The following is a 105,813-nucleotide window of genomic DNA, read 5'->3' as shown; positions in this document are numbered from 1 at the left end:
AATCTTAATTAAAGTTGCTTGGATTAGAATTTGAATTTGCACTAAGACTAATTGTTGAAGTTTAGCTTCAACATATAAATGAGGAGTTTAGGTAAAACGTGCGTCTGTGACGCTGAAGTGAAGGTGAAAAAGGTGCAAACCTCAAAATGGCTCAATGAGAATTCCTGAGCTCGATCATTGTCCCGTTCACCATCACATCAACGTTTACCTCACTGATCCAAGTGTTTACTTAGATAATCTCATCTTTTATCTTTGTGTGTTTGATTAAGCAACAGACTGAACTTGAATAAAAGCCTTAAAGCAGTTTAACTGCAGGGGAAATGATTAAAGAACCTGTCACATCAAAATTACTTTCACAGTTTATAGATATATTTATAGTTATAGATTCAGTTCATCAGACTGAAACTTTGATTAAGTGTCTTTGCTCTACATCCTCCAGAGACGTGAATTCTTTTAATACATCAGCAGAAGCAGGTTTGGAGGATTACGATACAAACCAAATGCGGTGCGCAGCCTTCATCTGCTCCAGGCTCATAAACCGACCTCCCGTCATCGCAGCGTTTCAGCCGACACTTGATTTACTTCACCTGTTCTCAGGTGACGTTAAAGGATTTACAGGCTGAAAGCTGCTTCTGTCAGTGAAGTCAAGAAGGACGGTGTGAAAAAACCTGCCGAGTCCCTACCAGCTCCTGAGTCACTTCACTGCCTGACCTCTGACCTCTGAGCTTCCTGGAGGGGGGGGGGGGGGGGGGGGACAGAAAGATTTTCTCTGTGAGCATCAATAAAGTATGATGAGTATCACACCACTACAACAATCACAAAGAATTAACATGGTAAACAGAAGCTGAAACTCCATCACAACAGAAAAACAATATTTAAGAAAACTCTTATTCTTATTGTGAGACGTAAGGACCGAATATAAAGAGTTCAGCTCCTGGTAAATGACACAACACACATCTGTGTTTGTCATGGAGAAGCTCATGAACTTGGTGTTAGTGAGAGTTACCGTCACACCGGCTCAACCAGCCGCACTCCTCTGTTGGCCAATAGCTCCCTCTAGTGAACACACACCAGCACTACATCCATGAAGCCTGACAGTCTGTTACTGTACATGGTTTCTGACTGACAATTATATTTAGTGAAAAAAGAAAAATACAATGGAAACAGCCGAGACGTTAAATCAAATATAACAACAGGCAGTCTGTAGGAAACATAAAAAAGGTTTTAATCCGAAGCGGACCATTCGCCAAGGAGTTCAATGTACAGGGTTGAGTTATTTTACACTAAAATACAGAAAACAAACAGGGAACCACAGTTTAAACCACACGGCGCAACAGCCACCGACGAGTTCAGCACAACACTGGAGGAACTGTGCAGAAGACAGAAGTTTTAACGGTGAGTAAAACTGACGTTCCTCCTGGTCTCGTTGACCCACATCGACAGAGAAGAGGTGAGACTCAGTGAAGAGACGAACTCATCGCAGACGCAGAGAAACGACAGGTTTCACATTTATGTAAAGGGAGAAAAAAGAAAAAACAGACGTGTAAAAAACACTGACAGACTTAAAATTACAAGGCTCTCAGGGGCGTTTTGTGTTTCCAATATAAAACAATATTTCACATCATTCAGTAACTGCTCTCATTTGAGCAACAGAAGTAAAAAAAAAAAGATTAAAAAAGAAAAAAAATTCCTTAAATTTTGCTTGTTTTGTTGCTAAATTCCACCGACGTAAAAAAACATTTTTGTAACGAACAAATAAATACAAGAAAATCCAATTTAGCTCTGCTTTAAAACTGGTTTATGAATCTGCAGAGAACTGAAGAGGATGAGGAGACGAAAGGCTGCTTCTCCGCTGAGATGAATTCAGTCAAAACAAAACACTTTATAAAACAAAAAGCTCTTCTTTGTTTCCACCTGCACCCGACAGTCACGTTCAAACACCTTCATCACTTTCAACAAACCCATCATTACAACATCCACAACACCTTCAAAACAGGATGCACCGATAACATCAGGAAAAAAAATCAAAAAAATTTACTAATAAAACTAATAATAAATCAATGAGCATAAGCCACATGTTGCTTATTAGCAATAAGAGCAAAAACCTGTGAGATTCCTCTATCATCATTTTCAGATTCTATAAACACCAGGAAACACAGAGCTGGTTTGGGTTCAGCGCGATGTTGCCGAGGTGTCACTGAGCAAGGCACCGGCCCAGCGGCTGACCTTTGACCTCCCTGCGGAACGTGAAACCGGTAGCGGTGCATCTGTACTCGGTACGCAACAAACTGAGCAGACATCAGTTAAGTCAAGCCATGAGCTGAGAACAGCACAAAATGACACAGTACAAAACATTTAAAAAGGGGCATTAAGTAACATTTCTACTTTCTGCAATGCAAAAAAAAACCCCACAATGCACCTGTGTGAATTATAGGAAACTGCATTGGTTTACTTATTCTTTGTGAGGTGTTCATGTATTTGAATCACAGTTTTGTAGATGTTTACTGTATTTAATTAAGCAACAGATTTCAGAGATGCACTGAAGAAGCTTATTTTGTGGAGAAACATGTTTATATTCAGCACAGTCTCTCTGAGGTTTAATTTACTACTTTAATTACTTAATGCCCCCTTAATCACACATAATCCGAAATAAAATCCTGTCACTGTTGTTTACATAGTTCGGGATGACAGACGCTAAAATCCAACATTAATAGCTGTAACAGGCTGTTAGTATATGATGTGTTCAAAACCGTCTCCTGTGCTATTTTACTGACTCATGCCTCAACAAGAGCATGGCCTCTTCTTAACACATTTGCCCTTAGATACACGCGCACACACACACACACACACACACACACACACACACACACACACACACACACACACACACACACACACACACACACACACACACACACACACACACACACACACACACACACACACACACACACACACGTTAAGAAGAGAGGACCTCTCTGTAACAGATTACTGCTCATTTCCATCAGAGTAAATACTTACAAAAACACCCTTTAAACTTTCATTGAAACCACCAACATAACAAATCTCTCAGCCACTTTTGTTTAAGACGAATGAAACCTCCATCACCAGCTGAAGTAAAAAAAAAAAAAAAAAATGGTAATGTCACATTTCATATTCCATAGATTCACAAACAGTCACTGGTTTCATAAAGAGAGCAGTAAAAATGATCATTAATTAAATCCTGTATTTCACATCAGGATGAGTCATTTGCTCACTGATTCTGGATCAGCAGCAAAACACCAAGAAGTTTTCACCCAAATGAGTTAGAATTTATCCCACATCACAGTTCCCAATGAGAACAAACTCTAAAAACTTTAAACACACACACACACACACACACACACTCACGGTACAACATGTAAACATATTCTACACACTACAGCAGACTGTAAGCTCAGATAGCTAGTGGTCAAAGACTCTGATACAGTAGCCAATAAAATAAGGTTCAAGTGATAACTGAACACACGCAGCTCTGAGCCGGTGAAGCCAAACCAAAGCAAAGTCAGGCAGAGCTGAGCGATCGTCCCCAACAACAGAGCGCCACGCCACACCATGAGTATTAATGCTTGTGTGAGTTGCTTTACAACATGTGCTTGTAGCAGATCATATAATGCGAACGTGTGATTGTAAATATGTTAATTTTTCACTTGTCAAAATCCATAATACTGTGATTCTCATAATTGGTCATATCGCTCAGCTCTACATCCACTCTCATCACATCTGATTTCCAAAATAAAACAATCAAAAATGAATAAATATAATGTGTCATTTGCCTATAAATCCCTCGGACTGACTCCCAAAGTACCTTAACAACTGCAGTGACTGCACACAAACACAGTGGAGTCACTGTGTGGTCTAGAATTAAAATAAAATAACTTTACAAACATCACCATATTCTTAGAGAAGTAAAAGCCTGTGGACCCTTTGATTTAATGTTGTTGATTTTTGCTTCAATCAATCAGATCAGAATCACTAACAAACCAAGTTGCACATAGTAAAAACATCACTGGGATTTTGGAAACTTTAGATAACGTATACCCATTGGAAATAAGTCTGATTTCCTTTATATTATTCGTGCTCATGTTAAGTCATCTAACATAAAAGCTGCAATGGAGGATTTTATTCAACTGTTGGCATCAGTTTGTAAAAACTCAGCGAGGACAGAGAGTTCCTGATTTTGGTTTGGCTCCTCTGGCTGAAGCTAAAGCTGCTTTACATTAGTCACAGTTATAACAGACTCACTACAATGAAAACACAATGATAAACATGAGGATTAATAATATTAATACTGCCCAAATCCAGTCTGACGTGTCGGGTTTTACACTGAGATCTCCTGAGCAGGAGAGAAACACATCCTGGACACAGAGGGAGAGTCCTGCTGAGAGATTATGGAGGGGGGGTGGGGGGGGTGGGGGGTGGATGGAAGAGTTTCCCAGTTACATATGAACGCCGACAGCCGTGACAGTCAACCATAGTGTCATGTGACCTATAAAGTCACCAAAAAATATAAACAAATTAGCAAATTAAGATTACAAATTAGAACCAAGCGAACCCTGGTGTGTTTAGGACACTTTTATAGATCTTGAGTTTGTCTTCTTCTATTGTAGTTCACTTTGTTTTGCCATGTGGACTAAGGGAGTTAAGAAGCTCATGTCAAACAAAAGAGAAGAGGAAAAATGTAGGTTACCAAATCTACTTGTGATGTCACTGTGGATTCTGTTTTCAAGTCGTACTTTATTTGGATATAGTGAATATTCAAAAGTAATTAAAATGCAGCACAAAAAAAAAAAAAGGTGATTTTTCCGATGTCAAGAGAAGAAGAACGGAGGTAAAACTGTGTCGTACCTTGGAAATCCTCAGAGCTTTGCCGTCAGTAAAAGTGAAGTCTGGATTTTTGACTACCAGCCCGGCCTTCCCCATCACAGGACCAGTTAATGGGCTGTTCACCTGCACACACGCAACAAACACAACAAAATAATGCTGTTATTTTTGATAGCAGGACAGAATTGCTTTGAGTGTGGAGTGTGTAAAACAAAAGATATTAAGTGCATTAGATTTTCTCAATCTAAGAGTGATACCCCTTGAAGGATGACGTTCTCTTTTCCAGGTTTTCTTCTGGCTCCGGTCACAGCGTCAGGGGAGATGTGTCTGACCCGGCGCTCCGCTGTCAGCTGCTCCCCACGAGCTTTGCGCTGTCGCCAGGTGTGAAAGCACAAATCATAAAAGATCAGGTCAGCGGAGAAAATATGGAACCGAATGTTTATTTTAATTTGACAAGTAATTTAACTTATATATTATTATATTTGATGCCACTTTTGAACTGGTTTCTTTGACTTGTGACTTTCCACATTATGGAGCTCCATACCTTGATGAGGCCGCCAAAGGACCGTGAACGGGGGTGTTTCTTGCTGGGAGCTGGGGGGCCCTGGCGGTGCTCGTTGGTAGGCGTACCTGAGGTCGTCTGTTTGACCAACTGCACACAGGGAAAAAAAAGCCCATGTATAGTTTAGATCGTTAGATATTTAACACACAAAGGGAGCTGCAGAGGAGAAGCAGAAGAAGCTTTATGTTTTCAGCTCAACCGGCCGAGCTCTAGGACAGTAAGAAAACCCTGAAGTGAACCTGTCGGACGAGTTTCTTCTTCTTGGCGGAGTCTGGCATGTTGTGGTGGACGTGTCTGAAGAGCTCCTTCAGGGCCTCTTCTGTGTACTGTTGAGCTGGTGACTGGCACTGCTCCTGAGAGCCGGGGCCCAGAACGGCCGTCCTCTTTAGGGGCAACACAGTCCGCTGAGCAGGAGAGCTGCTCGCCGCCAGCAGCTCCAGATCGTCCTGAGAGAGCGAACAGAGCAAGTCAGGCTGTTAATCGCCACCATCATCAATGTTAGGTATTATTACTCTTCTTTAAAAAAAAACATTTTTGGGGCATTAATCTACTTCTCAGTTCACTACATTTGGCATTTCTAATGCAAGATTATCTTCTTTAAAAACTGGATTTGACTGTGAGCAGAGGAAGGAAAGGTAATGAACATATTGTGTGTATTATTTTTTTTTAAAGGAGGGGAATGAGGACAAACTGATAAGCAAAGGGTTGTTGGGTGAAGTGTGCAGACTATTGTTTATTAGATGTATGTATATATTTTTATTTTACATTACATTTACTCATTTGGTAGACGCTTTTTATCCTTAGCCACTTACAAGTGAGGGACATCACTAAAGCTTCAGTGCAGTAGGAGACCTTGGTGTAAGTACTAAGTACTACATCTATTTATTAAGTGCAAAGAGATCAAGTAAAGAAGTGCACTGAAAGTTCATAGCAAGTGGTAGTTAGGCGTGTTAGGAGAGGAGGTGCTCTCAGACGAGACAAGTTTTCTTGAAGATGGAGATTGACGCCTCTGCTCTGATAGCATCTTATTTAATGATTTATTATATATTTTCCACAGAATCCACTAACCTTGGTCTGAAGAACCTTGGTCCCAGTAAAGTGCACGCGGGCGTATTCCCGCAGGTAGACTGGAGCCTGAAGAACAACAACACATGTTATTCGTTCACAGTTTATCCATTAAAACAGTCACATACTATATTTGTGAGGCCAAATTTGTTTCTGTGTGTGGTTCTTAGAGTGTTTCCAGATTTAGTGCATACTGGATAAATAACCTACATCCCTTTTTTTTTTTTTTTTTAAATCATTTGAATGGTCGTGTGTGTGTGTGTGTATGTGTGTGTGTGTGTGTGTGTGTGTGTGTGTGTGTGTGGTCAATAATCACCCTGAAGAGTTTCTGTGAGTGTTTGATGAGGAATGCCATGCTGTTGTTGAGTTTCTTCAGGTTGTCCTTTAGGTCACCAGCTGTCATCTGGAGCAGGACAGAAAAGAAGTCAGAGAAACAACTCACCACATAAAGAGTTTTTTGACCACTATGTGACAGAAAGATCAAAAATAATCTCACTTGAAGTAAGTTTCATCAACGCCCAGTCGCAGTCTTTCATATGCTACAAGTAGTGTAATGTGTAATGTGTAACTGACAGTACTTTCTGGCGGTTTAAAGAGATCAAATGCAATTCAATTTAAAAGGTGGATGACTAGCTGTGGTAAACTCCTGTTAAAAAGTGCAAATCTTACATGTCTGGGCCACAGGACATGCGGGGCAAACATGAGGGCCAGGTTGAAGGCGGACATCTTGTTCTTGTCCTGCTGCTTGGCAGTGTGGTAGAGCAGGTCCAGCAGCAGTTTGAGCAGTGAGCGGTTAGCCTGCGGTAGCAGCAGGAAGAGGAGCTGCAGCGCCTCGATTTGACGCTCTTTGTTGGGTATCGCAGTCTTGTTGCCTTGATCGTCAAACAGAGTCATATCTGGGAGAGAGGTGACGAAGGAGGAAGTAAAGTCATGAATGGATTAAAGCCATGAATGGATTTACTAAATCAAAGAAAAAGTATAAAGCATTCCAGCCTGTTAGCCATATCTCAGCGACATAAACCTTTAAAACATCCTTTTGCACTTAAAAAGATTCAAATTTCTGCATATTTGACATCTAGTATTACATAATGTGTATGTGCATTCCTACCAGCTATCTTTAGGTGTGCGTGGAAGTGTCTGTGTGTGAGCAAGGGCTCGGGCAGCTCTCCCAGGAAAGTCTTGAGCAGCGTGGCCACGTCATTGGGGTGAAAGTCTCCAGACTCCAGGTCGACATCACCTCCGCTGTTCAGGAGCTCCTTCAGGGCCTGCTGCCGAACACTGTTCCCCGGCACTCGGAACAGACCCTCCACATGCAGATCTGAGAACGTAAGAGCAGGTGGGGATCAGAAAGTAAAACTTCAAGCTTCAGGTGAATCAGTTGAGTCAATTTATTTTTGTGCTCACTCATTCTTGGAATTTGTTTATTGTTTATTTTCATTAATTAGGACAACAAAGAAAACATGCTATTCCACACACTGCCCCTGCTATCCACACTGATCTGTGATAGTGGACCGATGCTGCTCATTGTTGTTCGTTTCTTTTCAACACCAGCAGGAAGGTGCTGCTGTTAGATTTGAACGGCAGTGCAGTAAGTTTTGCAAAAGTAGCTGTGATTAAAGAATCAGAGGATCTTATTTGGACCACTTACTTTTGCTGAGGTACTCAATGAGCTGGTAGATCTGGGCGATGCAGCTTTCTGTCAGTGGGGTTCCAAACACAACGTCTTTATCTGTGAATGTAGCAGGAGAGATGAGAGTGAGCGATCATTTTAAAAGTTGCTGAAACACCCATCAGGGAGACTCTGCTGCGCGCTCGTTACAGTAGGACAGTCTCATCACAAACACAGACGCAGCAGCACAGGCTAAAAACAGACAATGCTAAAGACCAAGTCTGATGAGATCTCATCCACCACATGAAAAAACACATTGGTACTTGAGATGAATAAACAGGCTACACAAGAATCTGCGAATACAGACAGTGGAGTAAGCAGGAATGCGAGCAATATGGCAAAAAAAGAATTGAAAGAATGAAAAGGACTTGACGGCTCTCACAAAAAGGCAAACTGTCTTTTACTTGCTTGTCACAGTGACTAGCCTTTATTTTATTTTTTTTATTTGTAGATCATACAAACAATTACTAGTTTACAACTGGATATCAGTTGGATGTCATATGTTTGTCATACATTAACCCGCTGTGGATTTACGGACGTTAATGATGCTCTGTTCTGCCAAATGCTGCAAATATTAATGTATATACAAAAACAGAACCATATTAATTGTGGCAGTTAAGGCTAATGATAATTTCTATATGTCACCTTGCTGACCTCTTACCTTTGCGTTTGAGGAAGTTGAAAGAACGAAAGAAGCCTCCATTTCCACCTGTCGGGGTCTTAGGGCCCTCCTCACCGAGGAGCTGGGAAAACTCTGTCCCAGGAAGATCAATCAGGCGAGTAATGTTACTAAGCACCAGCTCCAGGAAAACGTCCGGGCACTCATGGCGGAGTTTCTCCACAAAAAAGTCTGGATTGAAGATGACTGGTGGTCGGCCGGCACGAGAGCCCCCCGGGGATTCCTCACGATTGATCACCATACTACACACTGTACCTCTGGGGTGGGAGGGAATTAGACATATTGTAGATGTAGTTACCTCTTTGTATGTGAGAGAAGATCATAGGCAAGTTATGATTAGGTGAGAACCACAGGCTGAGAAGTGCTGCTTGAAGGATCTGTGTATGCTTTAACTACTGGTGGAGATCAGTAATTAAGAATAGATAGATCAATAGTGTTCTTTATTAATCCAAGCCTAAAAAATTGAGACTTATGATAATGATATAACTATACTATGCGCTGGATATACACTACAATTGTGGTAATATAATATACTATAATTCACTGTCCATTAGTACAAGTCACTGTATATATAAAGCTGTATAAACCTTAAAAGATCAGATTAATCTGATATGTGACAGATGTGATAATGTGATAAATGAAAAGGAAGACAGAGCATGTCTGCACTGTTATCCAGGCAGTCCCTACACTGAGGAGAATCATTGTACAGAGCGATGGCAAGATTTGAATCTGCATAAAATCAATGTCTTTATCAATTCATCCTCCTGGTCCTTTGAGTGTTAAGTCAATATGTTTATTGTGTGCTTGCTTGAGATTTCTCTTTGTCCTTAACAAAGTCATAGGTCTCACAGTTTGTCTGCATCAAATCAGTTTAACACAATACAATTCAACACATATTTTTGGAGTTTTATGATAATAGTTGAACCCATTGTTCAAAAATGGTGCTGTTATGGACGTCATTATATTACAATATATTACCCTTATCTCCTTCCACTTCTGTGTAGACACTGGGGGATACTGTGACACCCCCATGATAAACTACAACCTCACCTCAACCTGCACCATTAACCTAAACTTGCTACATTTTATTTAGCTAATGTGTTGTTAGCATATGTGTATGCCAAATCAATATCTCCCCCCGCTAACGGTACTAACGCTCAACTTGTTTCAGAAATAAACGTTTAAATAACTACAAACAATGTCTTGCCACCAAGATGTAGCCAACCTAACGTTAATGTGAATTTTCGGCTTTGTTACGATTACGGTTAAGCAGCTAAGTTAGCTAACGTTAGGTGACAGCCCTTGTCAATCAGTCTCACTAACGTAAATGTTTACCAGCTTAAAATCTCACAAGTTCAAATTTAGCTGTTAGTAAAGCAAACTCTCCGTCGATGTAAATATCATTAAAAAAGAAAAACATCAATATCCGTCTAAATTCGGTCTTACCTTCTATTTTGAGTGTTTTCATCGACATCTTTCCCCGCAGCCATGTTCAGTTTGAATCCTCCGCTGTTTTCCTCCGGGCCCCGCCCATCTCGTCAACCATTGGTAGTTTGTCGAACGTGAGCGTGACGCAACGGCTCTGATTTGCATGCACGCTCACTGCGATTGGTCGGTTTGAATTCACAGGCTTTGTCAAGAGGAAAACAACATCTGTATGCAGTGACGGCTGCTGGCTAAATAAACCTGCAAATATGCAACAATAGCAGCACCACTTTTAACATCTTATTTCATCACAATATTTTACTTCAAGGTTACACATTTAAATTTTAGATTTTCTCTCCTTTCCTGTTCACCCTCCTTTATTATTTTCCCTCTCTCTTTTATAAGCAAAATTATAGCAAACAGGTTAGATGAAATATAACAATGATACAATTTGAAGCTGTAACAATGGTCCGTGCATGAATTTTAATTCTTCTGCAGTTGTTCACGTTGTATAATGGCCGGTTGAGGGGTATTGCCTAATTTCATTGTCCTGTTTGTGCTAAGTGTAAATGTATGATGACGTTTGTGAGCTCGTTCTTTATTAGCAGATGCTGCCTAAACGCTGTTAACGCTTTGCGTGTGTTATTGTCCCACTGAATGAAGACGACAACTTGTATAATAATAATTGAACAAGGAAGTGGAGAGCCGGAAACAGAAACAGATCGTCTTCAAAGTAAAGGTTGCACATTCTGAATAAATATGCTGGCTGCAGCGGGCAATTTAAGAAGAGCTAAGCTAAATAAACAAACTGTGTATATAATTAACATAGTTCATAGGTGTTATAGGGTTTTCCTGCGAACCCAAAATTGATCGGGAAAAACTTTCCAATATCAAAACAAAAACTGGAACTACTATAATATCTTATGATTCATGTATGTAGCTATTCATCAATTTATTTATATATTAAATGAATTTCCCAGTTGTGGGATAAATAAAGTTAATCTAATCTAATCTAATTAATTTGAGTAAGGTTTCCTAATCTGTTAGTTAGGGTGAACATTAAAGGCTATACAGTATGTGTATACAGCGGGCGTGTCACTCTCTCACACACACACACACTTGCTGTATGCAGATTACCTTTCATTATTATTTATACAGGTGGTGGGGAGAGGTGAAGGGGTATGCTCTATATATAGTTGGAACATAAAAGGTTTAGACGTTTAGCACAGTTTAACCCAACCAAAATGACTGAGGAACAGTGATAAGTCTATAAATGATGTGGCAGCCTAATAAATGTAGAGGAGTAAAGCATCTCAGTGATGTATAATAAACCAGACCAGCTGACAAATTAAAGAAATAACCAAGATAAAGTGTAGTAGTAAGGTGTTGAGCCAAAACAGCTTCAGTGGTTGTTAAACTGGGCTGAGAACTGGTGACTGAAGGCCACAGCATATGATTCACATCATTTTCATCCTCATCAAACCGTTCAGGTCACTGGGAGTGACTGGTGTGCACATTAAACACATGGACCCAAAGCGCCATTTAACCATTTATTTTGTTCAGGAAATTCAGCAAGGAACTGATGGATGGATGGTTCCTGCAGTACAACAAACAAAAGTAAATACCTTGCCATGCATACAACAAAGATAATGAATCAATGGCAACTAAAACATCTTACATTCTTAATGCATCCAAAGGAAAACAATGAATCTCAAACATTAACCAGGGTTCTGCTTATCCTGTTAACAAAGAACATGATTAAATGCAGGATCCAACTTTACTACTTCTGGTTTATAAATTACAACAATTTGCCTTACTAACAATTTCCAGGTCAAATAAACTCATAAATTAAGATTCATTGAAGGTAAACATAATTTGAAAGAAAAAACAATAATTAATATCAAACTAAGGACATTGGTTTCCAGCAACCTACTGGTGTGGCAGCATGGTCTCTAACAAAGACACCCAGTTCTTTTGTAAACTCCCCTATACAATCTCCTCCCCTGTCCTCCTGACAGGCGACTCCCCACCCTCCCAGTCTGACATGTCGGCATGAGATTTTTGAATAATAATAATAATAGAGTAAGACACAATTTAATAGAATATATACTGTCCACTATCTCCTCAGCAGTTAGTCCGAGAGCAGCTGCTGAACATAGCGAAGCATTTAGCAGTTAAAGAGACAGATTTCCCTCAGGAGCTGGTGGAGACCAAACACAGAGCTAAAAGAGAGGGAACACTGGACTGAGATCATCATGAGACATCAGGCGAATAATGATAATGAATAATAAACAGTGTAAATTAAAAGTTGAAGATATAAAATGTAGTCCTGTCTTCTCTTCATCTCTTCCCTCCACTCCTCCACAGTCTTTCCACCAACAATCACAGTGAGGTCAGTGTCAATCCTTCTGGGTTGTCCACACTTGCTGCAGATGTATGACGTTGGCTGCCGGTGGGTTTTTCCTCCAGGCAGCGGCTCCCGCTCCGCCACAACATCTTCAGGCCGCCTTCCTCTTCCTGTAAGCTCTGGTCCTGGTACATGTGTCCAGGCAGAGGAGGTGGATGAACAGAAGAGGGGAGCTGTGCTGGAGAGAGGGGAGGACCAACAGCACAAACCTGAATTTCTCCTGTAGATTTATTTTACAGGTTTACAAAGGTTGATTTACAACTAGAAACATTGGAATTATTTGTAAGCATCACTTTACAAGCTCAAAATCATTTTGACCCTAATTTGAGCCTGGGTACACGTACAGCTACAGCCAGCTAACTAAAACACATCTCTCAGCATTAAACAGGCTATTTTACACCTTACATTTACATGGTTGTGGTTTACCTGGTAGTTTACTATTTGTGGAGCTTTGTTCGCTGAATTGAAACAGTCGTTACTGAGTAGTTCCTCATTACTCCGTCACAATAAGTTCCTTAACAAATCTGACACAGCAAGTTTCCAAGTATTTTAATTGTAATATTCAAGACATATTAATTATCACATCAAAGTTGTTTTCTGGTGCATTCGTTATGACGACAACTTAAATGTAGTAAACAGAATATCATTTTAACTCATCTTAAACGTTTACCTATGATCTGTGTGGAAATGCAATTACACAAAATACAAACTGCTTTTAACAGACTTACCATTTCTTGCCCGAGGTGGATTCTGCCATCCCTCTGAAAACACAAAAGGAAAAATAAGGACCTGTCAACCAGCTGCTCTTTTCACTATGAAATGTTTTTGAAGCAGTCTAAAGACTTCAGAACATAAAAGATGTATCAATCATCCATTTAAACCTCATTTAGCATATACTGTAATAAAAACAAGACTTTATGAATTAATCTGAACAAATGATACATGTACATGTGAAGAAGTTCTAGGAGATTCATTTTATTTATATATATGTATATACACACATGTATAGACAAAAATTAGTGGTGAGGCAACACAAAGACACTGGAAGAGGAAGAGCTTCTGTGTACACATGCAAAGCACAAAACTAAATGAAAATAGGATCTGAAGTCTACTTGTAACCTTCATAAACTTGCAGATTTATGAAAGCAAGGGGATACTGCATAACAACATTATGAAGAGGTGATGACATTATCACAAAGGCAGACTCAGAAGATAAGGTTTATTGCCAGGTAGGTTTTCATTTACAAGACATGACTTGGTGTAGTATCCAATTAACATTCACAGGAAATAATAAAAGGTAAAATATTGCAACACTCAAATATAAATATATAAAACAATGAAAACGATACTACACAACTATGTACAAAAAAAAGGGCAAGATGTGCAAAAGATCACAGTATAGACAATATCTATCATGTGCAGGGATAATACCTCAAGGTGTTGCTGTAATGTGGTTGTTGATTGATGAGGCCAGATGCAGAAGAAAAGGCAGGTGCTGGTCCATCATTGGTGAAGATTAGACTGGAATTCTGGTCTTGATACAGACAAACATGTGATAGGACAATTTGTTTAAATCATACAAGCTCTTTACATTCAAACATGTTAGGTTACATCTTGAGATAAATATGAATATGCAAAAATAAACACAGTACGAGTATTATGAAATGTAATTGCAAGAAAATGAAGAGTAAACAACTAGAGGTATAACATTCAATGGACACACACACTATATAACCAACAAGTTCAGTAGTACAAATACAGATATACTGTAAAATACATACCAATATAGGCAGTGGTATATTCATTATTAAGAATCAGCAGTATGAACATGTTTACACTGGGTCTGTTTAATCACAGTGGTATAGACATGTCTTTCTTTTAAAAGTGAATGACAGCATGTTACTCACCTAGACCCTCCTCACTCTCTGGACTCTCTGCCGTTGGTGAGACAGGTGGAGGCGGTATTGCATCTGTACTGGCTCAGGTCCTGATAAAGACAGAGGGATGCTGAAATCTCCTGATAAAAATGTAAAGACCTAGTGCACTTTCAATCATCACTGATCTCCTAACAGTAATGTGAAGTGGTTACAACATGGTGAACCGATCGATGTGTATTCACTCGGTCTACTGGCCCCATACAATCTCACGTTACAGTCATCAGTTACAAAATGAGCCTAAAGTTACTGACGTCATTAGCTGTACAACAGCCGAGAGCAACAGACACAATCCTAGTAACAACATCAATATCACCACCTGAAATGTTTGTCGGTGCGGTTTGTCAGTCGTTGCACTGATTATACTTTTAGCTAAAGGCTAACATTGATGCTACTCACCGGGCTAACAGGAAAGTTGCGAGCTCGGCATCAAACCGCATCTCTTCACTCTCAGGAGCTTCTCCAGCGGTGGAAAACCACATCGAGATTTACTCGTGTCGCTTCTTTTCTTTGCCGTTTAACGTGGTTTCTTGTCGGGAGCGGTTCTTCGGGATGAAGATGAATATCGTCTTTTAGGAGGTTCAGCCACTCCTGTGCTTCTGTGATGCTAACTTCAAGCTATGCCGGAAGTCGTTCTTCTTCGTGGGACTGAGAGCAGACTTGACGCGCCGCTGACTCACACAGCGTCTAGTGTCACAAAGTGGTATTACAACACAGGACAGGTCTGGGCTGGCTGGTGCGCATGCTCATTTCAGTAAATAACTCTGAAATACAACAGATTGAGATCTCGATAATGACATCATCTCGTCGTCTCCTTCACATTGATCGTGTTAATTCATTTTTTGAACATTTTAAACTAAAGTTCTGGCCACATCTTATATTGCACAACCACCAAAGCTGACATTTAAAATTAAAGCTACATGTTCTTTGCCCACATTGTAAACCAACTTAGTTTTGACACTTGAGTTAAAACAAAGACGTTGAGCTAAACTTGACTGATATTGACACATTTGATGCATACAAAACATATTTTGGTTTGCTTTTATATGCTCGGAATATAAAACACAATCATGTCTGTAATTCTAACCAACCCAAAAACAAAAGAAGCAGCACCCCTGTTCCTCCTGTGTCCAACAGTTTTTTCTAAGGGTGTGACGCACATCAGAATTTTAAACCTAGCCCAGTCCCCAACAATCACTACCAGCATCTCAAACCAAATCACAAATTACACACAAATGTTCACAAAGGAGATACAGAGGAGAGCTGGCTATCATGTTAGCCTCCAATAATGATGTGCGGACCCGGCTCTTAAACTCTCTTCCTCTGATGCTTGAAAGGTTGCAGCTGTGGTGAGGACTGGTAGGATCATTGCTGCACCAATAGGAGAAGCCGGCCGTAGAGTCAGAGGCTCCTCCTCTCTGCTCTGACCAATCCTGTCATGGAGTCCGCGCAGCCTGATTAACATACAGACAAAACACACTTTAAGATCCAGGTGACTGTGCTGCGCTCAGTTGAACATATCTTTATATCATGTAGAAAGTTGAAAAAGAAAGAGCAGAACTAATGACACAATTACAGAAGATTTCTCCGGTAGAGGATAACACTGAAAGTACTAGAAAATCCCTGGAGAACTTTTGAATGTTCCTGCTGCTTGGTGCGTGAACTTCTTTCCTCTCGTTTCAATCTGCACAAAGGACGTTACCTTCAGTTTCATCCATGTCGTAGAGACTCATCCTGACACTGACCTCAGTCACTGCAGGTGTCCCTCAAACAGCCTTTTGAAGCTGTCACGACTGTCCAAAATAACCTCACACTGATGGTTTCAAACACAGATGTGCCCCCACAACCACAGCAAGACATGTACACACACATGCACATGTCCTTACAGAATTGATCTGTAATAAAGCTTTACCACTATATCCCCATATAGACGATCGCTTCTAAGATCGAACTTTTATTACCTACCTTACCTCCCGATAGCAAATTGACTCCGCACTGGATCCGTCCTGGAGGTATCATCGACAAAGCCGGTCCGGATCGGAGTCCACTTGCACGGCGGGACAGCTCCAGAACGGATCAGGATTACGGATCCAGACCACATCCGTATCCGCTCATGAAGCAGCTCATTCGACCCGGATCCGATTTGGACCCGTTCATGAAGTGGTTAACTCGGTCCAGACCCGTTCTGGATCTCTTATTCAAAATGGCTCATCTGGCTAAAACTAGCTGCAGGAATCTAAAATCCAGCTGACCAACACCTGGATTGCTCTATAAAAGCTTAACCAGTTTAAATGTAAGAAACTTCAACCTGCAATACAGAAAGAAACTGGAAGCAAAGGACAGAATTCAAGCTGTTAAAAATACATCCAACTTTGTTCCTCTTTACATCATTTACATGCAGAATCCAGTAGATTGAACTTCAAGTGAAGAAGAAGGCCTACTGTAACTTGTGGTTTATGCAAAGGTAAACACAGTGCAAGAGAGACGACTTAAAGAGACAGAAGAAAAAGACATTTTTTTATTTCTTCCTCTGTGTTGGAGAGAGTTTTCTCTCTCATCTCAAAAAGATGCAAAACAGTCTCCTTCAAAACACAAAGACAGATGCAAGAAAAGTTAACATTAAAGAAAGACACATCAAAGAAAGATTTAAAATGGAATAAAATAGTACATTCAATGACGATTAATGTTGTAAATGACATTAAAATATAGAAAAAGAAAAAATATATAATGATAAAATAAATCATTTTCATATCAATAGATTAAAATGTATGTAGAGGACACCATACAAGAACAACAGATTATTGTAATGAGCAGGTAAGGCAATAGAAACAATTCAAAAATGAGAATGAAAATAGATTCATAACTCACAATAAAGCAGCTGTGATAATAAAAACTGGTTAAAGAAAACTCAGGGAAGAAAAAGAACCTGATGGAGATATTGTATACACAGACAGAAGAGGAACTGACAGTGGAACTGGTGTATTATCAATAAAATATAACTCTTTACTTACATCTACTGGCAGCATTTGGAAACTACAACTAGATGAGAAGAAAAAAATTCCCTCCAAAAGGTGAAGCAACAAAATAATGAGCTACAATTTAAAGGTATAAAGAAGAAATGTGAAGGACCAGATTCAAACTTTGTCTGTCTTCATAGCTGCTAAATAAAATAATAAGATGAAAATGAACAGAAAAATCTTTAAAGCTGGAACCAATGTTGTTTTACTTCCTGTTTCCACCAGGTGAGTCCCACCTTTGCTTCAACATCATCTAAAAAAGATCACATGAAACCTGTGTAAAGTTACAGTTGTAATTATAAATCTGGAGTCTGTGTGTTATTGATCTATTTCTTTCATTAAGTGTGAGAGGCTCTAACCTGACTGTAACTTCACACCAGGTCTTCCTGCTCCTCTGGTTCTTGTGTCTGTGCTGCAGTGGTGCTGTTCTCATAACCAGGACAAGAGTCTACCTGATGGAGAGAGGTGACAAAATGACACTCACTGGACCTCATTCATCACACCTGCATACAATTACATTTTATTATTAGGTTTTTAATCCTGTTTAAAACTGAATCATGTGATGAAATGTGATGTGGTCAAATACTTTACTGGTTCATAATGAGAAAGTTGTATTTTAAATATAAATTCACTTCACATCTTCTTCAGTTTCCAGAGCGTTTATGAGCCAAGTTATAATAACTGTGATACAGAGTAAGTTGTGTAAGTTTTGTAGGACCTCTCTGTCTCTCACCTCCATCATCTTTACAGCTTCATTTGGTTCAGAGTTTAAACTCAGAGTTTTCTTCTTCCTGGATTCAAACCAACAACAACTAATACAAGATTTAACATGATGAAATTCATAAAACCAAAAACTACAGGAAGTTTGAAGAAGAAAATAAAAGAGCAGCGAATGAACTGATGGATTTTTATTGTTTTACCTCGTCCACAGACTCAAGACGACCAGTGGAATCAGCATCAGGACCACCAGAGTCAACCTGATGATATTAATCATTAATACTGATTTACCTGGAGAGTGAGACCAACAGAGAGGAGACATTAGCAGTAAGATTAGACTGATAGATCAGTTTGTCAGGTGATGCTGTCAGTCAGTCAGTCAGTGTCGTCCATGTTCAGTATGATGGAGGTCTCAGTACACAGCTACAAGAAGTCTGGAAATCCTCAGACTTTCTTTGCATCAGTTAAAGTTTCTTTATGTTAATGAGCTCTAGTGCAGTAAACAGGTGTGTGTAGATGAATGTGTGTAACTCACCTGCTACAACAGTCAGATTTAAGGTGGAGTTACGACGTCCTCTGGTGTTCTGGGCTTCACAGTAATAATTCCCACTGTGTTCAGGTCTGAGGTCAGTGATGGTGAAGATCTGTCCTGAAGCTTTTGGTGAGTCTTCATTCTCCTTGTACCAGGTGTAATTAGCTGCTGGGTTAGCATCACTGCTACAGGTCAGATTCACTGAACTGCCCTCCACTATCTCACCAGAGGGACTCACTGACACAGAGAGAAGCTTTGGAGCATCTGGAACAACAAACATTAACAACATACTTTAACTGCAGAGCTACATATTTTAATGAGTGACAGTTAATAGTTTTGTGTATGGCAACATGAGAAACATTATGGTTGGAAAACATAGTTCTGGTTACTAATCAGCTTTATATAGATTTTAAAATAAACTGCCTCACTCACATTTTACATCAATAAAGATGTGTGCTGATCTCCTCCTCCCCATCTCATTCTCAGCTGTACAGTAATACTCTCCAGACTCAGAGGGCTGGATGGAGCTGAAGAAGAAGAGCTGTGGTTGTTGACTGGGAAGTTTACGGTCATTCTCCTTGTACCAGGTGTATTTAGCTGCTGGGTTAGCATCACTGCTACAGGTCAGATTCACTGAACTGCCCTCCACTATCTCACCAGAGGGACTCACTGACACAGAGAGAAGCTTTGGAGCATCTGGAGGAGGGAATATGAGGAGAAGTTAACATCAACATGAAAATGTGTTTTATTCTCATTTTAACTTTAAATCAAGGACGACTTTATAAAGTGGAAGTGAATATTATTGAGTCAGTTTATACAAAGGTTGCTCAAATATTAGACATAAACTGTGTAGTGGAAGGTTTAAGTTTAACATTGTATTAGTGACACTGTGGAGTAAACTCACACACTGGAGGGGAGCGGTGATCCTCATGTCCTTTAAGAGCACAGGAATAGCTGTTGTCATCATTAACAGAGACTCTAAGGGAAAATGTTTCCTCCCTCATTTTCAGTCCGTTCTTGTACCAGACATATGAAGGACGATCAGCTGCTTTACAGCTGCTGTGACACTTCAGCTCTGTCTGGGTTGATGATCTTTCCACCAGCACCTGGAGGTCTGGACATGTGACGAGAGAACAGACATTAACTGAACTAGAAAAGTACAATCAAAGCAACACACGCAGATTCTCAGTAGTTAATGATTGGAACCAAATTGATAAATATTCCAGTGAAAACGTTACCTGTGACAGACAAAGTGACTCCAGGTTCACCTGTATATTTCCCACCTGGTTGGTTTGTTGTGAATTTGAACTTGTACTCAGCTGAGTCGCTCTCTCTCAGGTCTCTGATTGTCAGAGTGCAGTCGTTCCCTGTATGACAATCATACTGCACACGACCTGGATACTCCGGTTCATCGTCACTAAATTCAGTAAACCAGGGAGTTTTCTCAACTGTGGTATCAAAAGCACCTATTCTGGATGGGGATCTGTAGCTGCAGTGTATTTCCACTGTTGATCCTTTAGAGGCACAGATGTGAGTGTGAGGGTAAAACACTCCCCAGTCACTCTGACCCTGTATCACTGTAACACAGAGCACAGCAGAAACCACAATCAGATTCACGACAACAGAGAGAAACTTTATGGAGGTTCTTCAACATGGAAACCTGCTACATGACTAAAATACATTTGTAAAACTACTTGGCTCCAACACTTCTCACTGTGAGTTTAAGACAAAGATGTCTGTCATGTTGTTATATATTGTTATATATATGTTGCTGAGGTAAAGTCATGTTTTTCTCCTATGGTCTCTTCCTTTTTATTCACTTTTAAACTCATGATGTTAATAATGTTTCTGGTTTCTTGATGTAGTTGCTGTATTAAGCCACAGTGAACACAGACATGGAGAAGTCCAAACAGAAAACCATTGGACCTGTGAATCTTAATGCAGCTGTAATGAACAGTGTGAGAGGAAGAAATTATTATTATTAGAGTGTGTGAAACTTGCTTGTTTAGTTTCCTCTCTGTTCACTCTGTGGTCAGGTTGGTGTTTAGTACGTATGTATGTATGTATGTATACCCACGTGGTTGCTACTATATGTGATAGTAGATCAGGAAGAGCAGGTCACTGTTGACCATACAGGAAGTGGAAACATCACACTGACATCAAAGAGTAACAAAATTAACTGACAACTGTTTCCTGATTTTGAGCCTTGGTAGATGTGATCTTGTTCTCTTAAACAGAATGTACAGACATTTGTAGATTAACTCTTCAGTTACTGAATCCTTCAGATGAACCACTTACAGCTCCATTTATACAGTTAATTCAAACAGCACAAGTCTTACTGTGCAATAACACTCACCACTAACATGCTGAGGTCAAAGATACTGAGAGATGCTGCATGTGTGAAAACACTGAACAGATCTAAGGACTTTGGTTTAACAGCACAATAAAAAAACAGCTAAACAAGTGATGAGAGAAAAATCACATTAGAAAAACAACATTAACTGCACGTTTATTTATTCATCCTGTTTCAGCTTGTTCTCAGTAAGTTTACTGAACGTCCTACAGAGTAAATGTAGATGTACAGTACCTGGTACAGTGAGGAGGAGGACGACAAATCCACTTGATGCTGCTGTTAAACTCATAGCTGCTCCTCTCATCTCTCTGTGTGACTCCAGAGACAATCAAACAATCAGCTGATAAATATATGCAAGAAATATCAATCTTATCAAAGAACCAAGTCTCGTCTTACAAGAGAGGAAGGTGATGTTCCTCTGTGCAGAGGACAGAAGTCAAGCTGTTAAAAGAAGACGATTCCTTCCTCTTTACATTATGAATATTCATGAGGTCAGTACAAGTCTGAGCTACAGTCATTTAGTCGTCTTACAAACTACTGCGGAAGTCCTGAGAGGCAAATGAGAACTTAAAAACAGATGAAAAAAAAAGGTTTTCAAAGATAATATTTATAAAATTAATTAATTATTTTTTCATCTGTGAAAACAAGTGAAATTAATATTGTAATTGATGTTAAACACAGTCAATGTTTCTAAATATATAATCATTGTGTGTAAGACACATCTTCTGGATGCGCTGGGACACGTCTCCAGTGATGTTCCTGGGTCATCGGGTGTTTCGGGTCTTTCAGCATCAGACACCTTCGCCCAGGTGACCCAGCCGGGGTTGATCAAGCCCCGACTTGTGTCCCAGCAGCAACCGTCCACGGATCAGCCCTCTTAATCCAAAGCCAGCTGGTGGCTTTCTCTGCGGCTTCTCTCACAGATCGAATGGCCCTCCTCTTTGCCTCTCCTGTAACGCCCAGTTGGTTGAGGACTTTGCAGAGTGAGCGTCCTGCAAACCCTCTACAGCCTCTATGGCCTCACAGTTCGTCTTCCAGCCTCTGTCCCGGCACTTCTCCACCAGCTCCTGGTACTTTGCACGTTTCTTCTCATTTGCTTCTTCCAAACGCTCTTCCCAGGACACTGTGACTTCCAGCATGATCAGTTGTTTTGTCGCCTCAGAAGTGATGATCATGTCTGGCCGGAGTGATGTCATGACGATGTGCTGCGGAAACTTCAGCTGTCTGCCCAGGTCAACATGCAGCTGCCAGTCAGGGGCCGTAGAGAGGAGGCCCGTCCTGGTTGTTGGCTGTGGACGGGGTTTCTCTCCAGCTTTCACAAAGGAGATCTTCTTTAGGGCATGATGGTACTTGCTGATCGGCCCGAGCACCTGGTCGTGGCGCCAGCGGTAGCGACCTTCTCCAAGGGCCTTTGGGCAGCTACTGAGGAGGTGCTCTAGGGATCCTCTTCCAGAGCAGAGAGGACAGGAGGGCGTCTCACTCTTGCCCCAGACGTGTAGGTTTGCTGGGCTGGGTAGGGCATCATAGACAGCTTGCACAAGGAACCGGACGTGATGGAAGTCTTCCTGCACCATGTTAGACCAGGTAATCCTGCGCTGCAGTACACTCTCCCACCTCGTTCACGCTCCCTGCTGCCTGAGCCCCACCGTCCTGCTCGTCCTCCACGCCTGCTCCGACCTCTTCCTGGATAAGATGGTGTCTCTCCTTGACCTGGGCCTTGAAAACCTGCATCTTTGGGAAGTATCCAAAGCCCGCTCTGCCAGTTGCTGTGCTGCCCACCAGCGCTTTTTGCCTGCCACCTCCACTGCTTTCTCTGCTCTCCATTTCCACCCTGTCCTCACCTCAATAAAGGCTGATGACACCTTCTGGTCCCTGGACAGTTGGTTATTCTGCTGCTGTTAAACTCATAGCTGCTCCTCTCGTCTCTCTGTGTGACTCCAGAGACAATAAAACACATCAGCTGGTGATCAATGAATGAAAGAAATATCAGTATCATCAAAAACACGTATTAGATAAGAAAAAGTGATGTTCCTCCGTACGTAGTGCAGCAAGCAGAAGACGGAAGTCAAGCTGTTAAAAGAAGATGGATTCCTTCCTCTTTACATTCTTAATATTCATGAAGTCAGTACAAATCTGACCTACAATCGTTTCGTCATCTTACAAATTACAGCGGAAGTCCTGAGAGGCAAATAACTTAAGAACATCTGTGAAAACAGGTGAAAGAAAATGTTTTGGAGGTGAAAAGAAATCTTCTGTCAGAATTCCTGACAGAAAAACTTGAGGTTTTTGACAGTTCAACTATTGATATAATTGACGATTGGTCAAACCTTTTCATGTCAAGGATCCTCAAATTTATACGAACCACGTCGTGGACCACATTTGATCTGTTTTTCACTCATTAACAAGTGTTGATATGCAATAAGCCGAGGTTTCCCAGTTGATGTTTTTCACTCATTAGCTGCTTCTAGCTAGTAGGCTAACGGCTAACTTCAGTGTAGCTAACACTAAGGGCAGATCCTTCACATTTATCCATTTCACAATTCCATATTTTTACAGATTCAAGTTTTCTAGACTTCTCAGTAGATCTTTCAGACCATATTTGACATCTGATTCCGAATCGCTAGATGTTTATTTTTCAAATAAATTATTTTAATATCCAAACGTTAACTGTTATACTCTGAGCTCTGAGCGTCTTCTTAGGTTCATAATGGCGACCGGCGACCTCCGACCTCCAGGGGGCCTCCAAACTCCAACCAACTCTGGCGTCGGTTTCTTTTCTTTTTCTATTTTAAAGGCTACAGTCCTCGCTGCAGTTGGCCCCGGTTCGAATCCCGCATCAGACGGCCTTTACTGTATATCATTCCCCCTCTCTGCCTCCCCATTTCCTGTCTCTCTACTGTCCTGTGAAATAAAGGCATAAAAAAAAGCCCAAAAAAATATACTTAAAAAAAAGCAAAGTATAGGTGTGTTGAAATTCAAACCTATAAATGCAGAATTACTTCATCTGCAAATAAAAATATTATGATCGTTTTGCAGGCTGTCTCTGTCATGTTGATGAGTGACGTCAGAGGTCAAGCGGTAACTATGGGAGTTTAGCGGTAAAGCCGGCTACTGCTGAAAGAGCTTCTTCAAACATCATGAAAATCAAACGTTGGAGCAACAAAGAGAAAAAAAAGAAAAGCATTCTGAGAAACTGAAGTTCTGACAAACAAACCATCTATCTCTACCTTTTTTCTTTTCAAACCTCGGCTACTCGGCACACTAGCATTAGCATAGCGCCTGGAGAGCACGATGCTAACGTTGCAGAGGAAGAGGAGAGTAACGCGACAGTCACTGACGTTAGTTCAGCTGAGCATCAGAGCGACAGCCATGAGACACACACCTGTTCATCTGCACCACCCTCATCTCCACCTGAGCAGGGTGAGCAGGTTACCAGTTTAGCAGCACCACAACTTAGTACTCGTACAGGGGCTCTGTGTTCTTAGTCCAGGCCTGGACATATCAGACCCAAGACTGATTTTGTCTTTAAAGTGAATATCATGCCATGAAAAGTGATGATACTCCATCAACTAACACAACACAAATGTTGACTGTACTTTAATCATATTTTATCCTTACAATAATCATACATTATCCAGTGTAACACGCTGTTATATTTATGTGACAATATGACAAGCAGAGTTTTCTTCCTAAGCTTTAACTGAAGTAAAGTTTCAGACATTTTTTTTTGCAGCAAACATACATGGTTTGATAAAAGCAGGAGTCAGTGAGTAAATATGAATTTTCTTTGTAATTTTGTTCAAACAACTTTTAAAAAACAATGAGCAAACAAACAAGTCTTTACAAACCCTACATAAACCACTGTTGTTTATATGTTTGTATTTTTTCTGATTCTCTTGATGCTGTAAAATCCAAGTATAAATAACAAAGCTCAGATTCATGGTGTGTTTTTGTTGTTGTTGACTGTGCTGTACAGTGCACATGAATAATTTCCATCTTCTTGACGTCTTGTTCTGTGAAGGGAAGAATAAACCATTCACTCTGACAGTTTTTAACCTCATGTGTATTTTCTAGTTAAATAAGAGTAGTGATGAAAATGTTGATGTGAGAGGAGCTGCTCACCCTGGTGCACTGCTGGCATTGTTAAATCTGACAGCAGAGTATTCAACCCCATCCTCCTCCTCCTCCTCCTCTTCCTCTGTTTCTCTCTGGGGATGAACTCTGACTTTGGAGTAGACAACATCTCCCTGGTTCTGTGAGAAGCAGATGCTGGCGTAGTGAAGGTCATCCTGCTGTCCTGCTGCTTGTCTCTGTGCTGCAGATGACGGGGTGTCACACACTGGACCCACGTTCAGCTGACGGGACAAACAGAACTCAATTATAACAAGACTTTTATTGTGCTGTTGCACAAAATGACCGTACAGTAAAATACTTGCTGGATGGGATCAGGGGAGTTTGTTCTTCAGTTCTTATTCTTTACTTCAACAGGTACTGAGAGTTTCTGGAAACAGTTCTCACACTTAACAAAAAGCTTTCTGTTGTAATTCCTACTGGCCACCAGCAGAGGTCGATAATATTCACAGATTGATTAATGTTGATCTTTTATGCTGGAAAACTTGAACTCTTCTTTCTCACCTGTGCTCTGTTGTCAGGTCTCTCTCCACACTTACACTGCTGTGTGAAGGAGTTCTCTCTTCTAGACAGGAGGAAAAGCAATCGAGTGGATTAACTAATACATTTAGAAGCATTAGTGAACATAATCATGGTGACACAGAATTACTCACCTGATCCACAGGAAGACAGCGAGGAGGATGAAAGCCAGGAGAACAGCAGTGATTGATCCAGCAGCTGCTGATTTCCATGCACCTGGATAATCAGAAGGAAATACTGACGACTGAGGAGGGAATTACAGGATGTTTGAGTAAACATGAGCTTAATACACAGCTCCACAATCTCCAAGAGGTGTTGAGGTAAGTTGTGTTGTGTAGAGATCATTTTCATAGTCAAACCTTTCAGTTTTTGTCATCTATCCATCTTTAGGTATTTTAGAGACAGTTCTACTTTGGTCGAGGTCAGGTCAAGTATGTGTCACAGATGTCTGCTACCGTCTGTAATAGTGGTGGGATGCAAAATAAAAGCTGCAGTGTAGATGAATGTGTATAACTCACCTGCTACAACCGTCAGATTTAAGGTGGAGTTACGACGTCCTCTTGTGTTCTGGGCTTCACAGTAATAATTCCCACTGTGTTCATGTCTGAAGTCAGTGATGGTGAAGATCTGTCCTGAAGCTTTTGGTGAGTCTTCATTCTCCTTGTACCAGGTGTAATTAGCTGCTGGGTTAGCATCACTGCTACAGGTCAGATTCACTGAACTGCCCTCCACTATCTCACCAGAGGGACTCACTGACACAGAGAGAAGCTTTGGAGCATCTGGTAAAAATTATAGACAGAAATACATAAATTCTGTGTGCAGACCTGATTTAATTAAAGTAAATCTCTTTGTAGTCAGTGTCTTATGCTATATAAATAAAGTGCTATATAAATTAACTTTATTATCATCATTATGTATGGAAGTAACTTCAAACTTTCTACAGCTACATTTTAAGACTCTAGCTGGACTGTTGCTTCTTTTTAACATGTTATAAGATGAAACATCCACCCTCTCTACTTTTAAATAGAGTGTCCAAGTGATTTGCTCATGTTTTCTACTCACACTGGACATCTAAGAATAGAGACGCAGAGTTGATCTGTCCATGTTTATTCTCAGACTTGCAGTAGTAGTTCCCTCTGTCCTCAGAGCTGATGGAGGAGAAATGATGAACTCCTTCTGGTCCTTGAAGCAGTTTTAGGTTCTCCTTGTACCAGGTGTAATTAGCTGCTGGGTTAGCATCACTGCTACAGCTCAGATTCACTGAACTGCCCTCCACTATCTCACCAGTGGGACTCACTGACAGAGTGGAGGTCTGAGGACCATCTGGAAGAGATGTATTTACATTGATCTTTATGAATTGAGGTGTGGTGCAGCAACAGAAATTTTAAAGGTCTTGTGATGAATATGTCAGTGCACAATGGGAGATACTCTGTAAATTGCAGCAGCTCACTGTGAATGTGAAGAAAGCAAGCAAAATTTGCATGCAAGTCATTTGTTGCTTTAAATAAACACTTTTTACTCACATTTCACATTAAGTGAGACATGTTCAGATGTCGTCTTCCCCAGCTCATTTTCAGCTGTGCAGTAATACTCTCCAGAGTCGGAGGACTGGACGGAGGTGAAAACAAGCTGCGGTTCTCCACTGAGCAGTAACTGGTTCTCTTTGTACCAGGTGTATTTAGCTGCTGGGTTAGCATCAATGCTACAGGTGAGATTCACTGAACTGTCCTTCATTACGTCACCAGAGGGATTCATCAACACTGACACCTTCGGAGCATCTGCAGGATATAAACACACATTAACATGAGACTGTTATGATTGAATATATTTTTACCATCTTTCACACCTGCGTGTTAAAATCACTGGGCTGAACCTAATGATTTATTTTTGGAGAAAGAGACACCCTCTTTATGTTTATTACACGTCCCAATAATTTTTTTAAATACAATACCTGACTGATTTATATCATTATATCATCAACTACACACTTCATATCTTCACAAATATTCTTTCTCGGGAATCACTGTTATTTCTAAAGGACACACACATGTGACAGTCTGATGTGAAAAGTAAAAGTGGAACCCCATGAGGTTCAATGATGCACTGTGGTTACCTCAATTAAATCATGCACAATCAACACCAGCACAGTGTGTGCATCCATGAAGAGTTGAAAACATTTCCTTTCTCATAAAAGCTGATTTTATCCATCATTTGTTCACATGCATATTTGCTTTATTGCAGTCTTCCTCTTAAACATCTTTGCTAATGCACTGATCAGCAAAGGTTGCAGGAACATCTTAAGTGAAAATCAATATTAATCACAACGACACACTGAAATAAAAACATTTCAGTGTGTCGTTGTGACATAGTGGAGTGAACTCACACACTGCAGGGGAGCGGTAACCCTCATAAGCACAGGAATAACTGTCCTCAAGATCAACGTGTCCTCTAAAAGATGGAGACGTCTCTCCCTGAATTTCTTTTTCACTCTTGTACCAAACAAAGGCAGAACGAGCAGAGAGAAGACAGCTGCTGGAACAAATCAGTTTTGGACTGGTAGAAGTCCAGATCACCTGCACCTGCACATCTGGATCTGTGGACAAGAAGTAGATATGTCACATAAAATGAACTGTCAATAACACACAGTTAGAGGAACAACTTCTCCCCCCTCTAGCCAGTGGATGTAAGTGCAACCCATCATGCAAAATCAGCCACTTCCCCATGTACACTTCACTCTCTTACAATGTGCTCATGCTCCACATTTACTTCTTATTTAATACAGTCCCTTGTGTTAGCCTTCACTTTTATCTTACCATACAAATAACAAAATGAACATCATTAAGAAAGAATAATCTCATGATGAATACATTTCAGCGACATAATGAGCTTGTGTTGATCTGTACCTGTGACAGTCAGAGTTGTACCACGTAAGCTGCTCTCCCATTCAAACCCTTGTGTTTTGAATTTGAAGCGATACTCAGCTGAATCTCTCTCTGTCAGGTCAGTGATTCTCAGAGTGGAGCGTCCTCTCTCTGCTTCAAGGACCTGAACACGACCTGAGTACTGGGAGTCTTTACGAAGGTCCACAAGTCGTGTGTAATACCCCTGCTGATCATTACTGAACCAGAATTTAGATTTGATAGATTCATAATTGTTGTAAGTGCAAGAAATGTCGACTGAAGAGCCTTTAAAGGCACAGATGCTTCTGTCAGTGTAAGTCACTCTGTTGCATGAAGAACCATAGACACCTGGAAAATGAAATATTTTTGATCATCACTATTCAGTTTCATTCACAGTTGGTTGTATTGCTGTGGACACAGTGACCCGTGTAGAAGAAACATGAAATCATGGTGTATAAGATAAAAATTCAAACGAGTGCTAATGTTACTGGAAGACTGTGGATTAAACTCACACACTGAAGGAGAGGGGAAATCCTCGTGTCCTTTTACAGCACAGGCATAACTGTTTTCACCATAAAAGTAGGTTTTAAAAGAATGTGCATCTTTCCACATATTCTTTCCATTCTTGTACCAGATGTAGGACGGATGATCAGGTAGAGGACAACTGCTGTGACACGTGAGACGTGACCATGTACAGGGATCAACCAAGCATCTTTCTGATTCGCTCATCTTCACCTGTAAACCTGGATTTATAAAGAAACAGACATCATTTTAGACAGAACTGTCAACAGATAAATGATAACAGATTTACAAAGATTCAGGGTTTAACTAATGTAGTTTCCAACAGATATGTTACCTGTGACAGACAAAGTGACTCCAGGTTCACCTGTATATTTCCCTCCTGGTTGGTTTGTAATGAACCCGAACTTGTACTCAGCTGAGTCGCTCTCTCTCAGGTCTGTTATTCTCAGAGTGCAGTCGTTCTCACCACAGTGATACTGAACACGACCTGAATACTCTGAGTCTGCTCTCAGATCCACAGGTTCATTATCACTGAATCTAGTGAACCAGAATGTTTCTTCAACTGCCATATCAGCATCATTTAACCTGGATGGGGATCTGTAGCTGCAGTGTATTTCCGCTATTGATCCTTCAAGGGCACAGATAAGATCAGTAGGAGTGTAAGTCACTCCCCAGTCATTCTGACCCTGCATCACTGTAACAGAGCACAGCAGAAACTAAAATCAGAAACATGATAAAATAAAAAAAATCATTTCATTTACACACACACACACACACACAGCCACAGGCTTTTCAAGGCATGTCACGTGAGCCAAATGAACCAGAATTTAAAAAAAGGACCACGTTTTGGTGCTGGTTTGCAGCCTCTCACACACAGACAGCACAGGTGGAGACCAGTGAGGAGTGAATTTTTTTACCGGAGCTGACAACAACTGCAGTCGTAGCTCTAAGTTTCATCACAACCTTTGCAAGAAAAAAAAAAAAAGCAAATAGTGTCCCCCTGTTCAAGATTTAAACATATAGAAGAGACACATTTTTACTGACATCCTCTGACACAGTCTGATTAGTCCCGCAACGGTTTCATAGAACCTGTTCAGACCTGGCATTAACATCCGTCTCGGGTGATCCGATCACAAGTGGGCAGCTCTCAGTTCGTCAGTTCACACCTGGCTCTAAAATGCGTCTCCACATGCGTCTCGATTGACCGTTTGTGATCAAATCTCACTTCACTTTCCTTTTTTTTGGATTAGCCAAGAGTTTGGCGTATTGAGGTACTGGCAAGGTGGCAATGACAGAACAGCCCACTCTGAGCTTCAAAACCGCTATTCAGAAATTTATGGTGACATCATGGAGGCTACGTCCATATATATTTAGTCTATGGTGTGTGTGTGAGAGCGAGTGAGAGAGAGCGAGTGGGGCACGGAGGGGTTATTTAATGAAAAGCGGTGAAGTGAGATCCTATCAAAAGTGGTCAATCAAGACACATGTGGAGACGCATTTCAAAGTGAACTGTGAACACACGAACAGAGCTGTCCACTTGTGATCGGATCACTGAAGACACGATTAAGCTTATTTTCATCGTCATGAACATGTGCAATAAACACATCACAAAAGACTGACTGAAATACAATTTATTAGAAAAAAAAAAAAATGATTTAAAGGCGCAGCACCTGAGCCAAATGAACTGGAAAAAAAACTCTACCATGTTTTGGTGTCAGGCTGCAGTCTCTCACACACACACACACACACAGAAGACAGCACAGAGGCAGCAGTGGAGACCAGTGAAGAGTAAACTTTTTACTGGAGCCCACAACAATTACGGTTTTAGCTCTGCAAGTGTCATAACAACCTTTGCAATTAGGGCCCTTCACCACTCCATCTGTTAAAAAAAAAATTTAAACACAAAGAAAAGCCACATTTTCAACATCTCCATCCACCGCAGTTTGTTTTACACGAGTGCAGGGTGCTAACGTTAACCTAATAGTGAACTGTTAGGTTCACCAGTAACGTTACCTGCAGCAGAGGGAGGAGGCACACTTTAATATTTGTTTATTTATTGCAAGTCATATCGTCATCGCACAATTCAACATTGTTAATATTGTCATACATATGTTACTGGGTAAAAAAATAATGTTTTTCTCCTATGGTCTCTTCCTTTTTTATCCACTTTTGAACTCATTGTTGATAATGTTTCTCACTTCTTCATGTTATTGCTGTATTAAGCCACAGTGAACACAGATCACTGTTAACCATACTGACGATGAAAACATCACAATGATGTCAGCAAGTTACATAATTAACTGACAACGTTTGGTTCCTTATTTTGAGCCCTTGGTTGAGTGTATCTTGTATCAAGTAAAAAAAAACTGAGCGCTAAACATGTAATGATTTAAATAAATAAATAAATAAATAAATAAATAAATGTATATATACATACACAAACACACACACACACATACATAAACATGAAAAACAACATTAACTGCAATGACAAAGCAACAAAGAAAGATATTATTTGAATTATTTGGGATCATATTAAACATTGTATCCAGAAAACCGTTGATTGAGGAATTAATTTAAAACAATTTTAGCTTGCTCTGAGTGGGTTCACTAAATGCTAAGTAAAGTATACAGTACCTGGTAAAGTGAGAAGGACGACAAATCCACTTGATGCTGCTATTAAACGCATAGCTGCTCCTCTCATCTCTCTGTGACTTAAGAAACAATAAGACACATTAGCTGGTGAACAATGTATGAAAGAAATATCAATTTTATAAAGAAAATTCTCTTTTTACATTGGAGGGAGGTGATGTTCCTCTGTGCGTAGTGCAGCAAGCAGAAGTAAGGCTGTTAAAATAAGACTGACTTCCTTCCTCTTCACTTATTAATATGCATGAGGTCAGTACAAGTCTTACAGTAATTTTGTGGTTTGACATACTATACTCTACAGAAGCGGCAAGAGGCAAGTGTGAAAATATATCTGATGACGCATTTGCAAAGTCTGATCTGAATTGTTTTCTCTCCAGTAAGAACAGGGGCCAAATAAGGTTTTGCAAAGTAATCCCTCTGAAGTTGCTTAATGTTTTTCGTTTGTGAACACAGGTGTCATGTTTTTCCTTTTACTAGATTTGAATCAGATAACTGCTGAAGATGCAGAAGTGTTCCCAAAAATGCTCTGAACCACCCTGTTATGGCACAATGATTAGTTGCTCCTGCAGGATCTGCTTGTAGCTAAGCATCTCTGATGTTTATTTTGTCTGTGTTAACAAGTCATGCAACATTACTTTCATGTCTTTCTTTTGGCTAGAAATGTACTTTAATCAGTGCTAATCTGCAGTCAGCGTTGGCCGACATTGTTCATGGCTAGCAAACACCTACAACCTAGGTCAACTGTATAGCTAATGTTAATTTATTGTACTGTAATCATGTAGTCAAGGGTCAAAAAGAATAAATGTGACAAAGAAAAAAAAAAACCCACCTTCTACTCCCATCTATGCTTCCTTTTTATACAGGTGGATCGCAGGAAAGACATTTTGGCTATCTTGGCACATACAAGCCATTGGATAAGGCTGTACCCATCTACATCAAATATTAAACACGAGAAGATACTTAAAATTGCTTATCAAGCTGTCATTTAGAAAGACATTCCATTTTGATCATAATTATAATAGGATTTATTTATGTATTGCAGTGAGGATAAAAAAAAATGCAGTGTCACCAAAAAAGGACAATCTTTTAATATCTATCAGAATCAAGTAGCCTGGGAAATCAATAATATTAAGTAAAATCAGGAAAAGCTCACTGAAGTTTTAAGAACACATTTAAAGAGGGCTCACCGATTCTGCTGACCTGATATTACGCAGCTTGTTCCAGAGTTTCAGGGCTCTGTCACCTCTACCTTTCAGCCTTGCCTGAGGAAAAAACTAGAGGACTTCTGCCCAAGGATCTCAGGCTACAAACTGGTTCATAAGCAGTTAAGAGGTCACATACACTGTAACATGAACAGAGGCCAGTATGAACTTTATATGTCAATAGTAGGATCTTAAAACATTCATTATGCACTATAGTTAAGTGTCATGCTTTGCTATGGCAGACACTTTTTGTTAGTTTTGTTTTGGACTTTTGCACTTCCTGTTTTATTTTGTAATTGGTTTCCATGTGTGTCAGTGTTCTTGCTTCCTGTGTCTGTGGTGATTGTCTGCCCCGCCCTAATGTGTTTCACCTGTGTTCAATCACCCTTGCCTCCTTTGTCTATATAGTCCTTGTGCTCCCCTTTGTCTGTTCATCTGTTTAGTTCTGGGTTTGTTCACATCCTGTTGTTCTCTGGGTATGTCCTCGATCTGTTCATGTCTGTTTAATCCTCAATCAGTTCACGTCGTCTGTTCATGTCTGTGGTTAATAAACCTGTCTGCACCGTTCCCCAAGTTTTGGCTGCATTTGGGTCCTACTTACCTCCAACATCCGTGACAGTTAAGAGGCTTTGATGATGGTCACAACCAAGAGGTTCTGCCCAGTGAGTTACTCTGTGATTCCCACCTATTATGTTCCAACTCTGTTTAATCAGTGTATGCAACAAACTGAATGTCACAGGCTCAACAATGCAAACTCCAACCATATCTAAACAAAACGATACCCATTTCAATTTTAAGAGAATTTGTTACTCAGACCAAGCCAGACTTTTTCTTGACTCTGCAGTTTTTTAAGGACAAACCAATATAGAACAAAGATAAATGTAAAGAGATGGTGTTAAGAGTATATGTACAAAACAAAAACACATGGGAAGTAATGATACTTTCTATGTAACACTGCTTTGTACTACCATATAGTGGTAGCAGTATCAAGCTACAACTTCATCAGAAAATGCATTCAATCTTGCCAATAAACAATTTAAAGAAATTAAATAACCATTTATAGTAAAATTGGTTAACTGTTACCCAAACTAATAAATGAATGCTCTTATACTTTAACTTAATCAGGGGATATGAAATAAATGATTGCTGCCTCCACTTAGCAGAATATAAAGCTCACTAATGTTTATATTCTGAGAATTATTTTTATATAATCAAGCAATTCCTCTCTTTCAACACATAAGGCAGCTAACCAGTGAAGTAATTAGATACCCCAGATCCCAAATGTCACACTAAAATACACTCTCACACAAACACACACACACGTTTGTGTCCTTCAAAACTAAGTAACACATCAAAACTGGACCGATTCTTGTACGTCTTCAACTTTTTTTTCTCCTTTCTTTTTTTCTTTTACACCATTTAAAATACATAGAAAAGGACAAACAAAACAAATTGCATACAGTGCAGGGAGAGGCAAAAAGCCCAATTGCCTTATTTAAAGCCTCCACCTGAGTATGTTAAAATATCACAACATTATATGGATAGAAAATAAACATGCCAGAAAAATACGTAAACATGATGGCCGATTCACTTGCAATTAAGCAAGAAGGAAAAAATATATACTCAGCACATGCAAAAGTTCATTACTCACGACCTCCCAAGGCCGTTGGTTGGACAAGCTGGGCGATGAACTGATGAGGGAAACGGGGAAAGTTAAGGGGGACACCCGCAGCTGTCCGTAACAACCAGACATGGTGATAGCTGAAACCAGGATCTTCTATGCTCCGAATAAAAAGTCGGAATATGTCCTGGTCCGATCCTTGAATGAGCATACACAAGTTTCTCAGTAAAAGTTCTCACATAAAAGCCTCTTAACAAGGTAATTCTGAGTTTGTTCAACCGTTAGCTCCGCGTACACCCTCAACACACGTTAGCAATACTTACTACTACGTTCAGCTACAACACCGCAACCGTTGCTAATATTTCTAGCGGGCTAACACTAACACGCTAACAGCAACTAGCATGCGTATTTTACCACACCGCATCTTACTGAAAACAGTATGAAAATTACACTCAGAGATTATTTATCTTCCCCAAGCCGTAACAAGTGCTTTACCCATCGGCAAACTTTGTATCCATCAACGTAAGCGGCCTAATTCTCGGAGACGTTGACATCGTTAGCACTGTAAGTTGCTAGGACCTACCAACTGCCAACTGGTCGCGAATGCACGGGGTCTCCCTCAAATCCCGCGCCAACACCGTTTTGACTGGGCTGACAGCTAGGTTAGGTTGTAACCTGCCATTAGTGTACGTCAACCAAACTACTTGAACTACAATCAGCTTTATTTACAAACGACAGACATTTCTATATCACCTACTGTTTTAACACAGTGTTCAGTGTTTCAATAAACAACAATTTACTGCTCACCTAATCCAGCGCAAGACAGAAAATTAGTATATCAACAAGGAAAAATTGTCACTAATTACAAGAGAAAACTTCAAGATTCAAGAGTATTTAAATGATGTTCTTACAAAAACAGTCAGGGTTACAATTCAACCAAGTTTACTTATCAAAATCTGTGAGAACTAGTACATATATAAAAAAAAAAAATAATAATAAAGTTGTATAAAGCCCTATAGGCAGCTGCACAAAATGTGATAAATGCCTCAGATGATGTCATATGATCCAGCGTTGGTTGGGGCTGAAGATTATGGGTTTGAAAAGTAAAGAAATCTGGGGCTGTGGAGATAGAAGTGACTTTACCAGACATACTCAGACAGAATGGCACAGGAGCCTGATCTAAGGTGGAGTTATGACACCCTCTGCTGTTCTGGGCTTCACAGTGATAATTCCACAGTTGTTATTCTACCACACCGCTGTACGAAATTTACATAAAGAAAGTTTACAACATATTTGTGATAAGTTTGTTAATACTAATTTCAACACTTCAGTTTCAGCAGAGGAAAAAAAAAGCTACATCCTCCAGTTGCTGTGGTGAAAATGACGACAGACAAAACGCTTATCTTCAACTTCCTTCAAAAGGAACTTCAGCCAGTGGTAACTTTTCTCACAGCCACAGAATTTCAGTTGTTAATTCTGTCAACACACTGTGCATGAATGTGTTGACAGCAGGAACTTTATGAATAATTAGATCCATGAGCTCGAAATCACTATGTGATCCTCTGAGTTAAGTAGCTTATTGTCTAGTCTAATGTGTAAACCAGTTCTATCTAACCATAGCAAAAATACATTGGGATTCCTGAGAATAAAATACAACGCAGAGCCCAAATGTAATCATGTTACCAGTACAAACAGGTACAGAACAAAAACAGGTGACGTAAGGAAGTAAAGATGGTTAAACTGGTGAAAAAGCAGAAAGAGTGCGTGGACAGATATATTGTATATACAGAAAAAATAGAAATGATTTGCCATCAGTATAAAATGTCTCTTTACTAACATCAAGTGGCAGAAGGAGGAAACTACAACCAGATTAGCAAATACATCCCCACCATTGGCTGCTTATTGTGCCGTCCAAATCCATCCTAGTGCAGTTTAGTGCTTTTTCTCACCATTGTTGAGGTTCTTCAGTCAAACTGATCAGTCCAACAGGCTTAACACTGCTGCTGTATGTTCTGCTTGAATTTGTAAATTTAAATAGCAATTAAAATGCAATTTGTGTTGCATTCTTAATGAGATATGGTTTAAAACTCATTGTGATTTTCTTTCATGAAAATAATGAATAAAAAAAAATGCCATTGATGGAAAATAGGGTAGAGGTTTAATGTTTTTTGCGGGGTTTGTTGACTGTGCTGTACAACGCAGCTGGGTCCTCTGGAGCTTCCTGACCTCTGGCTCTGAGAAGGAAATAAATTAAATTAGGGGATTGTGACGATATGGTATTAATGTAAAACACCCTGATCATAAAACATGTAAAAACAGTGCAATAAGGAGCTGCTCACCTCTGGGCCGTGCTGGCGCCTTTAAATGAGACAGTAGTGTACTCCACCGTTTCTTCTTCTTCCTTCTTTTCCTCCTTCTGTCCTCTGGGCTGAGCCGGTGTGATGTTGGAGTAGACAGGGTCGTCTTTGGAAAAGTGGACGCTGGCATAGTGAAGGTTACCCTGCTGCTCTGCTGGTTCCACCTGTAGACATTGGACAAATACAATTGTTATTATTTTACATGTGTGGACGGTCCTCTGGCACAAAGTAGGTAAGATTTTATTCACAGTAAAATTAAAAAATTAAAAAAAGGTGAAGCTGACATTTGACAGATCAGTGCTGTTGCTGCTGTTTTAGCTCCTGGTCACTTATATCAGATGATGAAGCTGATAAATTGCCTAACTTCCCCTTAAGCAGTGTTCAAGTTTGGTAGAACTTTGAATTGTATAGCTTCTTGACCATAATGTTGAACAATGTCTCTCTCATAGCAGGGCAAAACATGTCTCAATTTTAGCTGATAAAAACAGGAAGAAATAAGATTGACTTGATATGAAACCATTTTCTTTTGTCTCTGCACCTATAACTATATGTCTGTTACATCTCTGCTTAAGAGGAAGTCATTTCAAATTCCATAACACAACATTAACAGAGAAACTCAATTTTTCAAAAATAAATAAATAAAAGACTAGGTCAAAACCTAGCACATGGCTGGACTGCATCATATTTGCATTCAGCCTACGTGTTAACCACCAGTCACTTCCACACCATTTTCAAGCTGCTGGTCCACACTGCTAAAATCCTGATTTTATAACCGTGTTGCAGACACGCAGCTGTGCTGTACTGCTTGTTCGCACCAAAGAAACGCCCAATGAGGAAACGCCAACACTCGGCAGGCAGACCAATGTAACTCGGTCAGTCAGTCAGTCATTGACAGGTCCGGTCATATCTGCTCTGCTTGTGTTCATCACAACAATAACAATGCAATAATCAAAATAATGAAATCCTCAGCACCAACAGCAATACTGGAACAAATAGTCCTGTTTCAGCTGGAAACTAGATAATGTAGGATTCTTGGCTAAACTTTTGGGGCAGATTGGGTTTTCTTTTGCACCGGATTTGGGTCAGTTCTCCTTTCTTACCTGCTGCCTGTCGTCTGGTCTCGCTTCAGGCTCAGACCCCTGCTCGAAGACCCTCTTTTTTCTGGGCAGGAAAATTCATTTGAAATGGTTAAAACTAAGTGCAAAACTCACTGCTGACATCAACAATTTGTAATTATTTAATGAACAATTATGAAAGAGAAGCGCTCACATGATCCAGAGGAAGACACAGACGAGTATGACAGCCAGGACAATGGCAGAGAATATAGCAACAGTTCTTAACTTCCATGCTCCTACAAAAAAACAAATAAAATAAAATTAATTAGATAAAATTAACTGGAGTGTGATGGTGTGACAAAGTGGGTGAAGACACACCATACCAACCATGTGTCCCAGGGATAAAAGAAGGAACTGCCCAAACACTTCCTGTATTTGTACACTGAGTTACATCTTCAGTGATGTCACTGGGGTAGACCAAGTATCGGGGGAGTCGAGTAGAGGAAGGTTAAGTGAGTGTTTATTTACTGAATACTTATTGCAATTTGTTTATGAATAGTTTGCAAATGGTAGACTGAAGAGGTTTCTACAGGAAGGTTAGTGAAAACAAATAACTGGAAACACATAATTGGCAGGTATGGTACAGCCCAGGTTGGCTGTAGTTAATGGAAGGTCGTATTTAAGTAGTTGCTTTTGGTTGTTGGAAATCAGTGTAGACATTTGCATGTTAAGCTCAAGTTAAGCTCAAGTTCAGCTCAAGTTCAGCTCAAGTTCAGCTCAAGTTCAGCTCAAGTTAAGCTCAAAACTCAAGTTCCTAACTCTGGTCAGGCTCCCCAGTACAGTAATAATATGGTTTTATAAACACTGTCTTCCAACATCTTCCAGCCGCTCATGATGAACAACAGGCCAGTTTCAGAGGCAAGAGGTCATGGGAAGAAAGTTGAGCTCCCACCTTCAAAGATGTCTACCACAGAAGTGCTCATCAAGCTTTGTAGGCAAGATACTGTCACTAAGATACTTTTGCCAAGTAGTTTTTTGTTGCTTGAGCTAAACCTAACCAAACCATAACAATGGAGGTGGGCAGATCAGAAAATGTACATATCGATTAGAGGACTTTTGAGGCAACCGCGTGCTTCCTCCGTTACAAATGGAGCAGTTAACATCATTTTACCACCCAACACAGTTTTCACAAGATTTGTGTAATATGCATGAAATTGTATGTAATGCAACCCAGACAGTGTGTTAGGAGTTCTGACGCAGTATGTGTGTAACTTACCCCCCACAACAGTCAGATTTAAGGTGGAGTTACGACGTCCTCTTGTGTTCTGGGCTTCACAGTAATAATTCCCACTGTGTTCAGGTCTGAGGTCAGTGATGGTGAAGATCTGTCCTGAAGCTTTTGGTGAGTCTTCATTCTCCTTGTACCAGGTGTAATTAGCTGCTGGGTTAGCATCACTGCTACAGGTCAGAGTCACTGAACTGCCCTCCACTATCTCACCAGAGGGACTCACTGACACAGAGAGAAGCTTTGGAGCATCTGGAACAACAAACATTAACAACATACTTTAACTGCAGAGCTACGTGTTGTATTTTAATGAGTAACAGTTAATAGTTATGTGTATGGCAACATGAGAAACATTATGGCTGGAAAACATAGTTCTGGTCACTAATCAGCTTTATATAGATTTTAAAATAAACTGCCTCACTCACATTTTACATCAATAAAGACGTGTGCTGATGTCCTCCTCCCCATCTCATTCTCAGCTGTACAGTAATACTCTCCAGACTCAGAGGGCTGGATGGAGCTGAAGAAGAAGAGCTGTGGTTGTTGACTGTGAAGTTTATGGTCATTCTCCTTGTACCAGGTGTAATTAGCTGCTGGGTTAGCATCACAGCTACAGGTCAGATTCACTGAACTGCCCTCCACTATCTCACCAGAGGGACTCACTGACACAGAGAGAAGCTTTGGAGCATCTGGAGGAGGGAATATGAGGAGAAGTTAAATATTAGACATAAACTGTGTAGTGGAAGGTTTAAGTTTAACATTGTATTAGTGACACTGTGGAGTAAACTCACACACTGGAGGGGAGCGGTGATCCTCATGTCCTTTAAGAGCACAGGAATAGCTGTTGTCATCATTAACAGAGACTCTAAGGGAAAATGTTTCCTCCTTCATTTTCAGTCCGTTCTTGTACCAGACATATGAAGGAGGATCAGCTGCTTTACAGCTGCTGTGACACTTCAGCTCTGTCTGGGTTGATGATCTTTCCACCAGCACCTGGAGGTCTGGACATGTGACGAGAGAAGAGACATTAACTAAACTAGAAAAGTACAATCAAAGCAACACACAGATTCTCAGTAGTTAATGATTGGAACCAAATTGATAAATATTCCAGTGAAAACGTTACCTGTGACACACAGAGTGACTCCAGGTTCACCAAAATATTTCCCACCTGGTTGGTTTGTTGTGATTCTGAACTTGTACTCAGCTGAGTCGCTCTCTCTCAGGTTTCTGATTGTCAGAGTGCAGATGTTCCTTCTATTACAATTATACTCCACACGACCTCTGTAGTCTGAGTCTGTTCTCAGATCCACAGCATCATTAATCCATTTAGTAAACCAGAATGTTTCCTCAACTGTAGTATAGTAACCATTTATCCTGGATGGGTATCTGTAGCTGCAGAATATAACCACTGTTGATCCTTTAGAGGCACAGATGTGTTTTAGAGGGTAAGTCACTCTCCAGTTACTCTGACCCTGTATCACTGTAACACAGAGCAGCAGAAACCACAATCAGATTCACAACAACAGAGAGAAACTTTATGGAGGTTCTTCAACATGGAAACCTGCTACATGACTAAAATACATTTGTAAAACTACTTGGCTCCAACACTTCTCACTGTGAGTTTAAGACAAAGATGTCTGTCATGTTGTTATATATTGTTATATATATGTTACTGAGGTAAAGTCATGTTTTTCTCCTATGGTCTCTTCCTTTTTATTCACTTTTAAACTCATGATGTTAATAATGTTTCTGGCTTCTTGATGTAGTTGCTGTATTAAGCCACAGTGAACACAGACATGGAGAAGTCCAAACAGAAAACCATTGGACCTGTGAATCTTAATGCAGCTGTAATGAACAGTAGAACCTAGAAATGTAGAGATCTTATGTAAAGATGAGTGAGTATGTATGTACGTCTTCACACTTGGTTGCTACTTTATGTGATATTAGATATTGAAAGGCAGATCACTATTGACCATACAGGAAGTGGAAACATCACACTGACATCAACAAATAACAAGATTAACGGACATTTGGTTATTTTGAGCCTTGGTAGATGTTATCTTGTTCTCTTAAACTGAATGTACAGGCATTTGTAGATTAACTCTTCAGTTACTGAATCCTTCAGATGAACCACTTACAGCTCCATTTATAAAGTTAATTCAAACAGCACAACTCTTACTGTGCAATAATACTCACCACTAACATGTTGAGGTCAAAGATACTGAGAGATGCTGCATGTGTGAAAACACTGAACAGATCTAAGGACTTTGGTTTAACATCACAATAAAAAAAAAAACAGCTAAACAAGTGATGAGAGAAAAATCACATTAGAAAAACAACATTAACTGCACAGTTATTTATTCATCCTGTTTCAGCTTGTTCTCAGTAAGTTTACTGAACGTCCTACAGAGTAAATGTAGATGTACAGTACCTGGTACAGTGAGGAGGAGGACGACAAATCCACTTGATGCTGCTGTTAAACTCATAGCTGCTCCTCTCATCTCTCTGTGTGACTCCAGAGACAATCAAACAATCAGCTGGTGAACAATGAATGAAAGAAATATCAGGCATCAAGAAACAATCCTCTTACAAGAGAGAAAAATGATGTTCCTCTATACGCAGGAGCAGCAAGCAGGAGAGAGAAGTAAGGCTGTTAAAGTAAGACAGACTTCCTTCCTCTTCACATCATTAATATGCATTAAGTAAGTGCAAGTCTGACCTACGGTTATTTTGTCGTTCAACTATAAACTACGGAAGCCCTGAGGGCAAGTGAGAAAAAAAAATCTGCTGATCGATTTCCTGTCTTATCTTGTTTTCTCTTAGTTTTGGACAAACATGAAGGAAGACTCACATGGGCTGCGGGTTCTGAAAGGACAAAGAATAAAGATTAAATTCAAAATAGTCTCATGTACTTATTAAAGAAATAAGGATAAAGAAGGTTCTCTGAGACTAACATAGACAAATTATAGAAATTAAAGAGTAACAAACTTCTAAGAGAGTGAATGAGTGGAGTGAAGCCCTTAAATAATCTTCTAGTGCCCAGGTGAACACTTATCAGGTAAGTGAGGGGTGGAGGGTGAGAAAACAAGAGCCAATCGGTGATAAGGAAAGGAAAGGAAGAAGAAAATGAAAGAAAATAGAGATCTTTACTACACTAAGACAAAAAGATAATATAGAACAGTACAAAGACAAATGTAAAGACATGGTGTTAGGAACACACATGGGTAATAAAACGGTCTATCAGTAAAACACTGCTTCTTACTACCATCTAGTGGCAGTAGGATCAAAGTACAACAACATCAGAAAATGCATGGACTTCAATAACCCAGTGTTTTGTGAAGGGTCTACATTAGGATTTAACTTTTCAAACTTTTTTTAGTTTTCTAGGTGTCATACTTAGAAGATTAAAAAATGGAACCAGTGGACAATATATTTTACTTTTCCATTTGAAATCCTCAGCCCCCCTTTTTCTATTTTAGTTTAAAGTGCAAAAATATGCAAATACTAAGGTCTACAGTAATTTCCCAAGCCAGGTAAAAGAGCACCATAGTCTTGGTCAACTTCCACTGAACTTTCAGCTTTGAATTTCTTTTCATTTCAAAGTCAAGGTAAGCACACCCCAGATAAACCCTCCTCCTCCTCCTCCTCCTCCTCCTCCTCCTCCTCCTCCAGTCAGCCTGCACAGCCTCAGCTTCTCATGAATAATCAGGACTTTCTAACATCCTCCCCTTCCAGTAGGCGGTGGGGTTTTAGTCAGGGGGGAGACTGACAGGTGGACCGTCCGTGAGCCCCGTCTCTAATCTGGGAAAAAGGGACTTTTAGTGTCTTCCTCGGCCCTGGGAAGACCATGGCTCTCTCCGGGATCTGTCGGGACTCTTTGCTGGTGCTTTTACTGCAAATCGTGCTGATTTGCTCTGCTCAGGTGAGACACAGCTGCTCTTTCTTTACTCTCCTTTATCTCCTGGAAAAAAAGACTCAGTGCTCAGTGACGAGTTTATTGTACTTTATGGTGTTTTATTTCTTATGCATCGATATATTATAATATAATTTAGATGATAAAAAGAGAATTTGGGTGTTTGTATGATGCTTAAACACAGTATTATGTTGTATTCCTGTTGGCACTTTCATCTTATGTGTGTTGTTCAGTATTGTGTGTGTTGTTTTAGCAAGATCCTTCTACTTTAATGCTTTTTAATTAGATCTACTTAAATCAGAACATTTTTAGAGACTCAAATGTAATTGATGGTTTTAGTATCCTGTAGATTTTCCTTCACATAAGCTTCTTCTAACCTTTTTACAAAGCTGGTAAAGCTGGCCACATATAGGTATTACACATTGTTATTGTCTGAGCCATTAACAGAATCAGTATGAGGAAAGTAAATATTGAGAAATAAAGTGAATTTAAAGTGAAAGTCGTGTTTTTTCAACAAAATCTTTAAATGTATGGTCTCAGTTTGTATTTTTCATAAAGTTTTTCTAGAAACTGTCCATAAGTGATGTCCATTCATATCTGTGTGCACACCTGGCACCAATAAGCTCCAGACAGCAGCAGTAATCTGAACACATGCAGTTACTTAGCTGGTATAATGGGACTATAATGGGAAACCAGGTTTAGTTTCACGACCTTTCCCCTCACATCACCCAAACAATGAGACTCTGTGTGAGCTGCCCTTCACACCAGCAGCAGCAGCAGCACTGGATGATATTTACAGATTCATTTCAGTTGAAAAGAAAGCAAAAACTGATTTTTGTGTTTGTTCTACAGAGGGGCCCAGTCGGTCCCAGAGGCCCCACGGGGCCACCAGGAACCGCCGGCGTGCCCGGAGTGGATGGCATTGATGTAAGTTGGCGTTTCGTCTTTTCAGTATTCAGATGTGGGTCAAAGCCGTGGTTCAGTTCATTCTGGGTTAATCAGCTCAGTGAACAGTGGAGCAGGTTTAAACAATGAAGTCCTTTGGAAAATAAAAATGTGCATACATGTAAACTCGTATACGTGTCATGTTTGCACAGATAAAAGTCTGTTTTTCTTAGTTTCTATGTAAACAACAACAACAACAGGGCTGTGACCAGGATTTTAGGGATGCTGAGTTCAAGTTCCTCCAATTCACAAAAGTACATGTTTTGAATTGTTCTGTTGTTATTTTATTTGTTCAGATCATTTTTTCTCTTTTGCATTAAGGTCTAAAAGCTGCTTCGAAGCTGCTTCACCATTTAATCTCAGTATTTTAGCTTTTAAGAAGGCCAAATCTAAACATGCTGGATCCAGAAATACTGGAATAACCCTGTAAAATACCCACCATGTGTAAGACCTTTTTAAATTACAGAATTTAAAACATCAGGTTACAATATCCCCCAAATTTCTGTGATCATGGACCAGTGAATAACTCCCTGTGCAACAAGAAAATAGGAGTTTGGACTTTTGAAAAAACGTCATTCTTCTCGCATCTTCAGGGCGACAGAGGAGAAGACTCCACAGTGAACGGCGGACCAGTGAGTGGACTCTCAAATTTCTCCCTTCACATGCAGAATACAGTATAAATACACGACTTTATTAATGATTCACTCACTAAAATCGAGTTAATGAGAAGTGAACTTCTGCTTCCAGGGTCTTGATGGCGATAACGGCAAAGACGGAGTCCCTGGAGCTCCGGGCCTTCCAGGCGCAGATGTAAGTGAAACAACATGTTGACGTAGGTGAGGGTGACTTCAGGCACAGACTGGTATGGTTTTGGTTTTGGCTGGACAAGTGTTTCACCTGACAGACACATTGGACAGCCAGTGCAGCGGGGTCCCCGTCTCTATTCCAAAGCCTCTGTTGAGTTTTGGACCCGCCAGCTGCTTTAATCGAGTAGATGAAAGTCCTGCTGGTTTAACTCTGAGGATGTATTGAATGTGTGTAAGATCTGAGCTGGAGGACTTGAGATATTCAGATCTGCTGCTGTGTGAGCAGTTTGTCTTGGACCTCCTCTGAAGAACAGTGTGGATGGAGGAGAAAAAAAAAACAAACATTCCTTGGATAAATCAATCTGACTATTTAAGGGAGTGTCTCGAGTAGCTTCCTGACAGAAACAGGGGTCTTTTTGTGTGGGATCGAGGGTAGTGTAGGGGGGGGAATCGGCCGCCCAGAGACGGCTGACAGGAGAGAACTGTATGCTGGGAAAGGCGACGCAGAATGGACTCAGTGTGTTTGCCGTCTGCTGCGGTGATGTTGCTGGTTTCATGAGAATCTGAGGAGGAATTTTCCTTTTTCTGGGTTTCTACCTTTCGCTCTGAGACAGACGTAATCTGCTCTGGTCGTAGACTGAATGTCTGGCTTCAGGTGCCGTTGATTCGCTTCTATCTCACTGATGCCTTTGACCAAGCGGAGAGCGCTTTGAGGGTTATTTATGGAGGGGGCAAGTAAGGGGAGGAGCCAAGGCCACACCCTCACCTCTGATATCACATTTGTAATGAGTCTCCGAAGATGTGCGGAGGAGGTTTGATAAGTTTGATACAAGCACTAAATGAAATGCTGTGAACTGGGAACGCTGTAGAAACACAAGAGCTAAGATAGTAAGACACGTTGCAGAGAGTAACCCAGGTTAGACAAATTTAAAATTAAATTATTACATCCATCACAGTTTATAGACTCACATCTGTGATTTCCATTTCCTGCACAGAAACAGAGAAATTCATTTGACTTGATTTTTTTGTGAACACTGGAATTACTTTATCTGTACTATTAAATTTGAGTTTTCTCAACTCAACAACTATTTTAACATATTTCATGTTAGTTTATTAACTCTGTAGAAATAAAAAGTCTGTGCCCCAGGAAAGCTCGGCTTCATGATGTTGTCAGCTGTTTTCGTTCTAACATGTCTGTGGTGTTTAAAGGTTTTTGTGTCATCTTTGTAGGGGCCTGTCGGACCTCCTGGGGATCCAGGCTCGGTGGGTCTAATGGGGTCAAAGGTAAGTTTATCAAATTGTTTCCTGTGGCTGAATCTTCATCAAATGTTATTTCTGCTTTACAGATTTAGATTTTATAGCAGCAGGTTCCTACTTGGACCCACTGTGCTTTTTCTAATACATTTCCCTGTGCAGTAAAGATTTAGAAAAGCTGATGTAGGTCTCATTTCTTCTTGTTTTCAGGGGGATCCTGGGGCACGTGGACCAACTGGAGAGCCTGTAAGTGCAGATGATAATGCAGATGTTGCATGTGTGTCATGTCTGAGCACTCAGCTCTGATGTGCTCTTTCAGTTACAGGAGTCAGGACATTTGTTTGAAGACCTGCAGCGTCACACCCACACTGATCAGTCGTTTTTACCATCTAAGGATTCATTAGAATTAGTTTGTTCAACTTTGTTACAGCACAATTTATTTAACTCTCCCACACATATTATTTTATTCATTCTGTAGTTGAACTGCAGCCTGAATGTACTCTTGTTACCACCGTTAATTAAGTGAAAGAACGAGGCTGCTTTAGCGTGCAGTCCCTGTCTTTATGCATCGGACAAGACTTGACTGACATTTTCTTTATTGATCTGCACTGATTTCTGTCAATCCATGATGTCTCTCTCACAGGGTGTGGGACCTGATGGGCTTGATGTGAGTACCTTCAGTATTGTAATCCATACTCTGTGGTCTGTTTTCCCCTGTATAATTAGATCTCAGCTCGGGTTAGCATGGGAAGGTAAACACAGCGATTACTGCCTCAGCTTATCCTACTGTGCTGTAGGTAAAGGAATAATTACAGTAAAAGATGAAACTTGAATGTTCATCCACGTGGAAGCAATGAACACAAGTTTCAGTCTGGGCTCCATCAGTAAAAAATAAGTGTCCTTGTTTAATAAAATACCAACTTAGTCTCATTTTCAGTTGTAAAACTTTAAATAACTTTAAATAAGAAAGTGAAATCTGCTTCTAGGGTGAATTAAATCCTGTTTACTGAATTATTGACTGACTATTATCAACAAAATAGTTGTTGGATTCAAAACTACATGACTGGTTAAGTTATATAACATTTTCTGTAGCGTAGTTTGTGTTTGGACCACTCACTGCCATCCTGTGTTGTAGATTGCAGTGGTTCACTGCAAGTGTTATCGAAATCGGATCGAGGTTTTGCAGAATAACACTGAGCGTACATTAAAAAAGACTAGAGCCATGTACAAAGTCAACCTCGTCTCCTGGAAAAAAAAGAGTTCCTAAACATAACCATAAAACAGTTTAATAAACAAATACAAACAAATAAATTTTACTGAAGTTTAGTATCAACACTTACCAAATGCATAAATTACAACGTATCCTCATTATGCATTTATAGAAAATGCAATCTGGTTGCATGAACGAGGCTTGTTTCACCGACCTCTTCCGGTCTGATGATGTCAGAGTGTACTGACCACACCCCCAGTACACTCTAGCATCAGCAGGGTGAGACTTACAGATGTAGCTTTAATGGCTTTACTTATACGCGGTATCCTAGCACTTTTCCCAATACATCCCCTTTACAAATGTCAGTGGATTATTAAAAAGAATGTGCATATTCAATGAAAGCTTTATTGACAACAGACCGTTGACAGTTCAGACATGTTTTGTTTTTTAACAGGGTATTCCTGGAACAGACGGGCTGCCAGGTGAACTGGGCAAAGTCGGAGCCCCTGTGAGTATGATTGTCTTTTAAGTTTGTGTAAAGATGAAGTGTACAGATGCTCTTTTAAGTTGATGAAGTTTTAAGATTAATAAAAACAATCGTTTGCCTCTCACAGGGAGCGAGAGGCAAAAGGGGTCAAGTTGGTTCTCCTGGTCCTGCTGGGCCTCGGGTAAATATCACAACCTCTGTCTATACTGCTGTTAAACACCGTCAGAGAGGCTGACCATGAAAAGTCAAGAAGTATTATTATTTTATTTTCATGATTGCTGAGTGAGTAACACCTCTCAGAGAGGTGGAGTGATACTGTGGGGAAAATATTGACTCATAGAAGTTACTGGGTAATGATTTCCTTTGACCTGTAATCTTGTGAAATGTGATCTTTACTGAAAAAAAAAACACTTCCTATTTCTCTCCAGGGACCTCCTGCTGTGTATCAAGGCGAGGACCTGGTAAGTTTGATCCCAAAGAAAATGAATTTACAATCACAATACTGGTTATGCACATTTTAGCCCATTTACTATAACGCTCACTTTATATCACTGCTGACAACTGAAGGTTTTAGATCAATATTTTTTTTTTAGTTCATGTCAATAAATTCATTAGAAAATTAGATCTTTTGTCAAAGTTGTGTTACCGTGTTGTTGAGATCGCTGTGTTCACACTGCAACCGTTCAAGAATTTACTACAACAAACCCACAGCATGGAACGAAGAAGGCAAAATCTAAAACACTGTAATATATATTCAGCAGTAATTAACAGTAAATGAGCTAAAATAAAGAGAGATTTGTTTCGTTCCCTGCTCTTTCTCACGGGGTCGGGGGTCACTGTCAGTAGAGCCCCCTAGTGGCAGGGCTCTTCCATGACCTCAAATAGGCTGTTGTGTTTTTCAGTGTCCCAACGCCTGCCCCTCTGGTCTGACTGGATATTCTGGTCTCCCCGGCATGAAAGTAAGTGAACTTTTAGTGTTTCTGATTTTATTTTCTGTCACTGATGGTGACTCATAATGTAATCATTTCACTTGTTCTGTTAGTGAAATGCACTTTAAGATTAATTCTAATGTTTTGCTCCTTCCTGTAGGGCCACAAAGGGGTAAAGGGTGAATCAGGTGAGCCTGGAAGACAAGGACACAAGGTAACATCATGCTAAAGACCTAGTTTTTAACAGATTGAAAAAAAACCAGATGGTTAGATATCATATCCTGACATAACTGGATCACGCTCACTTTCAGGGAGAGGAGGGCGAACAAGGAGGGTCGGGAGAAGTCGGAGCTCAAGGACTACCAGTAAAATATTTCACCGTACTCTCTCAGATGAAAAGTTTCCTTCGCTCAGTCAAACATATTAACATGGGACATTTCTTTCTCTTTTCCTCTGTCCGCTGAGTAATTTTAGGGCCCAGGTGGATCAAGAGGCCTCCCAGGAATAATGGGCTCCAAGGGGGACAGGGTAAGAGGTCACAAGGTCACACTGTGCACTGCAGAGTTTAATGGATTGAATTCATAAAACAGTATAAAAAATGTCTTGGCAACACGAGAAGAGTCACTAAAAGTTTCATCTAAATAGGAAAAGATACAGGATGTCTTAAACCGCTAACAAAATAAAAGCTTAAAAAAGAAAATTTATGTAAAATTTTTAGGTTTACCATGTAAATCTAATGTGACCAGATGACTTGATTGTCTGTATTGACATACATCGAACTCGCTTAAATTAATTCAACTTTTACTGACAACAGCAACTTTCCGATTCCCCAAACAGGGAGCTCGAGGAAAGCCTGGTGATGTGGGCCCTCGGGGAATCCAAGGAGGCCCAGTGAGTACCCATCTTATTATCACCTCCTCTGACAACTCCTCACTATTTACACAAAATTGTGATTAAACTGAGACCGATTACATTTTTTTTTTTTTTTTAGGGTGATCCAGGCCAAAGAGGAGCCATAGGTGAGGCCGGGCCACAGGGAGTGATGGTAAGACAAACACCTTTTTTCTGCAGCTTTTATCTCCCTAAATGCTGATTCAAAGAAAAATATCACGGCCAAGAATATAATCCTTGTGGATCTAATGATATTTAGTCTAAAACAATTTTAAAGATACGTTTGTGGCCTCTTAATTAGCATCTCTAATTGTGTTTACTTCTTTAGTTTTTTCTACAAACCCCTTCATTTATCAGATTATTAATTTAACTTCTTTCTATTAAAGTCTGTTTGTTTGTGTCTTTGCAGGGGGAGCGAGGCCCATCAGGAATCAGAGGAGTCCCAGGACCAAAAGGAGAGCCTGTGAGTATTGTTTCATCTCATCAAAACCAGAATCAATCAATCAATCAAGCGATAAATCCATCTTCCTACCTACTGTCCTACAATTGTCTACCTACCCACACATCCTCATTACCTTTCTATGCACCTATCTACCTTTCTACCTCCACAATCATATGAATGGTGCTAATGTTTTACCGTATTCTATATTATACACTGTTCAGTCTCCAGACTATATTTTCATATCAAAGAATATAAGCCGATTTAAACAGATTTTTATACACAAATCCTATTCGGATCTTTTCCTATCAAGCATATTACCTTCCGTTCTCTTCTGTCTAGAGTTGTACTTTCATTTAAATGTGTGTAGTATTGTACGTAATGAGCTCTGTAATCCATAGGGTCTACCTGGCCCAGATGGTCGTGAGGGAATACCTGGGCTGCCAGGATCCAAGGTAACGTACTACTGCTAGTTTGTGTGTGAGAGTTATTTTTGCTGCAAAACAATATTGAACTTGAGCCTGTTCGCAAACCCCCCTTGTCTGACAGTTTGATTGTTTGTTGCTTTTAGGGTATTCCAGGGAAAAGTGGCGCTCCAGGTGATGCTGGCCTTCAGGGACTTCCTGTAAGTGACCTCCGACCTCCTGATTCACCATTAACAGTTTCAAATTTGCCTTTTTTTTTTAGCTCAGATGTTGTTTGATACTATTGTCTTCATGTAGGGTTTACCAGGCACTTACGGCCAAAAGGGACAAAGCGGTTTGAAGGTATGATCAAATCTTGTGCAATCTTCTATACAATATGAATAACACCATAAAAACTGTACTATACTACTGCTGCTGCTGAAAGTCATTTCTAGACAGTAGTTTTCTTAATGAATTAATACTGGACTCTTTTTGTTACCAGGGTGTCACAGGTGATCCAGGAGTTGTAGGACTGATGGGGTCTTCGGGGAAACAAGTAAGTCTGAAGCACGTTGAAACATAATCCATCATGTTTCAATAGGAAAGAGCCTCGGAGTGACTAAATATGTAAATGAAAACTTTAAACTACCCGCCAAAAGCCAATTTTGTCTTTGGAATTTAATTGTTGTAAGTGTTTTATGTGTTGGGGAATTTCCTCAACTCATAAATTAATCAACCAACTTTCATTTGAAGTAAAAGACAAAAGCCGATGCTGATATTTGAATTGCCGTCTCATTTGTTTCCAGGGGGAGCGTGGCGAGCAGGGAGAGGTGGGACCTGTTGGACCCAGAGGAGGACCAGTGAGTCTCTGAAATCTCCTGCGTTTACATTTCACTTACTACATTAAATTATTATATTAGTTATTAACTGCATCACAATGCAAAATAAAACTTAAAAAGGGTACAATGTACATCATTACAATTGACTGTATTTAGACATCTATTTCTGTTTTCTATCCAGACTCAGTCTTTTCTTTCTCACTTTTAGGGTGAACGAGGAGAACGAGGACCTGGCGGGCCTCTGGGATCACCAGGAGCCAGGGTAAGACCTCAGAGAGGGTGTCTAATAAAACCTCACCCAGCACAGGCAACAAACCAAGACTGACATAGTGTCGGAAAAAGAAATCACCCAGGAAGCAGCCGTACATGTGGAGGTGACAGTTTAGAGAATAGGTTTCAATGACATGTCTTCAAACTACATTTGTTTTTGCTGCATTAAGTTACAGCAAGTAAAGAAGAATAACTCCAAAGGTTTGACCCTAATCTGGTGCACAGAAAAGTGCCAAGAAGTTCTCAGAAAGTGTGTGGCCCCAGTACAGAGCCCTGTGATACTCCAAGCATTCATTACAAGTCATACATTTTTACATTTTTCAAAGGAAAAAGGCATCAAGAAAAGACTGACAATACTTCATGATGTTCATGAAGTCAAAACAAGCTCGTCCTTTTATTCTAATATCATTGATGCCATATTGGTGGTAAATAGGAACCTGTATGGACAGGAAACAGCCAATCGCACACCTTTTACATTCAGAAGAAATTATTCTTGAAGGATAGAAAAAACTCACACATTTCTGTTACATGATAGGTTGATTACTTAACCCTGGAAAAACAAGTTCCTCCGTTAGTTTCTTAAATATGGTTGTGGTACATGACAACATGGCAAACAACCAAGATGTGGATCACAACCATGAAAATCAAGATGTGGTTAATTATCACTCAGTCAAATACTGTCCACTATCTGTCCACAAAGTTTTCTGAAATCTCCTGTTGGCAGATAAAACTGCATGATACAACTAATTAAACCTAAGAGGAAAACGACAGAATAATACTAATATTGCTGAGGGGAAAAACCACAGAATAAATGAGGACTGCAGACGGATAGAGAAAAGGTGAACAAAAGGATTCTGATAAAGGGAAATGTAGTCAGGCAGAAAATATTAATAATGTTGCAGCCTTTGAAAAAGTTCTCGGGCAAAGTGCCAGTTGAACTTTTCTGTGCCGCTCAGGCTGCTGCAAAACTTCACTCTGTCAAACTGAAACATCAGTGCCCTGAAATACAAAGCGAGTGATCAGTGTTCATAAATACTATCTGCTGTCCTGAACGTATTATTCAACACGAGGATCATTCACCAAGGTAAACTTTGTATCTGGGCAGTGAAGCCTTGTGCTGTGATTTCTTATTAAAAAGTTGGAAGGCCTTTATGAACTTCTGTCCCTGCAGTTAAGTCTCTAATCCACCGGTGAGCGGGCATGAATGGCCTCTTGTTACAGAAATCTCAAAGCCCAAGGGGTTTTTCTGCAGCTCAGGGGGGATTCGGGGCAGGAAAAGAAGCTGAGAAGCCCTGAAAGAGCTCTCTGTTCCCCAGGAATGCCTGAAACTGGTCGGCTCACTGTACGCCACGATCAGTACCCACATATGCCCAGAAACATTGTAAGGGGGAGTGCATGCGTTCTGACGATGTGAAGCTGGAAATGTTTTTATTTTTTCTGTAGATGTGGTGAGGTGAAGGTGGGGGAGGTAACTTCACACAGATGATCTTGTGTTATGACTCTGAGTGTGCGTGTGTGTGTGTGTGTGTGTGTGTGTGTGTGTGTGTGTGTGTGTGTGTGCATGTACCCTGTGTATTTGACGGTTTATTTTTTCATGTGTGTGTTTAAATAGGGAAGCAAAGGTGATCCGGGCCTTCCAGGACTTCCTGGCCCTGCTGGTTATCTTGGCCAGAAAGGAGACAGGGTAAGAGATGCAAAATGGCGCAAGATAAATACACAGATAAAAGACAAGCAAGTTGAATACAATAACACCCAAATTAAAGGATCATTCCTGGTGATTGCAACTCCATAACTCTCATTTTTATAGCTAGGTCTATCACTTATAACAGCTAATTATTTGCTGAGATCCGTGTTTCATGGCAACATCGCTGCAATAAAATTAGACAGAGCAACAAACATGTGCAGTCAGCTGATCGGGCGGTCTGTGATCCAGATTATCTCAACCACTTTAATCGAAGGTAAAACTGACAGTGAATGCAACTGAATGTCGGTAATAAATCCCTGATTGCACAGGAAAACAAAAGAGGGTGCAACTATTGAAAATACTGCAGGTGAAGTTTAAACCAGGAAGTTTGTTGTTTAAACTGTGATGGATGTTTACAACAAACATTTTGAGTAATAGTTTCACTGTTCACCTTCTGTTGTCTTGCTCGCCGGGAGTGGGCTTGTTTACAGCTTGTCTGATTTCTGCAACAAACTTGGTGCAATGTTGGTCAAAGTTCAGTCACACACAAAATGAGAGATTAAATTTAGGCACAGTTATGGAAGAAAATAAAACAATTTGCCCTGCAACATGTGAAAAAGCCTCAGTAAACATTATTAATAATATGAGAACGAATGCTACAGATTTAGTTATTTTATATTAAAATAGTTTCAGGTAATGAATCTTTCTGTTTTTTCCTCAGGGTGCAGTCGGTCTTGATGGGTCTAAGGGAGAGCAGGTATGTGTCTTAAGTTTTAATATTACATGTGGACATTATGAACGTGTCAAACAGATTACAGAGTGTTGAGTCGGAGAGCAGCTGGTGCCAAAAAACTGTCATGTGTGTTTATTTCAGGGACCCCCAGGTGATGAAGGAACACCAGGAGATAGAGGAGAACTGGTGAGTGATCATCTGCTGGAACACCTGTCTGATTCAGTTTAATCAATCAGCCAATCAGGAGGATTGAATCTGTATGTAGGTCTGGAAAAGCCTGACGAGCGAGTTCTCAAATCTTTATTAATCATTATTGTTATATTAATAATCTCCATTTTACATTATATTTCATATTAAGATAAGAAAAAAAAGAGTCTGGTCCTATGCTTTACTCTGCAGCATCATCACATTTTCTACAAACTCTGGACGCAGCTTTTAATTATTGATGTCTCTTTTCCAGGGTGACCAAGGAGAAGCAGGAGAGAAAGGATCGGTATGTTCATCATAACTGCATCACAACATTTCAGCTCCAACTGTTTAGGAAGCAAAACCAGCTGCAACAACAGCCACGACATTTTGAGTTTTGCCATGAAAAGCTAACGCTGCTTAAGTGCAGTCCAGCTTCTGCCGCAAAATTCCATCAATATAGTCCATTAATCCACTTTTAAAAGTACATTTTCATATAAATAAATACTTGGACGTTTAGATTTAGACTCTCACTTGCTTCTTGAGTTTACATTTTATATTCTATCCGTCGCTCTTGTTTTTTGCAGACAGGCCCACCAGGAGAGACAGGAAACAAAGGACCTGAGGGTGGCAGGGGACAGCAAGGGAAAGAGGGCAAGGTGGGCCAACCGGGACCACGCGGCATGCAGGGCGACATGGGGGTACCAGGCCTCCCAGGAGCACAGGGACCAGCGGTGAGATGATTCAGTGTTGATTATTTTGAACTATTTGGGAACACCTCAGGGGGCAGATTACATGTGATGTTTGCCCATAATATTGCCAGGAGGAACAATTGACTCATCGCTGTCAATGATCTTTGTTTGTTCAGGGAAAATCACCCACAGATACGCACATCAAACAAGTCTGCATGAGGGTAATGCAAGGTAAGTGTTTATCATCTTCAAACTTTCAGATTGTACCAAACAGCTCTTTACTGTGCTGTCAGTCATGTGGCAGATCTTTAATTTTCTGCAAACGTGGTCAAACGGGGGGGAAACGTTTATTGGTGTGGCCTCCATTTTCATCTGAAGAGTTGCTACCTCACCTTCCGAACACTTAACTCAAGCCCAATACTAATTTTTTTCTGGTTTTTGATCTGATAACTGATGTTTATATTGACTGATGGTCGCTCTGGACATGTGACATCATCTAATGACAAGAAAAAACACAAATATAAACCATGTCCTCCTGTGTCACAGAGCAGCTGGCCCAGCTAGCAGCCAGCCTGAGCAGGCCTGAGTCAGGTATCGCTGGGCTGCCCGGTCCCCCCGGCCCACCTGGACCTCCGGGCCCCTCCGGGGAGAACGGTTTCCCCGGACACACCGGATCACGAGGACTACCCGGTCTGAAGGGTCCGCCTGGGTTAATAGGTCGCAAAGGACTCAAAGGTGAGATCCAGATTATCCGGTCGTCATTAGAAGAACACTTCAGCACTAGCTTCGACTCTCATTTGTTGTGTTTGCTGCTTAGTTCTGTGGTCTGATTGAAGAGGTTACAGTTGGTGGCACTTTATAATAAAAAAGAGGCGATTTAAAGCCCAGATATCGTGGATCCAGACAAGTCAAGATCATCACGGGAGAGGGACGCATCGATCTGACCGGATCTGTACATAATGAAAATCATCTCAGTGAATTCCAGTGAGATATATGGATTTTAAATTAGGACAAAGAGAGCTGTACTCAGACACCCTGGGATAAGGAAGTAACATCTGTTGCCTCTGATCATCTGCACGTCACATAAATTTGTTGTCAAAATTATGAGAATTTCATGTTTCATTTATATCCTGTTCATTGACGCCGCAGTGACCCACTTCCCCCCTCAGGGCTCGGCCAAGTTCATCTTCATTTTAATGAAGGAACAGATGAGGTGTGAACTCTGAGCCCCAGCTTGGATTAAAAATAGTAACTTCAATTATGCGTTTCCTCTTGGTGATGTCTCCTCTCCGCAGGCGACCAGGGTGACAGAGGCGACAGAGGACCCACAGCGAGAGGACCCAAAGGAGAACCAGGTGCCCCCGGTCTCCCAGGTAAATGACAAGCATGACTGAGACGTCTGATTTTAGAACAATGTCCTCAGTTTCTGACTGTGGTGCATCTCAATCAAGCATTGAGGATTATTTATCGTCCAACGGAAGATGCCGTTTGAAATTCAGAGTGCACTCTGCACCTAAGGGTGCAAAATACAATAAAATTAGATTTAGAAGTCAAATTAATTACATGCAACATATAAAAAATAAAAGTCCTTTTTCTGGTCTATAACACAATTTCAGGCAGTACAATTGTGACTGATGCTGAGTTCAGGGCTCTCTGGGTTTCAGACCGTCTGTTGCAGGACTCTTCTTGTCTCTGAAGATAGTTCTTTAGGACTCGCTGCACGTTTAGGCTTGTTGACCCGCTGCAGAATGAATTTAGGACCAATCAGACGCCTCCCTGATGGTGCTGATGGTGGAGAAGAATCTGTACATCTTAAGAGAAACAAGTGATTTGCTCAAGGGCACTTCAGCAGGGAAGACGCTACGATTTGAAGAATCAGCTTTTCAGTTGTCACGTTTTCTTCTTTCAGGTAACTCGGGCCGACCGGCTTACGGCAAAGACGGCCGTGAAGGACAGCGGGGACCTCGCGGTGTTCCCGGTATTCCCGGCGTTCCCGGGCCTCCTGGTACCGCCGGTCTGAACGGTTACTGTGAGTCGTCGCAGTGCGTCCTACCGATGGTGGCGTCACCGGTTTCAGCGAAGGACTCCAGCATGAAGGGCCCCAGTGAGATGTGAGGAGGGAACGGGAGGAAAAGTGAGAGACTGGAGGAGAAACCAGAACTCCATGGAAGATTTGTCCATTTGGGTTTTTGTCTCTTGGTTTGTGTGTTTGTCTTTTTTTTTTCTTTTTTTTTTTTTTTGATTTGGTCAGCTCATTTGGAACTTGATTCTTTTTTTGTTTTAACTCTCAAAGCCACCTGAACAACACTGAACACCCCTCAGCTTTTATGTAAAAAGTTTTTACCTCAGTTTTGCCATCTCTGTACTGTAACATTAAAAAGGAGTAGTCCGTATTTTTGCCAAATTAAAAACTCACTATATGTGTACAAACCCACCAGCCCCCTTTCTATCAAACAACAACGAAGCAAGTTTTTGTGTGTGTTTATGTAAATGTGTCAATACGCAAATTATACTGTTGGATAAGGTACATTTGTTTGTGAGTATCTTTGTTGTTTATCCCCTTAAATCCCCGCCTGTGCCTTTTCCTCTAAGTGTAGGATATGTTTGATGATTTCTCTGTCATGACAACTGCTGTTTTTGTGATCGGCGGGTGGTGATGTGTGGAAACCTCTCTGGCAGTTTTATATGACTTCTTATTTATTATATCAAGGTTCGACGTGACATCTTCAAGTTGTACAAAGGAGGAAATAAACACATTTTGATAACCTCTCGCATGTTTTGTATGGACGAGTAAAGCCAAAAACTAACAGGAAAAAAAAAAAAAATCCAAATTAAAGCTGAATTACTACGATCAACAGCTTTAAGATATTTCTTCCTCCAAAACAAACCTGACAATCCAGGTGTGTGCAGCCGTGAAGACGTGGTACTTTTAGAAGTCATCATTAAATTTAATGTTGGTTTTTGTTTTCATGTTTGTTTATTGCAAATATTTAGACTTTGAACTGAAATGATTTTCAGGATGGAAAACCTTCTTTAAAAAAAAGCATTTAGTTTTGCTTCCTATAGAAAAATTCTGTTCATTATAAAATTCTCCAACAATTTAATTTGATTTAATTTGATTCGATTTTTATCTTGAAGGTTAAACTTTGACCCTAAATTGAGTCTACTTGATGTTTTCTACAAGTACGTCTTGGAAGCTAAACTGAAGCCTTTACAGTTTCTTAGTGGTGCATGAACTGTAGTCATTAGATTGCATTTCAATAAAATGAACCACCAATCAGAATTATCTATTGCATTAAGGTGTTTGGTCAAGTCTACAAAGTGTAAATCAAAGTGGAGATGATTGCAAATGAACAGAGCTTTTTAAATGTTTGTATCTCTCCGGTGAAATTCATCTGTTCGAATCACACATCAGGAATACTCGGAACAGAGAACAGGAGGCTTTGGGGGTGTAAATGCAGTCGGCTGTATATTTTTAAAACGATCACAAGGGGGCGTCACACAGGGTGGGAGCCACGGCATCAGAGAAACTGATATTCATGCAACAATGAAAATGAACTCAGTTGAAATGTTGTCCTGAATAATAATGCTCAGTATATTTAACAATAATTTTTGCACAATTTTTCATTCATTTTTCAAGAAACTTAATATTTGGGGTTTTTCTCGTTTCACAAAAGAGGCTTATTTGTTGAATAAAACTTAAAGGAAACATTTTTTTTTCATCCATATAACTCTACTAACCGTAATATGGAGCAATTTTGAAATGTTTGACCCCTTTATTATCTCATTATTTCAAAGCAAACATTTCAAAGACTCGTCGACCCCCCCACTCCTCCTCGTGAGTCACTCATCTCACTATCTGAACTTTTAACTAGTGCAGTTTAAAAAGGTGTGATGTTGTGAATTAGAAGTATTTAATAGATATACTCAAACTGCAAGAACCACAAAACGTCCTTAAATACAAGAATTGAGTAATAATGATTAGTTACGCTCACCACAGTGAAAGAAAAGAATTGCACTCACTGAGATTCCTCAGGTCTTATCTTTATAGTACTTAAGAAAGCAGATAATGAGACTAAACTTACAAAGTACAGCTATGAAAAGTAGAAAGGTGAGTGAGTTTATCCCACTGAAATGAAATTTAAGAACTTAAATCTTTACGCTGTAATTTTTCCAGCCCAGAAATCATCTAATATCAGTTTGATTCTGGATCATGTTTCTGGATTTGGTCAAGAACCACAGACGGATTTGGCACCGTCTTTTCAAAAAGGAGCCCAAATCATTTAGACGCGTTGCTTCCTATCTTTTTTATAAAAAAGGTAAGGTATTCATTCTTAAGAATGTTTTCAGACATTTAGAAAATACTTTGACAACTCCACACTCAGCTGATGAGATGCAGCTGAAAGCAAAAGCTGGTAAGTGGACTTTGAATGAACTTTTCTTTGTCCAGCTGCTGTTTCCGCAGTCAAGAATAAACTTCCATTCACATACGGTTATAACAACTTATAACCACCGAAAATGACAACTCATTAACACTTCTCTTTGTTGTTTTTTCAGTGTATCATTTAATGTACTCTCACAAGTTGGTGAACAGGTACAACTTTGTCGCTCACGGTACTAAATCACACATCCATTGATAGTATAAATAGCCAACCTAATAATAATAGTACACATTTTCAAATACATAAAATCATCAAGTATCCAAGTCTTAAGTTACGGACATCAAATAAAAAGGCATACAAAATATCGCAGACGTTGGAAGTCCAGTTTGAAGCAAAAAAAAAAAAAAAAAACGGAAAAAAAAAAAAAAAACGGAAAAAAAAAAATTAAGATAAAATAAAATCACATTTTGGACATGGCAGTTAATTAGTAAACAGAAGGTTTGATAGATAAAAGAAAAAAAAGTACGAGTTCCTAGACTTTCAATTGACAAATATTGCAACAATTAAGCATTTTATATTAAAAAATAGTTACTGAAAGGGCATAAGTGTGTGTAAGACTTCCTGCACAAGACAAAGGCAACTATTTCTTTTTTTTTTTTGTTGTTGTTCCGAGTAGAAAAATGAAACACCTTTTCCAAATGCCAGCGGGAGACGACTCCCACCTCGATTGCCTTTGTTCCACTTCGATTGTAAGGCATTTATGGATGAACCATCTGATTTCAAGGAAGGCATAACTCTTTCTAGTCAGTCTTCAAACGGAACCCTAAAATTGAACGAGGGGGGACATAATTGCTCACGTGAAATTAAAAATGTTGTTTTTAAATCAGCACATTCTCAGGCAATGTAAACGCACTGGCCAATCAAAATCTTTGGGATGCGTTTGCAGAAAAACAATTAATCCAACATCTTACAACGATACACGACTCAGTGCTGCCCTTCCTAATTTTTTTTTATTTTTTATTTTCTTTTAAATGGGCACATGAAGAGGAAACACTTTGATCCCGGTTCACACAACTCTGTGTTTTTCTTTTTTTTTTTTTAAACTTTTTTTTTTGACACTTGATTTTGAACCTGAAGAGGGAGGGGGACAGTTGAATTACCGCGCATGGTTTTCCAAATAAAAATACTTCAACACAATGATTAAGAAAACACGCCTGCCAGGTAATAAGCTAGCAAGGTTGAATTGAACTCTTCTGTAGTGGGGGGTGGGGGGGGGGGGGGGGGGGGGGGGGTGGGGGGGGTTCGGGGGGTGGGGGGGGTGGGGGGGGTTGGCGTGGCTCAGGGTTTGGCTCTACTGGATGCAGCAGTTATTGCGATGGCCGTTGGAATCTTTGAAGCGCAGGCGCATCTTTGGACGATATTTCTCCAGGTAGAACAGCTGCTTGCTGTTGAATGCTCCTCGACGCTTCCTAAAAGAAACAATAGGAGATTAATTCATCTTATTTTAATGTTTAAATATTGCACATTTAAAAAGGGGCTACTTGTGGGTTTTGCTAACGCTACACAGCTAACGTTAGCATTCACAGCCGTTTACTTACCAGTCTTGAGGTTATAATATGCCATCTGAGAAGTGCTACTACACCAGGGCAGCCTGGACGTTACAGTGACTCGGTATCAGAAAGGGACAAGACGGACTGACCAGGCCGGAGCTAGCTGGTTAGCATGCTAACTCCAGTAGAAAAAAAAAAAGAAGTGATAGAAATAGAAGCAAAATAAGTGTTGCTTTCCACCTCTGGAGAAAGCCGTTGAAAGTTTGATGCTAAACTCACATTGTTCTAAACTGGTAAGTAAACAGCTGTTAATGCTAACATTAGCTATGTAGCAATAGCAAAACTTACGTATGGCACCTTTTAAGTTTTCATTCTTTCTGGGTAACAGCTGGGCCAAAACCACAAAGAATGTAATAAAAAAAATGAATCAATTATCCACATTATTAGCCCATAGATTATAATTAGGTGTGGATGAAGCAGCTACAGGTGCAACAAACGTCTCATCTCACTGCGCTGCAGGACAGAGAGGTTCAGGAGATCCTTTGTTCCCACTGCCATCATCTTTGACATTATTCCGGTGAAAAAAATCCCTTTATTTTTGTGGGGCCCATAAACATTTCAATGACTCATCACACTTTAAAGCACTCCCTCCACTCCTCCTCTTGAATCACTCTTATCTCACTATCTGGTATCTGAGCTATTTACAGGTATGACTCATCCCTCCCTGCTACATGTAGCACAAAATCATCCTGTTTCTGTGAAAAATACGGGTTTGTCACACGAAAAAGCAAGATAATCTCAAAATGAAGTGGTCAACCAATAAGTGTATTGTATAGTGTATGTATTATATAACCAAAATATAAAAGGGATTATTATGAAAAATGTTTGTGTAAAAATAAATTTATCAAATTTTTTAATATCAATATCAAAAAACAGGCTTTTAGCTTATACCTAATAAGCCAAAAGAATCCAGTATCAATCTGGCTCCATTCAGAGTTTCCTGTTTCACTGCGACGACAAAAATTCACTTCATCTTCGGATACTTCAGATAAAACTGCCAAAATGTTTTTATTCTCATGTGAACTTACTGTCGAATGAACTGGACAGCATCTTCATATTTCATCCCACACTCTATCAAGGCGAGCGCAACCAGAACAGGAGCTCTGCAGGGGGAAGAGGAAGTGCGTCAGTCGAAGAGAGCACATCTTTTTTTCCATTCAAAGCCACAGTTTTTCACTGCTTTTGTCTGGTTTCATCTATTATCAGAAAAGTCTTCTGTGAGTTCAATTTCAGACATCAAAACATTTCACAAACTTCAAATCTGTGACTGACTGAGCACAACTGTTAAAAGTCTGTAATTGAAAAGAAAGCTGAATGTGTGAAAAGGACACCAGCAAATTAAAAGTTCAGAGCCTGGAGATCCAGATATTTTCTGAATCTCAGATCAGATTAAAAGCAGATAAGATGGAAACAGAACCGAGAACATGAAAGAAAATGTGCACAACTGCTACTTTTCAAACAACAACTAATGACACTTGTGTCTCAATGTGATATCACTGGATAAAGCAAACTCCCAATACCAATATTTGATGTAACTGTCACCATCTAATTTTATACAATAACACACCAAATTACACAACAAAGACATGTATGAAAAATAAGACCTGCTATTGTTGCATACGGTGCAGGAAAGCTAGTTTATAGTGCTGCAACTTCTTTTTCAATTAACAGATAATTTGTTTGAAAATAGTAAATAATTCCTGTAACAACTTCCAAGACCCCAATGTGATGTCTTCAAATCACTTGTTGTGTTCAACCAAGAGTCTTAAAACCACAAATATTCAATTTATAATGATATAAACCTGAGAAAAGCAGCAAATCATCAGAAAATGTTTAACTTTTCTTTATTGATAAATGACATAAAACAATCAGCTAATGGACTAATTGTTTCAGCACTAATAATGTCTGTGGCAGAGATTGAAGTGTCAGTTTTATTCGCGATATTTCCACCAGCAAGGACCACGTGTGAACCTTCATCCCATATAATAAGAGCGTAATACTTTAATCTTTCTGACAGCGAGTGCTCACCTCCCCAGTCCTGCCACACAGTGGACAGCTATGCAGCAGCCGGGCTCCTCCCTGAACTTCAGCTTCAGCAGGTTCAGCCAATCATCCACGATCTGGTTGGAGGGAGGAGCTCCATCATCAAACGGCCAATCCTGGAGAAGGAGAGGGAGAAAGAGGGATATAACGTCATCGGCCCAGTTTCTTAGAAACCAAAACAAAAGAAGTGTGAGGGCTGAACCGGCAGCAGGGAAAGAAAAATGTTGTTGTAGGGGGAGCGACGGTGGTGGGGTTTTTCTTCCTTCTGTACCAGTGTCTTCATTTGACATTTAAAAAAACGTTTTTCATGGTTACATGTTAAGTTTTATTTCATTTTTACATAATCAATGAAGTGAATTTCTGCAAAAATACAACATCAGTAAATGAATCCAAATACAAAATGGTGCGATGTTGCTGACTCTCTTCCAAAGGTGAAAAGCTACTGGCTGACAGATAATTAAATCAGTGCTGCAACAAGTCGATTAATCGATAAGATGATGGACAGAAAATACATTTGTGATAAGAGATTTGATAAAAGTGAAAGTTTATCCGTTTTACATTAATGTAAATTGATTTAAGATTTGGTTTTAGACTGCAGTTGAGACTAAACACTTTTTTCTCCACTTTTTATAAACTAAACAACTGATAGAAAACACAATCTACAGTTAACTGACTATCAAAATAATCATCGGTTAGCTGCAGCTATAAATTTAACACATTAATTTATATCAGCTTCACTTTTTAAATACATTCTCAAGCAGAGGAATATGACATTTGTACATATAGGAGGCAAAGTGATCATCTGAACTCTTTGGATCAATAGGGATCAGCTGTACTGATCTGTCAATAAATGCTTTAAAAATGGAAACATCAACACTGTTCCCTGTGAGCTCCCCTCGTCGTTTTAAAAGCAATTAACTCTCACGGTCAGTCTTTAAACTCCCTAAATCTGGGCACCATGCTGACAACAGGGGAAAGGTACAAGCTGTGACTCATGACTGCACTGTGTCTGATATGTGTGTTATTAATGGAACATTTTTATTTTTACATAACACAGGAAGAAAACAGCTTAAAAACACTGGGATGAAACTGATCACGCATGTTTAAAGAGGGAAACCCACAGCTGGGGAAGAAAAAAAAAAAGCAAAAATAACTACATTGTGTGTTGTTTTAATCCACTGAGAGTCACAAAGTTTGTCAGTTTTGTACGTTTAAACTCACCAGAACCTGGATCCCCTCTTTCACCACCAGGGTGGCGTCATAGGTGGCCTCACAAACTCTCACTACGGTGGTGACTCCATATTTCTTCAGCTCCTGTATAAAAAAAAAAAAAGAAAACATTAGAGGGATTGGTGATGAAAAGTAAACAGATAGAAACAGAATGTAAGTGAGTACACAGAGCTTGATTTAAAAATACACTTCACTGCTTTTATTCCTAAATTGAAACTGATATTTTCTTCTGAGGTTTGTTGTTTTCTAGCTTCTGTCATCCAACTCCAAAGCATCCTCGATTATTGTTTTATCTTCCCTGAAACATGTTCTCAAAGCCTTAATAATACAATTTAATTATCTTTATTTCTAACATCTTCCAACTCATTATCTTTGTCCTTATGTTTCCATAATGTGAACGTACAGTTCCGGCAGTTACCTCAGATAGCACATTCCACTTACATCTGACTGAGTTAATCATCTACTAACCAATGACACTGCAGCTCACCTCAATGAACTTGTTTAGGGTGGCGTTGGTGGGATTGTGGGTGATGAGGAACCTCATGTTCTTGTAGGTGATCTCCACAGGGGCCGGTCTGTTCATACGAGCCATTGTGACAACGTAAAAAAAAAAAATAACGAAACCCAAAAGTCTTCCACAGAGTAAAAACACCAATGTAAACGCTTAGTTAAACTCGGAGGGAATGTCAAACACAAATGTCCAACGAGCTTCCAGAAAACCCAGAAACAAAAAAATCCTCCGGTCTTCTTCGAGGTTGGCAAGGCTTAAAAATTAAACCAAATAAACGAAGGCTGCGACAGGCAAATGGGTAAATTTGGGGCGTCGGTGGGCGAAAAAGGGCGGACAATCGTAAAAATTAACTCAAAACCCTCTCCTTTGGAATAAAACAAAAGAAAAGGAAGAAAAAAACAAGGCTGGTTCCACCTTGATCTGGCCAGGCGGAAGCCGACGAGGGCAGTGTGCAGCGAGTGGAGTTACCCCATCCAGGCCGAGTTGTCGCTGGTTCTGGGAGGCGTCCCGGTCCTGCCAACTTTCCGGGGTCCCTCCTGTGGCTCAAGTGCTTCGGATCGATGGCGAGTTTGGCTGTTCACTCGTCTGCATAGGCAGCGTGCTGAGCCTGGCAGTAGTCCCCACTGCCCTTCAGAAACTCCATAAATGTGTGACCCAGAACACCACAGAACTGCTGCAGGACACAGAGGGGGACAAGACAGAAGAAGCAGCTTTTAAAAAACACACAATGTAAGGACACTGAGGGGTTTCTGTTGAGTTTTGGTGCGTTAACAAATGCACTCTTTGCTTCTTTAAAAAAACAAAACAAAACAAAAAAAAAAAACAACATCCTGAAACAGAACAAAACAGCCTGTAGTAGTTTTGTGTTTTCATTCGTTAGTTCGTCCAAACATTGATCGCGTTTTTCTCTGACATTGATGTGAGGTTTCAGAGTGCACAATATCCTTATTTTAGAACAAACTCCAGCTAATTCTTCTGGACACATACTAAGGTTTTATATTTAAATTATTAGATGAATTATAAAATAGCTGACTGACAGAAATATAACCATTTTAATGTTCAACTTAGAGAGCAGCAATATTCCATTTTTAATTAATGAACTAATAATGATCAATTGCTTGATCTATAAAATGTCAGAAAACTGTGACAAATGTCCATCACAATTTTGCCATCATAGATGAGTAAGTAAACCAGGAAATAGTCCCATTTGAGAAGAAAAATAAGAACAGCGATTAATCAATAATCAGAATTGCTTCCTCTTCATTTATCTGCAAGTCATCTTAATCAGTGCACCTTTAATTAATCAATGTTCAAAAACAGTTAACAACCGATATACTGGACATTTGATTGTTACAGCTTTAGAAAGGTGAGGATTTGTTGGATTTTCTCTGTCACATTATAATAAATTAAATATATTGGTTTTTTTGCAATGTTGCTCCAACACCTGCTCCAATAACCTGTGATGGACATTTGTCATTATTTGGGGACATTTTGGGAACAACTGAAAACAACACATTCAACAATAACCACAAATAATCATTTAGTTGCTGTCTGGCTTATGTTGCTGATGTTGGAGAGTTTCAGAACAGGAGAAAAACATCTGTATTGTCACACAGTTGCATCACACACTCCACAGACCTCGGTGTCATCACCTACGTGGAGTAATGCCAGTTTAGTCTGACACTGGCCCCGATACTGATGTTGGATCCCCATTCAAATCTACCACGAGCTGCCATTTTACACCAATATACAAACTGTAGCCGAGTCAGGTCAATTTTATTTAAATAGAGCCGAATCACAACAAGTTATCTCAAGGCACTTTTCGAATAGAGCAGGTGTAGACCGTACTGTACAAAAGGGAACTAATCATAGAGGAAGTTAAATTTTCTGTAGCCAAGAAAAAAAACAGTTGGTAGTGTCTTTTTATGGTTTTATGAGTTTCCTGTAGCTCATGCTTTCATATGCTGCCACCTCACAATCCTGCCAAAAGCACAACATATGGTAGTAATGACGGCAATAGCAATAAAATAATAAAGTCTTCATGTTTCTGTTTTTTATTATTTACGTTAACTCCTTCTACACTGAAAACAGGAAGTGAAATTTTCTCATCTATCACTATGACTTCTTTCCTGTCGAGCGACTTAAAAACACACTTGCACTGCACTACATCAAGTGTTTGTGTATCAATCAGGTTAACACATTGTGCATTAACATGTGGAGCGATGCACTGCATGAGTGTGCGGTTGGATTCACATACTCAGCTGGGGAAGGCGTGAGAAATGTATGACGAACTCCTGCACCAAAATGTGAGATATGATGCTTCACAGGAGGGCAGATGGAGGAAAATATAAAAAGGGCAAAAAAAACTGAAAATCTACCTGCCTTAATGTTACATAAACTCACACTACAGTAGTGTGTAATATCCCAACTAATGGCTGCCAGAGTACAATAGAGGGGATGTGTCATTTCTGACATCTAGGTCATATCTATGAAAGCTGAGCTCACCATGAGGCCCTCAGCAGGGCTTTAACATACCCTCTGTTATTATCATCATTATCTTCATCACAAAACTGACATACAATATCTTTCACTGCCTTTTAGCTGCTGATGTTTTCGCAACTTAAGAAGTGTGAAATACCTGAAGGCGTAACTTACTGGCAATGCTTTTTCTGCAGCTTATGCTCCAAATACTAAAAAAAAAAACCTAAGCTGTTCGAGTATGCTTTGTTAATCCGGTATTTTCCAACTGAAAAAAAACAGCATTTGGTAGAAAATGTGACATTTTGGACAAAAGAGGGCGATTAAAAGCCCAAGAGGGAGGTGACACGAGGAGATAAAAGATGCAAGAAGCACAGGAGTGGTGGTTTAAATAGATGATATGCTGTTGCATTACATTGCAAGGCTGTAAAGTGTCCTTTGTGTGCGGATAGACTGGGCGCCATCATATAACGTTAGAGGCCTATAGGCACTGTCACTAGCTACGAGACGGACAAACCAACACGTTGCTTTCAGGTGACAAACACGACGCCTCGTCGAAGCAGCGGGCGGATAGTCTGTGTCGAAAACCAACGAAGAAAATGTCACTTGTATTTTTTGACTCGTTTCGCGTTAAAAATGCGTCGATTTTAACCGTTAGAAACTTCCGAGTGACTAGCCAGGACACAGCCCGTGCTGCGCATCCGACTGCCGCTTCCCTAAACATGACGAACAACCACACTAAGCTTTAATTAACGCAAAAATAACGGTGACAAACGCCGCTTCAGACAGTTTATTTTACAGCCAAGTAAGAGACTTAATATTAAGCGGCAGGGTCATGGAGATATTCAACCGGGTTTGCCCCGAGCAGGCCGTGATTTCACCGAAAACGTGAAGGCCAGTTGGTAATGATAACGTACTGATTTACCGCTACAACACAAGAAGAAGGAATTAACACAAAATGGCAGCCACAAAAAACACGTTACTTACTGGGATATGCTTACTCATTGAAGATTGTAGCTTAATCATACAGCCGGTCCCCAGAAAAAGGTAAAATTATAAAACGGTTCTCCACCATACAGTCCGGTGCTGTTTCTCCGAGCGGAGCCGAAGTCTCCTGATCTGTTCGGACGACACCGACAAGCTGGAAAGAAAGAGGAAACTGCTTTCCTGTCAAGATTTTCAAAATAAAATATCCATAGCTTATCCGGTGTGTGGATTTGCCCATTTCCCCAGTTTTATATCATTGTAAATATAATATAGTTGGGTTTTGGACTGTCGTTTTATCGACAAATTAGGCAATTCAAAGCCTTCACGTTTGGCTCCAGGTAATTGTGATGACCACTGACCAAACAATTGATCCATTAATTCAGAAAATAATCACCACATCAATCAGCAAAATAATAGTATATAACAATATACAATAGTATATTATATATTTTTGATGTTTGATATATAATAATATCTTGAAATCCCATGTAGGAAATATTAATTTATTAATTATAACATCTCTGGAGCCAGGATTTTAGAAATACTGAGGTCATGACTTCCCCCCTTAACCAGATCAGAAAATCTGAGTATTTAAACCTGACGCCAAAAAGTCTCTCTCTCTCTCTCTCTCTCTCTCTCTCTCTCTCTCTCTCTCTCTCTCTTGTTTTGAGCATATAAATACTGGAAAGAGCCTATAAAACACCCACCACATTTAAGCTTTTAGTTGCGCAATATAAAGAGTCCTAAGTTGCTGGAAGCCCCAGTTTCTATGACAAATATCAAGTGGTAGCTGAATGATAAACATGATAACAAAGGAGACTAAGATGATGGAGCTGATGAAAAGGAAGAAGAGCGGCACCTTTCATGAGCACTTTTGAGATTGTTGTGAATATTTAAATGTCTTTTCGTCATTGACTTATTAATTTCCAGAAAAAAAACACATGGATTATATTTTGATAGGCCTATTTCATATTCTACAGTTTCAATTTCAATTCGTTTTTCTTTATCTTTTATTCCTTCCACAAACTTTGTTCCCATTAATCACGAACCTGAAGCATTACTTTGAAGGGAATCCCAGAAAACATCCGGTCCTTCCTATGTTCAACTATCTCCAACTTGACGGAGCTCTGGAAACCCCACCCTGAAAATGTGAGGTGGTCTGCCCAGACATCTCTCTGCTTCCATGCTGCACAGGTCAGGTGGTGACTGCTGAGGCCTGACTGGACCACACGTGGACAGAGCACGCCAGAAAATATATAGGCTATACTAAGATATATGTGAAACATGGCCCAATTATTGTCATTAATTATCCTAAAGAGGAATTTTCTTGAACTCATTGTATCCACTTGGGCCAATAAAAATTTTAAATTCATGTAGTTTATTGAAAATTTAGAAGAAGAAAAAATGTGGAATTGTTGTATTCACAGTTTGAAAGGTGAATTCACCCAGGAATAAAATGAAATATAATATAATTAAATTCTAAAAAAGTCTTACCCCTAGTGATATCCAGCCATGCATTCATCCTAACAAGTACATTGCTGTTGAGTCATTAATGTAATTTTACAGTGCAATATGGATTAAATCTTCAATCAGTTCATGTAATTTGTTATTGCGATAGTGATATATATCACATTATAGTAGATTTCATGGAAAACTCAAATGAGAAACTAATTATAGATAAAATAACTAAGCAGAAATGTCTGTCTTGGTTAATCCTGCAAATGAAACACCTTAATTAATTAATCACATTGATCAAAGCTGTTCCAGAGAGGCATATGCACCAGATGTTTTTCATAACACGACAATCCTTAAATATTACGTATGAGTAGTTTATTATGAATCTGTGAAGTATTAATGAATGATTTGATTACAATATAATAAAAAAAAAAAAACAGTTATTGAAAGTTCATGATTGACTCTTAGAATTTTAATTGAAAAATCCAATCTCACTACAAGGTCCATTTAGTAGCTGCTTAGGAGCTTTCGATTGTATCACACCATCTTCATCAGCAGGTTGAGTTCTCTCTGATGTGAGGACATTTTAGACATTTAAATTAAAATTTATTTAATAGATTATAGATTTATAGTCACTGTTGACTTAAGGATAGAGACAAAAAATCTACTGATGAACATAGTGTGCTATGATAGAAAGCTCCAGAACAGCTAATACATGGACCTTTTGAGTTTGTTTCATCAGCCAAACCTTTGATACATATAACTTGTAAGAGAGTTGTACCCGTATATATATATATATATATATATATATATGATGGACTGCATGATTTAGATAGTGACATTATAAAAGATAATTAACATTTTCTTTGAGCTGATGCTGAAGTTCAGCTTCTTCTTGAGTTGGAGGGTTAGAGTTTGAAGAAATGCACTGTAAAACATCACACAGGAATCTAGTGGAATCAACTAATCTTTTTACATTAGTTTAATCTAAATATGTAAGTTTTATTCATTTCAAGTCAATTCAACTTAAAATTTCGAGTGTTTATTTTCAGACGACTTCAGAACCTATAGGAACGTGAATTCATCTATTTTTAGAGACAAACAAAATATTCATGGTGGAAACTTTCTGTCTTTAATACATGTTAAATGAAGTTTTGTTGCTTCTTCTCATAATGAAAGATTCATTTTGATATCTGAAGTTCAATAAACTTGTTTTCTCAAATTCCACCAACTTTCAAAACCGACTATAATTATTCCACCTAAGTTCAGTTCTCTCACATTTTTAAGGCAGCAGAGGAACTTGTGCTTTTATGATGAACCAGCTAAAAATGATTGACAGTGTTTGATTTTAAAATAGCTGATAAATTGATTACAATGACGCTTTTTAGGTTTTTCCTTGACGCAGTAAACCAGGTGGACAACACAAGGAAGACTGAAAACTTAAGTTTAAACCTTAAATAGAAATATTAACACACTTTATCTTTACAACTTTTTTTTTTTTTTTTTTTTAATATTTTCATTTCATTTTCTTTCCATTGGCAGACATTTCATATAAGACTATTTTCATTTATTAATACATTCATGCACACAACATGTTTTGTTTATAAATGTAGAATGAACATATTGTACATAAATACCACGATGCAATTTATTTAGTTTGACAAGAAAATGTCAAGTTAAGGTCTACTACAATACCAGCTTTTTTAGTCTTCCTTAGCAGATGGAGGTCTCCATGACAACTGAAGAAACTGCATCCACTGAGGAAGACCATGACATGCAGTTGAAAGTCGAAGATAAAGCCAGTACATGGACCTTACGTTTTTTTTTTTTGACAAATAAAATGTTTGAAAGGTGAGAATTTTAGTAAACTGATTGTATATAAATAGTAATAATGTATATGAACAGTACTGTATATGTAATGTATTTTATTGGGAAATACTGTATTCTGAGTCATATACTTGCAGCACATTATCAAATACACCAGTTAGAATAACATGTTTAATACACTGTAAAACCTATTTCCCACGTATGTTCCATTTATTTAAGAATACAAGAAAAAGTGGTGAACGAGGGTCATTATATTTAGAATATATATTTATTATCTTAGTGTATCTTCTAACTTACTTCAGAAAACTCCAGTGTTATGTTAAGTTAGAGTAAAATACAGAGCATCGTCTGGCCGAGGAGAGTGGACTAGAGGCTAAATAGCTTCAGCTCTCTCTAAACTGTGGCTGTACACTGTCATGTGTCTTTCATTCACTCATCGTCACTATTGAGATTTCTTTGTGCAGCGATGATCCTCGATACATGAAGTTGATCTCAGAACATTATTGCTATCGAGTTTCCTGCCCACATTTGAAGAAAATGAGAAATACATCACATGACCTGTAGCATCATGAAGTAATGAATGTATATAAACTTATAAATGGTTTATTTGTTGAGTGTTTTTGTAAATCCATTTTGAAATCCTAAGTATTTATTGATGGATTAATCTTTCACTTACAAATTCTTTTTACAATTCCTATTGTTGATGCCTATTAAAATATGAAATTAAGGAAATGCTTCACTACTTTTCCTGTGACATCCCTGGTCCTCCGTATGTGTTGGGATTTTAAAAAAAATTCTCTTGCAATAAACCCAGAGTGAGTTTTGCATTATCTTTGCAGTTCATTTTGCTTTTATATCTTATGTTTTTATGTTATATATTATTATATATTCACCCACATGTCTGTATGATTGCAGTTAGATAGATAACTAGCCGGACACTGTTGCTGTCACTGTGATTGTGGCTGTACACACGGCTGCACTTTGGTTGTTATGATTATGACATTAGTTATATATAAGGTGTAACACAAACGACATGCTGGGGTGGTTGAAATACAATGCAAGGGAGCGGAAAACTTGAAAACAATGAGAGGCAACACAAAAGTAAACTAGGATCACCTCCTCGTGGTCGTATCCCTCCCCCACTCGGACTAGTTTCAGGTTACATCCCTGTTTATCCAGAGTCATAAAATATTAAACATTCGTGTGAAATTTTTCGTACTTAATTGATTGACTTGGCTCAGTGTGAACACATGAGGAGCTGGTGCAACCAGGGTGCTTAGAGGAAGTAGTGTGAGCAGTGTGAAGCAGCACAGTGTGTGACCTCTGATTCTTTGTGCCTTTCAGAGACCGCTGCAACACTGTCGTCATGGGAAACCGCGTTGGCGTGGCACCCATTAACCATGTGTTGGAGAATGACCTGGAGGAAATGGAGGAGGAAGGGCGGGAAATGACAAGGTTAAGTTCCAGATGTTTTCTTGTGTTCACGTCACATGTGTTCCCATAAAGGGAAATAATGGAAACACTGTTGAATTTTAATTAAGTTTTTTACAATTCAAGGGTTCAGCTACAGATCGATGCTGTTGCTGCGTTATGATCCTTATAAGATTCACAATTGTTTTCAATGTGCTTGTGGTGAAAAGGATCAGTGCTGAAAAATCTCTTTGATTTGTTATGATTTTACTTATTTGGTGTCGTGATTATGTCATTTTGTGTTTTGTGTCGCTGATGTAGTTGATGTGATACATATAACTGAAGGAATTAATTGTAGTAATATATATATAGTTACTTGAGTTTAATAGAAATCTTAAATTCAATGATGTACTTAATTGAATTGAGCTGTTGTGAGCTGTTTCAATAGATGTCCACAGTGATTGAATTGAATTCATTTCAATTGAATCGATGTATTGAATGTAATATTTGAACTGATTTAACAAATGAAGAGGCTTTATTGAAGAGGACATGTTTATTCACAGCAGAGAAAAGCAACAAAGTACTATAGGATTACACAGTACCTAAAAAGACTTTTTATATTATGTTATAACAACTTAATTCTGCTATATCATGTTCATATTTCATTTGTAAATAAGAATTATCTAACATTTACATTCTTTTCATTGCCATATGCAAAACACATTCACTGTCAACCCACCAACTGCTCCTCTTTCCGGTAGATTGGAGAGCGATTTCACTCAGACAGCAGCGGCTGTTTAATGCATCAACAACAGCAGCCATTGTCTGCTCCTGGTAGTTGCGTGTTTTTATCTCTCTGGAATAAATACTTTTGCTCACATATCTTTCTGGAAGCACAAACAGAGCTGCTGAGCTCTGCAGTCTCACTTTGCAATGACACAAAGGCGACTGTGAATTGTCCTCGCCGGCAGCCAATGAGCTCAAAGCAGCCGTGGCTCAGTGTCTACCAGCGGCCGGCCGGTGCCAGTTTCCAGCCGGACTCCCGCGGGTGTTGGGGGGCAAAAAGAATTTTCTAATCCGTCACCATTGTACCAATTGTCTATAAAAATTAATGTGCGAGTGAAGCTCTGTCTTCACATGAGGGCTATCAAATTTCCAAATCACTGTTCATGAAAGAGTACAAACAAAGAAATGAATGACTCTGAAGATTTCAAGGTAACAATTCCACATCTAACTTTTCGATTTGATTTTTGTTGCAGCACAAAACTTTGGCTTTAAATCTGACTTTGCTCGATTGACTGGATCTTGTATTTCATTGTGTCTTTGAACCCGAATTTTGATCACAGAGTTGATCCCTTCCACTCTCTGGTAATTCTTACATACTTGACCATCTCTTACCATTCTCGTGATAGACACACTGTGTGTTTTCCAGGAGGCAGAGAATAGAAGCAAAGACCAAATAGATGGCACAGGGATGAGCCTGGGACACAGGAAGGGAGTGAGGGTGACTGGGAAATATGTGACTCCTGTGGACTGGAGCAGCAGAGGAGCGGGTCCATCCATCGTCCACTCTCCCACCAGCACCCCCACTGTGATCTCCATTGGCCCTCTGCCGCACAGGCCCCCAGAGCGCGTAGATGTTCCCAGGATGGATGAACCTTCTGTCGGGGAGGACTGGCCCGAGGAGGCTCAAACACAGGTGTCCTACGGTGAGATGGGTGTCCCCAGGCAGACCCTGGAGGAGCTGAAGACCCTCCTGAGGGACAGTCCTCTGCTCAGCGTCCGGGGAAGAGACGACGGGAAGCCAGGGAGTCCTTATACGTACCTCCACGGGAGCAGCAGCAGGAGCGGTAGAGATGGTGGTGGAAAGCCCGACGGACGGCAGGACGATGGAAACCCCCAAAGGGCGTTCAGCACCTTCAAACCCAACTCTGATGCTTCCAGAAGGGGGCCCAGGTCCAGAGAGAGCACATCTATTCAGCAGCCTAGCAGCATGGATTCATCCAGCTCATTCAGGTCTGATGCCAACACAAATAGACAGCCGGGAGTCAGTGCACACTCATATGCAAGCGGTGGCTCCTGGGAAGGGACGGGAGCTTCTCATACAGGTTGGTGAAGCTTTGGTTAAAAGTTTATCCGCGATTGAAATTTCATCCCAAATCAAGAAATATCTTTTCTAACAAAGTCAATATTTAGAAAAATAAATGGACCTTTATCACAGATCATTGATGGTCAGGACAAACTTCCTGTCTCTGTCTTAAGTCTTGCTTTAAAATCTTGGACTTGTCTTATTTTAGTTCCTGTTTTAATTAATGACAGATATTGATTTCTTGAGCATTTTCTATGTGTGTTTTCTTTATTTGGACGTTTCAAATGATTACTTTGACTTAAAGCTGGCTTTTTAATCATCTTTTACCTTCTATAAAACCAAAAAAATATTATTTCTACAACTGGAACAACTTGCTCCATCCTCTATTTTGAGGTTGTTTTTCAATGGGATTAAATTTTCTCCTGACTGATTGATATTTGTGAGATTTAAAAAAAAAAAAAAGATTAAAATAAATTGTCTATTAAGTCTTATTTTTTCTTTTTTTCCCCTTTTTTTTAACATTAAAACACATAGCAATGTTGATAGCAAGGAAGCAAAGTTCTTTTTCTGTATTTTGATTGCAACTCAAATACATACAGAACAAGACATTTTACAGTGTAAAAATCTATTTGTTGGCGTGTGTTCCTAGATTATCTCAAACCTACTCCACACTTTATTTATTTTTACTTATTGACACATCTGCAATGAGCTAATGTCAAACTTATTGGTCTACTTCTTCTCAGTATTGACTTCAAATCAAACAGAACTGGTTTTGGTATTGACTTTGGCCTGACTGAAATGGTCAGATATTTCAAACTGTTTTCTACAGATAACGGGAACGATACGGTCGAGTTCTCCGGCAATCAGAGGTTCATAGCAGCCATGGAGCAGATCAAGCAGCAAATCGCCCGAGAAAACATCAACTTTGTCCGCTTCGAGGCCACCGATCTCCACGGGGTGTCCAGGTCCAAGACAGTGCCTGTTCGCTTCTTCCATGTATGGAACTCTATCTATCTATCTATCTATCTATCTATCTATCCATCCATCCATGGATTGCTGTTGTAGGAAAAGGCAGAAATGAGTTTGAATAGTTCAGTATGGAGCTGGAGACAGGATGCGATTAGCCTAGCTTAGCACAAATACTAGAAGCAGGCCAAAGCAGCTAGCTCTCTGAATCTCATAAATACACACCTGTAATGCTCACTGACGGACGTATCTCGTACAGTAGAATAGAAATAGTTGTCTGTATAAATTAGATTTCAATCTCCTCATCTTTCTTTGTTAAAGACAGCAAATAAATGTATTTCCCAGAAGTGTTAGGATTCTCCTTTAATGTAAACGTTGCATCCGCAGGAGAAAGCCGTATACGGGGTTCCAATGCCGAGAAGTTACTTGGAGCTAACGCTGAGTCCTAAGAGTAACGAAGTGGATAACGCGAACACTGCCAACTTCAGCAGTGATGTCCTTTTGATCCCCGACCTTGCAACCTTCAGGGTCCTACCCTGGGCTGAGCAGACAGCCCGGGTCATCTGTGACCCCTGCACAGTCACAGGAAGCCCCCTTCGCACTTCGCCACGCCTCATTGCCAAGCAGCTCCTTGGCCAGCTCCAAAGCCTGGGATTCTCCCTGCACGCCTCCTTCACCTACGAATGCTGCGTCCTGGGAGCGCCAGACCGGATCGGACCAAAAACGCTCCTGTTCCCTGCCACCACCCTGCTGAGCAACCATGACCTGCCTTTCTTCCAGCAGCTGGTTGACAGCATGTACTGCATGGGCGCAGACATAGACAGCATCGCTTCTGCCAGCGGGCCCGGCCAGATGGAGATCAACCTGAGGCCAGAGTTCGGGATTGCGGCTGCAGATAGCGCCTTCACCTTCCGCACCGGCATCAAAGAAATGGCTCGTAAACACAGCTACATCGCCAGCTTCTTCACCGACGATGGCTTGTACAACGCTGGGGTTCTCTCTCACAGCCTGTGGGATGCTAATGGGCGACGTAGCCTCTTCCACAGTGGGGAGAAGCAAGGCGAGCTGTCTGAGATTGGCAGGAAATGGCTGGCCGGGCTCCTCAACCACTCTGCTGCACTGAGCTGCCTGATGTCGCCAGGCCTCGGCTGCCGGAGCCACATCGCCAAGTCGATCAAAGACCCCAAACGGATGCTGTACGCCACCTGTGGCAGCAACGATAACAGCAGCTCCTTCAACATCAAATGTCACGGTGGGCGGGAGACGCACATTGACAACAAGCTGGGCTCAGCCATGGCCAACCCTTACGTCGTGCTGGCCGCTACAGTGGCCGCAGGTCTGGACGGCATCAGACGGAACCTGAACTTTGAGAGCGGCCTGAACAAAGCCCCCAGTCAGCAAAAGGAATTTTCCATCCCCGTGAAGCTCGACGACGCTCTGGAGGCGCTGGGGGACGATCATGTCATCCGCAGCACCCTCGGGGAGCCGTTCGTTCAGTATTTCATCGCCATGAAAAAGTTTGAGATTGAGACCCAAGAGCTGGATGATGAGAGGAACAAGTGCCTGGAGTATTTTATCTAGAAATCCTCCATGTTTTATATTATGCGAAACACAGGTCGTCCTGCCATACAAATAAACTAAATGCATGAGAAACAACTGCTTGAACATAAAGGTTGTTTATTTTATATATTATGTTGATAACTTATTATCATTATTATTATTATTATTACACAGATTTTAGATATTTTTCAGAGTCATTTCAAAATAAAGGTATAAACACACCCTCAATGTGCGAAATGTTGTGCAATTTTGTCATCCTGTGTCCATATTTATTTATTTTTATTACTTTGAAGAACAATGCTGCTGCTGCTCTAACAGTTTATAAAAACTAAATTTAACCAATATAATAATAAAAAAAAAGTTAGTGGCATTGTCCTGAAAGTATGCAAGGGAATAAAGCTGCTGTTAAGAAGTTGTCTCTCCATTTTGAGTCCATTTATCAGTTTTGTTTTCTGGCATGTAATGAACAAAACAACCTCTTGGGGGTGCTACTGTGGCTGCAGATATTTAGTCTTGTCACCCTGTAGTTTGACAGAGATCTTTAATTTTATCATCTATGACTTCAGCATCAGACAGTTTGTTGCTGACCCTCCCATCTCTTCACAAAAACAACACAAGTGAAATTCTACATGGGGATTAAGTGTCTTTAATATCAACACTTCTTTTCACATTGAATATTTACAGTGGATATTTCAACATGTACAAATGTAAACCTCATGAAAACTATTCACAAACATTTACAACAGAAAATTACAGTTTAAAGTGTCATTTAACTGTAATTTTTTTTTTTTATTATCTCAACTCAAGGTCCACTTACTAGCTGTTCTGGAGCTTTGGATCATATCTTGTGATCTTCCTCAGGAGAAAAAGTTTTCCCAGTTGTGCCAGAATTGCACATTTATAAATTTCTATCATTTCGCACTTTAAGGCCTTAGATGAAAAGGCCTTAAAGTGCTCAGACAAAATATTAATTTACAGCTACAATCACATGACAGCTGGGTGAACGCCATCTGCTGAAGAAGATCACAAGCTATGGCGGAAAGCTCCAAAATAGCCGATTGTGGCACATCTCCATACAGACAGTTAGTACTAGTAGCATCACATAGTACAGATATTAGTATTCGTGCAGAGGTATCTGTTCCTGTCAGTTCTTCTGCTTCACCAACACAATGGGATGGTGAATGGGATTTTGCAAGTGCTGCGACATGCATTGAAAAATTACCTTTATATAGGCAACAGCAGAATCTCTTTCCAGAAGTAACGTCCTGGTTACTGTGATCAGGTTTTTCAAAATAAAACTATTTCTTCAGTGGAAAGTAGTTCCAATGTAAAAAGGTCACAGTGACTTCTGTAAAGTCATCCACTTGGTTTCAAGGCTACATGTCCCTTTGGTCCGTGTGGCTGCGGCGTGTGTTTTGTTTAATTAAATATGTGGATTTTACAGTGTTTCGCAGCCTTGTGCTTCAAACAGGAACACACTAATGTGAAAATCATTAAGCCTATGGAGAGCCGAATGTGTCGTATGACTCCTTACTTGAAAAAAATGTCAAATTAGACAAATAAAAATGTAAGACTTATAAGGCTGAGTGTGATGATATCATATGATTTTTGTTAAAACCAACAAAGCGTTTATGTGTCCATTCCACAATACTCCATACTGTGTCTGTGGCTCGTCCTACTGAAGATGTACATCCTTTAAAATGGATCACTAATATATACATTCAATTAAAAAAAAAAAAAAAAAAGCGTTGTAATTTCCTAGAACATCTATAGGTGCTGTAGATTTTTTACAAACATTACTCAAACAGGAGGAAATAGTGCATTTGTTTGGGACTATTTCCAGTTGCGGATTAATCCACATTTGGGGAGTCCGGTGAGTATTTACAGCAGCAGGACAGTGTATGTGGAGCCGTGTCAAAATAAACTACAGTGTGTGTGTGTGTGTGTGTGTGTGTGTGTGTGTGTGTGTGTTCATGGTAATGAAGGAAAATGTCACCCAGTGCAACAGTGCGGCTCAGTGATGTGTTTTTAATAGTTTTTGAACAACAATATATTTGGACAATCCTTGTTAGCAGGATACATTAATTGCTGGCTTTGGTTTTTATCAAAATATAGAATATCACCAGACTAAACAAACACATTCAATAAAAAAAGTCAGTGTTTTCTTTTTTTAACAATAATTTTTACAATTCAACTCATCTGATAGAATATTTTTCAGTGTCTAGAAGCGCTACGGTCATATTTGCCCCGCTTTAACCTCATCACGTGTCGACTTGACAGACTGGTATTTTCACATTAACCCTGCTTCCTTGTAACATCCAATTCAGAGTAAAACAAGAGACGCTTATTTGGAACCAGATACCTGATACATCTTGTGTTTTGGCATCAGTGATATAAGATCAGTCCATGTGTGTTGGAGCCAAAATAAATCAAAAAAACAACACAAGGACTGCTCAGTGACTTCGCCTTCATTCATTCCTGTCTCTCTACTTCTTGCTTATGAGATTTCCTACTCGCTGCATGAATCGTCCCAGTTTGTTGTCATTGCCGCTTTGCGTCTGATGCGTCGGATAGCCGGATTCGTGCTTGTTCAGGGAGGATCTTCTGTCTTTGTCTGAGGGATACATGCTTGCGGTCCTCATCGATTTATCCGGAGGAATACTTTCAGTGCTGAGCAAATACTCGTACCGGCTGTAGGCCTTCTCTCTCCTGGTTTGAAAGACGGTCGCTCCCTCGTCGTCCAGAGTGTTCTTTGAGCCTCGGTCCTGCTCTGCTGCGACGTTTGTCTTTCTTTTGCTCGAACGGTGAGGAGATAATCTTGGGAATGCAGATTTATGCTTCTCACTCTCCGTCGTACTGCTGACAGAGTTCTGCGACCGGGAGCTGCTCGGCGATTGACCTTTCTTTGCTGTTTGCTCTGCGGCAGGTGCCTGCGAATGGTCTGCCCTGAGGGGTTGGTTTGATCCCGAGGGAGTCTGTGATCTCATTGAGCCCTTTCTTTGGAGGGATCTCTCCTCTTTTTTAGATGCTTTCTTTTCATCTGATGAAAGCAATGCTTGTACTTTCGTTTTCATTGAATTCTTTCTCTGGAGCGTCGGTTCGTCTCGCTGCTTTTCCGTGTGACTGCTCTTAGCTTCCAGTGTGTGCTGAGATCCTGCTGATGTGTTCATAACCTTTTGACTGTTTTCTGCCTCATTAGATACTGATTTCTTTCTTTCTTTAGGAGCAGCTGAGCCTAAACTGTTCGCCACCTCCCCTACAGAACCATGACTTCCACTGGCTTGATCCTGACGCTGCGATTCTGTGGGCGAGCTCGGTTTCACAGAGTTCTCCTTCGGAACAGCTACTTCTTCCTTGCGATTTTCCTCACATCCGTTGATGAATGCAGCTGAGTCCGAACCGTTGATGCGAGTATTTGAACCCTCTTTCTCTTCAGGGATCTCCGTCAAAGACTCCATCGCTCTTTGGTGCTGGATACTCAGACTGCTGGACTGCAAATGAGAGAGTTTGAGCACTGGATCGTTCTGTTTCGTATCTAAGTCAGCGGCGGCCGATGTCGTCCTGGTGTGAGGCTCATGCCTGTCATATGTCTGCATTGTCTCTCTTTTGTTGCCGTCCATGTTCGGCTCGACGACCTTCTGGTGGGCTGATTCCACATTACGTCCATTTTGTGTGTTTGGCTCTAACTCTATCATGCTCTGCCTCATTTCCAGACCTCTTAATGAAGACATGAATTTAGGTCTTTCTAGAGGGGGATACATAGACCTCAAGGACTCTTGGCTTTGCCTTAGATTGGCATATTCTTGCAGACTGAGCCTCTTCTGCCGCATCTCTTCCATCCTGGACTTAATGTCCCTCGACCTGCTGTGAATCAGCTGCGACTGATGCTCGTTCAAGCCCGTGTGACTGCTAAATGGGGATATCATGGGGGATACTGCATCACATGACGCATCTAGAGGCATGTTGTTCTCATTCAGGTACGTGTCGATCTTCCACCTGTGGAGTGACGTTTCAGAGTTGAACGGTATCAGATTCTGGTCCGTGCCGTAGCGTGTGCGATGCCGAAGCTGCTGCTGAGACCTGTTTGTTGGCAGCAAGTCGCCGCCCCCCCTCAGGTTTGAACCATTCCTCTCGGGAGCAACTGGTACTCCAATGTCCTTGGTCCCCATCCTCAGCCGAGTCATGGAGGTTAACTTCTGCAGTTCACCGCCATAACTGTGTCCCCGAACCAGATTCCCTATGTCGGGACAGTGAGACTGATGCAGCCTCTCCTGCACGCTCAGGCCCCTGGTTAGCATGGAGGCGTTATTAAACCTATCATCCTGAGCACTCCTCATGCCGTGCATCACTTTGGATTTCATGTGGATTTGGTGAAGGGAAAGTTGGCTGGAGTTTGGGCTCTGGAAGGCCACAGAGTCTCTCAGGTACTGGATGGTTGGAGTCTCCCTGGACAGAACCACAGGAACCGTGGAGCGAGCGTATAGCCTTCGAAACTCCTCGTCATAAGAGCAAACCAGCTGACCAGTGACCACCAGGACCATGCTGGCGTTGATCTTCTCGTACGACCACGTATAGCTGAAAAAGAAGATGGAGGCACAGTCAACAAAAACCCAGCAGGGATGACGCGAGAGGTCAACCTGCTTAGATTCACTAGTGTAGACTAAAACCAACATCAAACAGTCATCAAGTAAGATTTGTAAGATTTAAGTCCTTAATCTGAACCTGGTGAAATGAGTGACCAAATGTTAAATTCCAGAGCAACGACAGCTACCGAGTTTTATAAAACTGAAATAGGAAATTGTTGGGGGAAAGATCTGAGAGGGAAGATTAGCTCTGACTCACCTGTACGTCCCATACAAAACAGTTCGGCAGTCCACCAGAATAAACTTCTGCTCCAAACCTCCATGAAACTTCACCCCGGACTGACACTGGTACTGCTGCCCCTGGACCGTCCGAACACGGATGTTCTGATGGAGCAACGGATAAAAGGAGATAAAAGTTAGCCCAGTCAGCCAGGGACAGAAACAAATGAAGTGTTATGTCATTATTTTAACTCAGTAGTAGTATCTATCTATCTGTCCAAATAGCGTGATATCTCAGTAACACCTCAAGGGAACTTCTTTAAAGTTGGCACAAACATTCATTTGGACTTGAGGATGAAGTGATCAGAATTTGGTGGTCAAAGGTCAAAGGTCAAGGGTCACTGTGACCTCACCAAACACAGTTTTGGCCGTAAACTCACAAATTCATTCACTAATTATGACACAATTTAACTCAAAATGTCCACAAGGATAAAATGAAGTGACGACGTTTGATATCCAAAGGGTCAAAGGGTCAACAACTATTTGTAGTTTCTTCTAAAGTATCTCAATCTTGTCTTTTTACTGCTACAGAGGAAAATAACATAAAACACAGACTGTCCTAAACTAAATCAAAAAGTATTTCCATGTTAATTTTGATGTAATTCCAGGAAATTAGATCAGCAGTTTTTTTTTTCCATTACTCATTCACATAAAAGCACACACCCCTTTTGTAACACTCGACAAGATCAAACCTGTTCATCAATTTTTTTCTGAGGTTGGTATTTTGATGTGGCTACTGGCTAAGCAATTTGCAGGGAGATCACAAAGCCATCACTGTGCTCCTCCTGATGACTTGTTGTTTGGCCTGTTGAAACATCGTCCCGATGCTGTTGAACAGGAAAATCCTGCCGCACTAACAGCTCTGTCCGACGGCCGCTGCGGCTGAGTCGTATGATAGTGACAGGTAGAAACGCGGGGGGGGGGACGGGGACGCTGGTAAATGGCAGCGTTTCCACGAGAGGCCAGGAGCAAATGTCAGACTTAATCCACTAAATGCTCCTGCACAACAGAGGAAAAGGTCATGCCACAGGCGAAGCTTCCTCTGGCAGGGAAACATTGGTGGAATACTTATCTGCAAACGTACGACCAAAGGAGCAGAAAAAAACGGGTTTTTCTTTGCAAATGCCAGAAAATGTAAACATTACATCATGTTTAACAAGTCTGAGTGCTGTACAGTCCCACTGCTGCTCTGGATATTAAATCTTTCTGTGCTTCTTGTTGACCAGACAAGAAGCAAGCGATCTTCCTCTTACGCTTTTCATATCGCGCACAACATGAAGTGTACATGCACGAATGGACAGGACAGCATTTATATAGTGTTTTTTAATCCAGAATCCTTCATTATTCACACACTCACACACACTCGCTGCTTGATGTGATCATCGGGTGCAATGGAAACAACAATTTAGGAGACCATCAGTAAATATTGGGGAGGGAAGGTGCAGATTAACAGAAGATTAAGTTCATTTTCCAGACTTTTAAAAATGAATCCTCTGCTCTAAGGTGAATCTCTACCTGTGCTAGTTTGGTTTGTTGTTGTTCATGGCACCAGTTTTCAACCGCAAAACCCCCTGTCATTGTGCAACAGACATTCTCACCCGGTTTTCCACAGTTTTGCAGAATAGCACATTATTCAAATGTAAAAACGTATGAAAATCGGATGAATGCATGCAGGTGGAGTGCTGCAGAAATTAGTCTGACGTTTAAACTGCTGGTAACAGGGCTGATGATGATGCAGATGCAGAAATACAGCATTAAAATAAAACTCAGCTGTTTTAGTTTCAATTTTTCATTTTGGAAAATTGTACTTTTTAAAACCCTAATCAAAGTTGTGTATGTCATGTTGTTATCATGAAATCCAACGTATCACATATTTGATGAGTTTAAATGCAACACAAACTGTATATTTCAGAATTTGAGCCCATTTTCCGAAACTGTGAGACTTCAAATTAAAACAAAAGACACAACTGAATGGTCAACTCTTTAGTTGCAGTTCCTCCAGTGGCCACTAGACGCTTCCTCTGAGGATGAGCCACACAAAATCTCCGCCAAAGTTATTAATTAGATTTTTTTTCTCCAAAAGACGTTGTCGTCTCAGTAGCTACTTTCATTTCTTCAAATGTGTGACTTCTAGAAAAAATAAAATATGGTTTCATTACACATATTAAGGCTTGAAGAGAGGCGCTGTTTGGCTGACAGGAGTCTCTTTGCTTTTTCTTTGGCAAGTCTTCAAATCTGCATGACATGCGCATGCACAGCACGTGCACTTCATACATACATGTGTTCATGTGCAGGCCTCAACACATTGTCATTATTCTGTGTTCTCAAACCCAGCGAAGAGCATGAGGTCCTATCCCAGAATTTAGCATATTCATAAAACCTTCTCTGTGGACAGTTTCCTTCCTCTCATGTGGAATCTCACAGCTCAGTGTCCGTGTCTCTCTCACCTTGAAATCCTGGATGTTGATGCCCACCCTGCGCGACATGATGAGGAAGCTCCTGAACTGGGAGTCATCCAGCAGGATGTAGACCGCCACCCCCCTCAATGTGGCACTGATGAGCTCCTTGAAGATGTCCACATCGGTGAAGACGTCCATCGCTATGGCGATAACCTGGAGACACATTAGACATGCAATGTTTGAAAAAAAGATCTAAAGATGTCTGACGTTTCATATGATGTTTTTCAGGTAGAGAGTATTATACAAATGTCCTTAAATAAATTTGAAATTGCAAATGTAAAAAAATTATTTTCTTGAGCAAAATTCCTTAAAGTCACACACAAAATCCAAAACTTTTAAAGCTGAATCCTGGGAAAGCATCAGGGGAAACTTAAGTTCCTGTAGCCACTGGCAAACCTTTAGCAGATCAGTTAGCAACTACTTTAACCTGTAATTTTAAATAAAACTCTTCCTGATTTCCTGTTTAAATCAATACAGTCCTGATATCATCACCTCAGTTATAATGAAGGTTTTTTTGAATTGTTATTTTACAGATTATCGTCGTGTATTCAACTTGATCCTTATCATGTTTTAAAATGTCTGGATTCTCCTTCATCATATGTCAGTAGTTTATTTTGTGTAATTTACTTTAATTTAAAGTATTAGTTATATAATATTATAAAATAATTTCCTTTCTTATATATATATATTAGAATGCTGTGTTGAATGTTTTGTCCATCCTGCTGCACTGTGAGTTCACTAAGGCGAGTTAAGAAAAGCTGAACTTGTGTCCTGAAGGTAATAAAGTTATCTCCACTAAAACAGGTGAGCTTTTAAGTTGAGTCTTGATCTGTGATAACATAATTATATCAAAAGATTTTTACGAGGTCAATCAGACACAGGACACATATCAGCATGTAGTATCATAGATGTTGATTAAAAGAGGAGTGGCTCTGATTTATGATTGATTTATGTGTCCTGATAACGATCAGACGAAGTCAGATTTCATCAATCACACATGGTGGATATGTATCGAGTGAAAGTCCACGTCCACACACACACACACACACACACACACACGCCCTAATGTTAATTTATGAACCATTAGTTTCAGGGAGCCGGTTGTCATCACAACCTGAACGTGGAGCACATTCAGGCTGAGACACGTTGGCTGCTTTAATGTCGTGTCTGTAAGTGGGACCTTTCTCCACAGATTTCACAGCTGGCACATGAACTTCTTTGTCTGTGTAAAGCTGAGCGTGTGTGTGTGTGTGTGTGTGTGTGTGTGGTTGTGTGTAATATAATGCAGTGTGTTGTTTAAATGTTAAGTTGTGCATATACCTCGTGCTGTGACAAGACTCCTCATCACTGACGCTCATAAAGAGGAATGACTAATAATAACTCGCCTCAGGTGCTCAGTTTTTTTCTGCAGCTGCAAGTCACAAGCACCTGGATACACTCTCCTTACTTCAGTTTGTTACACCTCCATTTTTTTGTATTTTTCTTTTACACTTTTACATCTGACAAGTGTTTATATTGCTTTCCCAAAAACTGTTGTACAATAAAGGTTTATTGAATGTTCAACGGAAGTTACTGTGAGATGAACACTAGCTGTTAACAGTGGCTTTAATAATTCTTATTATGAGGTGAGGAACAATAAATAAATACACTTTTCTATTATTGTTGTTATTGTTATTAATAATGTTGATTTCATGTCTTTTTTCATTTAGACGAGATTCACATTTGGTTTAATTTGATTTTTTCTTTTAAAATTAAAATCTAATGAGAGGTCAACTAATTATTACCAATAGTTCACCATTTATTAAAAACTGCTGCAGTTTGTGGAATTTAACTGAAGTATTTTTACTCAAATACATATAAATTGGAGGTACTTGTAATTTAGGGAATATTTATGATAGTATTTACTTTTGAGACTTTAATTACACTCATTAAAAATACTTCCACTTCGGTACGATTTTGGATGCTTTCACTTGTTATGGATTATTTCTTTTTACAGAAAAGAGTAAAGAAAACTTTTCCCCCCACTTTAAAAATCCTGCAACAGACTCATCCACATCCAGGTTAACCAGTTACGATCATGTTACTGCAGCGAGCGAGGCGGCGCAGGACGGAGCAGCTCGGACCTGTAGAGAAGCAGGAGGCTGTGTCCTAACATGTGAGCGCTCACCGATGAAGTGCATCTATCCAGGCTGTGTGATGTGTTTCTGCACGTTTTTTAATTGACTGGAGCCTTGCTCTTGCTCATCAGTGTAATACACCAAAGCACCAGATCGCACAGTCCTGTCCCAGAAACCACAGGGGAAATAACTGGGAAATCACAGACTCTTAAAAAATGATTTTTTATTTCTATTATTTATTTCTATAAAGTTTAAACTGCAGGATGTACACAGAAAAAATTCAGAGGTCGTGACATCCGGTTCATCTTTGATGGCAGCAGGAGTCGGTTTCAGATGCTTCTTATACTTTATTTCTTTTTCTGACTTGAAAACTTGAAACCATTTTAAATGTAATGAATTAAAACTTTATAAAACTTTACTAAACTGTTTATGGCTACTTCTCAAACCTACAGGATTCCTGACACTCGAGGGACACGAACCAAACTGGTCTTTAGAGCTGAGCGTTTCATAACCAGCTGCGATTTATTTTGAGGATGGATGGAGGAAGTTTTCCTGCCACAGTAACTGAGTCAGCTCTGTGTGTGTTGATGTATATTGCAGCTCAGCCCTACACACCGCTGTGTGCGCAGCGAGGTATGTAGTGATGTGTATTTTACTCTGACAAAAAGCAACACCTGTCATTGTGTTTGTGCTATAGATAACCTGCTATTGTTCCCGTCCTTGACATTGTGTGTGTGTGTGCACCACAGACAGGAGGATGATGCACGTTCATCCCCCGAGTCTGTTTTAGACTTTCTCCTTCAGAGCGTTTGGTTCTCACCTGCCTCGCCTCCTGAATCTGTTTGCGAACCACTTCCTTGATGGTCGGTGTGTTTTGTCTGGGCGGGTGAAACAGCAGGCTGATGCTGGTGTCCGTGCCCTCCAGCATGACCTCCGGCCAGCCCAGGTCCAGGTCCGGCACCTCCTCGTCGGACTCCGTCGGGAAGTAGGTGGAGGGGCTGAGGTCGTCCGCGACCCGTCTCCCGTCTATGTTGTCGTCCTCCACGGCGGGCAGCTCTGCATTTTGCAAGATGAAGAAGATCTCCTCCTCTGACAGGAAGTGGCTGATCTGCTCGGCTCGGAGGAACTCCTCGTAGGCCTCCTTGCCGCCACAGAGCAGGGCGTAAATGGCCAGGCGGTAGGACTCTCTGTAATGTGGCTGAACGTAAACCACATTGTCTTCTTCTTTCAGCGAAGACAGGCAGGACAGATTGGACTCCATGGATGCCGGATCTCCTCTGAATCTCTGCGTGCAACAGGCTTTTCCTTTACCTTCAGTGTGACAAGCGGTATAACTGTTAACCATGCTGTTCAGACAGGAAACCTCCAACACACACTGGAAATCTCACTGAGGGAGAAAAAGGCATGTTTACATATGTAGAGAAAAATGTGAAAACCTGTCCGTCGAGTGAGTTTCACCGCAAGAAGATAAACAATACAAGGCATGTGGTGACTTCTTCGGTCACTGATCCTTGAGCATTACAACAGAAACTGACTAAACAAGTGTTCAGTGAAAAAAAAAGAAGGGATAAAACAGACTTACTTCATTGCTGGTAAAAGAAACTTTGTCTCTCCTGTGCGAGTGGAGAGCGAAACCTTCAGGAAACAAAGGTAAACCCTCCAGTCAGCCTCGGAGTCTGTACTCTGTCCTGTATGAACCGACAGCACTAAGGTGTGGATTTGAACTCTCTAAGCAAAAAAGAATAGCCTGTTGAACCTGCCCTGTTCCCTCCACTGACAGCTCCACACACTGCAACAAGCCCCGCCCACCCCGAGCTCACCTGGGTTACAGGAGCAGAAGTAGGTTTTGTTTACCTTACTCAGCTGTCACATGGTCACTCTGAGCCTGGATACAACACAGTTTGGGCATTTTGTTTGTTTTGCCTTTTTTTTTTTTTACTCTGGGCTTTATTCATTGCTGCTGTAGGACTCACACACCTGTTGTCAGGAGGGAGGGAGAGGCCGAGAGAAGATTACTCACACAGACGACAGAGGGAGGTTGATAAGTAAAGTTTATTGCCATCACAAAGCATTTGGGGGGGAGACACAACATGTCATAGACAGACACCTCCAACAGATGAAAGCTACCTGGGATTAAAGTAGCTTAAAGGACTCTGGTTCATAACAACTCTGGTTTTATTTTTGTACTTTTGGACATTTTTTTTTTATTTTTATTTTTTTTACCAACAATGAAAACATTGTACTCTCTGCAGAGATCTAGAAATATGGTGACATCACTTCAATAAAGTCAGTCAGGGCAATCAACATGATCAGACAGGTTGTAGACAACAACAGGTACGGCCAGATTATCTAAACCACTTTATATGGAGGTCAAACTCAAAGTGTGCACACCTGAAATGTCCCTCGTTTAACAGGAAAACTTTGGAGCACCAACCTCAAGTCTTTCCCTCTTTCTCTTCAAAATAAGTTTGTGCAACCTGCTCGTCAAAAAAAATCCCTGATGAGTACGAGTTTGTTTCTACGGTCAAAACTACATGAGTAAGACCCAAGTTGTAATAAACCAGAATTACCATTTAACATCCACAAACAAAAAGAAGAATATGGGGCATTCCACTAACGCTGCGTAGTGGAAGGTGCAGCTTTTAAAACACTGAACGTTAACATCAACCTTTTCTGAGGTTATTGCTTTTTATTTTTTTACCCCACCTGTGACCAGTTGAATGACATGAAGTAACTGAGAAGGACGTTTATGTCAAGCAGCCACTGTAAAAGTCCCTCTTTTGTGGGTTTTTTCCTGTGTCTACTGTGCAACTAGTTCTCGAAAAAGTAACCTGTGCCGGACTAGTTAGCGGCCTGTTCTTTCGGAGTCGTAGTCCGGAGTGTGCAGCGGTGCAAGAGAGTGGGACTGTAACAGTGACTACATCTAAGTAAGTACTTCTTCACACGGTTTCACGCTCATGCTAAAAATCAGTGTTGCTAACAGCAAGTGTTTCCTCCTCTGGCGTCAACCACCGCCGCTTACTTCCTGGGCGGGGTCGGAGACTTCATGAATCTGGGCGGGGTTGGAGACTTGACGCTGCGAGGTGGAGTCGGGGATTTGGGGGTCGGGGATTTGGGGGTCGGGGATTTGGGGGTCGGGGTTGGAGACTTGGGGATCGGGGTGGATGCAGGAGTCGGGCTCTTCAGGGATGGCGCTGGGGTGTGGGACTTGGAAGGTGTGGGGGTCGGGGTCTTGGAGTGGGGAGCTGGGGACTTGGGCGGCATAGGCGTGGTTGCAGGTGTAGCGGCGGGTGTGGCCATTCTGGGATGTCCCAGTTTGGGCTCGGGGATCTGCTCGCCGTGCTTGTAGACGCTGACGGTGATCTCGACGAACTCGCCGCCGTACTTGTTCCGCACGTTGATGCTGTACTTGCCAGAGTCTTCGGGAGTGACTTTGGTGATGACGAGGCTGGCGAACTTGCCGCCGTCAAACATGATCCTGGTGTGCTCGGTGGAGGTGACCTCCTGCTCGTTCTTGAACCAGGTGACCTCAGGGGTCGGCTCGCCCCACACGGTGCAGGTCAGGCTCAGGGACTGGGGAGGGTCGAGAATCAACTCAAGTCAACATTTATCTAAAGAGCGATTTTTTAACAATGTGGGTTTGTTTAAGTTCTGAACCAAACACAATGTAAAGATGAGTTAAACTAAATCATTAAAAAACCCTCTTTTCCTTAGAGCACTGGTTCCCAACCTGAGGGTTGTGACCCCCAAAAGGGACAAAGATAAATCTGAAGAAGGAAACATTATATTTCTTGTATCTTTTCAGACTTAAAAATAAATAAATAAATAAAACAATCCACAGAGGTTTAATCAACATCCATTCAACAGCTAGTTCTGGCCAAGTAACCTGATTGGACGAGATTCATTCCATAGAGTATAACAGCACTGGGACTTTTAACTACACGTATCACTCCGCTTAACCGTTAAGCGTTACATTAACGGCCGTTGTCTTTCTTAGATTAGTAACAAACTTTGCATAGATGAAAATATTTCCAGAAATAACATTTGAATTAAATGATAATTAAAGCCTGGATACTTCAGCGCGCACACACCTGAGGTAACTGGATCCGGCACTGTGCAGGAAAATGTTTACGTGTTGCTTAGCAACAGTCCAGCTGCCGGAAATATTTGTGTTTGCATCGCCAATTAAATGATAAAATAAACAAACAGATCATAATCCATTTTTGCTTATTTAATTAATATATCACATGCTGTATAAAAGCAACATCACACGAGAGGGAGTGATGTCATAACTCGCCGGCCTCGTACCTCGTACCATCACCACTCCCTCTCATGTGATACGGCTCAAATGACTTCTGAAGTTATAACCTGTAACCGCAGTCGCCCTGAGACACGGGGTCACAGTGGTTCTTAGCTTTGTTTGGAGGTTTAGATCCACTGCCCTGGAGGCATCCAGACTACAAGATATCCGGTTTGGGTAAGTAGTAAATAAGAGCCAGAGACGGCTCAAGGCTCGTTGTGTAGGAATGCTGCCAGGGCAGAGCAACTCGTAGGACAAGTGTGACCCTGGCCGATGTACTGATGCAAACAAAACAGCATCATCATTTTCATCACAGTGACATGTTGATCGATTTAATTACAGTGTGAGACATCCTCACCTTCTCTTCCATGATGGTGACCACGTCAGGCAGACCACCGACCACTCTGCCGCGGTCTGAGGAGAGACAACACCATGTGTGTCACATCTGCACCGACTACATTACTCTACTGTAGTGAAGAATATCAGCCTGTTTGCATTGTGAGGTGAAGTAAGACTCCACCTGTCCCAGTGTAAACAAGGTGGAGGAGTTCAGAGGGAGCAGGAATGTAAAGCTCTGACTCTACTTTGCCTTGAAAGCAAATACCTCTAACAAACGTAACTTTTTAAATTTAGGTCAAAAGTCTCTGAGGAGTGATCTCTCACTAACTAACAGAGTCGGTGTAATAAATAATGACATATACTCACTCTTCTCGGCAAATGCAGCTGCCCTAAAAGATAAAAGAAATACGGCATGATTAATATAATTTGGACAAAAATAAAAGACACATGTTCACAAACTGCTGCACCTTCAAATAACTCACTTAAGTCTCAGGTACTCGTCATAGGCATCGGTGTACGCTGCAAAATGAAAATAATCTCATGACAACTGACTTCAGTCACCAAACTTATATAGTAACTCAAAGGCTATAAGATTAAAAAGTAAAATACAAATAAATAAAAACGCCACAATCAATTTTTTTTTTACCTTGTCCAGACAGGTCAAAGGTCCTGGTGTGAGTCTTCACGCCGTCTGAGATCTCGATGGTGTAGTGACCCTTCTCCTTATCGGACGGATCACAGATCTGCATCCAGGCCATCTCTGCCGTGCCTCCGATCCTCATCTTCTCAGAGGAGGCGATCTTAGACTCCCTGCAGGTTTACGTCACAGTTTTTTTAAATTCATACCGATTCTAGATGAATATGACTGTAGAAAAGTGTTTTTACCGCACGTCACTTAGAGAGTTTAACGTTTCCTCCACACGCCGACAAACAATAAATCAATTCAGATATTTAGATTTGGACAGGAGGCAGAAAACACCACAACTGTGAGACACATTAAAGTCTTTGATTTAGTCTTGATTGACTGTTTGAACTGTACACAAAGTCATATAATATTGTATAATCTAGTATTATTGTGCATGTGTGTGTGTGTGTGTGTGTGTGTGTAGGTGACTACAGTTACAATTGGCCTTAAGCAGCAGCCAACGCGTTTCACATGATGTGTTCTGTAACATCTCAAACATTCCTGTTATTTCATTAGATCAGAGCAGTTTTTAAAGCCCCTGAAACCCTGTTTTCGAATCTTAAACATTTCTCTACAGCAGTAAATACCAATGACTAAATAAACAACAAGTAAAGTTCACGCTCAGAATCAGTTTGACCCTCAAAAACTCTGATTCATCACGACCTTGTGGGTGTGGTTTTATCGTATTTGATAAAAGTATAAAAGTATATATCTGAACCCTACAAAGTGGAGTCGTATAAATCATTTAAACTTGTACTTGTGTTTCCAGACGGTCTTCATCTCCTCCGTGTAGTAGTTCATGTAGCACTGCAGCCTGATGCCCTCTGGAGTACACTGCAGCACCAGGTCAGAGGCAGAAGCACCTGAAACACAAACAAACAAACAAACAAACAAACATGAACACGCAGTCACAGACAACCAGGAAGGCAACATGTGTGTCCCGATTCTGTGCTCTTTACCTACTTAGAAAATATACACTATATTTAGTTTTATATTCCACATAGTTTCCAGTTTTGTTTGTGTCAAAATGTTTTTAACTTGGAGTATTTTTGTACATAAGTTGTTGATGCTGGGGAATTACTTTTCCCTTTCTAAGATTTATTTCTAATATAAAATTTGAAGTGTTTTGTTTTTTTTCCATGCACTTCTACTCTGGAGGAAGTTAGGTCACGTCAGGTTTATTTACGTTGCCCAATATCACCTCAAGGGGCTTTTTTGTTTTTCTTGGGAGTGAGAGTGTCAGACCTTGAGGCTAAACTTTACAGTAGATGTCAGGAACTCACTTGCATGGTTTGCACCAGTGCATTATGGGCCATTAACAAGCCAGTCAGGCACAATCAACACTGAATGACACCGAGTGTGAGATGTGAGATGTTTAAAGGATCAAACTCACCGGCGATCTTGGCGATGGCATTGATGATGTCGTCAAACACTGCAGATCAAAGACAGAGGAGGACATGTTAAATACTGAATAATGGATTTTTAACAAGAACAAAGAGCCAATTCTGAACGATATAGAAACTGACCATGGCCTGAAATGTCAATCGTAGATGTGTCCTTTCCTCTGTCGTCGGCGAGCACGGCCTTGAAAACACCCTGATCATGCCTGGAGAACTGAGAGAACAAACAAGGAACACGTCACACGTCATATAATAAAAGAATTATATGATTAAAACAAACATTTAAGAAAATTAATGAGATAATAATTGCGTAACTTAAATGAATGAATACATCTATTCTCAAAACAAATCACAGAGAAAATCCAAGTCAGAGTCGTTTTTGCTTCCTCCAGGTTAAAAACAGCAGGTGATTCATTATTCATGCATTTTTTAATCTATTTTATTTTATAAGCTGTGGATTGATTTTACTTTAATAATGACTGATATACTGTTAACCTCAAACGTGTGTCATGTGTTGACTTGTAGTTTTAACATGTAGGTTAAAACAATAAAGAAACAAGCTCGTGTATCTGTATGTGAGTAAATAAACATGACGCGGTTCTGCTGATGTGTTATTATGGAGTACGTAAATCAGCGGGTTTCCGCCACCGCGTGGAGGATGTCGGTGCTGCAGCAGTTACCAGATGGAGGGGAAGAGCGCAGGCTCCCGACATGACGTTGGGGGGAGTTTCTGGAACAATCTCATCGTCCTCTTTGTACCAGTGGAAAGTCGTCTCCTTCTTCACGTTGGCCACCTGACATAAAAACAGGAAACAGGCGGTTAAAAAAAAAGGAAAGACACGCCTTCAAACAACTAATAAAACCCCTCATCGCTAAATCTACTTTAAAATGATTAAAATAAAAAAAAGGGACTGGAATATTTCTTTGGTACCTTGCAGGTGAGCATGACGGTGCAATCCTCAGTGACAGTGAAATACAGATACTCAGAGAAATGTGGACCTGGAACGACAAAGTGGAATCACACACATCTGAATATTATCTGTCCTTAAGAACATGAAGAGCAACAACGAAGGCAATAAAAACCAGAGCACAGATTTTTCTAATATCCTACCAACACAAACAGATAAACAAAAGGCTTTGGGAGGTAAAAAAAAAAACAAAACATTCATGCACTTCTGTCCTGGTAATTAATCTTTACTACTTGATGACATCCAGTCCTGGTGACGTGTGGTGCTCTCTGAGAGGTTAGTGTCGGTGTTTGTGTTGGTACCTTGCTTCCTGATGTGCTCTTTCCTCTGAAACTCGGCCTCCTTCAGAGCTGCCTTGAACACTGAAAAACAACAACACCAGAGTCGCTCTCAGTAAATATCAGATGCGATTTAATTGTTAGAGGTTTCAAAGATTGAAAAATCAACTGTTGATATATTTGCCGTAAGCCAATATCCCACTGGCAGGTAGCAGCTAATTAATCAGCCATCTAATGACAGTAATGTGAGGGTGAAGGAGGCCTCACCATCTCCCACCAGGACCAGGGAGCTCTGGGCTTTGGCCTTGCCGTCGTGGATCTGGACGGTGTACGTGCCCTCGTTGTTTCTGGTGAAGTGATCCACAGTCATCTGGATGATTCCCGTGGCCACGTCGTGGCTGATCTTGTGACCCTGAGAGGACAACAAGGAAAAGATTTATATTTACAACTTACCACGTATTCATCGTATTCCTGTTCGAATCCGGTCGTTTGCATGTTTATAAATAGTCTGATAGAAGTATGTAATATTAAACACATGTCAGAAATCAGCTTTATTCAGGTATATTCATGAAAACATTGATGAGGAACAAAACATCAATAAGTCAGATTTAGTTGCTGTCTAGAGTTAGTCATTATATTAAAGTTTGGTGTCAGGTTTCAGTCCTGCTTTTAAAATCTCTAATTTTATTTTACTATCCACGGTAAAAAAAAAAGCCAGTGAGCCAGTCATGAGATAATCTCGAGGCTTTTAATTTGAAGGGTTCAAAGGCATTAGAGACGTGTGTGTTTGTTTGGTTTCGCTGACAACAAGCGAACACATGATCTCACAGAGTTCATCAGACAACTCAAACAAAGCTGGGAAATAAACCTGAGGGAGCGGAGAGCTGGAAACGCACCACATGTCAGAGCCTCCGAAGGCCATTATAAAGATCAACATCAAACAGGAAACACACATAACTCTAATATAGTTCAAATAAGTTGCATTTTTGAACTCTGTCGTGATGAATGAAGCGTTACCTCTCCGCTGGTGACCTCCTTGTCGTTAACGATGAACCTGTAGGACACTGCGGGCGACAGTTTGACCGCCTGCAGCCAGAAACGCACATGACCCTTCTCCAGAATCTCGTAGTTCAGGCCGTGTTTCAGAGGAATAACTGCACACAGAGAAAAGGCACAAAAACAAAAGAGAAATGAGGAAATACTACTTCCTAAAAAGACTTTTCTTTCTAAACAATCACCTTTGTTTTGTTTGTCATTTTTAAATTTCTCTGTGCTCTGCTGCTGATGCACAACACTCACCTGGATGTCTGATGGCATAGCTGAGCTCCAGCATGGTGTTCAGGGCTGCAGGAAAGATTCAGGAAAACATGAGAACAAACAAACAAACAAACAAACAAACAACAACGCCTGAGCAGAAGGACTAAAATCTAAAATTGACCCACCGTCCTCGGTCAGTGTGTGGCTGCCAGAGACTCCATCTGTGTCGGTGACGACCACGGAGTATCTGCCCAAATCGTCCTTATCGGGGTTGGTGAAAGTCAACCTGGAGCTGTGAAACAAACACAACAGCTGTTAAATATCCATTAAAGTCGACACAATTATAAAACAGAAAACATAAATTCAACAAATTCAAGTTAATAAGCATTTAAAGAGGAAAGAGGAAATATAAATTACTTTATCATTTCTACCAAATTACAAACAAATTATTAGGAAATCATCAGGAACGATAAAATAAAACATGACACATTTCTGTTCATCGCTCCAGTAAATTAAGAAGCTTGGATTTGGATGGATAACAAGAATTTTTATGATCATGAAAATGCTGTACACCTCGTACTTCTGCAGGTGAAACTGCTGTTTTTATTTTATTCTTTTAAAGTGAGTAATTCCCGCTGTGACTAAAGAAGGAGGCTGAGCTCTCCGCCTGAAGCGTGGGATGCGCCGAGGGGGGACCGGCGAGCTTACGTTCTGCCGTGCGCCGTGGCGGCGACCCGTGGGCAGTCGCCGATGGGTTTGTAGTTCTTGGACCACACGAACTTGGAGGTCTCGCAGATCTCGCAGGCCTCGAGAGACAGGTAGATGTCTCCGGTTTCCTCATCCACACCAGCCACGATCTCTTTGGTGCCTGTGAACATGAAACAGAAAACAGAAAAACCTTTTAAATCAAGATAATACTATACATTTGACAGTATATGTATATTTATAGAAGTTATATAAGATGATAAGATAGGATGACGTCCATGAAGCCGGTGTTCCTGACTCACAACACCACCTTTTGTGAACATGAAGGGTGTGGTGCCGAGTAAATCCAGCACAGCTCAGTGGTTAAATTGTTGTTTACCTGGAAGAGCTTTGGCACAGACGGGCTCAGACAACTGGGAGGCTTTTCCGACGCCGTTTGCGTTGACAGCACGAACTCTGAACACGTACGACTGGCCCTCCTCCAGACCGCTCACCTGCAGGAAACCATGGAAACATCATCACATGTACGGGGAGGTGAAGGTGTAGGATCATTGGTCATAAATTATGCTGCATTGTAGCTTAACTGGAAGTTCTAAGGTTTAAATTAATCGATTCAACGCTGTCAGATCTTTATGATACTTGATCCTGCTCATGTCAAGTCTCCTCACCTGCAGGTAGCGGTGGTGCACGGCTTCATGATTCAGAGTAACGAACTCTGTCGAGCCCTTTTTGGCCATGTCCACAAAGTATCCAGTGACGGCGCTCGCTCCAGTGTAGACCGGAGCCTTCCACAGGAAGACCAGGGAGTGACTCCTCACCTCACTGAAGCTCAGGTCGTAGGCTGGGCCTTGAAGTGGAACACATGAATAAACATCATGAGCAGATGTTTGTATGCGGGTGATTTTCTCGCTTTATAACCAGGTGAAGTTACGTGAACATAAACTTCCATAAACCAAAGTTATTCAAAGCCTCACTGCATAAACTAAAAGAAAAACAACATGCTTTTTAGTCTAAATAACAAAGTTTCTGATGAGCAACAGAATCTCAATCAAACGTGTTTCAGCAACCAGCAGTAACTTTAACAACATCAACAGACACACCTGATGTTTGACTCTAACACACAAATAGAAGCATGTAACTCACAGCATAGCAACAGAAAATGTAATATAATAAAAACAAATGCTGCCTAATTCACCTTTAACAATTTTAACGACAGCTGAACAGAGGTGTCGACTCGTCTCTTACCTGGCTCCTCCATGGTCCAAGCTACGCATTTCATGGGGGTGCTGGGAGCTGATGGAAGCCCGACACCGGCCATGTTCCCGGCCTGGACCCTGAACTCGTAGAAGGTTCCCTCCGTCAGATTGTCGACCTGAGGACACAGAGAAAGCGATCAGATTCAATGATCCTGCAGCTGACACTCTGCATTGGATGCTTCTTTTGTTTTGAGATGATGAGAACGTCGGGCAACATAACAAGACAGTTTCAGTTCTGTTTGTGTCTGATCGACGCCACTTACGGTGCAGATCCTCTCGGTGATGGACGACTGGTTGACCTCCTTCCAGATGTGAGTGTCGGCGTCACGCTTGTCGATGTAGTAGGCGTTGACCTTGGAGCCGCCGCAGTGTTTGGGACTCTTCCAGGCCACGGTCATGGAGGAGCCGTCGCAGCTCAGCATGGTGATGCCGAAGGGAGCGCTGGGAGTCGCTGAATCACAGAGTGTCATGTTTAACACTCGGGAGCTTTAGACACTCGAGACATTTTCCATTATATTTCAGTTTAATTAGGAAATAAGTCTGTGTTTGATTATGGAAGGTTACTGTGAGGTACGTGGATTTATATGATCCACCAACGTGTCAAAAACATCCATCAGAACATCTGCAGCACCTGTGCTCGATAGATTTCGCTTCAACCTTGTGCGAGTGTTTTGTGAAATGCGATCATGACACTGTGTCACTACAGTGTACAGTGAGAATGAAAATATGCAATTCTGTGAATAAAACACGTAAAGTGGAGGTGGAGGAGAAGGAGGAGGAGGAGGAGGTGGAGGAGGAGGTGTATTAAGACAGGAGGGGGGGAAAGTAACACAGCGATATAATACATACCGTACTCCACCCCCTTCCCTGGATAGACCAGTGGAATTAGAGCAGCAAATAAAAGAAAAATTAATCTTTTATATCAGCTTTTTATTTTTAAATCGTTTATTTCCCATCTTGAAAATCTGTTTTGATTTAAATTATTATCACACTTTTCAACCCACTGACTTCACAAACAAGAGCTCAGTGTAAACGTGCAGCTGTCTTACCGAGGGCCGGCTCCACGGAGATGGGAGTCGACTCCTGTGACTCGTCACTGAGGCCGAAGACGTTGACGGCTTGGACGCGGAACACGTAGGTCTCTCCTGGGATCAGGCCGTGGACCACGAACCTGCGACACACGTTCAGTTTTCACAACGTAAAAAACTTTCATGTGTGTTTATTCTTCTGCCTGCATGTAAATATCTTTGTTTCGCTGAAGTAAATTTGTTCAGAAAAGCAAGAGAAACTTTTCAAACAATCTCCAAAACAGTTCAGAGAGCTCATTTAAAGGTTTCTTAAGAGTCGTTGGTGCAGTGTTGACATTAGCTTGAGCTTTATTTGTGTAAATTCTGTGCCTTTTGCTCAAACTGCTGAGCTGCAAAAAAATCTAAAATCTTTGTCAATCTAGATATAGTTCACAATAATTACATATTAATATAATATTACAGTCTTAGAATAAAGCTCAGCCTGAGATATCCATATCATTTACATGATAAAAAAAATGGGTAAAAACTTTGAGTTAAACGTCTTGAGATGCATCATCATATTTACACGGAGGCTCCAAAACATCTGACAGCAGGACTCCTCAGCTCTGGACTCCTTACCTGGTGTGTTTGAAGGGTTTGTGGTTACAGGGGAACCACTCCTTGGATCCGACGGCACGGCCGTCGATGTAATATCCCATGAGGTGGTTCAGATGTTTGGGAGGCTCCCACTGCACGAACACGGATGACTTGGTGTTCCTGGTGGCAACAACCTGACCAGGAGCAGAGGGGACGCCTGTTCACCGAGGGAAGAGGAGCAGATTATTAATTATTTAACTATCAACATCTGAAGTGCAGAGATCCAGAAACATCTTAATGCTGAACGTATTTTTGGTATTTTGGTACATTAAGCCTATTCAGGAGTGACAAACTCTGTTTTCTAATTTACAGTTAACGGTCAGAGATCATCAAATTACATTTTATTTAACACAAAATATAGCAAAATACAAGAATGTAATGTCCCAGGTGACTTGGACAGTAAAGGTTCTGTGTCAGTCTTTATTTGGGTAAAACTGAATGATTCTTAGCGTTTGGTTTAAAGAGCAAAAACGACCAAAGGAGCTCACAACAATTTATGAAAATGACTTTTTCAAATGCTTGACTCTCTGCACGCTCTGATTCTCATCCATACGCTTCCTCACAGAACCTGAATAATGATAATAATAATAATAATAATAAGGAGTAAATACAACTTACTCCAGGTCTCATTGTGTGTCCTCCACATACCCGACTGTAGCTCACAACATGACTGACACGTGTAAAACATGCAAATATTCAAAAGTGCATCCTCATGGTGTTTTCAGTGAACTCTGAGCTGACGTTGTGCGTTACGTGATCAAACACAGTGATTTCGGGTCTGTGTGAAACTGATTTCAACACGTGTCCACACAACAACAACAACAACAACAACAACACAGTGAAGTCTCACGGGATGTGATTTGAGGAAAAACACACACTAATCTGTGATATTACAGCAGCGTGAATCAAATGTACGTACCGACCGGCAGCTCAATACCTGCAAAATACAGCAACTCCCTTTGAGCAAAAGGTCAATTTCAGCATTTCATGTTTATGTTAGCGTACCTACAATTTTGACATGTTACATGGTACATTCCCCCAAATTTCAACATTTCTTCCCTGTTTGTTGTAGATTTTGTTTTTCCTTAAATATGGACTTTTTTTTTTTTCATGGTTGAAATGGTTAAACAACTATTGAGCAACTACTTAGTCAAACAAAATGTTTAATCCTAACGTCCTAAAGTGATGGAAAGCCGAGTGAAGTCCAGTTCTTTCGCCTTATTTTGAAATAAAATCTTCATTAGACGCTTCGGATAAGTCCTTTTGAGTTCAACCCATTTCTTCTTTTTCATTTATATTAAACCAAGAACCGACTTTAAGTTGGGACTATGCAGTTGGGGTTTAAGGAGCAACGTTCACTCAGGACCCTTTAAGATCTTTATTCATACAACTCATTGGCAATCTTAAAATAAATAGAAATAATAATGCAAAATAGAAAATTATGCATCTTTGTGTTTTAATATTTGTGTGTACAGGACCCTTACCATCCTGATCAACCTTTTGGATGGGCTCAGAGGGCGCGGAGGCCTCGCTGGAGCCGTACATGTTGACCGAATACACTCGGAACTGGTACTTTTGCCCGTCTTGCAAATCAAAAACCGGGTAACGTGGGGAGTGCAGTTTGACTGCTGTGTTGATCCGCTGCCACGCTCCAGTGCCTGCTAAGCACTGTGGGAGAGTCGGGGTGGGGGGGGGGGGAGAGAAGGTACAGCCATCTGCGACAAACCTCATCAATGTAGCGTGAACACAAAGAGGAAACGATGTGTTTCTGCACAGTCGGGGCTCAGTTTAGTTTTAATTTGATCAGAAATAGATGTAAGTTATCACTGATGTTTTTTCAATCTGAAACATCAAAGTGTCAAATCTGGCCTTGATATAAACTGGCAACTATTATTGTTTGTACATAAGATTTCAAAACAAATGAACATTTTGGCAAGAATTCCTTAAATCTTGCTGTGAAATGGAAAATGTCAAGAATATGTAATAATGTAAATGAGCCCCAACAATGCAAGCACAGTAACATGTGGTGAGTTTTCAGTACGTGCTTGTATTGTTACAAGCATTAAAAAAAAACACATTTAACCTCTTAAACTGTGCTGGTAGCTGCTTCTTCACAAACTCCTGGTGGAGAAAGTTTCCATTACAACTAAATATTTCTGGCTGAATTTTGATGCACAATCATCGGGGAAGATCCAGCGTTTAAGAGGTTAATGTCTTTTTTCTTTTTATAAAATTGTTTAAATCTTTCAACTACAGTAACTGAGTTGAACAGAGAGCTACATTGACGGAAATGGATGGCCAAAGGTGGAGCGACACACACCTTCTCGATGACGTACCACAGCGGAGCTCGTCCGCGGGGGCTGGGCGGCTTCCAGCTCAGCACGACGTACGATTTGAAAATCTCAGAGGCATGCACGTCGGTGGGCTCCCCCGGGATCGTTACGTAGCCTAGATTGGGAGTGAACGGTGGTTGAGGCATGAAGTACATACAGCAGCAGCTACTGCAGAAGTCCCACATTGTGCTGTTTTTTTATTTGTATTTTAATCACAATTTATTAATAAATAGTGTTTGTTTAAACAAAAAAGGGTCTAAAAAAAAAAAAATACATCCCTGATTGATCGACAGAAGCATTTTGTCCAGATTCCTCCTACTAGTCTTTGACAGACATTGTATTTTCTGATACAGTAATCTTTCTAAAAGAGCTCAACAATTAACTTTTTGTAATTACTATTTCAATATATCCACTGCCACAGATATAAGATAAAAAGTCTTATCATTGTCAAAAATGGCTGCACAATTTTAGCAGCTAGGGCGGTAGATACTGATTTAAGTTTAGTCCAGTTTCATGTTTCGGCTTTTTAAAAAGAAGCACTGAAAAAAAATCAATCCATCAGTTCTGAATAAATACAGAGTTTTGAATTTCTATCTATGAGTCACCTTTAAAAGTAAAATTTAGCAGTAAAATGTGGGACTTCTACAACGGCCTCAACTGTAAAATCATACAAACGCGTTTAAGCGTCAACATTATTTTTTAGTTTGATTTTTGTTGGGGTTAAAGTGGAAGAAGCCACACTCGACACACTATGGAGGCGGGAAGAAAACGCTTTGAGTGGTTTAATTGACAAACTGTGTAAAAACCCGTTACAGTCTGTTAAAGCGTGAATGGAGGAGCTGCAGTTAGATCGGAGACGGCGAGGATGGGAAGGAAACGGGGGAAAAAATGGTTCGTAGCGTTAAATTCAAGACGTTAGAGCAAATGACAGATTAGTTTGGAGTTTACGCTGCAGATGTTAGGTCTGTTTTTAGAGTTTGTGTTTATCTGTAGTTCATTTTGTTTTTGTCAAGTTTTCAGGAAGAACTGGCGTCAGTGTGCAGAAGAGTCTAAAGTAGGAACAGTAAAGACATAATAAAGGAAGTCTACATTGATGTCAGACCTGTGTGGAAGAGAATTACAATGTGAACAAAGAAAGAAATAAAAAATCTTTCATATTTTGATGTTCTTATTTGGCTGTGAAGATGTTGATGAGTAATTTCTTTTTCACATTAAACTACATTTTCATTTCCTGTTCAGTTGGTAAAGAGGGATTGTTGTTAGTATTTGGTCTTTAAAGGATTATGAGGAAGTGGTTTAAAGGATTAAAATCAGACGTCTGATCCCAGGTCAGTCTTTGTGTACTACTGTACCTTCCAGATCATCATCCTTGATCACTATGTCGTATTTTCCTTCGATTTTAATCACTGTTGCAGGAAATGACAACAACAGATCCATTAGAAAACTCTTGCTTTCCCAGCGCCGTCTATTTTGTATTTACCTTCGTCGGTACCTTGCAGCCTCTCGTGCTCAGCGGCGTCCATTGCGGTCACTTTGTCCGACTTGCGGGACGGCCTGCTGATGCCGGCGCTGTTCACGGCTCTGACCCGGAAGTGGTAGGAGTGGCCCATGCTCAGGCCGTGAACCGGGTATTTACAAACCTTCACTGGGGCGTCGTTGCACTGGACCCAGGTGTCGCTGCCAGCCTCACACCTGCACATCCGAACGGGAGATGGTATCATCAGCAGGTAAATCTCATTTTCATGTCCCCAGATTTAAAAAATCAGAACAGACCAGAATCACTATTTTCTTCAAGCACATAGTAACTACTGCATGATTCTGACTCTGTATTATTATTATTGATTTGCAAACGATATTAAAAACTGCTCCACACAATGCAACAGGTTAAAAAAAACAACAATAATAAAAGTAAACGGAAACATTCAGACATTAAACCTTAATGTTTTTCAATTAAAGCTGCAGTGACTGTTTTCTTTTTCGGCCACTCGATTAAAAGAAACTTCACAACAAAACTGACGTGAAAATCACCAAATAAAGCTGTGAATAGGTTTGCAACTAACTTATTATTTCACCTGTCAATCACTTCTTATAATAAAATCTAATAATCCGTCTATGAAATGTCAAAGAGCTTCATAAATGAAATCTTCAGATGTATTTTGTCCAATCAACAGTTAAAAACGATATTATTTGATAATATTTGACCATTGAAAACTTATTTAAAATTTCACTGGCCGACATTTTGCTTGATATAATGATTTAAATGATTAATTGCTCTGTCGATCAACTAATCTCTAAACTCTGTAGAGCTAAAGTATTGATCAGTGCAGTTTTAAATCCACACTGTGACATCAGATCGTACTTTTAGTCATTTCCCCGGCGGTCGGTGTCCACAGTGTAATTTGACTGTATTAATGTGAATGTGCCAACTCCAGTCTTTAAAAAGAAAGGCTGAGGAGGTTTTCAGGGTGCAGACTGACCGATCCACAAAGTATCCGGTGAGTGGCGCCTCGTTGACGGTGTTGGGGGGTTTCCAGGCAACCAGGACGTAGTCCGAGTTGATGTCATACGCCTTTACGCTCATTGGTGCACCGGGGGCCCCGGCTGCAGAGGCAGCGGCATCTAGGAACCGAGAAAACAAGGTCGTGAGGTGTCACTGTATGAGTGGAACTGTGATGAACTTACATGAGATGCTTAGAAAGCTCAGCCATGGTGATCGTTGCTCTCACAGATCTATTTTTATCCTGAACAAACTGAGGTTCCCGTTTTGTGCTTCCAAAAATCCACAGTCAAGGAACGCAGCAAGTGGAAAACACCACATGGTGCAGAGAGGTGTGACCTACCTGAGACAAACAGGTAGGCGCTGTGCTCGGCGGTGCCATCCTTTGTGAAGATGCGGAGGGTGTAGAGGCCCTCGTCGTCCTTGGCCAGGTGGGGCAGCGTCAGACGGGCCGCGCTCCCACTCACCTTCATCTCCACCAGCTTACTTGGTTTCAGCAGTTTATCTGTGGGGGGGAACGGTGAGGTGTGAGCACACGACCAGCTGTTTATCTCTGAGGCAGCGCCGGGGAAATTAAATAAATCAGGATCCTGCACCAGTTTAAACATCAAAATCATTTCTTTTCTAAGACTCTTTTAAAAAAGACCTCAATATATGAAAATTAATGCTACTCAGACGTTTATTTTTGTTCTGTAAACACAGTTTTAAAATAGATGCAAAGTGGAAAATTCACACATGATCAACAAAAATAGAAACCCAGCAATAAAAGATGCTAAACGTTTTCTACATCCTACGGCAGAATTTCATATTAATTTCTAGATAATCAGATGGAAAATACTTTTTAACCCTTCACTAAAAATGATCGAATTATCTACCTGCGGACCTGCAGACCGTAGTTTTATGTCAAACCATTAGGTTAGCGCCACCTAGTGTGTCGGCATGACCACATCTTAAATAATTTTTATTTATTATTCACTTTGTTTTTTTCTGTCTTAAACA

The 105,813-nt window shown here is 40.5% G+C and overlaps 9 protein-coding genes and 1 long non-coding RNA gene across 13 annotated transcripts in view; 2 read left to right on the top strand and 8 right to left on the bottom strand.

Annotated features, from left to right (window-relative positions):
• Positions 1–1,160: 1,160 nt before the first annotated feature.
• On the bottom strand, positions 1,161–10,366 carry arhgap19 (Rho GTPase activating protein 19). Of its 2 annotated transcripts, none has more exons than XM_056371115.1 (12): positions 10,285–10,366; positions 8,821–9,095; positions 8,139–8,219; positions 7,599–7,808; positions 7,160–7,386; positions 6,807–6,893; positions 6,494–6,559; positions 5,665–5,871; positions 5,408–5,515; positions 5,121–5,234; positions 4,888–4,989; positions 1,161–4,417 (listed from the first exon to the last, which is right to left on the bottom strand). In XM_056371115.1, the coding sequence occupies exons 1-12, from the start codon at positions 10,326–10,328 to the stop codon at positions 4,361–4,363; spliced, it is 1,578 nt and encodes a 525-aa protein (XP_056227090.1). In that variant the 5' UTR covers positions 10,329–10,366; the 3' UTR covers positions 1,161–4,360. The 2 variants fall into 2 exon arrangements, with proteins under 2 accessions (XP_056227090.1, XP_056227091.1); XM_056371116.1 differs by lacking the exon at positions 1,161–4,417 and adding an exon at positions 4,442–4,528.
• A 1,434-nt stretch (positions 10,367–11,800) lies between these two features.
• LOC130165954 (uncharacterized) lies at positions 11,801–15,482 on the bottom strand. Its single transcript, XR_008827075.1, has 5 exons — positions 15,004–15,482; positions 14,578–14,657; positions 14,102–14,204; positions 13,399–13,431; positions 11,801–12,848 (listed from the first exon to the last, which is right to left on the bottom strand). It is a non-coding gene; the product is annotated as an uncharacterized LOC130165954 (long non-coding RNA).
• Positions 15,483–17,109: 1,627 nt separating this feature from the next.
• On the bottom strand, positions 17,110–21,817 carry LOC130165761 (B-cell receptor CD22-like). Its single transcript, XM_056371123.1, has 9 exons — positions 21,458–21,817; positions 20,109–20,447; positions 19,775–19,984; positions 19,303–19,566; positions 18,874–19,134; positions 18,542–18,629; positions 18,355–18,412; positions 17,981–18,073; positions 17,110–17,874 (listed from the first exon to the last, which is right to left on the bottom strand). The coding sequence occupies exons 1-8, from the start codon at positions 21,525–21,527 to the stop codon at positions 17,993–17,995; spliced, it is 1,371 nt and encodes a 456-aa protein (XP_056227098.1). The 5' UTR covers positions 21,528–21,817; the 3' UTR covers positions 17,110–17,874; positions 17,981–17,992.
• A 3,177-nt stretch (positions 21,818–24,994) lies between these two features.
• Positions 24,995–35,396, bottom strand: LOC130165540 (B-cell receptor CD22-like). 3 transcript variants are annotated; one of them, XM_056370896.1, is made up of 13 exons: positions 35,351–35,396; positions 31,933–34,965; positions 29,630–29,989; positions 29,286–29,516; positions 28,777–29,121; positions 28,257–28,466; positions 27,397–27,651; positions 26,936–27,196; positions 26,392–26,652; positions 26,008–26,089; positions 25,859–25,919; positions 25,346–25,578; positions 24,995–25,236 (listed from the first exon to the last, which is right to left on the bottom strand). In XM_056370896.1, the coding sequence occupies exons 2-13, from the start codon at positions 31,997–31,999 to the stop codon at positions 25,161–25,163; spliced, it is 2,442 nt and encodes an 813-aa protein (XP_056226871.1). In that variant the 5' UTR covers positions 32,000–34,965; positions 35,351–35,396; the 3' UTR covers positions 24,995–25,160. The 3 variants fall into 3 exon arrangements, with proteins under 3 accessions (XP_056226871.1, XP_056226864.1, XP_056226880.1); XM_056370889.1 differs by lacking the exon at positions 35,351–35,396 and adding an exon at positions 35,263–35,344; XM_056370905.1 differs by lacking the exon at positions 35,351–35,396 and adding an exon at positions 35,263–35,344 and having other exon boundaries at positions 26,392–26,553.
• Positions 35,397–36,908: 1,512 nt separating this feature from the next.
• Positions 36,909–40,454, bottom strand: LOC130165857 (B-cell receptor CD22-like). Its single transcript, XM_056371130.1, has 7 exons — positions 40,256–40,454; positions 39,890–40,153; positions 39,456–39,716; positions 38,394–38,475; positions 38,225–38,285; positions 37,107–37,288; positions 36,909–37,001 (listed from the first exon to the last, which is right to left on the bottom strand). The coding sequence occupies exons 1-7, from the start codon at positions 40,353–40,355 to the stop codon at positions 36,926–36,928; spliced, it is 1,026 nt and encodes a 341-aa protein (XP_056227105.1). The 5' UTR covers positions 40,356–40,454; the 3' UTR covers positions 36,909–36,925.
• A 2,762-nt stretch (positions 40,455–43,216) lies between these two features.
• col9a1a (collagen, type IX, alpha 1a) lies at positions 43,217–57,913 on the top strand. Its single transcript, XM_056370974.1, has 32 exons — positions 43,217–43,386; positions 44,230–44,304; positions 44,916–44,954; positions 45,070–45,132; positions 46,359–46,412; positions 46,593–46,628; positions 47,026–47,049; positions 48,047–48,100; positions 48,207–48,260; positions 48,508–48,540; positions 48,982–49,038; positions 49,169–49,222; positions 49,320–49,373; positions 49,483–49,536; positions 49,846–49,899; positions 50,000–50,053; positions 50,309–50,362; positions 50,740–50,793; positions 50,910–50,963; positions 51,061–51,105; positions 51,245–51,298; positions 51,549–51,602; positions 51,790–51,843; positions 53,464–53,535; positions 54,257–54,292; positions 54,410–54,454; positions 54,729–54,761; positions 55,042–55,188; positions 55,323–55,377; positions 55,693–55,881; positions 56,442–56,519; positions 57,056–57,913. The coding sequence occupies exons 1-32, from the start codon at positions 43,312–43,314 to the stop codon at positions 57,259–57,261; spliced, it is 2,064 nt and encodes a 687-aa protein (XP_056226949.1). The 5' UTR covers positions 43,217–43,311; the 3' UTR covers positions 57,262–57,913.
• Positions 57,914–59,682: 1,769 nt separating this feature from the next.
• On the bottom strand, positions 59,683–65,034 carry ptp4a1 (protein tyrosine phosphatase 4A1). The gene is made up of 5 exons (XM_056371141.1): positions 64,899–65,034; positions 64,403–64,495; positions 63,167–63,297; positions 62,167–62,241; positions 59,683–60,997 (listed from the first exon to the last, which is right to left on the bottom strand). The coding sequence occupies exons 1-5, from the start codon at positions 65,001–65,003 to the stop codon at positions 60,880–60,882; spliced, it is 522 nt and encodes a 173-aa protein (XP_056227116.1). The 5' UTR covers positions 65,004–65,034; the 3' UTR covers positions 59,683–60,879.
• Positions 65,035–73,939: 8,905 nt separating this feature from the next.
• On the top strand, positions 73,940–77,922 carry lgsn (lengsin, lens protein with glutamine synthetase domain). Its single transcript, XM_056370986.1, has 4 exons — positions 73,940–74,294; positions 74,512–75,187; positions 75,998–76,164; positions 76,522–77,922. The coding sequence occupies exons 1-4, from the start codon at positions 74,271–74,273 to the stop codon at positions 77,713–77,715; spliced, it is 2,061 nt and encodes a 686-aa protein (XP_056226961.1). The 5' UTR covers positions 73,940–74,270; the 3' UTR covers positions 77,716–77,922.
• A 409-nt stretch (positions 77,923–78,331) lies between these two features.
• Positions 78,332–88,828, bottom strand: LOC130165515 (protein FAM83B-like). The gene is made up of 5 exons (XM_056370856.1): positions 88,715–88,828; positions 87,953–88,443; positions 85,004–85,168; positions 82,537–82,661; positions 78,332–82,269 (listed from the first exon to the last, which is right to left on the bottom strand). The coding sequence occupies exons 2-5, from the start codon at positions 88,391–88,393 to the stop codon at positions 80,181–80,183; spliced, it is 2,820 nt and encodes a 939-aa protein (XP_056226831.1). The 5' UTR covers positions 88,394–88,443; positions 88,715–88,828; the 3' UTR covers positions 78,332–80,180.
• Positions 88,829–89,166: 338 nt separating this feature from the next.
• Positions 89,167–105,813, bottom strand: part of LOC130165510 (M-protein, striated muscle-like) — a 26,158-nt gene continuing 9,511 nt past the window's right edge. The window contains exons 10-34 of the mRNA XM_056370844.1: positions 105,158–105,319; positions 104,795–104,936; positions 103,798–104,009; positions 99,967–100,141; positions 99,370–99,491; positions 98,584–98,771; positions 98,310–98,436; positions 97,733–97,911; positions 97,444–97,558; positions 97,068–97,227; positions 96,545–96,651; positions 96,402–96,446; positions 96,120–96,256; positions 95,370–95,514; positions 95,127–95,186; positions 94,788–94,855; positions 94,537–94,650; positions 93,983–94,070; positions 93,850–93,888; positions 93,214–93,319; positions 92,418–92,581; positions 92,254–92,290; positions 92,138–92,160; positions 91,791–91,846; positions 89,167–90,705 (exon numbers count right to left, since the gene is read on the bottom strand). Of these exons, the coding sequence (XP_056226819.1) occupies positions 90,151–90,705; positions 91,791–91,846; positions 92,138–92,160; positions 92,254–92,290; positions 92,418–92,581; positions 93,214–93,319; positions 93,850–93,888; positions 93,983–94,070; positions 94,537–94,650; positions 94,788–94,855; positions 95,127–95,186; positions 95,370–95,514; positions 96,120–96,256; positions 96,402–96,446; positions 96,545–96,651; positions 97,068–97,227; positions 97,444–97,558; positions 97,733–97,911; positions 98,310–98,436; positions 98,584–98,771; positions 99,370–99,491; positions 99,967–100,141; positions 103,798–104,009; positions 104,795–104,936; positions 105,158–105,319 (3,326 nt within the window). The 3' untranslated portion in view covers positions 89,167–90,150. The remainder of the gene's footprint in view (positions 90,706–91,790; positions 91,847–92,137; positions 92,161–92,253; positions 92,291–92,417; positions 92,582–93,213; positions 93,320–93,849; positions 93,889–93,982; positions 94,071–94,536; positions 94,651–94,787; positions 94,856–95,126; positions 95,187–95,369; positions 95,515–96,119; positions 96,257–96,401; positions 96,447–96,544; positions 96,652–97,067; positions 97,228–97,443; positions 97,559–97,732; positions 97,912–98,309; positions 98,437–98,583; positions 98,772–99,369; positions 99,492–99,966; positions 100,142–103,797; positions 104,010–104,794; positions 104,937–105,157; positions 105,320–105,813) is intronic.

Source organism: Seriola aureovittata, chromosome 3 (assembly GCF_021018895.1).
Source record: "Seriola aureovittata isolate HTS-2021-v1 ecotype China chromosome 3, ASM2101889v1, whole genome shotgun sequence".
NCBI lineage: Eukaryota > Metazoa > Chordata > Actinopteri > Carangiformes > Carangidae > Seriola > Seriola aureovittata.
Note: the sequence above shows the minus strand (reverse complement) of the source record. Positions and strands in the feature narration are given on the sequence as shown.

Coding starts and splice junctions, on each gene's coding strand:
- arhgap19 (XM_056371115.1), bottom strand. CDS start 10,328: ATGGCTGCGGGGAAAGATGTCGATGAAAACACTCAAAATAGAAG. Junction 6,560..6,806: donor ACTCACAGAAACTCTTCAGG/GTGATTATTGAC, acceptor GTTGTTCTTCAG/GCTCCAGTCTACCTGCGGGA. Junction 4,990..5,120: donor AGAACGTCATCCTTCAAGGG/GTATCACTCTTA, acceptor GCGTGTGTGCAG/GTGAACAGCCCATTAACTGG.
- LOC130165515 (XM_056370856.1), bottom strand. CDS start 88,393: ATGGAGTCCAATCTGTCCTGCCTGTCTTCGCTGAAAGAAGAAGACAAT. Junction 85,169..87,952: donor AGATTCAGGAGGCGAGGCAG/GTGAGAACCAAA, acceptor ATGTGTCTCCAG/GTTATCGCCATAGCGATGGA. Junction 82,662..85,003: donor TCAACATCCAGGATTTCAAG/GTGAGAGAGACA, acceptor TTGCTCCATCAG/AACATCCGTGTTCGGACGGT.
- ptp4a1 (XM_056371141.1), bottom strand. CDS start 65,003: ATGGCTCGTATGAACAGACCGGCCCCTGTGGAGATCACCTACAAGAAC. Junction 63,298..64,402: donor AAGAGGGGATCCAGGTTCTG/GTGAGTTTAAAC, acceptor CTCCTTCTCCAG/GATTGGCCGTTTGATGATGG. Junction 62,242..63,166: donor TGTGTGGCAGGACTGGGGAG/GTGAGCACTCGC, acceptor TTCCCCCTGCAG/AGCTCCTGTTCTGGTTGCGC.
- LOC130165857 (XM_056371130.1), bottom strand. CDS start 40,355: ATGAAGGAGGAAACATTTTCCCTTAGAGTCTCTGTTAATGATGACAAC. Junction 38,476..39,455: donor AAATCTGACTGTTGTGGGGG/GTAAGTTACACA, acceptor GTTTTTTTGTAG/GAGCATGGAAGTTAAGAACT. Junction 38,286..38,393: donor TGTGTCTTCCTCTGGATCAT/GTGAGCGCTTCT, acceptor TTTCCTGCCCAG/AAAAAAGAGGGTCTTCGAGC.
- LOC130165540 (XM_056370896.1), bottom strand. CDS start 31,999: ATGAGAGGAGCAGCTATGCGTTTAATAGCAGCATCAAGTGGATTTGTC. Junction 29,517..29,629: donor AGTCACTTTGTCTGTCACAG/GTAACATATCTG, acceptor TTATAAATCCAG/GTTTACAGGTGAAGATGAGC. Junction 29,122..29,285: donor TTTCCCCTCTCCTTCAGTGT/GTGAGTTTAATC, acceptor TTCATTTTCCAG/GTGTCTATGGTTCTTCATGC.
- col9a1a (XM_056370974.1), top strand. CDS start 43,312: ATGGCTCTCTCCGGGATCTGTCGGGACTCTTTGCTGGTGCTTTTACTG. Junction 44,305..44,915: donor CCGGAGTGGATGGCATTGAT/GTAAGTTGGCGT, acceptor TCGCATCTTCAG/GGCGACAGAGGAGAAGACTC. Junction 46,413..46,592: donor TGGGTCTAATGGGGTCAAAG/GTAAGTTTATCA, acceptor TCTTGTTTTCAG/GGGGATCCTGGGGCACGTGG.
- LOC130165761 (XM_056371123.1), bottom strand. CDS start 21,527: ATGAGAGGAGCAGCTATGAGTTTAACAGCAGCATCAAGTGGATTTGTC. Junction 19,985..20,108: donor AGTCACTTTGTCTGTCACAG/GTAACGTTTTCA, acceptor TCACATGTCCAG/ACCTCCAGGTGCTGGTGGAA. Junction 19,135..19,302: donor CATCTTTATTGATGTAAAAT/GTGAGTGAGGCA, acceptor TTGTTGTTCCAG/ATGCTCCAAAGCTTCTCTCT.
- lgsn (XM_056370986.1), top strand. CDS start 74,271: ATGAATGACTCTGAAGATTTCAAG. Junction 75,188..75,997: donor GACGGGAGCTTCTCATACAG/GTTGGTGAAGCT, acceptor TGTTTTCTACAG/ATAACGGGAACGATACGGTC. Junction 76,165..76,521: donor TGCCTGTTCGCTTCTTCCAT/GTATGGAACTCT, acceptor TTGCATCCGCAG/GAGAAAGCCGTATACGGGGT.